We start from the raw sequence: 143,534 nt of genomic DNA on the forward strand, positions 1-143,534 counted from the left end.
AATACGTGGAGGTCACATTAGCTTAACAAGATGGTTTTAATGCTCCTTGGTAGAGCTGTGGAGTTCGGAGTGGTTTATCAGGATGGTTTTAATGTCCCTTGGAAAAGACTTGGAGGTCACAGTAGCTTAACAAGACGGTTTTAATGCCCATTGGTAGAGTGGTGGAGGTCACAGTGGAATAAAAAGACAATATCAATGACCCGTGGAAAATACGTGGAGGTCACATTAGCTTAACAAGATGGTTTTAATGCTCCTTGGTAGAGCTGTGGAGTTCGGAGTGGTTTATCAGGATGGTTTTAATGTCCCTTGGAAAAGACGTGGAGGTCACAGTAGCTTAACAAGACGTCTTTAATGCCCCTTGGAAGAGTGGTGGAGGTTACAGTGGAATAAAAAGACAATATCAATGCCCTGGGGAAGAGACGTGGAGGTCACAAAAGCTTAACAAGATGGTTTTAATGTCCCTTGGAAGAGTGGTGGAGGTCACAGAGGAAAAAAAAGACAATATCAATGCCCAGTTTAAAAGACGTGGAGGTCACAGTAGCTTAACAAGACGGTTTTAATTCCCCTTGGAAGAGCTGTCGAGTTCAGAGTGGTTTAACAAGACGGCTTTAATGCCCCTTGGAAAAGTGGTGGAGGACACGGTGGAATAGAAAGACAATATCAATGGCCCTTGGAAGAGTGGTGGAGGTCGCAGTGGAATAAAAAGACAATATCAATTCCCCTTGGAAGAGTGGTGGAGTTCGCAGTGGAATAAAAAGACAATATCAATGCCCCGTAGAAGAGACGTGGAGGTCACAGTAGCTTAACAAGACGGTTTTAATGCCCCTTGGAAGAGTGGTGGAGGTAGCAGTGGAATAAAAAGACAATATCAATGCAACGTGGAAGAGATGTGGATGTCACAGTAGCTTAACAAGACGGTTTTAATGCCCCTTGGAAAAGCTAAGGAGTTGAGAGTGGGTTAACAAGATGGTTTTAATACCCCTTGGAAGAGTGGTGGAGTTCAGAGTGGTTTAACAAGATGGTTTTAATAACCCTTGGTAGAGACGTGGAGGTCACAGTAGCTTAACAAGATGGTTTTTATTCCCCTTGGAAAAGTGGTGGAGGTCGCAGTGGAAAAAAAAAACAATATCAATGCCCCTTGGAAGAGAAGTGGCGGTCGCAGTGGAATAAAAAGACAATATCAGGGCCCCGTGGAAGAGACATGGAGGTCACAGAAGCTTAACTAGAAGGTTTTATTGCCCCTTGGAAGAGTGGTGGAGATCGCAGTGGAATAAAAAGACAACATCAAGGCCTCTTGGAAGAGTGGTGGAGGTTACAGTGGAATAAAAAGAAAATATCAATGCCCCGTGGAAGAGGCATGGAGATCACGCTAGCTTAACAAGACGGATTTCATACCCCTTGGAAGAGTGGTGAAGGTTGCTGTGAAATAAAAACACAATATCAATGCACCGTGGAAGAGACGTAGAGGTCACAGTAGCTTAACAAGACGGTTTTAATGCCCCTTGGTAGAGCTGTGGAGTTCTCAGTGGTTTAACAAGATGGTTTTAATGCGCCTTGCAATAGACATGGAGGTCATAGTAGCTTAACAAGACGGTTTTAATGCGCCTTGGAAGAGTGGTGGAGGCTACAGTGGAATGAAAAGGAAATATCAATGCCCCGTGGAAGAGATTAGGAGGTCACAGTAGACCAACAAGACGGTTTTAGTGCCCCTTGGAAGAGTGGTGGGGGTCACAGTGGAATAAATAGACAATATCAATGCCCCATGGAAGAGGGGTGGAGGTCGCAGTGGAATAAAAAGACAATATCAATGCCCCGAGGAGGAGACCTTAAGGTCACAGTAGCTTAACTTGACGGTTTTAATCCCCCTTGGAAGAGTGGTGGAGGTGGCAATGGAATATAAAGACAATATAAATGTCCCATGGAAGAGACATAGAGGTCACAGTAGCTTAACAAGACGGTTTTAATGCCCCTTGGAAGAGTGGTGGAGGTCGCAGTGGGAAAAAAAGACAATATCAATGCCCCGTGGAAGAGATGTGTAGGTCACAGTAGCTTAACAAGACAGATTTAATGCCCCTTGGAAGAGCTTTGGAGTTCAGAGTGGTTTAACAAGATGGTTTTAATGCCCCTTGGATAAGACATGGAGGTCACAGTAGCTTACCAAGACGGTTTTAGAGCCCCTTGGAAGAGTCGTGGAGGTCGCTGTGGAATAAAAAGACAATATCAATGCCACGTGGAAGAGACGTGGAGGTCCCAGTAGCTTAATAAGATGATTTTAATGCCCCTTAGAAGAGTGGTGAAGGTCGCAGTGGAATAAAAAGTCAATATCAATGCCCCTTGGAAGAGTTGTGGAGGTCGCAGTGGAATAAAATTACAATATCAATGCTCCGTGGAAGAGACGTGGAGGTCACAGTAGCTTAACAAGACTGTTTTAATGACCGTTGGAGGAGTGTTGGAGGTTGCAGTGGAATAAAAAGACAATATCAATGACCCGTGGAAGAGTGGTGGAGGTCACAGTGGAATAAAAAGACAATATTAATTCCCCTTGCAAGAGACCTTGCGGTCACAATAGCTTAACAAGATGGTTTTAACTCTCCTTGGAAGAGTGGTGGTGTGCAGAGGGGTTTAACAAGACAGTTTTAATGCCCCTTGGAAGAGTGTTGGAGGTTACAGTGGAATAAAAAGACAATATCAGTGCCCCGTGGAAGAGACGTGGAGGTCACAGTAGTTTAACAAGACAGTTTTAATTCCCCTTGGAAGAGTGGTGGATGTCGCAGTTTAATAAAAAGTCATAATCAATGCCCCTTGGAAGAGTGGTGGAGGTGGCAGTGGAATAAAGAGACAATATCAATGCCCCGAGTAAGAGACGTGGACGTCACAGTCGCTTAACAAGATGGTTTTAATTCCCCTTGGAAGAGTGGTGGAGGTCGCAGTGGAATAAATAGACAATATCAATGTCCCGTGGAAGAGATGTAAAGGTCACAGAAGCTTAACAAGCGATGTGGACTTCACAGTGGAATAAAAATTTGGTTTTAATGCCCCTTGTAAGAGTAGTGGAGTTCAGAGTGGTAGAGGTTACAGTGGAATAAAAAGACAATATCAATGTCCCGTGGAAGAGATGTAAAGGTCACAGTAGCTTAAAAGACGGTTTTAATGCCCCTTGGAAGAGTGGTGGAGGTCGCAGTGGAATAAAAAGACAATATCAGTGCCCCGTGGAAGAAACGTGGAGGTCACAGTAGCTTAACAAGATGGATTTAATGCCCCTTGAAAGAGCTGTGGAGTTCAGAGTGGTTTAACAAGACAGTATTAATGCTACTGGGATGAGACGTGGAGGTCACAGTAGCTTAACAAGAATGCTTTAATACCCCTTGGAAGAGTGGTGGAGGTTACAGGGGAATAAAAAGACAAAATCAGTGCCCCATGGAAGAGACGTGGAGGTCACAGTAGCTTAACAAGACGGCTTTAATGCCTCTTGGAAGAGTGGTGGAGGTTACAGTGGAATAAATAGACAATATCAATACCCCATGGAAGAGATGTGGAGGTCACATTAGCTTAACAAGACAGTTTTAATGCTCCTTGGTAGAGTGGTGGAGGTTACAGTGGAATGAAAAGAGAATATCAATGCCCCGTGGAAGAGATGTGGAGGTCACAGTAGCTTAACAAGACGGTATTAATGCCCCTTGGAAGAGTGGTGGAGTTCAGAGTGGTTTAACAAGACAGTTTTAATGCCCCTTGGAAAAAAAGTGGAGGTCACAGTAGCTTAAGAAGATGGTTTTAATTCTCCTCTGAAGAGTAGTGGAGGATACGGTGGAATAAAAAGACAATATCAGTGCCCTGTGGAAGGGATGTGAAGGTCACATTAGCTTAATTAGATGGTTTTAATGCCCCTTGGTAGTGCTGCGGAGTTCAGAGTGGTTTAACAAGATAGTTTTAATGCCCCTTGGAAGAGACGTGGACGTCACAGTAGCTTAACAAGACGGTTTTAATGCCCCTTGGAAGAGTGGTGAAGGTTATAGAGGAATAAAAATACAATATCAATGCCACTTTGAAGTGTGTTCTAGGTCGCAGTGGAGTAAAAAGACAATATCAATGCCCCGAGGAAGAGACGTTAAGATCACAGTAGCTTAACTTGATGGTTTTAATTCCCCTTGGAAGAGTGGTGTAGGTCGCAGTGGAATAAAAAGACAATATCAATGACCCGTGGAAGAGTGGTGGAGGTCGCAGTCGAGCAATAAGAGAATATCAATGCCGCTTGGAAGACGGGTGGAGGTCGCAGTGGAATAAAAAGACAACATTAGTGCCACTTGGAAGAGATGAGGAGGTCACAGTACCTTAACTAGACGGTTAAAATGCCCCTTGGAACAGTGGTGGAGATTGCAGTGGAATAAAAAGAAAATATCAATGTCTTGTGGTTGAGATATAGAGGTCACAGTAACTTAACAAGACTGTTTTAATGCCCCTTGGAAGAGTGGTGGAGGTCGCAGTGGAATAAAAAGACAATATCAATGCCCCTTGGAAGAGTGGTGGAGATCGCAGTGGAATAAAAAGACAACATCAATTCCCCTTGGAATAGTTGTGGAGGTCGCAGGGTCTTAAAAAGACAATATCAATGCCACGTGGAAGAGACATTGAGGTCACAGTAGCATAACAAAACGGTTTTAATGCCCATTGGAAGAGTGTTGGAGGTCGCAGTGGAATAAAAAGACAATATTAATGCCCTGTGGAAGAGACGTGGAGGTCACAGTACCTTAACAAGACAGTTGTAATGCCCCTTGGAAGAGATGTGGAGTTCAGAGTGGTTTAACAATACGGTTTTAATGCCTCTTGGAAGAGACGTGCAGTAGCTTAGCAAGACGTTTTTAATGCCCGTTGGAAGAGACTTGGGGGTCACAGTAGCCTAAGAACACGGTTTTAATGCCCCTTGGAAGAGTGGTCGAGGTTGCAGTGGAATAAAAAGACAATATCAATGCCCCGAGGAAGAGACGTGGAGGTCACAGTAGCTTAAGAAGATGGCTTTAATTCACTTGGAAGAGTGGTGGAGGTCGCAGTGGAATAAGAAGACAATATCAATGCCCCGTGGTAGAGACGTGGAGGTCACAGTAGCTTAACAAGATGGTTTTAATGCCCCTTGGAAAAGTGGTGGAGGTTACAGTGGAATAAAAAGACAATATCAATGCCCCGAGTAAAAGACGTGGAGGTCACAGTAGCTTACCAATATTGTTTTAATACCCCTTGCAAAAGTGGTGGAGGCCGCAGTGGAATTCAAAGACAATATTATTGTCCCCTGGAAAAGACGTAAAGGTCACAGTAGCTTAACAAGACGGCTTTAATGCCCCTTGCAAGAGTGGTGGAGTTCGCAGTGGAATAAAAAGACAATATCAATGACCCTTGGAAGAGTGGTGGAGGTCGCAGTGGAATAAAAAGACAACATCAGTGCCCGTGGAAGAGACCTTGAGGTCACAGTAGCTTAACAAGACGATTTTAATGCCCCTTGGAAGAGTGGTGAATGTCGCAGTGGAATAAAAAGACAATATCAATGCCCCTTGGAAGAGTGGTGGAGGTTACAGTGGAATAAAAAGACAATATCATAGCCCCGTGGAAGAGACGTGGAGGTCATAGTAGCTTAACAAGATGATTTTAATGCCCCGTGGAAGAGTGATGGAGGTCGCAGTGGAATAAAAAGACAATATCAATGCCCCTTGGAAGAGTGGTGGAGTTCGAAGTGGAATAAAAAGACAATATCAATGCCCCATGGAAGAGACGTTGAGGTCACAGTATCTTAATAAGACAGTTTTAATGCCCCTTGCAAAAGTGGTGGAGGTCGCAGGGTAATAAAAAGACAATATCTATACCCCTTGGAAAAGTGGTGGAGGTCGGAGTGGAAAGAAAAGACAATATCAATGCCCCGAGTAAGAAACTTGGAAGTCACAGTAGCTTAACAGGATGGTTTTAATTCACCTTAGAAAAGTGGTGGAGGTCGAAGTGGAATAAAAAGACAATATCAGTGCCCCGTGGAAGAGACGTGGAGGTCACAGTAGCTTAACAAGACGGTTTTAATGCCCCTTTGAAGAGTATTGGAGGTCACTATCGAATAAAAAGAAAATATCAATGCATCGTGGAATAGAAGTGGAGGTCACAATAAATTAACAAGACGGTTTTAATGACGCTTGAACGAGCTTTGCAGTTCAGAGTAGTTTAACAGGATGGTATTATTGCCCCTTGGAAGACACGTGTAGGGCACAGTAGCTTAGCAAGATGGTTTTAATGCCCCTTGGAAGAGTGGTGGAGGTTACAGTGGAAAAAAAAGACAATATCAATGTCCCATGGAAGAGACGTGGAGGTCACAGTAACTTAACAAGACGGTTTTAATGCCCCTTGGTAGAGTGGTGGGGGTCGCAGTGGAAAAAAAAGACAATATCAATGCCCCTTGAAAGAGTCGTGGTCGTCACAGTGGAATAAAAAGACAATATCAATGCCCCGTGGAAGAGATGTGGAGGTCACAATAGCTTAACAAGATGGTTTTAATGCCCCTTGGAAGAGCTGTGGAGTTCAGAGTGGTTTAACAAGATGGTTAAATAGCCCCTTGGAAGAGACGTGGAGGTCACAGTATCTTAGCAAGATGGTTTTAATGTCCCTTGGAAGAGTGCTGGAGGTCGAATTGGAATAAAAATACAATATCAGGGCCCCGTAGAAAAGACGTGGAGGTCAGAGTAGCTTAACAAAACGGTTTTAATGCCCTTTGGAAGAGTGGTGGAGATCATTGTGGAATAAAAAGACAATATCAATGCCCCGTGGAAGAGACGTGGATGTCACAGTAGCTTAACAAGATGGTTTTAATGCCCCTTGAAAGAGCTGTGGAATTCAGAGTCGTTTAACAAGATGGTTTTAATGTCCCTTGGAACAGACTTGGAGGTCACAGTAGCTTAGTTAGACGGTTTTAATGCCTCTTGGAAGAGTGGTGGAGGTTGCAGTGGAATAAAAAGACAATATCAATGCCCCTTGGAACAGTGGTGGAGGTCGCAGTGGAATAAAATGACAATAGCAATGCCCCGAAGAAGAGAAGTGAAGGTCACAGTAGCTTAACAGGACGGTTTTAATGTCCCTTGGAAGAGTGGTGGAGGTTGCAGTGGAATAAAACGACAATATCAATGCCCCGTGGAAGAGATGTAAAGGTCACAGTAGCTTAACTAGACGGTTTTAATTCCCCTTGGAAGAGAGGTGGAGGTCGCAGTGGAATAAAAAGACAATATCAATGTCCCCTTGGAAGAGAAGTGGCAGTCGCAGTTGAATAAAAAGATAATATCAGTACCCCGTGGAAGAGACGTGGAGATCACGATAGCTTAACAAGACGGTTTTCATGCCCCTTGGAAGAGCTGTGGAGCTCACAGTGGTTTAACAAGACGGACTTAATGCCCGTTGGAAGAGATGTGGAGGTCACAGTAGCCTAACAAATCGACCTTAATGCCCCTTAAAAGAGTGAGGCGATCACAGTGGAATAAAAAGACAATATCAAAGCCCCTTGGAAGAGTGGTGGAGGTTATAGTGGAATAAAAAGAAAATATCAATTCCTCGTGGAAGAGACGTGGAGATCACGATAGCTGAACAAGACGGTTTTCATGCCTCTTGCAAGAGTGGTGAAGGTTGCTGTGAAATAAAAAGACAATATGAATGCCCCGTGGAAGAGACGTAGAGGTCACAGTAGCTTAACAAGACGGTTTAAATGCCCCTTGGTAGAGCTGTGGAGTTCACAGTGGTTTAACAAGATGCTTTTAATTCCCCTTGCAATAGATGTGGAGGTCAAAGTAGCTTTACAAGGCGGTTTTAATGCCCCTTGGAAGAGTGTTGGAGGTCGCAATGGAATAAAAAGACAATATCAAGGCCCCGAGAAAGAGAAGTGGAGGTCTCAGTCGCTTAACAAACGGTTTTAATGCCCCTTGGAAGAGTGGTGGAGGTCGCAGTGGAATAAAAAGACAATATCAATTCCCAGTGGAAGAGACGAGGAGGTCACAGTAGCCTAACAAGATGGTTTTAATGCCCGTTGGAAGAGTGGTGGAGGTCGCAGTGGAATAAAAAGACAATATCAATGACCCTTGGTAGAGACATGGAGGTCACAGTAGCTTAACAAGACAGTTTTATTTCCCTTTGGAAGAGTGGTAGAGGTCCCTGTGGAATAAAAAGACAATACCAATGCCCCGTGGAAAAGACGTGGATGTCACAATTGCTTAACAAGACGGTTTTAATGCCCCTTGGAAGAGCTGTGGAGTTCAGAGTGGTTAAACAATATGACTTTATTGCCGATTGGAAGAGACGTGGAGGTCACAGTAGCTTAACAAGATGGTTTTAATGCCCCGTGGAAGAGTAGTGAATGTCGCAGTGGAATAAAAAGACTATCAATGCCCCTTGGAAGAGTGGTGGAGGTTACAGTGGAATAAAAAGACAATATCAATGCCCCATGGAAGAGACGTGGAGGTCACAGTATCTTAATAAGACAGTTTTAATGCACCTTGCAAGAGTGGGGGAGGTCGCAGGGTAATCAAAAGACAATATCAATACCCCTTGGAAAAGTGGTGGAGGTCGGAGTGGAATGAAAAGACAATATCAATGCCCCGAGTAAGAAACTTGGAGGTCACAGTAGCTTAACAAGACGGTTTTAATGCCCCTTGGAAGAGTGGTGGAGGTCGCTGAGGAATAAAAAGACAATATCAATGCCCCCTGGAAGAGACGTGGATGTCACAGTAGTTTAACAAGACGGTTTTAATTCTCCTTGGAAGAGCTGTGGTGTACAGAGTGGTTTAACAAGATGGTTTTAATGCCCGTTGGAAGAGACGTGGAGGTAACAGGAGCTTAACAAGACGTTTTTAATTCCCCTTGCAAGAGTGGAAGAGGTCGCTGTGGAATAAAACGACAATAGCAATGCCCCGTGGAAGAGACATGGAGGTCATAGTAGCTTAACAAGACGGTTTTAATGCCCCTTGGAAGAGGGATGGAGGTCGCTGTGGAATAAAAAGACAATATCAATGCCCAGTGGAAGAGACGTGGATGTCACAGTAATTAACAAAAAGGTTTTATTGCCCCTTGGAAGAGACGAGGAGGTCACAGTAGCTTAAGAAGTCGGTTTTAATGCCCCTTGGAAGAGTGGTGGAGGTCGCAGTTGAAAAAAAAGACAACATCAATGCCCCGTGGAAGAGACGTGAAAGTTACAGTAGCTTAACCAGACTGTTTTAATACCCCTTGAAAAAGTTGTGGAGGTCACTGTGGAATAAAAAGACAATATCAATTCCACATGGTAGAGACGTGGAGGTCACAGTAGCTTAACAAGATGGTCTTAATGCCCTTTGGAAGAGTGGTGGAGGTCGCAGTGGAATAAAAAGACAATATCAAAGCCCCGTGGAAGGGACGTGCAGTTCACAGTAGCTTAACAGGACGTTTTTATTGAACCTTGCAAGAGTGGTGGAGGTCGCTGTGGAATAAAAAGACAATATCAATGCCCCGTGAAAGAGACGTTGGAGTCACAGTAGCTTAACCAGACGGTGTTAATGCCCCTTGGAAGAGATGTTGAGCTCAGAGTGGTTTAACACTATTGTTTTAATGCCCCTAGTAAGAGACGCGGAGGTCACAGTAGCTTAACAAGATGGTTTTAATGCCCCTTGGAAGAGTGGTGGAGGTTACAGTGGAATTAAATTTCAATATCAATGCCACGTGGAGTAGACGTGGAGGTCACTGTAGCTTAACAAGACGGTTTTAATGCCCCTTGGAAGAGTGATGGAGGTCACAGTGGAATAAAAAGACAATATCAATGCCCCTTGGAAGAGTGGTGGAGGTCGCAGTGGAATAAAAAGACAATATCAATGCCCCGTGGAAGAGACGTGTAGGTCACAGTAGTTAAACAAGAAGGTTTTAATTCCCCTTGGAAGAATGGTGGAGGTCCCTCTGGAATAAAAAGACAATATCAATGACCCTTGGAAAATACATGTAAGTAACAGTAGCTTAACAAGACGGTGTTAATGCCCCTTGGAAGAGTGGTGGAGGTTACAGTGGAATAAAAAGACAATATCAATACCCCATGGAAGATTCGTGGAGGTCACAGTAGCTTAACAAGACGGTTTTAATGCCCCTTTGAGGAGTGGTGGAGGTCGCAGTGGAAAAAAAAGAAAATATCAATGCCACTTGGAAGAGACGTGGAGGTCACACTAGCTTAACAAGAAGGTTTTAATGCCCCTTGCAAGAGTGGTGGAGGTTGCTGTGGAATAAAAAGACAATATCGATGCCCCCTGTAAGAGATATGGATGTCACAGTTGCTTAACAAGATGGTTTTAAGGCCCCTTGGAGGAGCTGTGGAGTACAGAGTGTTTTAACAAGATGGTTTCAATGCCCTTTGGAAGAGACGTGGAGGTCACAGTAGCTTAACAAGACGTTTTTAATGCCCCTTGCAAGAGTGGTGGAGGTCGCAGTGGAATAAAAAGACAATATCAATGCCCTTTGGAAAAGTGGTGGAGGTCACAGTGGAATAAAAATACCACATCAATGCCCCGGGGTAGAGAAGTGGAGGTCACAGTAGCTTAACAAGACGGTTTTAATGCCCAGTGGAAGAGTAATGGAGGTTAAAGTGGAAAAAAAGACAATATCAATGCCCAGTGGAAGAGACGTGGAGTTCACAGCAGCTTAACAAGACAGTTTTAATGCCCCTTGCAAGAGAGGTGGAGGTCGCCGTGGAATAAAAAGTCAATATCAATGCCCCTTGGAAGAGTTGTGAGGGCAGAGTGGAATAAAAAGAAAATATCAATGCCCCGAGTAAGATACGTGGAGATCACAGTAGATTAACAAGATGGTTTTAATTGCCCTTTGGAAGTGTTGTGGAGGTCGCATTTGAATAAAAAGGCAATATCAATGTCCCGGGGAAGAGACGTGGAGATCACAGTAGCTTAACAAGATGGTTTTAATGCCCCTTGGAAGAGTAATGGAGGTTGCATTGGAATAAAAAGACAATATCAATGCCCCGTGGAAGAGACGTGGAGGTCTCAGTAGCTTGACAAGACGGTTTTAATGCCCCTTGGAAGAGTGGTGGAGGTCGCAGTGGAATAAAAAGACAATATCAATGCCCCTTGGAAGAGACGTAAAGGTCACAATAGCTTAACAAGAAGGTTTTAATGCCCCTTGGAAGGGTGGTGGAGGTCGCAGTGGAATAAAAAGACAGTATAATTGCCCCTTGGAAGAGAAGTGGCAGTCGCAGTGGAATAAAAAGACAATATTAGTGCCCCGTGGAAGAGACGTGGAGGTCACAGTAGCTTAACAAGACGGTTTTAATGCCCCTAGGTAGAGTGGTGGAGGTCGCAGTGGAATAAAAAGACAATATCAAAGCCCCTTGGAAGAGTGGTGAAGGTTACAGTGGAATAAAAAGACAATATCATTGCCTAGTGGAAGAGATGGGGAGATCACGATAGCATAACAAGACGGTTTTGTTGCCCCTAGGAAGAGTGATGAAGGTTGCTGTGAAAAGAAAAGACAATATCAGTAGATTAACAAGATGGTTTTAATTGCCCTTTGGAAATGTTGTGGAGGTCGCATTTGAATAAAAAGGCAATATCAATGACCCGTGGAAAAGACGTGGAGGTCACAATAGCTTAACAAGACGGTTTTAATGCCCCTAGGTAGAGTAGTGGAGGTCCCTGTGGAATAAAATGACAATATCAATGCCCCGTGGAAAAGACGTGGAGGTCACAATAGCTTAACAAGACGGTTTTAATGCCCCTTGGAAAAGCTGTGGAGTTCAGAGTAGTTTAAAAATATGGTTTTAATGCCCCTTGGAAGAGACTTGTAGGTCACAGTAGCTTAACAAGATGGTTTTAATGCCCCTTGGAAGAGTGGTGGAGGTTACAGTGGAATAAAAAGATAATATCAATACCCAATGGAAGATACGTGGGGTTCACAGTAGCTTAAAAAGACGGTTTTAATGCCCCTTGGAAGAATGGTGGCGGTCGCAGTGGAAAAAAAAGACAATATCAATGCCACTTGAAAGAGTGGCATAGGTCGCAGTGGTTTTAAAAGACGATATCATTGCCCGATAGAAGAGACGTGGAGGTCATAGTAGCTTAACAAGATGGTCTTAATGACCTTTGGAAGAGTGTTGGAGGTCACAGTGGAATAAAAAGACAATATCAATGCCCCGTGGAAGAGACGTGGGTGTCACAGTAGCTTAGTAAGACGGTATTAATGCACCTTGGAAGAGGTGTGGAGTTCAGAGTGGTTTAACAAGATTGCTTTAATGCCCCTTGTAATAGACGTGGAGGTCACTGTATCTTAACAAGATGGTTTTCATGCCCCTTGGAAGAGTGGTGGAGGTTATAGTGAAATAAAAAGACAATATCAATGCACCATGGAAGAGACGTGGAGGTCACAGGAGCTTAACAAGACGGTTTTAATGCCCCTTGGAAGAGTAGTGGAGGTCACAGTGGAATAAAAAGACAATATCAATGCCCCGAAGAAGAGTGGTGGAGTTCGCAGTGGAATAAAAAGACTATATCAATGCCCCGAGGAAGAAACTTGGAGGTCACAGTCGCTTAACAAGACGGTTTTAATGCCACTTGGAAGAGTGGATGAGGTTACAATGGAATACAAAGGCAATATCAATGCCCCGTGGAAGAGAAGAGGAGGTCACAATAGCCTAACTAGACGTTTTTAATTGCCCCTTGGAAGAGTGGTGGAGGTCGCGTTGGAATAAAAAGACAATATCAATGCCTCGTGGAAGAGACGTAGAGGTCACAGTAGCTTAACAAGAAGGTTTTAATGCCCCTTGGTAGAGCTGTGGAGTTCAGAGTGGTTTAACAAGATTGTTTAATTGCCCCTTGGAAGAGACGTGAAGGTCACAGTAGCTTAAAAAGATGATTTTAGTGCCCCTTGGAGGAGTGGTGCAGGTCACAGTGGAATAAAAAACAATATCAATGCCCTGTGGAAGAGTCGTGGAGATCAAAGTAGCTTAACAAGACGGTTTTAATGCACCTTGGAAGAGTGGTGGAGGTCGCAGTGGAATAAAAAGACAATATCAATGCCCCGAGGAAGAGACGTGGAGGTCACAGTCGCTTAACAAGACGGTATTAATGCCACTTGGAAGAGTGGTGGAGGTTACAGTGGAATAAAAAGGCAATATCAATGCCCCGTGGAAGAGACGAGGAGGTCACAGTAGCCTAACAAGACGGTTTTAATGTCCCTTGGAAGACTATGGAGGTTACAGTGGAATAAAACGACAATATCAATGCCCCGAGGAAGAGACGTGGAGGTCACAGTAGCTTAACAATACGGTTTTAATGCCCCTTGCAACAGTGGTGGAGGTCGCAGTGGAACAAAAAGAAAATATCAATGCCCCTTGGAAGAGTGGTGGAAAGTCGCAGTGGAATAAAAACACAATATCAATGCCCCGGGGAAGAGACGTGGAGGTCATATTAGCTTAACAAGATGGTCTTAATGACCTTTGGAAGAGTGGTGGAGGTCACAGTGGAATAAAAAGACAATATCAATGCCCCGTGGAAGAGACGTGGGTGTCACAGTAGCTTAGTAAGACGGTATTAATGCACCTTGGAAGAGGTGTGGAGTTCAGAGTGGTTTAACAAGATTGCTTTAATGCCCCTTGTAATAGACGTGGAGGTCACTGTATCTTAACAAGACGGTTTTCATGCCCCTTGGAATAGTGGTGGAGGTTATAGTGAAGTAAAAAGACAATATCAATGCACCATGGAAGAGACGTGGAGGTCACAGGAGCTTAACAAGACGGTTTTAATGCCCCTTGGAAGAGTAGTGGAGGTCACAGTGGAATAAAAAGACTATATCAATGCCCCGAGGAAGAAACTTGGAGGTCACAGTCGCTTAACAAGACGGTTTTAATGCCACTTGGAAGAGTGGATGAGGTTACAATGGAATACAAAGGCAATATCAATGCCCCGTGGAAGCGAAGAGGAGGTCACAATAGCCTAACTAGACGTTTTTAATTGCCCCTTGGAAGAGTGGTGGAGGTCGCGTTGGAATAAAAAGACAATATCAATGCCTCGAGGAAGAGACGTAGAGGTCACAGTAGCTTAACAAGAAGGTTTTAATGCCCCTTGGTAGAGCTGTGGAGTTCAGAGTGGTTTAACAAGATTGTTTAATTGCCCCTTGGAAGAGACGTGAAGGTCATAGTAGCCTAAAAAGATGATTTTAGTGCCCCTTGGAGGAGTGGTGCAGGTCACAGTGGAATAAAAAACAATATCAATGCCCTGTGGAAGAGTCGTGGAGATCAAAGTAGCTTAACAAGACGGTTTTAATGCACCTTGGAAGAGTGGTGGAGGTCGCAGTGGAATAAAAAGACAATATCAATGCCCCGAGGAAGAGACGTGGAGGTCACAGTCGCTTAACAAGACGGTATTAATGCCACTTGGAAGAGTGGTGGAGGTTACAGTGGAATAAAAAGGCAATATCAATGCCCCGTGGAAGAGACGAGGAGGTCACAGTAGCCTAACAAGACGGTTTTAATGTCCCTTGGAAGACTATGGAGGTTACAGTGGAATAAAACGACAATATCAATGCACCGTGGAAGAGACGTGGAGGTTACAGTAGCTTAACAATACGGTTTTAATGCCCCTTGCAACAGTGGTGGAGGTCGCAGTGGAACAAAAAGAAAATATCAATGCCCCTTGTAAGAGTGGTGGAAAGTCGCAGTGGAATAAAAACACAATATCAATGCCCCGGGGAAGAGACGTGGAGGACACAGTAGCTTAACAAGACGAATTTAATGCCCTTCGGAACAGTGGTGGAGGTTGCAGGGGAATAAAAAGACAATATCAATGACCCGTGGAAGAGTGGTGGAGGTCTCAGTGGAATAAAAAGACAATCTCAATGCCTCTTGGAAGAGTGGTGTAGGTCGCAGTGGAATAAAAAGACAATATTAATCCCCCTTGGAAGAGTGGTGGAGGTCGCAGTGGAATAAAAAGACAATATCAATGCCCTGAGGAAGAGAGGTAAAGGTCACAGTAGGTTAACAAGATGGTTTTAATTCCCCTTGGAAGAGTGGTGGAGAACGCAGTGGAATATGAAGACAATATCAATGTCCCATGCACGAGGCGTAGAGGTCACAGTAGCTTAACAAGACGGTCATAATGCCCCGTGGAAAAGTGGTGGAGATCACAGTGGAATAAAAAGACAATATCAATGCCCAGTAGAAGAGACGTGGATTTCAAAGTAGCTTAACAAGACGGTTTCAATGCCCCTTGGAAGAGCTGTGGAGTTCAGAGTGATTTAACAAGACGGTTTTAATGCCCCTTGGAAAAGATGTGGAGGTCACAGTAGCTTAACAAGATGGTTTTTATGCCCCTTGGAAGAGCTGTGGAGTTCAGAGTGGTTTAACAAGACGGCATTCATGCCACATGGATGAGACATGGAGCACACAGTAGCTTAAAAAAACGGCTTTAATGCCCCTTGCAAAAGTGATGAAGGTTACAGTGGAATAAATAGGCAATATCAATGCCCCATGGAAGAGTGGTGGAGGTCACAGTGAAATAAAAAGGCAATACCAATGCCCCTTGGAAGATTGGTGGAGGTCACAGTGGAATAAAAAGACAATATCAATGGCCCGTGGAAGAAACATGGAAGTCAGAGTAGATTAACAAGACTGATTTAATGCCCCTTGGAAGAGTGGTGGAGGTCGAAGTGGAATAAAAAGACATTTTCAATTCCCCGTGGAAGAGATGTAGAGGTCACATTAGCTTAACAAGATGGCTTTAATGCCCCTTGGAAGAGTGGTGGAGGTTACAGTAGAAAAAAAAGACAATATCAATGCCCCATGGAAGAGACGTGGAGGTCACATTAGCTTAACAAGACGGTTTTAATGCCCCTTGGAAGAGTGCTGGAGGTCACAGTTGAATAAAAAGACAATATTAATGACCCGTGGAAGAGTGGTGGAGGTCGCAGTGGAATAAAAAGACAATATCAATGCCCCGTGGAAGAGACATGGAGGTCACAGTAGCTTAACAAGACGGATGTAATGCCCCTTGGTAGAGCTGTGGAGCTCAGAGTGGTTTAATAAGACAGTTTTAATACGACTTGGATAAGATATGGAGGTCACAGTAGCTTAACAAGACCGTTTTAATGCCCCTTCAAAGAGCTGTGGAGTTCAGAGTAGTTTAACAAGATGGTGTTATTGCAACTTGGATGAGACGTGGAGGTCACAGTAGCTTAACAAAACCGTTTTAAAGCCTCTTGCAAAAGTGATGGAGGTTACAGTGGAATAAAAAGACAATATTAATGCCCCGTGGAGGAGATGTGGAGGTCACAGTGGCTTAACAAGACGGTTTTAATGCCCCTTGGAAGAGTGGTGGAGGTCACAGTTGAATAAAAAGACAATATCAATGCCCCTTGGAAGAGTGGTGGACGTCACAGTGGAATAAAAGACAATATCAATGCCCGGTGGAAGAAACATGGAAGTCACAGTAGCTTAACATGACTGATTTAACGCCCCTTGGAAGAGTGGTGGAGGTCGTAGTGGAAAAAAAAGACAATATCAATGCCCTGTGCAAGAGACGTGGAGGTCACATTAGCTTAACAAGAGCGCTTTAATGCCCCTTGGAAGAGTGGTGGAGGTTACAGTGGAATAAAAAGACAATATAAATGCCCCTTGGAAGAGTGGTGGAGGTCGCAGTTGAATAAAAGGACAATATCAATGCCCCAGGAAAGAGACGTGGAGGTCACAGTAGCTTAACAAGATGGTTTTAGTGCCACTTGAAAGAGACGTGGAGGTCAAAATAGTTTAACAAGATGGTTTTAATGCCCCTTGGAAGAGTGGAGGAGGATACAGTGGAATAAAAAGACAATATCAATGCCCGTTTGAAGAGTGGTGGAGGTCGCAGTGGAATAAAAAGACAATATCAATGCCCCGAGGAAGAGAAGTGTAGGTCACAGTAGCTTAACAAGATGGTTTTAATTCCCCTTGGAAGAGTGGTGGAGGTCGCAGTGGAATAAAAAGACAATATCAATGTCCCGTGGAAGAGACGTAAAGGTCACAGTAGCCTAAAAGACGGTTTTAATGCCCCTTGGAAGAGGGGTGGAGGTTGCAGTGGAATAAAAAGACAATATCAATGCCCCTTGGTAGATTGGTGGGGGTTCCAGTGGAATAAAAAGACAATATAAGTGCCCCGTGGAAGAGACGTGGAGGTCATAGTAGCCTAACAAGATGGTTTCAATGCACCTTGGAAGAGTGACGGAGGTCACTGTGGAATAAAAAACAATATCAATGCCCCCGGGAAGAGACGTGGAGGTCAAAGTATCTTAACAAGACGGGTTTAATGCCCCATGGAAGAGTGGTGAAGGTCACAGTGGAATAAAAAACAATATCAATGCCCCCGGGAAGAGACGTGGAGGTCAAAGTATCTTAACAAGACGGTGTTAATGCCCATTGGAAGAGTGGTGGAGATCACAGTGGAAAAAAAAGACAATATCAATGCCCCGTGGAAGAGACGTGGATGTCACAGTAGTTTAACAAGACGGTGTTAATGCCCCTTGGAAGAGCTGTGGAGTTCATAGTGGTTTAACAAGATGGTTAAAATGCCCCTTGTAACAGACCTGGAGGTCACAGTAGCTTAACAAGACGGTTTTAATGCCCCTTGGAAGAGTGGTGGAGGTCACAGTGGAATAAAAAGACAATATCAATGCCCCGTGGAAGAGACTTGGAGGTCACAGACGCTTAACAAGACGGTTTTAATGCCCCTTGGAAGAGTGATGGAGGTCGCTGTGGAATAAAAAGACAATATCAATGCCCCCTGGAAGAGACGTGGATGTCACAGGAGCTTAACACGACGGTTTTAATGCCCCTTGGAAGAGCTGTGGAGTACAGAGTGGTTTAACAAGATGGTTTCAATGCCCGTTGGAAGAGATGAGGAGGTCACAGTAGCTTAAAAAGACGGTTTTAATGCCCCTTGATAGAGTTTTGGAGGTCGCTGTGGAATAAAAATACAATATCAATGCCCCGTGGAAGAGACGTGGATGTCACAGTACTTAACAAGACAGTTTTAATCCCCCTTGGAAGATACGAGGAGGTCACAGTAGCTTAACAAGTCGGTTTTAATGCCCATTGGAAGAGTTGTGGAGGTCGCAGTGGAAAAAAAAGACAATATCAATGCCTCGTGGAAGAGACGTGAAGGTTACAGTAGCTAATCCAGACTGTTTCAATACCCCTTGGAAGAGTGGTGGAGGTCGCAGTGGAATAAAAAGAGAATATCAATTCCACATGGTAGAGACATGGAGGTCACAGTAGCTTAACAAGACGGTTTTAATGCCCCTTGTAAGAGTGGTGTAGGTCGAAGTGGAATAATGAGACAATTTCAATGCTACGTGGTAGAGATGTGGAGGTCACAGTAGCTTAACAAGACGGTTTTAATGAAACATGGAAGAGCTGTGGAGTTCAGAGTGGTTTATCAACATGTTTTTAATGCCCCTTGGAAGAGACGTAGAGGTCACAGTACCTTAACAAGAAGGTTTTAATGCCCCTTGGAAGAGTGGTGGAAGTTACAGTGGAATAAAAAGACAATATCAATGCCCTGTGGAAGAGAGTTGGTGGTCGCAGTAGCTTAACAAGACGATTTTAATGCCCCTTGAAAGAGTGGTGGAGGTCGCAGTGGAATAAAAAGACAATATCAATGCCCCTTGGAAAAGTGGTCGAGGTCGCAGTGAAATAAAAAGACAATATCAATACCCCGGGGAAGAGACGTGGAGGTCACATCAGCTTAACAAGACGGTTTTAATGCTCCTTGGAAGAGTGGTGGAGGTCGCATTGGAATAAAAAGACAGTCTCAATGCCCCGTGGAAGAGACGTGGAGGTCACAGTTGCTTAACAAGAAGGTTTTAATGCACCTTGGAAGAGTGGTGGAGGTTGCAGCGGAAAAAAAAGACAATATCAATGCCCCTTGTAAGAGTGGTGGATGTCGCAGGGGAATAAAAAAACTATATCAATGCCCCGGGAAGAGACGTGGAGGTCACAGTAGCTTAACAAGATGGTTTTAATGCCCCTTGGAACAGTTGTGGAGTTCAGAGTGTTTTAACACGACGGTTTTAATATCCCTTGGAAGAGACGTAGAGGTCACAGTAGCTTAACAAAATGGTTTTAATGCCCTTGGAACAGTGGTGGAGTTCAGAGTGGTTTAACAATACGGTTTTAATATCCCTTGGAAGAGACGTGGAGGTCACAGAAGCTTAACAAGACGTTGTTAATGCCCCTTGGAAGAGTGGTGGAGGTTACAGTGGAATTAAAAGACAATATCAATTCCCTGTGGAAGAGACGTGGAGGGCACAGTAGCTTAACATGACAGTTTTAATGCCCCTTGGAAGAGTAGTGGAGGTCATAGTGGAATAAAAAGACAATATCAATGCCCCTTTGAAGAGTGGTGGAGGTCGCAGTGGAAAAAAAAGGCAATATCCTTGCCCCGAGGAAGAGATGGGGAGGTCACAGTAGCTTAACAAGATGGTTTAATTCTTCTTGGAAGAGTGGTGGAGGTCGCAGTGGAAAAAAAAGACAATATCAATGTCCCGTGGAAGAGATGTAAAGGTCACAGTAGCTTAACAAGATGGGGTTAATGCCTCTTTGAAGAGTGGTGAAGGTCACTGTGGAATAAAAGGCAATATCAATGCCCCGTGGAAAAAAAGTGGAGGTCACAGTAGCTTAACAAGATGGTTTCAATGCCCCTTGGAAAAGTGGTGGAGGTTACAATGTAATAAATAGACAAAATCACTGCCCCGTGAAAGAGACGTGGAGGTCACAGTAGCTTAACAAGACAGTTTTAATGCTCCTTGGAAGAGAGGTGGAGGTCGCAGTGGAAAAAAAAGACAATATCAATGCCGCTTGGAAGAGTGGTGGAGGTCAGAGTGGAATAAAAAGACAATATCAATACCCCGTGGAAGAGACGTGGAGGGCACAATAGCTTAACAAGACGGTTTTAATGCCCCTTGTAAGAGCTGTGTAGTTCAGAGTGGTTAAGCAAGATGGTTTTAATGCCCCTTAGAAGAGACATGGAGGTCACAGTAGCTTAACAAGATGGTTTTAATGTCCCTTGGAAGAGTGGTGAAGGTTACAGTATGATAAAAAGACAATATCAAAGCCCCGAGGAAGAGACGTGGAGGTCACAGTTGCTTAACAAGAAGGTTTTAATGCACCTTGGAAGAGTGGTGGAGGTTGCAGCGGAAAAAAAAGACAATATCAATGCCCCTTGTAAGAGTGGTGGATGTCGCAGGGGAATAAAAAAACTATATCAATGCCCCGGGAAGAGACGTGGAGGTCACAGTAGCTTAACAAGATGGTTTTAATGCCCCTTGGAACAGTTGTGGAGTTCAGAGTGTTTTAACACGACGGTTTTAATATCCCTTGGAAGAGACGTAGAGGTCACAGTAGCTTAACAAAATGGTTTTAATGCCCTTGGAACAGTGGTGGAGTTCAGAGTGGTTTAACAATACGGTTTTAATATCCCTTGGAAGAGACGTGGAGGTCACAGAAGCTTAACAAGACGTTGTTAATGCCCCTTGGAAGAGTGGTGGAGGTTACAGTGGAATTAAAAGACAATATCAATTCCCTGTGGAAGAGACGTGGAGGGCACAGTAGCTTAACATGACAGTTTTAATGCCCCTTGGAAGAGTAGTGGAGGTCATAGTGGAATAAAAAGACAATATCAATGCCCCTTTGAAGAGTGGTGGAGGTCGCAGTGGAAAAAAAAGGCAATATCCTTGCCCCGAGGAAGAGATGGGGAGGTCACAGTAGCTTAACAAGATGGTTTAATTCTTCTTGGAAGAGTGGTGGAGGTCGCAGTGGAAAAAAAAGACAATATCAATGTCCCGTGGAAGAGATGTAAAGGTCACAGTAGCTTAACAAGATGGGGTTAATGCCTCTTTGAAGAGTGGTGAAGGTCACTGTGGAATAAAAGGCAATATCAATGCCCCGTGGAAAAAAAGTGGAGGTCACAGTAGCTTAACAAGATGGTTTCAATGCCCCTTGGAAAAGTGGTGGAGGTTACAATGTAATAAATAGACAAAATCACTGCCCCGTGAAAGAGACGTGGAGGTCACAGTAGCTTAACAAGACAGTTTTAATGCTCCTTGGAAGAGAGGTGGAGGTCGCAGTGGAAAAAAAAGACAATATCAATGCCGCTTGGAAGAGTGGTGGAGGTCAGAGTGGAATAAAAAGACAATATCAATACCCCGTGGAAGAGACGTGGAGGGCACAATAGCTTAACAAGACGGTTTTAATGCCCCTTGTAAGAGCTGTGTAGTTCAGAGTGGTTAAGCAAGATGGTTTTAATGCCCCTTAGAAGAGACATGGAGGTCACAGTAGCTTAACAAGATGGTTTTAATGTCCCTTGGAAGAGTGGTGAAGGTTACAGTATGATAAAAAGACAATATCAAAGCCCCGAGGAAGAGACGTGGAGGTCACATTAGCTTAACAAGATGGTTTTAATGCCCCATTGAAGAGTGGTGGAGGTCTCAGTGGAATAAAAATACAATACCAAGACCCTTGGAATAGTGGTATAGGTCACAGTGGAACAAAAAGAAAATATCAATACTCTGTGGAAGAGACGTGGAGGTCACAGTAGCTTAACAAGACAGTTCTAATGCCACTTGGAAGAGACCTGGAGGTCACAATAGCTTAACAAAACGCTTTTAATGCCCCTTCGAAGAGTGTTGGAGGTCGCAGTGGAATAAAAAGATAATATCAATGCCCAGTGGTAAAGACGTGGAGGTCACTGTAGCTTAACAAAACTGTTTTAATGCATCTTGGAAGAGACGTGGAGGTCACAGTAGCTTAACAAAACGGTTTTAATGCCCCTAGTGTGAGTGGTGGAGGTTACAGTGAAATAAAAAGACAATATCAATGCCCCAAGGAAGAGATGTGGAGGTCACAGTAGCTTAACAAGACGGATTTAATGCCACTTGGAAGAGTGATTGAGGTCGTAGTGAAATAAAAAGACAATATCAATGCCCCTTGGAAGAGTGGTGGAGGTCAGAGTGGAATAAAAAGACAATATCAATGCCCCTTGGAAGAGTGGTGGAGGTCGCAGTGGAATAGAAAGACAATATCAATACCCTGTGGAAGAGACGTGGGGGTCACAGTAGATTAACAAGACTGTTTTAATGCCCCTTGGAAGAGACTTGGAGGTCACAATAGCTTAACAAGATGGTTTTAATGCGCCTTGGAAGAGTGGTGGAGGTTACAGTGGAATAAAAAAACAATATCAATGCTCCATGGAAGAGACGTGGAGGTCACAGTAGCTTAGCAAGATGATTTAAATGCCCCATGGAAAAGTTGAAGAGGTCGCAGTAGAATAAAAAAACAATATAAATGCCCTGTGGTAGAGACTTGGAGGTCACAGTAGCTTAACGAGAAGATTTTAATGCCCCTTGGAAGAGTGGTGGAGGTCGCAGTGGAATAAAAATACAATATCAATGCCCCTTGGAAGAGTGGTGGAGGTCGTAGTGGAATAAAAAGACTATATCAATTCCCCGTGGAAGAGACGTGGAGGTCACAATAGCTTAACAAGATGATTTTAATGTCCCTTGGAAGAGTGGTGGAGGTCGCAGTGGAATAAAAATACAATATCAATGCCCCTTGGGAGAGATTTGGAGGTCACAGTAGCTTAACAAGACGGTTTTAATGCCCCTTCGAAGAGTATTGGAGGTCGCAGTGGAATAAAAATACAATATTAATGCCCAGTGGTAGAGACGTGGAGGTCACTGTAGCTTAACAAAACTGTTTTAATGCATCTTGGAAGAGACGTGGAGGTCACAGTAGCTTAACAAAACGGTTTTCATGCCCCTAGTGTGAGTGGTGGAGGTTACAGTGGAATAAAAAGACAATATCAATACCCCAAGGAAGAGATGTGGAGGTCACAGTAGCTTAACAAGACGGTTTTAATGCCCATTGGAAGGGTGATTGAGGTCGTAGTGAAATAAATAGACAATATCAATGCCCCTTGGAAGAGTGGTGAAGGTCAGAGTGGAAAAAAAGAACAATTATCAATGCCCCTTGGAAGAGTGGTGGAGATCAGAGTGGAATAAAAAGACAATATCAATGCCCCTTGGAAGAGTGGTGGAGGTCGCAGTGGAATAAAAAGACAATATCAATACCCTGTGGAAGAGACGTGGGGGTCACAGTAGCTTAACAAGACGGTTTTAATGCCCCTTGGAAGAGACGTGGAGGTCACAATAGCTTAACAACATGGTTATAATGCGCCTTGGAAGAGTGTTGGAGGTTACAGTGGAATAAAAGAAACAATATCAATGCCCCATGGAAGAGACGTGGAGGTCACAGTAGCTTAGCAAGATGATTCTAATGCCCCATGGAAAAGTGGTGGAGATCGCAGTAGAATAAAAAGACAATATAAATGCCTGTGGGAGTGACTTGGAGGTCACAGTAGCTTAACAAGAAGATTTTAATGCCCCTTGGAAGAGTGGTGGAGGTCGCAGTGGAATAAAAATACAATATCAATGCCCCTTGGAAGAGAGGTGGAGGTCGCAGTGGAATAAAAAGACAATATCAAATCCCCGTGGAAGAGATGTGGAGGTCACAGTAGCTTAATAAGACAGTTTTAATGGCCCTTGGAAGAGTGGTGGAGGTCGTAGTGAAATAAAAAGACAATATCAATGCCCCTTGGAAGAGTGGTGGAGGTCAGAGTGGAATAAAAAGACATTATCAATGCCCCTTGGAAGAGTGGTGGAGGTCAGAGTGGAATAAAAAGACAATATCAATGCCCCTTGGAAGAGTGGTGGGGGTCGCAGTGGAATAAAAAGACAATATCAATACCTTGCGGAAGAGACGTGGGGGTCACAGTAGCTTAACAAGATGGTTTTAATGCCCCTTGGAAGAGACGTTGAGGTCACAATAGCTTAACAAGATGGTTTTAATGCGCCTTGGAAGAGTGGTGGAGGTTACAGTGTAATAAAAAAACAATGTCAAAGCCCCATGGAAGAGACGTGGAGGTCACAGTAGCTTAGCAAGATGATTTTAATGCCCCATGGAAAAGTGGTGGACGTCGCAGTAGAATAAAAAGACAATATAAATGCCCTATGGGAGAGACTTGGAGGTCACAGTAGCTTAACAAGAAGATTTTAATGCCCCTTGGAAGAGTGGTGGAGGTCGCAGTGGAATAAAAATACAATATCAATGCCCCTTGGAAGAGTGGTGGAGGTCGCAGTGGAATAAAAAGACTATATCAATGCCCCGGGGAAGAGACATGGAGGTCACAGTAGCTTAACAAGACGGTTTTAATGACCCTTGGAAGAGTAGTGGAATTTACAGTGGAATAAAAAGACAATATCAATGCCTCTTGGAAGAGACGTGGAGTTCACAATAGCTTAACAAGACCGTTTTAATGCTCCTTGGAAGAGATGTAGAGGTCACAGTAGCTTAACAAAATGGTTTTAACGCCCCTTGGAACATTGGTGGAGTTTAGAGTGGTTTAACAAGACGGTTTTAATATCCCTTGGAAGAGACGAGGAGGTCACAGAAGCTTAACAAGATGGTTTAATGCCCCTTGTAAGATTGGTGGAGTTACAGTGGAATAAAAAGACAATATCAATTCCCCGTGGAAGAGTAGTGGAGGTCACAGTAGCTTAGCAAGACAGCTTTAATGGCCCTTGGAAGAGTGGTGGAGGTCGTAGTGGAATAAAAAGACAATATCAATGCCCCTTTGAAGAGTGGTGGAGGTCGCAGTGGAATAACAAGACAATATCAATGCCACATGGTAGAGACGTGGAGGGCACAGTAGCTTAACAAGACAGTTTTAATGCCCCTTGGAAGAGCTGTGGACTTCAGAGTGGTTTAACAAGATGATTTTAATGCCCCTTAGAAGAGACATGGAGGTCACAGTTGCTTAGCAAGATGGTTTTAATGTCCCTTGGAAGAGTGGTGGAGGTTACAGTATGATAAAAAGACAATATCAATGCCCCGTGGAAGAGACGTGGAGGTCACAGTAGCTTAACAAGACGGTTTTAATGCCCCATGGAAGAGTGGTGGAGGTCTCAGTGCAATAAAAATACAATATCAATGCCCCTTGGAAGAGTTGTGGAGGTCGCAGTGGAATAAAAAGACAATATCAATACCCCGTGGAAGAGTGGTGGAGGTCGCAGTGGAATAAAAAGACTATATCAATGCCCCGGGGAAGAGACGAGAAGGTCACAGTAGCTTAACAAGACGGTTTTAATGACCCTTGGAAGAGTAGTGGAAGTTACAGTGGAATAAAAAGACAATATCAATGCCTCTTGGAAGAGACGTGGAGTTCACAATAGCTTAACAAGACCGTTTTAATGCTCCTTGGAAGAGATGTAGAGGTCACAGTAGCTTAACAAAATGGTTTTAACGCCCCTTGGAATAGTGGTGGAGTTTAGAGTGGTTTAACAAGACGATTTTAATATCCCTTGGAAGAGACGTGGAGGTCACAGAAGGTTAACAAGACGGTTTAATGCCCCTTGTAAGATTGGTGGAGTTACAGTGGAATAAAAAACAATATCAATGCCCCGTGGAAGAGTCGTGGAGATCAAAGTAGCTTAACAAGACGGTTTTAATGCCCCTTGGAAGAGTGGTGGAGGTCGCAGTGGAATAAAAAGACAATATCAATGCCCCTTTGAAGAGTGGTGGAGGTCGCAGTGGAATAAAAAGACAATATCAATGCCACATGGTAGAGACGTGGAGGGCACAGTAGCTTAACAAGACAGTTTTAATGTCCCTTGGAAGAGCTGTGGACTTCAGAGTGGTTTAACAAGATGGTTTTAATGCCCCTTAGAAGAGACATGGAGGTCACAGTTGCTTAACAAGATGGTTTTAATGTCCCTTGGAAGAGTGGTGGAGGTTACAGTATGATAAAAAGACAATATCAATGCCCCGTCGAAGAGACGTGGAGGTCACAGTAGCTTAACAAGACAGTTTTAATGCCCCATGGAAGAGTGGTGGAGGTCTCAGTGCAATAAAAATACAATATCAATACCCCGTGGAAGAGACGTGGAGGTCACAGGAGCTTAACAAGACAGTTCTAATGCCACTTGGAAGAGACGTGGAGGTCACAATAGCTTAATAAGATGGTTTTAATGCCCCTTCGAAGAGTGGTGGAGGTTACAGTGGAATAAAAAGACAATATCAATGCCACTTGGAAGAGACATGGAGGTCACAGTAGCTTAACAAGATGATTTTAGTGCCCCTTGGAAGAGTGGTGGAGGTCGCAGTGGAATAAAAAGACAATATCAATGCCCCGTGCGAGAGACTTGGAGGTCACAGTAGCTTAACAAGACGGTTTTAATGCCCCTTGGAGGAGTGTTGGAGGTCGCAGTGGAATAAAAAGACAATATCAATGCCCAGTGTTAGAGACGTGGAGGTCACTGTAGCTTAACAAGACGGTTTTAATGCCCCTAGTGTGAGTGGTGGAGGATACAGTGGAATAAAAAGACAATATCAATGCCCCGAGGAAGAGACGTGCAGGTCACAGTAGCTTAACTAGATGGTTTTAATGCCCATTGGAAGAGTGATTCAGGTCGCAGCGAAATAAAAAGACAATATCAATGACCCTTGGAGGATTGGTGGAGGTCGAAGTGGAATAAAAAGACAATATCAATGCCCCTTTGAAGAGTGCTGGATGTCGCAGTGGAATAAAAAGACAATATCAATATCCTGTGGAAAAGACGTGGGGGTCACAGTAGCTTAACAAGACGGTTTTAATGCCCCTTGGAAGAGACGTGGAGGTCAAAATAACTTAACAAGGTGGTTTTAATGCGCCTTGGAAGAGTGTTGGAGGTTACAGTGGATTAAAAAAACAATATCAATGACCCGTGGAAGAGACGTGGAGGTCACAGTAGCTTAGCAAGATGATTTTAATGCCCAATTTAAAAGTGGTGGAGGTCGCAGTAGAATAAAAAGACAATATAAATGCCCTGTGGTAGAGATGTAGAGGTCACAGTAGCTTAACAAAATGGTTTTAACGCCCCTTAGAACAGTGGTGGAGTTCAGAGTGGTTTAACTAGACGGTTTTAATATCAATTGGAAGAGAAGTGGAGGTCACAGAAGATTAACAAGACGGTTTAATGCCCCATGGAAGAGTGCTGGAGGTTACAGTGGAATAAAAAGACAATATCAATTCCCCGTGGAAGATACCTGGAGGTTACAGTAGCTTAACAAGACAGTTTTAATGCCCCTTGGAAGAGTGGTGGAGGTCGTAGTGGAATAAAAAGACAATATCAATGCCCCTTTGAAGAGTGGTGCAGGTTGCAGTGGAATAAAAAGACAATATCAAAGCCCCGAGAAAGAGACGTTGAGGTCACAGTAGCTTAACAAGATGGTTTTAATTCCCCTTGGAAGAGTGGTGGAGGTCGCAGTGGAATAAAACGACAATATCAATGTCCGGTGGAAGAGACGTAAAGGTCACAGTAGCTTAAGAAGATGGTTTTAATGCCCCTTGGAAGAGGGGTGTAGGTTGCAGTGGAGTAAAAAGACAATATCAATGCCCATTGGAAGAGTGGTGGAGGTCGCAGTGGAATTAAAAGACAATATCAGTGCCCCGTGGAAAAGACGTTGAGGTCATAGTAGCCTAATAAGATGGTTTTAATGCCCCTTGGAAGAGTGATGGAGGTTACAGTGGAAAATAAAAATATATCAATGCCCCCTGGAAGAGACGTGGAGGTCAGAGTAGCCTAACAAGACGGGGTTAATGCCCCTTAGTAGAGTGGTGGAGGTCACTGTGGAATAAAAAGGCAATATCAATGAACCATGGAAGAGTCGTGGTGGTCACAGTAGCTTAACAAGACGGTTTAAATTCACCTTGGAAGAGTGGTGGAGGACGCAGTGGAAAAAAAAGACAATATCAATGCCCCTTGGAAGAGTGGTGGAGGTCGCAGTGGAAAAAAAAGACAATATCAATGCCCCGTGGAAGAGACATGGAGGTCACAGTAAACGTAACAAGATTATTTTAATACCCTTTGGAAGAGTGGTTTAGGTCGCAGTGGAATAAAAAGACAACATCAATGCCCAGTGGAAGAGATGTGGAGGTCACAGTAGCTTAACAAGATGGTTTTAATGCCCCTTGGAAGAGTGGTGGAGGTTGCTGTGGAATAAAAAGACAATGCCAATACCCCGTGGAAGAGACGTGGAGGGCAGAGTAGCTTAAAAAGACGTTTTTAATGCATCTTGGAATAGACGTGGAGGTCACAATAGCTTTACACGTTGTTTTTAATGCCCTTTGGAAGAGTGGTGAAGGTTACAGTCGAATAAAAAAGCAATATCAATGCCCCTGGAAGAGACTTGGAGGTCACAGTAGCTTAGCAAGATGATTTTAATGCCCCTTGGAAGAGTGTTGGGGTCGCAGTGGAATATAAAGACAATATCAATGCCCCTGGAAGAGACTTGGAGGTCACAGTAGCTTAGCAAGATGATTTTAATGCCCCTTGGAAGAGTGTTGGGGTCGCAGTGGAATATAAAGACAATATCAATGCCCCATGTTAGCGACCTGGAAGACACAGTAGCTTTACAAGACGGTTTTAATGCCCCTTGGAAGACTGGTGAAGGTCGCTGTGGAATAAAAAGACAATTTCAATGCCCAGTGTAAGAGACGTAGAGGTCACAATAGCTTAACCAGATGGTTTTAATGCCCCTTGGTAGAGCTGTGGAGTTCAGAGTGGTTGAACAAAATGGTTTTAACGTCCCTTGGAAGAGACATGGAGGTCACAGTGGCTTAACAAGACGGTTTTAATGCCCCTTGGAAGAGTGGTGGAGGTTACAGTGGAATAAAAAGACAATATCAATTCCGCTTGAAAGAGTTGTGCAGGTTGCAGTGAAATAAAACCACAATATTAATGCCCCTTGGAAGAGTGGTGGAGGTCATAGTGGCTTAACAAAACGGTTTTAACGGCCCTTGGAAGAATGGTGGCGTTCAGAGTGATTAACAAAACGGTTTTAATAACCCGTGGAAGAAAAGTGGATGTCACAGTAGCTTAACAAGACGGTTTTAATGACCCTTGGAAGAGTAGTGGAGGTTACAGTTGGATAAAAAGGCAATATCATTGCCCCGTGGAAGAGAAGTGGAGGTCACAGTAGCTTAACAAGACAGTTTTAATGCCCCTTGGAAGAGTGGTGGAGGTCGCAGTGGAATAAGAAGACAATGTCAATGCCCCTTGGAATAGTGGTGGAGGTCGCAGTGGAATAAAAAGACAAAATCAATATCCCGTGGAAGAGACGTAGAGGTCACAGTAGCTTAACAAGATGGCTATAATGCCCCTTGGAAGAGTTGTGGAGGTCGAAGTGGAATAAAAAGACAAAATCAATGCCCCTTGGAAGAGTTGTGGAGGTCGCAGTGGAATAAAATGACAATATCGATGCCCCGTGGAAGAGGCGTGGAGATCACAGTAGCTTTACAAGACAGTTTTAATGCCCCTTGGAAAATTGGTGGTGGCAACAGTGGAATAAATAGACAATATCAATGACCGGTTAAAAACACGTGGAGGTCACAGTAGCTTAACAAGACGCTTTTAATGCCCCTTGGAAGAGTGGTGGAGGTCGCAGTGGAAAAAAAAGACAATGTCAATTCGCCTTGGAAGAGTGGTGGAGGTCGCAGTGGAAAAAAAAACCAATATCAATGAACCGTGGAAGAGACGTGGTAGTCACAGTTGATTGACAAGATGGTTTTAATGCCCTTTGGAAGAGTGGTGGAGGTCGCAGTGAAATAAAAAGACGATATCAATGCCCCGTGGAAGAGAAGTGGAGGTCACAGTAGCCTAACAAGATAGTTTTAATGCCCCTTGGAAGAGTGGTGGAGGTCGCTGTGGAATAAAAAGACAATATCAATGCCTCGTCGAATAGACGTGGAGGTCACAGTAGCTTAACAAGTCGGTTTTAATGACCCTTGGAAGAGCTGTGGAGTTCATAGTGGTTTAACAAGATGGGTTTAATGCCCCTTGGAAGAGACGTGGAGGTCGCAGTGGAATAAAAAGACAATATCAATGCCCTGTGGAAGAGATGTGTAGCTGACAGTAGCTTAACAAGATGGTTTGAATGCCCCTTGGAAGAGTGGTGGAGGTCGCTGTGGAATAAAAAGACGATATCAATGCCTCGTGGAATAGACGTGGAGGTCACAGTAGCTTAACAAGATGGTTTTAATGCCCCTTGGAAGAGTTGTGGAGTACAGAGTGGTTTAACAAGATGGGATTAATGCCCCTTCGAATAGACGTGGAGGTCGCAGTAGCTTAACAAGATGGTTTTAATGTCCCTTGGAGGAGTGGTGGAGGCAACAGTGGAATAAATAGACAATATCAATGCCCGGTGAAAGAGACGTGGAGGTCACAGTAGCTTAAGAACACGGTTTAAATGCTCCTTGGAAGAGTGGTGGAGGTCGCAGTGGAAAAAAAGACAATATCAATGCCCCTTGTAAGAGTGGTGGAGGTCACAGTGGAAAAAAAAGGCAATATCAATGCCGCGTGGAAGAGACGTGGAGGTCACATTAGCTTAATAAGATGGTTTTAATACTCTTTGGAAGAGTGGTTTAGGTCGCAGTGGAATAAAAAGACAATATCACTGCCCAATGGAATAGATGTCGAGGTCACAGTTACTTAACAAGACAGTTTTAACGCCTCTTGGAAGAGTGGTGGAGGTTGCTGTGAAATAAAAAGACAATATCAATGCCTCGTGGAATATACCTGGAGGTCACAGTAGCTTAACAAGACAGTTTTAATGCCCCTTGGAAAAGCTGTGGAGTTCAGAGTGGTTTAACAAGATGGGTTTAATGCCCTTTGGAAGAGAGTTGGAGGATGCAGTAGCTTAACAAGACTTTTTTAATGCCCCTTGGAAGAGTGGTGGAGGTTGCAGTGGAATAAAAAGACAATATCAATGCCCCGTGGAAGAGACGTGGAGGTCACAGTTGCTTAAACAGTTGGTTTTAATGCCCCTTGGTAGAACTGTGGAGTTCAGAGTGGTTTAACAAGATGGTTTTAATGCCCCTTGGAAGAGACGTGGAGGTCAAAGTAGCTTAAAAAGACGGTTTTAATGCCCCTTGGAAGAGTGGTTGAGGTTACAGTGGAATAAAAATACAATATCAATGTCCAGTGGAAGAGACGTGCAGGTCACAGTAGCTTAACAAGACAGTTTTAATGCCCCTTGGAAAAGTGGTGGAGGTTGCAGTGGAATAAAAAGACAATATCAATGACCCGTGGAAGAGTGGTGGAGGTCGCAGTGGAATAAAAAGACAATATCAATTCCGCTTGGCAGAGTAGTGTAGGTTGCAGTGGAATAAAATGACAATATTAATGCCCCTTGGAAGAGTGGTGGAGGTCACAGTAGCTTAACAAAATGGTTTTAACGCCCCTTGGAAGAGTGGTGGAGTTCATAGTGGTTTAACAAGATGGTTTTAATAACCCTTGGAAGAGACGTGGAGGTCACAGTAGTTTAACAAGACGGTTTTAATGCCCCTTGGAAGAGTGGTGGAGGTAGCAGTGGAATAAAAATAGAATATCAATGCCCCGTGGAAGAGACGTGGAGGTCACAGTAGCTTAACAAGACAGCTTTAATGCCCCTTGGAAGAGTGCTGGAGATTGCAGTGGAATAAAAAGAAAATATCAATGCCCCTTGGAAGAGTGGTGGAGGTCGCAGTGGAATAAAAAGACAATATCAATGCCCTGTGGAAGAGACGTCGAGGTCACAGAAGCGTAACAAGAAGGTCTCAATGCCACTTGGAAGAGTGGTGGAGGTCGCAGTGAAATAAATAGACAATATCAATGCCCTTTGGAAGAGTGGTGGAGGTCGCAGTGGAATAAAAAGACAATATCAATAACATGTGGAAGAGACGTTGAGGTCACAGTAGCTTTACAAGACGGTTTTAATGTCCCTTGGAAGAGCTGAGGAGTTCAGAGTGGTTTAACAAGACGGATTTAAACCTCCTTGGAAGAGACGTGGAGGTCACAGTAGCTTAACAAGATGGTTTTAATGTCCCTTGGAAGAGTGTTGGAGGCAACTGTGGAATAAATAGACAATATCAATGCCCGGAGAAAGAGACGTGGAGGTCACAGTAGCTTAAGAAGACGGTTTAAATGCTCCTTGGAAGAGTGGTGGAGGTCACAGTGGAAAAAAAGACAAGATCAAGGCCCTTTGGAAGAGTGGTGGAGGTCGCAGTGGAAAAAAAAGGCAATACCAATGCCACGTGGAAGAGACGTGGAGGTCACATTATCTTAACAAGATGGTTTTAACACCATTTGGAAGAGTGTTTTAGGTCACACTGGAATAAAAAGACAATATCAATGCCCAGTGGAAGAGATGTGAAGGTCACAGTAGCTTAACACGATGGTTTTATTGCCCCTTGGAGGAGTGGTGGAGGTTGCAGTGGAATAAAAAGACAATATCAATGCCCCGTGGAAGAGACGTGAAGGTCACAGTAGCTTAACAAGACGGTTTTAATGCCCCTTGGAAGAGTGGTGGAGGTTGCAGTGGAAGTAAAAGACAATATCAATGCCCCTTGATAGAGACGTGGAGGTCACAGTAGCTTAACAAGACGGTTTTAATACCCCTTGGAAGAGCTGTGGAGTTCATATTGGCTTAACAAGACGGTTTTAATGCCCCTTGGAAGAGACGAAAAGATCACAGTAGCTTAACAAGACTGTTTTAATGCCCCTTGTTAGAGTGGTGGAGTTTACAGTGGAATAAAAAGACAATATCAATGCCCCGTCGAAGAGACGTGGAGGTCAAAGAAGCTTAACAAGACAGCCTTAATGACCCCTTGGAAGAGTGGTGGAGGTCGCAGCGGAATAAAAAGACAATATCAATGCCCCTTGGAAGAGTGGTGGAGGTGGCAGTGGAATAAAAAGACAATATCAATGCCCCGTGGGAGCGACGTGGAGGTCACAGTAGCTTAACAAGACGGCTATAATGCCCCTTGGAAGAGTGGTTGAGGTAACAGTGGAATAAAGACAATATCAATGACCCTTGGAAGAGACGTTGAGGTCACAGTATCTTTACAAGAAGGTTTTAATGCCCCTTGAAAGAGCTGTGGAGTTCAGAGTGGTTTAATAAGATGGATTTAAACCTCCTTGGAAGAGACGTGGAGGTCACAGTAGCTTAACAAGATGTTTTTAATGTCCCTTGGAAGAATGGTGGAGGCAACAGTGGAATAAATAGACAATATCAATGCCCAGTGGAAGAGATGTGGAGGTCACATTAGCTTAACAAGATGGTTTTAATACCCTTTGGAAGAGTGGTTCAGGTCGAAGTGGAATAAAAAGACAATATCAATGCCCAGTGGAAGAGATGTGGAGGTCATAGTAGCTTAACAAGACGGTTTTAATGCCCATTGGAAGAGTGGTGGAGGTGGCTGTGCAATAAAAAGACAATATCAATGCCTCGTGTAATATACGTGGAGGTCACAGTAGCTTAACAAGACGGTTTTAATGCCCCTTGGAAGAGCTGTGGAGTTCAGAGTGGTTTAACAAGATGGGTTTAATGCCCCTTGGAAGAGACATGGAGGTCGTAGTAGCTTAACAAGACGGTTTTAATGCCCCTTGGAAGAGTGGTGGAGGTTGCAGTGGAATAAAAGACAATATCAATGCCCCTTGGTAGAGACGTGGAGGTCACAGTAGCTTAACAAGACGGTTTTAATGCCCCTTGGAAGAGTGGTGGAGGTCGCAGTGGAATAAAAGACAATATCAATGCCCCTTGGTAGAGACGTGGAGGTCACAGTAGCTTAAAAAGACGGTTTTAATGCCCCTTGGAAGAGCTGTGGAGTTCAGAGTGGTTTAACAAGACGGTTTTAAGGCCCCTTGGAAGAGAAGTAAAGATCACATTAGCTTAACAAGACGGTTTTAATGTCCCTTGGAAGACTATGGAGGTTACAATGGAATAAAAAAACAATATCAATGCCCCTGGAAGAGACGTGGAGGTCACAGTAGCTTAGCAAGATGATATTAATGCCCCTTGGAAGAGTGGTGGAGGTCGCAGTGGCATAAAAAGACAATATCAATGACCCGTGGAAGAGTGGTGGAGATCGCAGTGGAATAAAAAGGCAATATCAATTCTGCTTGGTAGAGTGGTGCAGGTCACAGTGGAATAAAAAGACAATATTAATGCCCCTTGGAAGAGTGGTGAAGTTCAGAGTCGTTTAACAAGACGGTTTTAATAACCCTTGGAAGAGATGTGGAGGTCACAATAGCTTAACAAGATGGTTTTAATGCCCCTTGGAAGAGTGGTGGAGGTTACAGTGGAATAAAAAGACAATATCAATGCCTCGTGGAAGAGACGAGGAGGTCACAGTAGCTTAACAAGACAGCTTTAATGCCCCTTGGAAGAGTGGTCAAGGCAGCAGTGGAATAAAAAGAAAATATCAATGCCCTTTGGAAGAGTGGTAGAGATCGCAGTGGAATAAAAAGACAATATCAATGCCCCGTGGAAGCGACGTGGAGGTCACAGTAGCTTAACAAGACAGTTTTAATGCCCCTTGGAAGAGTGGTGGAGGTCGCAGTGGAATAAAAAGACAATGTCAATCCCCCTTGCAATAGTGGAGGAGGTCGAAGTGGAATAAAAAGACAATATCAATGCCCCGAGTTAGAGACGTGGAGTTCACAGTAGTTTAACAAGATGGTTTTAATTCCCATTGGAAGAGTAGTGGAGGTCGCAGAGGAATAAAAAGACAATAGCAATGCCCCATGGAAGAGACATTGAGGTCATAGTAGCTTAACAAGACGGTTTTAATGCCCCTTGGAAGAGTGGTGGAGGCTACAGTGGAATAAATAGACAATATCAATGCCTGGTGAAAGAGACGTGGAGGTCACAGTAGCTTAACAAGACAGTTTAAATGCCCCTTGCAAGAGTGGTGGAGGATGCAATGGAAAAAAAAGACAATTTCAATGTAACTTGGAAGAGTGGTGGAGGTCGCAGTGGAAAAAAAAGACAATATCAATGCCCCATGGAAGAGACATGGAGGTCACAGTAGCTTAACAAGATGGTTTTAATACCCTTTGGAAGAGTGGTTTTAGGTCGCAGTGGAATAAAAAGACAATATCAATGCCCAGTGGAAGAGATGTGGAGTAGAGATGAGCGTTGTTCTACTCGAACTGTTCACCAATCTCAAATTCGAGCTGTTTTGGGCGGTGTTCGAGCCGTTCGGCGAACATGAACGATTTGAGAAAAATTCGGCTGTTCGAGGTTATGTTCGATAACTGTTCGTGCACCAAAATCATAACTGGATTTTTTCTCAGTAATGATGAAAATTAATGTTAATACGCAGTTTGAGTGTACAGCGGGGTGGGGGGAGGGGCAGGGGATGGATCTCTGCAGGAATAATGAAGATCTCCATTTTTTTTTCTCTTTCCCGCATTTACAGTGGGGAGGTGCAATCTGTCTGCCTATCAGCAGCGCACACACGGAGCGAAGTGCTTTTTTCACACAAGCAAGGGCATGTGTCATTGGCAGTGTATGTCACATGTCCTTGCCCTATAAGACCAAGCCATTTTCCCCGTCGCCACCATTTTCTCACTGCTGCAGCTGCGTGTTAGACGGCACCGCTGTTGCTGTGTGCGCTATACCTTGTTAATTTCAAGCCAATTTTCGCACAAATCTACAGATAGCTTGGGAGTAGGGAATAGTTGTGATTGCAGTCCTTTTAAGGACTAGGTTACAGCATTTCCTACGACTTTTATCAGGCAGGTCTGTGCTCTTAAATAGATAGATTGTGGGAGTAAAGACTAATTGTAATTGCAGTCCTTTTCAGGACTAGGTTACATCAGTTGCTATCAGTTTTTGCCAGGCAGGTCTGTGCCAGTGCTGTGCAAGTTTTTTTCACAGCATTTGGCTGAATCTAGCAAAGCTAATCCTTTTTCGCCTATTGCAGAGTGTGTTAGTCAGTGGAGTAGCCTATCTGTGTTGCAAGATATACCACCTGTGTATAGAATACCATTTTTTTTACTGCACCTAGTGAAGTAAAATCTTTTGGGCATAGCATCATTCTATTAGTCCATCTATACTGACCTCCATCAGGTTGCAAACTGAATATAATTTTTTTCTGCATCTAGCTCTGAAAAAATATTTGGGCTTCTAGCAGTGTGTGGGACTTGTTCTATTAGTCCATCTATACTGACCTCCATCAGGTTGCAAACTGAATATAATTTTTTTCTGCATCTAGCTCTGAAAAAATATTTGGCCTTCTAGCAGTGTGTGGGACTTTCTCTATTAGTCCATCTATACTGACCTCCATCAGGTTGCAAACTGAATATATTTTTTTTCTACATCTACCTCTGAAAAAATATTGGGCTTCTAGCTGTGTGTGGGACTTGTTCTATTAATCCATCTATACAGACCTCCATCAGGTTGCAAACTGAATATAATTTTTTTCTGCATCTACCTCTGAAAAAATATTTGGGCTTCTAGCTGTGTGTGGGACTTGTTCTATTAGTCCATCTATACTGACCTCCATCAGGTTGCAAATTAAAAATAATTTTTATCTGCATCTACCTCTGAAAAAATATTTGGGCTTCTAGCTGTGTGTGGGACTTGTTCTATTAGTCCATCTATACTGACCTCCATCAGGTTGCAAACTGAATATATTTTTTTTCTGCATCTACCTCTGAAAAAATATTGGGCTTCTAGTTGTGTGTGGGACTTGTTATATTAATCCATCTATACAGACCTCCATCAGGTTGCAAACTGAATATAATTTTTTCTGCATCTACCTCTGAAAAAATATTTGGGCTTCTAGCTGTGTGTGTGACTTGTTCTATTAGTCCATCTATACTGACCTCCATCAGGTTGCAAACTGAAAATAATTTTTTGTCTGCATCTAGCTCTGAAAAAATATTTGGCCTTCTAGCAGTGTGTGGGACTTTCTCTATTAGTCCATCTATACTGACCTCCATCAGGTTGCAAATTAAAAATATTTTTTTTCTGCATCTACCTCTGAAAAAATATTTGGGCTTCTAGCTGTGTGTGGGACTTGTTCTATTAGTCCATCTATACTGACCTCCATCAGGTTGCAACCTGAATATAATTTTTTTCTGCATCTAGCTCTGAAAAAATATTTGGCCTTCTTGCAGTGTGTGGGACTTTCTCTATTAGTCCATCTATACTGACCTCAATCAGGTTGCAAATAAAAAATAATTTTTATCTGCATCCAGCTCTGAAAAAATATTTGGCCTTCTAGCAGTGTGTGGGACTTTCTCTATTAGTCCATCTATACTGACCTCCATCAGGTTGCGAATTAAAAATAATTTTTTGTCTGCATCTAGCTCTGAAAAAATATTTGGCCTTCTAGCAGTGTGTGGGACTTTCTCTATTAGTACATCTATACTGACCTTCATCAGGTTGCAAACTGAATATATTTTTTTTCTGCATCTACCTCTGAAAAAATATTGGGCTTCTAGCTGTGTGTGGGACTTGTTCTATTAATCCATCTATACAGACCTCCATCAGGTTGCAAACTGAATATAATGTTTTTTCTGCATCTACCTCTGAAAAAATATTTGGGCTTCTAGCTGTGTGTGGGACTTGTTCTATTAGTCCATCTATACTGACCTCCATCAGGTTGCAAACTGAAAATAATTTTTTGTCTACATCTAGCTCTGAAAAAATATTTGGCCTTCTAGCAGTGTGTGGGACTTTCTCTATTAGTCCATCTATACTGACCTCCATCAGGTTGCAAATTAAAAATAATTTTTATCTGCATCTACCTCTGAAAAAATATTTGGCCTTCTAGCAGTGTGTGGGACTTTCTCTATTAGTCCATCTATACTGACCTCCATCAGGTTGCAAACTGAATATATTTTTTTTCTGCATCTACCTCTGAAAAAATATTGGGCTTCTAGCTGTGTGTGGGACTTGTTCTATTAATCCATCTATACAGACCTCCATCAGGTTGCAAACTGAATATAATTTTTTTCTGCATCTGCCTCTGAAAAAATATTTGGGCTTCTAGATGTGTGTGGGACTTGTTCTATTAGTCAATCTATACTGACCTCCATCAGGTTGCAAACTGAAAATAATTCTTTGTCTGCATCTAGCTCTGAAAAAATATTTGGCCTTCTAGCAGTGTGTGGGACTTTCTCTATTAGTCCATCTATACTGACCTCCATCAGGTTGCAAACTGAATATAATTTTTTTCTGCATCTACCTCTGAAAAAATATTTGGCCTTCTAGCAGTGTGTGGGACTTTCTCTATTAGTCCATCTATACTGACCTCCATCAGGTTGCAAACTGAATATATTTTTTTTCTGCATCTACCTCTGAAAAAATATTTGGGCTTCTAGCTGTGTGTGGGACTTTCTCTATTAGTCCATCTATACTGACCTCCATCAGGTTGCAAATTGAATATAATTTTTTTCTGCATCTAACCCAGCCAATAGTTTTGGCCTAATACCACAGTTTGGCCACTCAGCTCTGCTCGGTTCCCATCCATTGTTTTTTTGTGCAAACAACTCCAGAGTTGTGAATTAGTTAACCACCAAAATGAGTGGAAAAAGGCCTGCTGCTGGTGGAAAGGGGAATAGGCGTGTTGGGAAGGGGAAAAAAGGTTGTGTCCATGGGGTAGGTGTTAAAGCAACAGTAACATCTGCAGAAGAAAGACCATCTTCCAGCCAAACTAAAATGTCTACTTCTTTTAGCGGACAATGTGATAAGATCCCTTTCTTACGGCCACGCCAATCGCTACAAATTCCAGATGAGGCACAAAAACAGCAGGTGCTTCAACGGATATCAAGTGCTCCTTTAAGTGGGCTCTCCTCCACATCAACTTCAACATCACAAATACTCCAGTCCTCAAAGGTGTCACCCCAATCGCACTTGCTTCCTCACAGCTCCCAAATGTCCAGCTGCCCGTCTGAGTATGAGGTAGAACAGATGGTTGAGTCTGCAGAGCTGTTTACTCATACTATAGCCTGGGAATCAGAGGTAGACTCCAGCGCTTCTGTGAATCCAGACGAGGAGATGATCTGCACTGATGCCCAGAATCTTTATGAATCGGATTCAGGACCAGACGCAGAAGGTTCTGACCATAATGTAGACCCTCATTCCCAAACTGTAACTCCTGTTGGTGGAGACAATGAGGAAGACGATGATGAGACTCAAATACCTGATTGGAGCGACAACTTTAGTTTTTTGTCAGGGCAGGAACAGGTTGGCTCTGAGGACGACGGGTGTGATAACGCACAGGGTGATGATGATGAGGTTGGAGATCCCACTTACTGTCAACCCACAGTCAGCCAAGAGATGAGGTCAGCAGAGGAGGTGGAGGAAGATGCTAGTGACGACGAGGTCAGGTTGCGCCTTCCTGGACAGAGACGTAGTACTGGAAGCACGTCAACAACTGCATCCTCAAACACAACTCTGCCTCTCACCACAAGTCGTGGTGGCTCTTCAGGTCGCATGGGTGCTAAGCCTTGCATAGCCTGGGCATTTTTTCAGATCGATAAAGATGACCCAACTCGTGTTATCTGTAACATTTGTCAGCAAAAGCTAAGTAGAGGCCAAAAAATACATAGTTTGAGTACTTCATGCATGAACCGGCACATGGACATGAAGCATAAGTTGCAGTGGGAAGCTCAGTGTGCTACAATGCGGCCTAGCCGGCCGGGCCAACCACCGTCTGCCATATCTTGTGCATCCGCGGCCTCTTCATCCTCTGTGACTGGGGGGACAGCAGTCACACCTGTTTTGGGGCGCAGACCTGCCACCTCTTTACCCGCAACAGCCAGCGTGATTGGCAGGTCATCATTTTCTTTGGAGGTGGTAACACCAGCTGGTGTTGAGCGCTGTCCAACATCGATAGCACCACCTTTGGATCAAGGCAACCTAATATGTCCGCCTGCATCTTCCTCACAGACCGGCAGTTTGCCGGGGACACCCTTATCAACCCCGTCTAAGCACAATAGCCAGCCCTCGGTCCCTCAGATGTGGACAAGTAAAAGACCATTTCCTCCTAGCCATGAGAAAGCTAAGAGGTTGAATTTCACCATCTGCAAGCTCTTGGCTACAGAAATGCTGCCTTTCTGCCTGGTGGACACAGAGGATTTTCGAGACCTTATGTCCGTCGCAGTGCCCCAGTACCAGATGCCCAGTCGGCACTACTTCTCAAAGAAAGGTGTGCCTGCGCTCCACCAGCATGTCGCACACAACATCACCGCTTCTTTGAGAAACTCTGTGTGTGACAGGGTGCATTTCACCTCAGACACTTGGACGAGTAGGCATGGACAGGGGCGTTACATGTCGCTGACTGGGCACTGGGTAACTATGGTGACAGCAGGACAAGGGGCTGCTGTCCAAGTCTTGCCGTCCCCACGAGTTGTGCGTCAATCCTCTTTATGTCAAAGTTCCTCCACTGCTTCTGCCTCCTCAACCTCCTCTCGGTCTTCCACCTGCACCCAAAGCCTGTCTGGTCATGCCACAAGCTTTCTAACGGCGCAGAAGGGATCCTGCACACCTCCTTACTATGCTGGCAGCAGGGCTCAACGTCATCAGTCGGTTTTTACTTTGAAATGTCTGGGAAATGTGAGTCACACAGCTGAGGAGTTGTGGTCAGCTCTGGAGAACCAATTTCATGAATGGTTGTCTCCACTGGACCTGAAACCAGGGAAGGCCGTGTGCGACAATGCTGCAAACCTGGGTGCGGCCCTTCGCCGGGGCAATGTCACACACGTGCCTTGTATGGCTCACGTGTTGAACCTGGTTGTCCAGCAATTTTTAGCCCACTATCCCAGACTAGATGGCCTTCTGCCGAGGGCACGGTCGCTGTGTGCTCACTTCCCCCGTTCGCATCCCGCAGCTCAGCGACTTACATCTCTACAGAAGTCTTTGGGCCTGCCACTTCACCAGCTAAAATGCGATGTGCCTACCCGGTGGAATTCAACTCTGCACATGTTGCAGCGACTGTGGCAGCACCGACAAGCCCTGGTGCAATACGTTCTGACGTATAGCCTGGGCCAACGAGATCCGGAGGTGGGGCAAATCACGCTGGAGGAGTGGTCTCAGATCAGGGACCTATGCACCCTTCTGCACAGTTTTGAAATGGCGACGAAGATGTTTAGTGCTGACGATGCCATTATCAGCATGACTATTCCGGTGATTTACATGCTGGAGCACATGTTAAACAGAATTCGGAGTCAGGTGGTGGCACAAGAGGAGGTGGAGGAAGTAGAGGAGGAGGAGTTGTATGCGGAAGGGCTAACATCTGCAAGGTCCAGACGGTCGGCAGCACCAATGCGGCAGGCATGTGAGGGTGGGGGAGATGGTTTTACCAGGGCGCATGGTAGCAGCCAAACTAGTGAGGAAGGTGCAGGAGCCCAGGAAGAAGTGGAGGACGAACTGATGGAAGACTCATCAGATGAGGGAGACCTTGATCACATTTCTGTTGTGCGAGGTTGGGGGGAGAGGACAGAGGAAGGAAGCATGATTGTTACCTCGCCACCAACACAACAGGGACTTGGTGCTCCTGGATGCGCAACACACATGAGTGCCTTCTTGCTGCACTACCTGCAACATGACCCTCGAATTGTGAGAATTAGAAATAATCCTGACTACTGGGTTGCCACACTGTTAGATCCCCGGTACAAAAGTAAATTTGCAGAAATTATTCCTGCCATAGAAAGGGATGCACGCATGCAGGAGTATCAGCAGAGACTGTTGCAGAATCTTACATGTGCTTTTCCACAAAACACCAGTGGTGCACGTAGTGAATCTCACAGTTCCAACTTGCCAACCGTGGGGCCGTCAAGTGTTCAGCACTCAAACCGTAACAGAACCACAGTATCTGCTGGTAACATCAATTTTGCGGAATCATTTCACCACTTTTTTAGCCCATCCTTTGCAAGGCCACAGGAGACAAGAAGTCTGACACATAGTCAACGCCTAGAGACGATGGTACAGGAGTATCTCCAAGTAAACATTGAAGCCATGACTGTGTCACTGGACCCTTGCTCTTTTTGGGCTTCCAATCTGGATAAATGGCCGGAGCTAGCCACTTACGCCTTGGAGATCTTGTCATGCCCCGCAGCCAGCGTTCTGTCTGAACGTGTGTTCAGCGCTGCTGGTGGTGTGCTGACAGATAAGCGCACGCGGCTCTCCACTGATAATGTAGACAGACTCACGTTCATAAAGATGAACAAATCATGGATCCGAAACGACTTTTCTACCCCTGTGTCATCCTGGGGAGAGTAAAAGCTTGATGATTGGTTAAAATCACCCTACCAACCGTTTTAAGCTTTCAAATTACTAATCATGTTTATCTGTATCTTGACTGGAAAATAATTTGGGCTTTGTAGCAGTGTGCAGCACTGATCCTATTAGCCCATCTATACTAAGCTCCACCAGATTTAAAATTAATAATAATTTGTAGCTGCATCTAGCCCGGAAAATAATTTTGGGGCTCCGAGATGCGCAAGACACATAAGTGCCTTCTTGCTGCACTACCTGCAACATGACCCTCATATTGTCAGAATTCGAAGTAATCATGACTACTGGGTTGCCACACTCTTAGATCCCCCAAACTTTTCGATCAACCTTTTCATTTTAATAAAGACCAAAAAAATGGTCATTTTTGAAATTATAAGCATTAGCAGGTTATTAGAAACTGAAATCAAACAGTTTTCAACTCAAAACTTTATTCTAGGTGATGTTACATTTTCACATAGGACCCCTTGTTCGAAAGGAGCTTCTGAACTCTCTCGTCCATTGAATTTGTCAGGTTTTGGATGGTTTCTGCTTCAATTGTTTTGCATGAGGACAGAATACCCTCCCAGAGCTGTTGCTTAGATGTGAACTGCCTCCCGCCATCATAGACACTCCTTTTGATGATGCTCCAGAGGTTCTGAATGGGGTAGAGGTCAGGGGAGCATGGGGGTCACACCATAAGTTTGTCCCCTTTTATGCCCATATCAGCCAGAGATGCAGATGTTTTATGTGCAGCATGAGATGGTGCATTATCATGCAAAAAAATGATCTTGCTGTGAAATACATGGTTCTTCTTCTTGAACCATGGCAGGAAGTGCTGTTTGAGAAAATCCACATACATTATGGAGTTCATCTTTAGCGCCTTCAGGGATCCTAAAGGGGCCGACAATCTCTCTCCCCATGATTCCAGCCCAAAACATTACTCCACCTCCTCCTTGTTGGCGCTGTAGCCGTGTTTGCGTGGGGTGTCCATCAACCAGCCATCCTCCACTCCATCCATCTGGACCATCGAGAGCTGCACAGCACTCATCCGTGAACAAAACAGTTTTGAAATCAGTCTTCATGTAATGTTTGGCCCACTGGAGCCGTTTCTGCTTGTGTGAAGTGGATAGAGGAGGTCGACAGGATGGCATATGCACAGCTGCAAACCTCTGAAGGACCCTGCATCTTGTTGTTCGGGGGACGTTGGAGGCACCAGCAGCTTCAAAAACTTGTCTGCTGCTATGACAAGGCTTTTTTGCCGCTGCTCTTTTAACCTGACGTAATTGCCTGTAGGAAAGAGTCCTCAATTTGCCCTTATCAGCACGCACACGTGTGTACTGTGAATCAGCTACATACTTCTTGATTGCCAAGACACTTCATCCTGATCATCGCACAATGTTGATTGTAGTCATGCCTTGACCTAAACACTCCACAATTTGTTGCTTCTCAGCAGCCGACACATCCTTTTTCTTTCCCATTTTGGCAGAAAATGTAGGCTGCTTAATAATGTGAGACAGCCTTCTTAAGTAGTTTTGCCTTTCATTGGACACACCTGCCAAACTAATTAGCACAGGTGTCTGCAATTGCTTACAGTGATATAAAGAGCCCTGACACACATCACCATCAATGAGTTTAACTGACAAACAAACAAATTCTTCCCTTATCACTCCTAAACACTTTTTGCATAATAATTTGGAACACAGTGTACATGTGCTTTTCCACAAAACACCAGTGGTTCACGTAGTGAATCTTACAGTTCTAACTTGCCAACCGTGGTCTGTATGGAGTTGTTCAATAAAGGGCTCAAAATTAAGATAACATAGATGGGAGAGGTCTCTATGAATAGGAATTCCTAAGTATTTGATACCCTGTGAGGGCCAGGCAAAGGGAAAGTTGGACTGGATGGAATCCTATATGGATTTGGAGAGGGAGACATCGAGGGCCTCAGACTTCGCTGCATTGATTTTAAAATTTGACCATGTAACAAAAGTGATCTATTTCAGCCATAACAGCATGGATGGATATATGTGATTGAGTGATATATACTAGTACATCATCAGCAAATAGAGAGCACTTGTACTCGGTGCCTCCCACCTCAATCCACCTAATTTTGGGGTTATGGCGAATTGATGAGAGCAAGTGCTCCGTCACTAGGATGTATAAGAGAGGGGACAGAGGACATCCCTGCCTTGTCCCATTGGTGATTGTGAAAGGTGATGAAAATGTTCTGATGCACCCACTGGGCCTTGGGACACCCGGAGCCGGACCCTTTTTGGTGGATGCTGGTGGTTGTAGTCTTCGTGGCGGCGACCCGGTTCCATGGCTCAGGGTGGTCAAACCAGTGGCGGAACTATTTATGTGGTTTTGATGTTTAAATGTCCGACTACGCCACCCGTGGATTGCGGTCAGAGTGAACCGCCGCTGCAGAGCAGACCGCTGAGGCTGGTGTTGTGGGTGCAGCAGAGCGTAGCATAACTCCCCACGGGAGGAGTATAGCCTCAGGGCAGTGTATGCGGAGGATGGGGGTGATGGTGCAGGGCAGCAGCAGTAACGACACGGAGTCAGTGATGCAGTCCAGGGCCTTTACTCACAGTTCTTATTATCCAGACCACGTCTGCAGGTAACGGCTGCCCACGTCGTACTGTGCTCACCAGGTGAGGGGCTCAGACAACTCCCAGATAACTTTGGAGCGCTTCACAGGACCCCCTTTGTGTGTCCTCTTTCTGGCCTTTCTTACCAACCCTTCTGTCCGGCTGCCTCGGGCCTCCTCTTGGTAAACTTGGCGCCAATTTCCCTGACCCTATGTGCTGCCCTCCTAGTGGGTGTAGCGAGGGGCTGCGCCACATAAAATGTCACAGCCTCCGGTTTCTAGCTGAGGGTCGTTTCCTGCCTCCACTAGTTTCGGGGACCGGTCTCCCCCTTTGGCCTGACCCCTCCATGCAGGTGGATTCGGGCGTGCGGTGGCGACTCGCCCGTCTGCACCCCTGGAATCCCTTCATTCCTCGTTCCTGGAGCCTTCTCCGCTCCTCTTCCTTCCTTCTCCCTCTTCCAGGCCTGGGCCTCTGTTACTAGGCCCGCCTCCGGAGCAGAGCTCATGCAGAGCCCCTGCTCCCTGCCACTTCTGCTCAGACTTCTCTGCACTGAACTAAGATGGTGCCCACCTTTTATACTCCCTTCTCAATGCACCCAGGAACTGCTTCCTCCCTGCTCCTGCACTATAGGGTTCCCCTTCCTCAGTGTTCCCTCCCCCCACTCCAGCCAGGGACAGGGACTGTCGTGCCCATCTCAGGGGCATATTGGTCGCCCTGCCCCACGGCAATGTGGTGTAATGCATGCAGGTGTTTGGTCCTGATCCACACTCCATCCTTACCTGAGAGTGAGATATCACACCTCTGGGTGAGGTGCAATACCTCTGTAGCAACCGAGCCCTCAGGGTGCTACAGTTCCATTTATCTTCAGCCTAGGTGACGCATTGTGATACAGGGCCGTGATTTTGGCTATAAAAGGGTCCCCTAGACCCCTACCCCAAGCTTTTTAAGAGAATCATATATGGCGTGCCAGGAGACTCTATGGAATGCTTTCTCAGCATCCAACGAGAGTATCTAATTACAAATTTTTAACTGCATCTAGCCCAGGAAATACTTTGTGCCTAGTAGCAGTGTCTGCTAGTCAGCGGATTATCCCGGCTGTTAAGCAAGCTACACCACCTGTAGTTTGGACACTTAATTTTTTCAAAGGAAATGCTTCGGGACCACGGGATACTCAGTGAAGAGCATCAGGAGGCACCCCAAGGCATAGGGGCTGGGACTGGCAGTAGGATGCCTTGCGGTGGACAGCCGAGCTCGATCCTTATAAAAGCTTTTTAACTGCAGCAGCTTTAGTGGACGCTACTGGAGCTGGAATTACGCGGCTGCTGGCATGAGACTTGCCCTCCAATAGATCCTTGTAAATGGATTTAAAGTGTATTCATTCAAATTAGAGAGACAATTTAAATTAAAAAGCTTAGAGCTGCCTCCACCACAGGGGGGCTCGCTCGACCCACCAGCGGACAGGCACCAGTATTGGGAGAGGGGGGCTGGCCGTCAGGGTTCACCGCGGCTCTGCCCCTTGGATGAGTGGTGGAGGTCGCAGTGGAATAAAAAGACAATATCAATGCCCCTTGGAAGAGTGGTGGAGGTTACAGTGGAATAAAAAGACAATATCAATGCACCCTGGAAGAGACGTGGAGGTCACAGTAGCTTAACAAGACGGTCTTAATGCCCCTTGGAAGGGTGGTGTATGTCGCTGTGGAATAAAAAGACAATATCAATGCATCGTGTAAGAGACGTGGAGGTCACAGTAGCTTAACAAGACAGCTTTAAATCCCCTTGGAAGAGTGGTGGAGGTCGCAGTGGAATAAAAAGACAATATCAATGCCCCTTGGAAGAGTGGTGGAGGATGCAGAGGGATAAAAAGACAATATCAATGCCCCGTGGAAGACATGTGGAGGTCACAGTAGCGTAACAGGACAGTTTCAAAGCCCCGGGGAAGAGTGGTGGAGGTCGCAGTGGAATAAATAGACAATATCAATGCCCCTTGGAAGAGTGGTGGAGGTCGCAGTGGAATAAAAAGACAATATCAATGCACCGTGGAAGAGACGTGGAGGTCACAGTAGCTCTACAAGCCGGTTTTAATGCCCCTTGGAAGAGCTGTGGAGTTCAGAGTTGTTTAACAAGACGTATTTAAACCTCCTTGGAAGAGAAGTGGAGGTCAAAGTAGCTTAACAAGACGGTTTTACTGCCCCTTGGAAGAGTGGTGGAGTTCAGAGTGGTTTAACAAGACGGTTTTAATGCCCCTTGTAACAGACATGGAGGTCATAGTAGCTTAATTAGACGGTTTTAATGCGCCTTGGAAGAGTGGTGAAGGTTACAGTGGAATAAAAAGACAATATCAATGCCCTGTGGAAGAGACGTGGAGGTGACTGTAGCTTAAGAAGACGGTTTTCATGCCCCTTGGAAGAGTGGTGGAGGTCACAGTGGAATAAAAAGACAATATCAATGCCCCTTGGAAGAGTGGTGGAGGTCGCAGTGGAATAAAAAGACAATACCAATGCCCCGTGGAAGAGATGTGGAGGTCACAGTAGCTTAACAAGACGGTTTTAATGACCCTTGGAAGAGTGGTGGAGGTTGCAGTGGAATAAAATACAATATCCATGCCCCTTGGTAGAGACATGGAGGTCACAGTAGCTTTACAAGATGGTTTTAATGCCCCTTGGAAGAGACGTAAAGGTTTCAGTAGCTTAACAAGACGGTTTTAATGCCCCTTGGAATAGTGGTGGAAGTTACATTGGAATAAAAAGACAATATCCATGCCCCTTGGAAGAGTGATAGAGGTCGCAGTGGAATTAAAAGACAATATCCATGCCCCGAGGAAGAGTGGTGGAGGTCGCAGTGGAATAAAAAGACTATATCAATACCACGTGGAAGAGACGTGGAGGTCACAGTAGCTTAATAAGACGTTTTTAATGCCCCTTGGAAGAGTGGTGAAGGCTACAGTGGAATAAAAAGACAATATCAATGCACCCTGGAAGAGACGTGGAGGTCACAGTAGCTTAACAAGACGGTCTTAATGCCCCTTGGAAGGGTGGTGTATGTCGCTGTGGAATAAAAAGACAATATCAATGCATCGTGTAAGAGACGTGGAGGTCACAGTAGCTTAACAAGACAGCTTTAAATCCCCTTGGAAGAGTGGTGGAGGTCGCAGTGGAATAAAAAGACAATATCAATGCCCCTTGGAAGAGTGGTGGAGGATGCAGAGGGATAAAAAGACAATATCAATGCCCCGTGGAAGACATGTGGAGGTCACAGTAGCGTAACAGGACAGTTTCAAAGCCCCGGGGAAGAGTGGTGGAGGTCGCAGTGGAATAAATAGACAATATCAATGCCCCTTGGAAGAGTGGTGGAGGTCGCAGTGGAATAAAAAGACAATATCAATGCACCGTGGAAGAGACGTGGAGGTCACAGTACCTCTACAAGCCGGTTTTAATGCCCCTTGGAAGAGCTGTGGAGTTCAGAGTTGTTTAACAAGACGTATTTAAACCTCCTTGGAAGAGAAGTGGAGGTCAAAGTAGCTTAACAAGACGGTTTTACTGCCCCTTGGAAGAGTGGTGGAGTTCAGAGTGGTTTAACAAGACGGTTTTATTGCCCCTTGTAACAGACATGGAGGTCATAGTAGCTTAATTAGACGGTTTTAATGCGCCTTGGAAGAGTGATGAAGGTTACAGTGGAATAAAAAGACAATATCAATGCCCTGTGGAAGAGACGTGGAGGTGACTGTAGCTTAAGAAGACGGTTTTCATGCCCCTTGGAAGAGTGGTGGAGGTCACAGTGGAATAAAAAGACAATATCAATGCCCCTTGGAAGAGTGGTGGAGGTCGCAGAGGAATTAAAAGACAATATCAATGCCTCGTGGTAGAGACGTGGAGATCACAGTAGCTTAACAAGATGGATTTAATGCCCCTTGGAAGAGTGGTGGAGGTCGCAGTGGAATAAAAAGACAATATCAATGCCCCGTGGAAGAGACGTGGAGGTCACAGTAGCTTAATAATACTGCTTTAATGCCCCTTGGAAGAGTGGTGGAGGTTACAGTGCAATAAAAAGACAATATCAATGCCTCATGGAATAGACGTGGAGGTCACACTAGCTTAACAAGACAGTTGTAATGCCCCTTGGAAGAGTGGTGGAGGTCGCAGTGGAATAAATAGACAATATCAATGCCCCTTGGAAGAGTGTTGGAGGTCGCAGTGGAGTAAAAAGACAATATCAATGCACCATGGAAGAGACGTGGAGGTCACAGTAGCTTTACAATACTGTTTTAACGCCCCTTGGAAGAGCTGTGGAGTTCAGAGTGGTTTAACAAGACAGATTTAAACCTCCTTGCAAGAGATATGGAGGTCACAGTAGCTTAACAAGACGGTTTTAATGCCCCTTGGAAAAGTGGTGGAGGCTACAGTGGAATAAATAGAAATTATCAATGCCCGGTGACAGAGACGTGGAGATCACAGTAGCTTAACAAGCTGGTTTTAGTGCCCCTTGGAAGAGTGGTGGAGGTCGCAGTGGAAAAAAAAAGACAATGTCAATGCGAATTGGAAGAGTGCTGGAGGTCGCAGTGGAAAAAAAAGACAAAATCAATGCCCAGTGGAAGACACGTGGAGGTGCCAGTAGCTTAACAAGATGGTTTTAACACTAGGACTACTGGACTCGTGACCCCGCCTAGAACTACTGAAAGGAGTCATTTTGACTCCTTGCTTGTTTTCGTTTATTTTTAGAGTTTCATTTGTGGTTATTTATTAATAATTATATTTTTTGTAATGTATTATTATTGTGAGATCCAACAGTAATGCTTTTGATTGTTTTTTTTCTGCTTTTCTTATTTTTCTACAGAAAATAACAATAATTATAATAGACGTTTTTCAAACATTTTTTTTTATTCAAGTGCACACATATAAACAACAACTGAAGAACAAAAAGCAGAGAAAATGTAGGTGGAGGAGCATAAAATTGAAAATATGGCGCAGAATTCACCTTCTAAACATTTGGTGTTTCGCATTTTAGGCATTGCCTTTGATTTATGGCAGTACATTGCCCACACAAAGACTTACCACAAGTCTTACAATTTCCGACAGATCTATTTTTCTTGCACTTTTCTTTGATCTGGCAAAATTTTGTTTGAACCATCACTTCTGAGCATGTAGAAACTTGGGACGTGAACCCTTTTCCCTATCTGTGACATAAGGACCACTCAACTCTCTCACAAGCGTTTGCAAAAATGCCTTGCGTGACATTTTTTGGTGGGTAATCTCCTTGAATATTATCCATGCATTTATACCCGCAAAGTCTAAGGCATTTTCAAATGCATGAACAGGCCATCTCCTTGTGCATGTTCGTGTGGTATATTTTCGTGCCATCTGATCCACTACATCTACTCCATATTTTGTTTCATTGTAAAACTTTACCGTTTCTGGAGTTTTTTTAGCGGAATCAGACGCAACAACAACATCTGGATGGACGGAACTCAAAATGACAACATTTTTGTTGGGCTTTCCTTGATATACTGTAAGTGTAAAATTGTCTTCATTTCTAAACACTTTAGTGTTGTACAATTCCTCTTTCATGGATTTTATTTCTTTAGGCACTTCTCGCCTTATCTTGTTCAGTGTTCCCACGATGGTTGTTCCTTTGCTTTTTAGCTGTTTAGCTAATTTTACTGAAGTAAAATAATTATCGGTTGTAACATTGCGACCTTTTTTCAAAAACGGGTCCAATAACTTCATTACCACATGGTCAGCTAAACGGTCCTCAGCACGGCGTGTGTCATCTTTGCCTAGATAAGGGAAGCCATTTGCCAGATATTTGCTCCTCTTATCAACAGCTAGCCAATATTTGTGGCCATATTTATCTGGTTTGGAAGGCATGTACTGCGTGAATGGACACCTAGTTTTGCTTGGGAAAAGTTGCTCATTCACCGTTATGTATGGGCCAGGTTTGTAACACGCAATACAATTTTCAATAAACCTGTCCCACACAGTAGAAAATAGAGCAAACTTGTCCGTTTGCAGTCTCTCCGATCGAGTAGATTTCTCATCAAATCTGAGAAACCTCATAATTTCAACAAAGCGGTCCCTAGACATTGTCGCTTTGCAAAACGGTATTCCCCAGTCATTACACCAAATACTGCTAATCGAGTGACGGTTCGTGCCAGATATTCCACGAGCATAGAATATCGCAATGAATGCATCTAGCTCCTCATCAGATAGAGTAAACTGTAAATTATTGTTCCTGCATGCTTCTGCAAGCGTACAGTTCTTTATATGTGTCAATATATATGAATCAAAAAATAAACGCCATGCGCTCAAATGACTATCGATAATGATATTTCTTCTGGCGTATCCTGTAGGGCCAGGTGCTTCTCGAAGAATATTTTGGCTGTCACGCCTACCAGGCAAGTGTTCTCCAATTTCAACAGGTTTCCATTGAATACCATCCGCTGAAACTAGTATTCCTTCAGATTCGCCTTCTCTGGTGTTTGTTGTTGCATTACCTTCGCCGCCATCGTTATCTGTTGTTCATTCATTTCTGGGACGTTTTGCTGATTTTTTCTGTCCACGACCAGGAGGATGGTCACGAGGCAACATAACTGCATGAGCCCGATCCCCAGTTGATGTGCTTGGAATATCTGGAAAAAAGTTGATGAATATTTAGAATTTTTGTTTTGTAAGGGTCCGTGCACACTGGCTGGATTAGCGGCGGAATATCCGACCGGATATTCTCACCACAATCCAGCCCGTACCTGCCCGCTCAGGTACAGAGCGGAGTTTCATACCTGAAGCTCCGAACCCCGGGTTGGAGCCGCTGTCTGGGACGGAGCCGTGCTCGCGCTTAAGTAAGCGCTGCTCTGTCCCTGACAGCGGCTCCAGCCCAGGGTTCGGAGCGGAGCTTCAGGCATGAGCGGGCAGGTACGGCCTGTATTGCGGCAAGAATATCCAGATGGCTATTCAGCCAGAATTCTGCTAGTGTGCACAGGCCCTAACTCAGTGTGTGGAAGAACAAATAAATACACATAACTACTTACCTTCTGGATTTGTTCCTTCTGAGTCTTCAGATTCACTTGATATGTTCTGAGGAATGAAATCTTCATCACTGTCAGAATCAAATACATGTTCCTGCAATTCGGATTCCGATTCATCCTCCGGTATGGATTGCAAAGTAGCCAGAATATCCTGAGGCTTTATCAAACGTCTTCTCTCCATATTCCTCACAAATTCCATAATTCTATATAGTTCCCTGCTGAAAAATAGAAATGAAATGAAAACTAAAAGAAATAATAACTGTTCTGCCACCTTCAAAAGTAGGTGGGCTGAATCAGTTGACAGACAGCTAAACTATTTCATAACAATTCATACCTGTATGAGTCTTCAGAGCTCGTATGTCTGCGTCTGTTCTCTTTGTCTCTTCAGCTGAACTGAAAGTAAAGTTACTATCCAGAATACTGTCTCCTGCTAGGACCTTAGAAAAACACCACCGTTTATTAGCATAAGATAAGAGCCTAGAGTAAACAAGCTATTTTGTTCAGCATTACACAGTAATACAAGCAGGTAAAACACAAGGAAAATGTGAAAAGTTGACATGTAAATTGAACTACATCTATATGAACATCAGGGTAAATAAGACAGAGTGAAAAAATTATGCACAAAACTTTATAGCAACATTTAGTGACAAAAGGACCTCAAAATATAGTAGGGAGTCAAAATGACTCCCTTCAGTAGTTCTTGGTAAATTTTGAAAAAAACGCGCAAATTTTTCACCAAAATTATTTATTCTCACAAAATCTTTTTTCACATCATATTTGAGGAAAAGTCACCGAGTTTCAAGTCGGAATTCTGAAAAATGTAGTCACAGAAGAGAAATAAAAAACGAAAGGAGTCAAAATGACTTCATCAGTAGTTCTAGTGTTAATGCCCTTTGGAAGAGTGGTGGAGGTCGCAGTGAAATAAAAAGACAATATCAATGCCCCGTGGAAGAGATGTGGAGGTCATAGTAGCTTAACAAGACGGTTTTAATGCCCCTTGGAAGAGTGGTAAAGGTCGCAGTGGTACAAAAAGACAATATCAATGCCCTTCGAAAGAGCTGTGGAGTTCAGAGTGGTTTAAGAAGATGGTTTTAATGCCCCTTGGTAGAGACATGGAGGTCACAGTAGCTTAACAAGATGTTTTTAATGCCCCTTGGAAGAGTGGTGAAGGTTACAGTGGAATAAAAAGACAATATCAATGCACCCTGGAAGAGACGTGGAGGTCACAGTAGCTTAACAAGACGGTCTTAATGCCCCTTGGAAGGGTGGTGTATGTCGCTGTGGAATAAAAAGACAATATCAATGCACCGTGTAAGAGACGTGGAGGTCACAGTAGCTTAACAAGACAGCTTTAATGCCCCTTGGAAGAGTGGTGGAGGTCGCAGTGGAATAAAAAGACAATATCAATGCCCCTTGGAAGAGTGCTGAAGGATGCAGAGGAATAAAAAGACAATATCAATGCCCCGTGGAAGACATGTGGAGGTCACAGTAGCGTAACAAGACAGTTTCAAAGCACCTGGGAAGAGTGGTGGAGGTCGTAGTGGAATAAATAGACAATATCAATGCCCCTTGGAAGAGTGGTGGAGGTCGCAGTGGAATAAAAAGACAATATCAATGCACCGTGGAAGAGACTTGGAGGTCACAGTAGCTCTACAAGCCGGTTTTAATGCCCCTTGGAAGAGCTGTGGAGTTCAGAGTTGTTTAACAAGACGTATTTAAACCTCCTTGGAAGAGAAGTGGAGGTCAAAGTAGCATAACAAGACGGTTTTACTGCCCCTTGGAAGAGTCGTGGAGTTCAGAGTGGTTTAACAAGACGGTTTTAATGCCCCTTGTAACAGACATGGAGGTCATAGTAGCTTAATTAGATGGTTTTAATGCGCCTTGGAAGAGTGGTGAAGGTAACAGTGGAATAAAAAGACAATATCAATGCCCTGTGGAAGAGACGTGGAGGTGACTGTAGCTTAAGAAGACGGTTTTCATGCCCCTTGGAAGAGTGGTGGAGGTCACAGTGGAATAAAAAGACAATATAAATGCCCCTTGGAAGAGTGGTGGAGGTCGCAGAGGAATTAAAAGACAATATCAATGCCTCTTGGTAGAGAAGTGGAGATCACAGTAGCTTAACAAGATGGATTTAATGCCCCTTGGAAGAGTGGTGTAGGTCGCAGTGGAATAAAAAGACAATATCAATGCCCCGTGGAAGAGACGTGGAGGTCACAGTAGCTTAATAATACTGCTTAAATGCCCCTTGGAAGAGTGGTGGAGGTTACAGTGCAATAAAAAGACAATATCAATGCCTCATGGAATAGACGTGGAGGTCACACTAGCTTAACAAGACAGTTGTGATGCCCCTTGGAAGAGTGGTGGAGGTCGCAGTGGAATAAATAGACAATATCAATGCCCCTTGGAAGAGTGTTGGAGGTCGCAGTGGAGTAAAAAGACAATATCAATGCACCATGGAAGAGACGTGGAGGTCACAGTAGCTTTACAATACGGTTTTAACGCCCCTTGGAAGAGCTGTGGAGTTCAGAGTGGTTTAACAAGACAGATTTAAACCTCCTTGCAAGAGACATGGAGGTCACAGTAGCTTAACAAGACGATTTTAATGCCCCTTGGAAAAGTGGTGGAGGCTACAGTGGAATAAATAGAAATTATCAATGCCCGGTGACAGAGATGTGGAGATCACAGTAGCTTAACAAGCTGGTTTTAGTGCCCCTTGGAAGAGTGGTGGAGGTCGCAGTGGAAAAAAAAGGACAATGTCAATGCGAATTGGAAGAGTGGTGGAGATCGCAGTGGAAAAAAAAGACAAAATCAATGCCCAGTGGAAGACACGTGGAGGTGCCAGTAGCTTAACAAGATGGTTTTAATGCCCTTTGGAAGAGTGGTGGAGGTCGCAGTGAAATAAAAAGACAATATCAATGCCCCGTGGAAGAGATGTGGAGGTCATAGTAGCTTAACAAGACGGTTTTAATGCCCCTTGGAAGAGTGGTGAAGGTCGCAGTGGAACAAAAAGACAATATCAATGCCCCTCGAAAGATCTGTGGAGTTCAGAGTTGTTTAACAAGACGGTATTAATGCCCCTTGGATGAGACGTGGATGTCACAGTAGCTTAACAAGACGGTATTAATGTCCCTTGGAAGAGTGGTGGAGGTTACAGTGGAATAAAAAGACAATATCAATGCCCCGTGGTAGAGACGTGGAGGTCACAGTAGCTTAACAAGACATTTTTTTTGCGCCAAGGAAGAGGGGTGGAGATCGCAGTGGAATAGAAAGACAATATTAATGCCCCTGGGAAGAGTGGTGGAGGTCGCAGTGGAATTAAAAGACAATATCAATGCCCTTGGGAAGAGTGGTAGAGGGCACAGTGGAATAAATAGACAATATCAATACCCCGTGGAAGAGACATGGAGGTAAGAGTAGCTTAACAAGATGGTTTTAATGCACATTGGAATAGACGTGGAGGTCACAATAGCTTAACAAGATGGTTTTAATACCCCTTGTAAGAGTGGTGGAGGTTACAGTGGAATAAGAAAACAATATCAATGCCCCTCGAAGAGATATGGAGGTCACAGTAGCTTAGCAAGATAATTTTAATGCCCCTTGGAAGAGTGATGGAGGTCGCAGTGGAATGTAAAGACAACATCAATACCCCGTGGGAGCGACCTGGAGGTCACAGTAGCTTTACAAGACGGTTTTAATTCCCCTTGGAAGAGTGGTGAAGGTCGCTGTGGAATAAAAAGACAATATCAATGCCCCTTGGAAGAGACGTGGAGGTCACAGTGGTTTAACCAGATGGTTTTAATGCCAATTTTAGTGCTGTAGAGTTCAGAGTGGTTTAAGAAGATGGTTTTAATGCCCCTTGGTAGAGACATGGAGGTCACAGTAGCTTAACAAGACGGTTTTAATGCCCCTTGGAAGAGTGGTGAAGGTTACAGTGGAATAAAAAGACAATATCAATGCACCCTGGAAGAGACGTGGAGGTCACAGTAGCTTAACAAGACGGTCTTAATGCCCCTTGGAAGGGTGGTGTATGTCGCTGTGGAATAAAAAGACAATATCAATGCACCGTGTAAGAGACGTGGAGGTCATAGTAGCTTAACAAGACGGTTTCAAAGCCCCTGGGAAAAGTGGTGGAGGTCGCAGTGGAATAAATAGACAATATCAATGCCCCTTGGAAGAGTGGTGGAGGTCGCAGTGAAATAAAAAGACAATATCAATGCCCCTTGGAAGAGTGGTGGAGGTTGCAGAGGAATAAAAAGACAATATCAATGCCCCGTGGAAGACATGTGGAGGTCACAGTAGCGTAACAAGACGGTTTCAAAGCCCCTGGGAAAAGTGGTGGAGGTCGCAGTGGAATAAATAGACAATATCAATGCCCCTTGGAAGAGTGGTGGAGGTCGCAGTGAAATAAAAAGACAATATCAATGCCCCGTGGAAGAGATGTGGAGGTCATAGTAGCTTAACAAGACGGTTTTAATGCCCCTTGGAAGAGTGGTGAAGGTCGCAGTGGAACAAAAAGACAATATCAATGCCCCTCGAAAGATCTGTGGAGTTCAGAGTTGTTTAACAAGACGGTTTTAATGCCCCTTGGATGAGACATGGATGTCACAGTAGCTTAACAAGACGGTATTAATGTCCCTTGGAAGAGTGGTGGAGGTTACAGTGGAATAAAAAGACTATATCAATGCCCCGTGGAAGAGACGTGGAGGTCACAGTAGCTTAACAACACATTTTTTTTGCGCCAAGGAAGAGGGGTGGAGATCGCAGTGGAATAGAAAGACAATATTAATGCCCCTGGGAAGAGTGGTGGAGGTCGCAGTGGAATTAAAAGACAATATCAATGCCCTTGGGAAGAGTGGTAGAGGGCACAGTGGAATAAATAGACTATATCAATACCCCGTGGAAGAGACATGGAGGTAAGAGTAGCTTAACAAGATGGCTTTAATGCCCATTGGAATAGACGTGGAGGTCACAATAGCTTAACAAGATGGTTTTAATACCCCTTGTAAGAGTGGTGGAGGTTACAGTGGAATAAGAAAACAATATCTATGCCCCTCGAAGAGATATGGAGGTCACAGTAACTTAGCAAGATGATTTTAATGCCCCTTGGAAGAGTGATGGAGGTCGCAGTGGAATGTAAAGACAACATCAATACCCCGTGGGAGCGACCTGGAGGTCACAGTAGCTTTACAAGACGGTTTTAATTCCCCTTGGAAGAGTGGTGAAGGTCGCTGTGGAATAAAAAGACAATATCAATGCCCCTTGGAAGAGACGTGGAGGTCACAGTGGTTTAACCAGATGGTTTTAATGCCAATTTTAGTGCTGTGGAGTTGAGAGTGGTTTAAGAAGATGGTTTTAATGCCCCTTGGTAGAGACATGGAGGTCACAGTAGCTTAACAAGACGGTTTTAATGCCCCTTGGAAGAGTAGTGAAGGTTACAGTGGAATAAAAAGACAATATCAATGCACCCTGGAAGAGACGTGGAGGTCACAGTAGCTTAACAAGACGGTCTTAATGCCCCTTGGAAGGGTGGTGTATGTCGCTGTGGAATAAAAAGACAATATCAATGCACCGTGTAAGAGACGTGGAGGTCACAGTAGCTTAACAAGACAGCTTTAATGCCCCTTGGAAGAGTGGTGGAGGTCGCAGTGGAATAAAAAGACAATATCAATGCCCCTTGGAAGAGTGGTGGAGGTTGCAGAGGAATAAAAAGACAATATCAATGCCCCGTGGAAGACATGTGGAGGTCACAGTAGCGTAACAAGACGGTTTCAAAGCCCCTGGGAAAAGTGGTGGAGGTCGCAGTGGAATAAATAGACAATATCAATGCCCCTTGGAAGAGTGGTGGAGGTCGCAGTGAAATAAAAAGACAATATCAATGCCCCGTGGAAGAGATGTGGAGGTCATAGTAGCTTAACAAGACGGTTTTAATGCCCCTTGGAAGAGTGGTGAAGGTCGCAGTGGAACAAAAAGACAATATCAATGCCCCTCGAAAGATCTGTGGAGTTCAGAGTTGTTTAACAAGACGGTTTTAATGCCCCTTGGAGGAGACGTGGAGGTCACAGTAGCTAAACAAGACGGTATTAATGTCCCTTGGAGGAGTGGTGGAGATTACAGTGGCATAAAAAGACAATATCAATGCCCCGTGGAAGAGAAGTGGAGATCACAGTAGCTTAACAAGACATTTTTTTTGCCCCAGGGAAGAGGGGTGGAGGTCGCAGTGGAATAAAAAGACAATATCAATGCCCCTGGGAAGAGTGTTGGAGGTCGCAGTGAAATTAAAAGACAATATCAATGCCCTTGGGAAGAGTGGTAGAGGGCACAGTGGAATAAATAGACAATATCAATACCCCGTGGAAGAGACGTGGAGGTCAGAGTAGCTTAAGAAGACGGTTTTATGCCGCTTAGAATAGACGTGGAGGTCATAACAGCTTAAGAAGATGGTTTTAATGCCCCGTGGAATTGTGGTGGAGGTTACAAAGGAATAAAAAAAATATATCAAAGCCCCTGGAAGAAACGTGGAGGTCACAGCAGCTTAGCAAGATGATTTTAATGCCCCTTGGAAGAGTGGTGGAGGTCGCAGTGTAATATAAATACAATATCAATGCCCCGTGGGAGAGACCTGAAGGTCACAGTAGCTTTACAAGACGGTTTTAACGCACCTTGGAAGAGTGGTGAAGGTCGCTGTGGAATAAAAAGACAATATCAATGTCCCGTGGAAGAGACGAGGAGGTCACATTAGCTTAACCAGATGGTTTTAATGCCCCTTGGTAGAGCTGTGGAGTTCAGAGAGGTTTAACAAGATGGTTTTAATGCCCCTTGGAAGAGACGTGGACGTCACAGTAGCTTAACAAGATGGTTTTAATGCCCCTTGAAAGAGTGGTCGAGGTTACTGTGGAAAAAAAAGACAATATCAATGCCCCATGGAAGAGTGGTGGAGGTCGCTGTGGAATAAAAAGACCATATCAATGCCTCGTGGAAGAGACGTGGAGGTCACAGTAGCTAAACAAGACGGTTTTAATGCCCCTTGGAAGAGCTGTGGAGTTCAGAGTTGTTTTACAAGATGGGTTTAATGCCCCATGGACGAGACGTGGAGGTCACAGTAGCTTAACAAGACGGTTTTAATGCCCCTTGGAAGAGTGGTGGAGGTTGCAGTGGAATAAAAACACAATATCAATGCCCCGTGGAAGAGACGTGGAGGTCACAGAAGCTTAACAAGACGGTTTTAATGCCCCTTGGCAGAGTGGTGGAGGTCGCAGAGGAATAAAAGGACCATATCAAGGCCACGTGGTAGAGACGTGAAGGTCACAGTAGCTTAACAAGACGGTTTTAATACCCCTTGGAAGAGCTGTGGAGTTCAGAGTGGTTTAACAAGACGGTTTTAATGCCCCTTGGAAGAGACGTTGAGGTCACAGGAGCTTAACAAGATGGTATTAATGCCCCTTGGAAGAGTGGCGGAGGTAACAGTGGAATAAAAAGACAATAACAATGCCCCTTGGAAGAGTGGTGGAGGTCGCAGTGGAATAAAAATACAATATCAATACCCCGTGGAAGAGACGTGCAGGTGAGAGTAGCTTAGCAAGATGGTTTTAATGCCCATTGGAATAGACGTGGAGGTCACAATAGCTTAACAAGATGGTTTTAATTCTCCTTGTAAGAGTGGTGGAGGTTACAGTGGAATAAAACATCAATATCAATGCCCCTCGAAGAGACGTGGAGGTCACCGTAGCTTAGCAAGTTGATTTTAATGCCCCTTGGAAGAGTGGTGGAGGTCGCAGTGGAATGTAAAGACAATATCAATACCCCGTGGGAGCGACGTGGAGGTCACAGTAGCTTAACCAGAGGGTTTTACTGCCCATTTTAGTGCTGTGGTGTTCAGAGTGGTTTAAGAATATGGTTTTAATGCCCCTTGGTAGAGACATGGAGGTCACAGTAGCTTAACAAGACGGGCTTAATGCCCCTTGGAAGAGTGGTGGATGTCCTGTGGAATAAAAAGACAATATCAATGCCCCCTGGAAGAGATGTGGAGGTCACAGTAGCTTAACAAGACGGTCTTAATGCTCCTTGGAAGGGTGGTGGATGTCGCTGTGGAATAAAAAGACAATATCAATGCCCCGTGGAAGAGACGTGGAGGTCACAGTAGCTTAACAAGACGGCTTTAATGCCCCTTGGAAGAGTGGTTGAGTTCGCAGTGGGATAAATAGACAATATCAATGCCTCTTGGAAGAGTGGTGGAGGTCGCAGAGGAATAAAAAGAAAATATCAATGCCCCGTGGAAGAGATGTGGAGGTCACAGTAGCGTAACAAGACTGTTTCAATGCCCCTGGGAAGAGTGGTGGAGGTCGCAGTGGAATATGTAGACAATATCAATGCCCCTTGGAAGAGTGGTGGAGGTCGCAGTGGAATAAAAAGACAACATCAATGCACCGTGGAAGAGACGTGGAGGTCACAGTAGCTTTACAAGCCGGTTTTAATGCCCCTTGGAAGAGCTGTGGAGTTCAGAGTGGTTTAACAAGGCGTATTTAAACCTCCTTGGAAGAGACGTGGAGGTCTTAGTAGCTTAACAAGACGGTCTTAAAGCCCCTTGGAAAAGTGGTGGAGGTCGCAGTGGAAAAAAAAGACAATATCAATGCCCCTTGGAAGAGTGGTGGAGGTTACAGTGGAATAAAAAAACAATATAAATGCCCCTCAAAAAGAAGTGGAGGTCACAGTATCTTAGCAAGATGATTTTAATGCCCCTTGGAAGAGTGGTGGAGGTCGCAGTGGAATGTAAAGACATTATCAATACCCCGTGGTAGCGACATGCAGGTCACAGTAGCTTTACAAGACGGTTTTAATTCCCCTTGGAAGAGTGGTGAAGGTCGATGTGGAATAAAAAAACAATATTAATGCCCCTTGGAAGAGACGTGGAGGTCACAGTAGCTTAACCAGATGGTTTTAATGCCCCTTGGAAGATCTGTGGAGTTCAGAGTGGTTTAATAAGACGTATTTAAACCTCCTTGGAAGAGAAGTGGAGGTCTTAGTAGCTTAACAAGACGGTTTTAAAGCCCCTTGGAAAAGTGGTGGAGATCGCAGTGGAAAAAAAAGACAATATCAATGCCCCTTGGAGGAGTGGTGGAGGTTACAGTGGAATAAAAAAACAATATCAATGCCCCTCAAAGAGACGTGGGGGTCACAGTAGCTTAGCAAGATGATTTTAATGCCCCTTGGAAGAGTGGTGGAGGTCGCAGTGGAATGTAAAGACAATATCAATACCCCGTGGGAGCGACCTGCAGGTCACAGTAGCTTTACAAGACGGTTTTAATTCCCCTTGGAGGAGTGGTGAAGGTCGATGTGGAATAAAAAAACAATATTAATGCCCCTTGGAAGAGACGTGCAGGTCACAGTAGCTTAACCAGATGGTTTTAATGCCCATTGGTAGACCTGTGGAGTTCAGAGTGGTTTAAGAAGATGGTTTTAATGCCCCTTGGAAGAGACGTGGAGGTCACAGTAGCTTAACAAGATGGTGTTAATGCCCCTTGGAAGAGTGGTGGAGGTCGCAGTGGAATAAAAGACAATATCAATTCCGCTTGATAGAGTGGTGCAGGTCGCAGTGGAATAAAAAGACAATAATATTGCCCCTTGGAAGATTTGTGGTAGTCACAGTGGCTTAACAAAATGGTTTTAACACCCCTTGGAAGAGTGGTGGATTTCAGAGTGGTTTAACACGATGGTTTTAATGCCCCTTGTAAGAGACATGGTGAGCACAGTAGCTTAATAAGACGGTTTTTATGCCCCTTGGAAGAGTGGTGGAGGTCACAGTAGCTTACCAAAACGGTTTTAACACCCCTTGGAAGAGTGGTGGAGTACAGAGTGGTTTAACAAGATGGTTTTAATAACCATTGGAAGAGATGTGGAGGTCACAGTAGCTTAACAAGACTGTTTTAATGCCCCTTGGTAGAGTGGTGGAGGTAAGAGTGGAATAAAAAGACAATATCAATGCCCCGTGGAAGAGACGTGGAGGTCACAGTGGAATAAAAATACAATTCTAATGCCCCTTGGAATAGACGTGGAGGTAACAGTAGCTTAAGAAGACGGTTTTACTGCCCCTTGGAAGAGTGGTGGAGGTAACAGTAGCTTAAGAAGACGGTTTTACTGCCCCTTGGAAGAGTGGTGGAGGTAACAGTGGAATAAAAAGACAATATCAATGCCCCGTGGAAGAGACGTGGAGGTCACAGTGGAATAAAAAGACAATATTAATGCCCCTTGGAAGAGACGTTGAGGTAACAGTAACTTAAGAAGACGGTTTTACTGCCCCTTGGAAGAGTGGTGGGGTTCAGAGTGGTTTAACAAGACGGTTTTAATGCCCCTTGTAACAGACATGGAGGTAACAGTAGCTTAATTATTCTGTTTTAATGACCCCTTGGTAGAGTGGTGAAGGTTACAGTGCAATAAAAAGACAATAGCAATGCCCTGTGGAAGAGACGTGGAGGTCACAGTAGCTTAACAAGATGGTTTTCATGCCTCTTTGAAGAGTGGTGGAGGTCGCAGTGGAATAAAAAGACAATATCAATGCCCCTTGGAACAGTGGTGGAGGTCGCATTGGAATAAATAGACAATATCAATGCCCCGTGGAAGAGACGTGGAGGTCACAGTAGCTTAACAAGATGGATATAATGCCCCTTGGAGGAGCGGTGGAGGTCGCAGTGGAATAAAAAGACAATATCAATGCCCCATGGAAGAGACTTGGAGGTCACAGTAGCTTAACAAGACAGTTTTAATGCCCTTTGGAAGAGTGGTGGAGGTCGCAGTGGAATAAAAAGATAACATCAATGCCCCGTGGAAGAGACTTGGAGTTCACAGAAGCTTAATAATACTGCTTTAATGCCCCTTGGAAGAGTGGTGGAGGTTACAGTGCAATAAAAAGACAATATCAATGCCCCATGGAATAGACGTGGAGGTCACACTAGCTTAACAAGTTGTTTTTAATACCCCTTGGAAGAGTGGTGGATGTCGCAGTGGCATATATAGACAATATCAATGCCCATTGGAAGAGTGGTGGAGGTCGCAGTGGAATAAAAAGACAATATCAACGCACCGTGGGAGAGACGTGGAGGTCACAGTAGCTTTGCAATACGGTTTTAATGCCCCTTGGAAGAGCTGTGGAGTTCAGAATGGTTTAACAAGACGGATTTAAACCTATTTGCAAGAGATATGGAGGTCACAGTTGCTTAACAAGACGGTTTTAATGCCCCTTGGAATAGTGGAGGAGGCTACAGTGGAATAAATAGACAATATCAATGCCCGGTGACAGAGACGTGGAGGTCACAGTAGGGTAACAAGATGGTATTAATGCCCCTTGGAAGAGTGGTGGAAGTCGCAGTGGGAAAAAAAGACAATATGAATGGGCATTGGAAGAGTGCTGGAGGTCGCAGTGGAATAAAAAGACAATATCAATGTACCGTGGAAGAGACGTAAAGGTCACAGTAGCTTAAGAAGACGGTTTTGATGCACATTGGAAGAGTGGTGGAGATCGCAGTGCAATAAAAAGTCAATATCAGTGCCCCGTGGAAGAAACTTCGAGGTCAGAGTAGCTTAACAAGACTGTTTTAATAACGCTTGGAAGAGTGATGGTGGTCGCAGTGGAATAAAAAGACAATATCAATGCTCCTTGGACGAGTGGTGGAGGTTACAGTGGAATAAAAAGACAATAACAATGCCCTGTGGAAGAGACATGGAGGTCACAATAGCTTAACAAGATGATTTCAATTCCCCTTGGAAGAGTGGTGGAGGTCGCAGTGGAATAAAAAGACAATGTCAATGCACCGTGGGAGAGACTTGGAGGTCACAGAAGCTTAACAAGATGGTTTTTATGCCCCTTGGAAGAGTGGTGAAGGTTGCTGTGAAATAAAAAGACGATATCAATGCCGCGTGGAAGAGACGTGGAGGTCACAATATCTTAACAAAACAGTTTAATGCCCCTTGGACCAGTGGTGGAAGTTACAGTGGAATGAAAAGGCAATATCAATGTCCTGTGGAAGAGAAGAGAAGGTCACAGTAGTCTTACAAGTTTGTTTTAATGCCCCTTGGAAGAGTGGTGGAGGTTACAGTGGAACAAAAAGACAATATCAATGCCCCCTGGAAGAGAAGTGGAGGTCACAGTAGCTTAGCAAGACGGTTTTAATGCACCTTTGAAGAGTGGTGGAGGTCGAAGTGGAATAAAAAGACAATATCAATGACCCGGGGATGAGTGGTGAAGAACGCAGTGGAATAAAAAGACAATATCAATGCCCCTTCGAAGAGTGGTGGGGGTCGCAGTGGAATGAAAATACAATATCAATGCCCCTCGGAAGAGTGTTGGAGGTCGGAGTGGAATAAAAACACAATATCAATGCCCCAGGGAAGAGATGTGGAGGTCACAGTAGCTTAACAAGACGGTTTAATGCCCCTTGGACCAGTGGTGGAAGTTACAGTGGAATAAAAAGGCAATATCAATGTCCCGTGGAAGAGAAGAGAAGGTCACAGTATCCTCTACAAGTTAGTTTTAATGCCCCTTGGAAGAGTGGTGGAGGTCTCAGAGGAATAAAATCACAATATCAATGCCCCGTGGAAGAGAAGTGGAGGTCACAGAAGCTAAACAAGACGGTTTTAAGGCCCCTTGGAAGAGCGATGGAGGTCCCTGTAGAATAAAAATACAATATCAAAGCCCCGTGGAAAAGACGTGGAGGTCACAATAGCTTAACAAGATGGTTTTAATGCCCCTTGTAAGAACTGTGCAGTTCAGAGTAGTTTGAGAAGACGTTTTTAATGCCCCTTGGAAGAGATGTAGAGGTCACAGTAGTTTAACAAGAGTGTTTTAATGCCCCTTGGAAGAGTGGTGGAGGTCGCAGTAGAGTAAAAAGATAATATCAATGCCCCTTGGAAGAGACGTAGAGGTCACAGTTGCTTAACAAGACGGTTTTAATGCCCCTTGGAAGAGTATTGGTGGTTACAGTGGGATAAAAAGACAATATCAATGCCCTATGAGAGGTGGAGTTCACAGTAGCTTAACAAGTCGGTTTTAATGCCCCTTGCAAGAGACGTGGAGGTCACAATAGCTTAACAAGGTGGTTTTAATGCCCCTTGGAAGAGAGGTGGAGGATACAGTGGAATAAAAGGACCATATCAATGACCTGTGGAAGAGAGATGGAGGTCACAGTAGCTTAACAAGACGGTTTTAATGTGCCTTGGAAGAGTGGTGAAGGTCACAATAGCTTAACAAGACGATTTTTTTGGCCCTTGCAAGAGAAGTGGAGTTCACAGTAGCTTAATTAGACTGTTTTTATGCCCCTTGGTAGAGCTGTGGAGTACAAAGTGGTTTAACAAGATGGTTTTAATGCCACTTGTAAGAAACTGGGAGGTCACAGTAGTTTACCAAGACAGTTTAAATGCCCCTTAGAAGAGTGGTGGAGGTTGCAGTGGAAAAAAAAGACAATATCAATGCACCGTGGAAGAGTGGTGGAGGTCGCAGTGGAATAAAAAGACAATATCAATGGCCTGTGGAAGAGGCGTAGATGTCACAGTAGCTTAACCAGACAGTTTTAACGCCCCTTGGAAGAGTGTTGGAGGTTACAGTGGAACAAAAAGACAATATCAATGCACCCTGGAAGAGACGTGGAGGTCACAGTAGCTTAGCAAGATGGTTTTAATGCACCTTGGAAGAGTGGTGGAGGTCGCAGTGGAATAAAAAGACAATATCAATGACCCGGGGATGAGTCGTGTAGGTCACAGTGGAATAAAAAGACAATATCAATGCCTCTTGAAAGAGTAGTGAAGACAATAATAATGCCCCTTGGAAGAGCTGTGGAAGTCACAGTAGCTTAACAAGACGGTTTTAATGCCACTTGGAAGAGTAGTGGAGTTCAGAGTGGTTTAACAAGACGGTTTTATTGCCCCATGAAAGAGACATGGAGCTCAAAGTAGCTTAACAAGACAGTTTTAATTCCCCTCTGAAGAGTTGTGGAGGTTACAGTGGAATAAAAAGACAATATCAATGCCCCGTGGAAGAGACGTGAAGGTCACAGTAGCTTAACAACACGGTTTTAATGCCCCTTGGAAGAGTGGTGGAGGTCGCAGTGGAATAAAAAGACAATATCAATGCCCCGAGGAAGAGACGTTAAGGTCACATTAGATTAACAAGATGGTTTTAATTCCCCTTGGAAAAGTGTTGGAGGTCGCAGTGGAATAAAAAGGCAATATCAATGTCCCGTGGAAGAGACATAGAGGTCACAGTAGCTTAACAACACTGTTTTAATGCCACTTGGAAGAGTGATGTAGGTCGCAGTGGAATAAAAGAACAATATCAATGCCCCGTGGAAGAGACGTGGAGGTCAAAGCAGTTTAACAAGACGGATTTAATGCCCCTTGTAAGAGTTGTGGAGTTCAGAGTGCTTTAACAAGACGGTTTTAATGCCCCTTGGATAAGATTTGGAAGTTACAGTTGTTTAACAAGACGGTTTTAATGCCCCTTGGAAGAGCAGTGGAGTTCAGAGCGGTTTAACTAGACGGTATTAATGCCTCTTGGATGAGACGTGGAGGTCACAGTAGCTTAACAAAGCGGTTTTAATGCCCCTTGCAAAAGTGATGAAGGTTACAGTGGAATAAAAATACAATATTAATGCCCCTTGGAAGAGTGGTGGAGGTCTCATTGGAATAAAAAGACAATATAAATTCCCCGTGGGAGATACTTGGAGGTCACAATAGTTTAACAAGAAGGTTTTAATACCCCTTGGAAGAGTGGTGGAGGTAGCAGTGGAATAAAAAGATAATATCAATGCCCCTTGGAAGAGTGCTGGAGGTCTCATTGGAATAAAAAGACAATATCAATGCCCCGGGGAATAGACGTGGAGGTCACAATAGCTTAACAAGACGGTTTTAATGCCCCTTGGAAGAGTGGTGGAGGTTACAGTTTAATAAAAATACAATATTGCAGCATCGGCGTCTCTGCCCCGTTCTAGGCAGAGACGCCGTCCCTCTCACCTCCCCGCTCCTGGCGCGGCGTCCTCCAGCGCTTCTCTCCCCGCTGCTTCCGGCACGCGCTCCTTCCCCGGCAGTGTGCTTAGGGCGCACGCGCGCGCGCTCCCCCTCTCTTAAAGGGACCGCGCGCGCCGTCCTAAGGAGTCCCCGGCCAATTGCCGGAGGACCTCCCATATAAAAGGCACCTCCTCCAAAATGGAGGTGCCCGAGCAATGTTGTAGCACTGTTCACTACTCTGCTTCAGCCCTCAGGTCCCGTTGCCAGTTACCTGCCAGATACCTGCCAGATTCCTGCCAGATTCCTGCCAGTCTACTGTCTAATTCCTGCCTGATATCCTGCTACCTGCCTGCTAGCCCGACGGTCTGCCTTCCAACTTCTGTCAGTCTGTCTAAGGACCAGCTTGCCCGCTCACCTGGGAGCGCACATCTTCTTCCTGCCTGCTTGCCTGAGGTCCGACGGTCTGCCTTCCAACTCCTGTCAGTCTGTCTAAGGACCAGCTTGCCCGCTCACCTGGGAGCGCTCATCTGCTGCCTGTCTGCTAGCCTACCAGGAGGCTCTGCCGTCACGTGCTGTGACCACCCGCCTGTCCAGAGACTCCTGCCCGCTCACCTGGGAGCGCTCATCTGCTACCTGTCTGTTGGTCTTCCTGGAGGCTCCGCCGTCACATGCTGTGACCACCCGATTATCCAGAGACTCTCGCCTGCTCACCTGGGAGCTCACGTCTATCATCTGCCGCCACAGGTCGTACCAATCCTTTACCCAGAGACTGCCCCGGTCACTTGCCGTGACCTCCTGCCCGTTCATCCAGAGACTGCCCCGGTCACTTGCCGTGACCTCCTGCCCGTTCATCCAGAGACTGCCCCGGTCACTTGCCGTGACCTCCTGCCCGTTCATCCAGAGACTGCCCCGGTCACTTGCCGTGACCTCCTGTCCGTTCATTCAGAGACTGTCCCAGTCACCTGCTGTGACTGCCTGCCCGTCTACCCTGGTCGCCACCCGCTCCCTTACAAGGACCGCCCCCTTGTATAGTAGCTCAGAGGTTCCGCCTCCCGGACCCGTTACAGTTTGCTCGGGCCATGGAACCCGGTGGCACCCAAGCTCCCTCGCTCTCGGACCTGTGTCATGAACTGTCCTGTCAGAGGTCCCAACAGGAGTCCATCCTGGGTCACCTGCGGAATGTCAATTCTCGCCTGGACACTCTGACTGCTCTGCCTGCAACCACCGCCAGTGCCATGACTCGCAATCCGGCAGCTCCACTGCCCACTAATAACATGGTATCCTACCCCGGACCCCGGCTTTCTGCACCTCCTCGTTTCGGAGGCGACTCCGCCCAGGCTCGGGGCTTCATAAATCAGTGCACCCTGCACTTTGAACTCCTGTCTCACCAGTTTAACTCCGACCGGGCCAAAATTGCCTTCATCATGTCCCATCTCACCGGAGAGGCCCTGGCCTGGCTAAATCCTCTATGGGAGAGAGGAGACCCCCTGGTGTCCGACTTGCCTGCCTTTCTCACGGCTTTCCGGAAAGTCTTCGACGAACCCGGACGGAAGACCTCATCCGCATCATCTCTGCTACGCCTCTGTCAGGGAAGTCTCACCGTGGGCCAATATGCCATACGGTTCCATACCCTTGCCTCGGAGCTGGCCTGGGATAATGACGCTCTGGTTTCCGTCTTCTGGGAGGGTCTGTCCGGCCGTATTAAAGATGAACTTGCCGGTCGGGACATTCCTACCACTCTCGATGACCTAATAACTCTTGCCACCCGGAGTGACCTGCGGTTCCAGGAGCGTGCCAAAGAGGTCACCCGTGAGAGGAGGTTTCCACGTCTAGCTCCTACTTTTCAGAAACCCGTCACTCCCTCCGTCTCTCCTCAGCTACACTCTCCTGAGCCTATGCAGGTCGACCAGACCAAGATGGTCGGTTCTCGCCAAGAATCTCACCGAGCCGAGGGAAGCTGTTTCTATTGTGGCGGTATGAAGCACTTCATCCGTTCCTGCCCGGAAAAGCCGGGAAACGCCAGTGTCTAGGACCACTCGGAGAGGTCGTCCTAGACAAAAGTAAGCCCTCTCCGTCTCTGACCTTACCGGTCTCTATTGCTTGGGGAGAAAACCGTCTCTTTGAACTCGCCCATCTGGATTCTGGAGCTGCTGTAAACCTCATCTCCCAGTCTCTGGTAGAGAGATACCATATTCCCACCAAGTCCCTGGCTGAACCATTGTCAGTCGCCTCCGTGGATGGAAGACTTCTCTCGGAGACCATCCTGCTCGTCACCGAACCCATAACCCTGCAGGTGGGAATGCTGCACTCTGAGGAGATCTCATTCCATGTGCTGTCCGGACTTTCTCACTCCCTGTTGCTAGGTCTACCTTGGCTCCAGACACATGAACCCGTATTGAACTGGCGGTCCGGTGAAGTACTCCGATGGGGTCCTGACTGCCATAGGACCTGCCTGGTCCCGGTCCGTCCACTTCGCCCTCAGCCTACTCCAGCTAACTTACCTGGTCTCCCGGCTCCCTACTGGCCCTATGCGGACGTCTTCGGTAAAAAGGAAGCTGAGACGTTGCCACCCCATAGGCCATACGATTGCCCGATCGACCTGGTACCTGGCACCACTCCTCCCCGTGGGCGTATCTACCCGTTGTCTGCAGCCGAGACCCGAGCCATGTCTGAGTACATTGAAGAGAATCTGGCTAGGGGATTTATCCGAAAATCTACCTCCCCGGCTGGAGCCAGATTCTGCTTTGTCAAAAAGAAAGACGGCTCGCTACGTCCCTGTATTGACTACAGAGGACTCAATCTCATCACGGTAAAAAACAAATATCCCCTCCCACTCATCTCCGAATTGTTTGACCGTCTCAAGGGCGCCAGGATCTTCTCCAAGCTGGATCTATGAGGAGCGTATAATCTGGTCCGTATCCGTCAAGGAGACGAGTGGAAGACGGCATTCAATACCCGGGACGGTCACTACGAGTACCTTGTGATGCCCTTCGGTCTGTGTAATGCTCCCGCGGTCTTTCAGGAACTAGTCAACGACATCTTCCGTGACCTCCTGTACTCCTGCGTAGTGGTATACCTGGACGATATCTTGGTCTTCTCTCCGGATCTCCCCACACACCGGAGGGATGTTCGGCAGGTCCTGCTTAGGCTTCGGCAGAACCACCTTTACGCCAAATACGAGAAGTGCCTCTTCGATCAGACCTCCCTTCCGTTCTTGGGCTATGTGATCTGCCAAACAGGTCTGCAAATGGATCCCGAGAAGCTCTCTTCCGTTCTAAAATGGCCTCGTCCTGAAGGTTTGAAGGCGATACAGCGATTCCTGGGCTTCGCTAATTATTATCGTCTTTTCATCCCACACTTCTCGTCTCGGACTGCTCCCATATCTGCACTTACCCGTAAGGGGGCTAACCCCAGGACATGGTCGCCTGAAGCCGAGGAGGCCTTCCTTTCCCTAAAGAAAGCCTTCGCCTCTGCTCCCGTCCTGCACCGTCCGGACTGTAATAAACAATTCTACCTGGAGGTTGATGCCTCCTCCTCCGGAGCCGGAGCGGTGCTCACCCAGAAGTCTTCTACCGGGAGAATGGTAACGTGCGGCTTCTTCTCCAAAATCTTCTCCTCGTCGGAGCGCAACTACTCCATTGGAGACCGGGAATTGCTAGCCATCAAATTGGCACTGGGAGAGTGGCGCTATCTGCTTGAAGGGGCTCTCTACCCGGTAATTATCTACACGGATCACAAAAACCTGGCATATCTCCAAAATGCCCAGAGACTCAATCCTCGCCAGGCCCGGTGGTCGTTGTTTTTTGCCCGCTTCGACTTCATTCTTCATTTCCGTCCGGCGGACAAGAACGTCAAAGCTGATGCCTTGTCCCGGTCCTTCCTGTCCTCCGATCAAGAGGAGGAACCTACGCACATCATCGACTCCTCCAAGGTGATGAATGTGGCCCCCTTGGATCTGACTCGTCTTCCACCAGGTAAGACGTTCGTAGCTGTGCCAGATCGGGAGAGGGTTTTTCGCTGGGGACATTCTTCTAAACTAGCTGGCCATGCTGGCCAAAAGAAGACCTTCCAACTAATTACCCGGCATTACTGGTGGCCTACCCTGCGTAAGGACGTGGTAGACTTCGTCGCGGCCTGTTCGTCCTGTGCCCGTAACAAAGTTCCCCGACATCTACCTGCCGGCCATCTCCTGCCCCTTCCCGTACCTGCTGCTCCTTGGCAACACATCGCTATGGACTTTATCACCGACCTTCCAGTTTCTGCCGGTTGTACTGTCATTTGGGTTGTCGCTGACCGTTTTTCTAAGATGGCCCACTTCATTCCCCTGCCTGGTCTTCCGTCTGCACCCGAGCTGGCTAAAGACTTTATCCGTCACATCTTCCGTCTCCATGGTCTGCCCCTCCACATCGTGTCGGATCGTGGGGTTCAGTTCACCTCTCGCTTCTGGAGAGCCACATGTAAGCTGCTGGACATTACCCTGGATTTCTCCTCCGCTTACCACCCTCAGTCCAATGGTCAAGTGGAGCGGATCAATCAGATCTTGTCCAGCTACCTCCGGCACTTCGTTGATGCTCACCACTCGGACTGGGTGGATCTCCTACCATGGGCCGAGTTCTCTTATAACAACCATGAGAGCGAGTCCTCTTCCAAATCCCCTTTCTTTATAGTCGGTGGCCAACATTCCCGGATTCCACTTCCTGTCTCCGTTTCTGTGGACAACCCTGCTGCGGAGTCTCTTGTCAGCGAATTTTCTACTATTTGGGAGAGCACCAGGTCCGCTCTTCTTCTCTCCTCTGAGTGGATGAAGAAATATGCTGATAAGAGACGTCTGGATCCGCCCAAATTCCGTCCGGGAGACAAGGTTTGGCTCTCATCCAAACATGTGCGGCTCAAAGTACCCTCCTACAAGTTGGGTCCTCGATTCATCGGCCCCTTCGAAGTCCTCAGGCAAATTAACCCTGTGGCCTACAAATTAAAACTCCCGGCCACCCTACGGATCCCCAACTCCTTCCACGTATCTCTCCTCAAACCCGTTGTCTTTAACTTTTTTTCCAAAAATCCAGGTGCCCCTCCTGCTCTGGTTTCCGCTGATGACATCTTTGAGGTAAAGAGTATTCTGGCCTCCAAGAGGGTAAGAGGAAAAACCTTTTTTCTGGTTGATTGGAAGGGGTTTGGTCCTGAGGAGAGAACTTGGGAACCCAGGGAGAACATCAACGCCCCGCTTCTCCTTGAGAAATTTCTTTCTGGCCAAAAAAAGAGGGGGCCTAAAGGGGGGGGTAATGTAGCATCGGCGTCTCTGCCCCGTTCTAGGCAGAGACGCCGTCCCTCTCACCTCCCCGCTCCTGGCGCGGCGTCCTCCAGCGCTTCTCTCCCCGCTGCTTCCGGCACGCGCTCCTTCCCCGGCAGTGTGCTTAGGGCGCACGCACGCGCGCTCCCCCTCTCTTAAAGGGACCGCACGCGCCGTCCTAAGGAGTCCCTGGCCAATTGCCGGAGGACCTCCCATATAAAAGGCACCTCCTCCAAAATGGAGGTGCCCGAGCAATGTTGTAGCACTGTTCACTACTCTGCTTCAGCCCTCAGGTCCCGTTGCCAGTTACCTGCCAGATACCTGCCAGATACCTGACAGATTCCTGCCAGATTCCTGCCAGTCTACTGTCTAATTCCTGCCTGATATCCTGCTACCTGCCTGCTAGCCTGAGGTCCGACGGTCTGCCTTCCAACTTCTGTCAGTCTGTCTAAGGACCAGCTTGCCCGCTCACCTGGGAGCACACATCTTCTACCTGCCTGCTTGCCTGAGGTCCGACGGTCTGCCTTCCAACTCCTGTCAGTCTGTCTAAGGACCAGCTTGCCCGCTCACCTGGGAGCGCTCATCTGCTGCCTGTCTGCTAGCCTACCAGGAGGCTCTGCCGTCACGTGCTGTGACCACCCGCTTGTCCAGAGACTCCTGCCCGCTCACCTGGGAGCGCTCATCTGCTACCTGTCTGTTGGTCTTCCTGGAGGCTCCGCCGTCACATGCTGTGACCACCCGATTATCCAGAGACTCTCGCCTGCTCACCTGGGAGCTCACGTCTATCATCTGCCGCCACAGGTCGTACCAATCCTTTACCCAGAGACTGCCCCGGTCATTTGCCGTGACCTCCTGCCCGTTCATCCAGAGACTGCCCCGGTCACTTGCCGTGACCTCCTGCCCGTTCATCCAGAGACTGCCCCGGTCACTAGCCGTGACCTCCTGCCCGTTCATCCAGAGACTGTCCCGGTCACTTGCCGTGACCTCCTGTCCGTTCATTCAGAGACTGTCCCAGTCACCTGCTGTGACTGCCTGCCCGTCTACCCTGGTCGCCACCCGCTCCCTTACAAGGACCGCCCCCTTGTATAGTAGCTCAGAGGTTCCACCTCCCAGACCCGTTACAAATATCAATGCCCCGTGGAAGAGACATGAAGGTCACAATAGCTTAACAAGTAGGTTTTAATGCCCCTTGGAAGAGTGGTGTAGGTTGCACTGGAATAAAAAGACAATATCAATGACACATGGAAGAGTGGTGGTGGTCGCAGTGGAATAAAAAGACAATATTAATGCCCCTTGGCATTGGAAGCTTCTGTGACGTGGAGGTCACAGAAGCTTAACAAGATGGTTTTAATGCCCCTTGGAAGAAAGGTGGAGGTTACTGTGCAATACAAAGACAATATCAATGCCCCATGGAAGATATGTGGATGTCACAGTAGCTTAACAAGACAGTTATAATGCCCCTTGGAAGAATGGTGGAGGTCGCAGTGGAATAAAAAGACAAAATCAATGCCCCTTGGAAGAGTGGTGGAGGTCGCAGTGGAATAAAAAGACAATATTAATGCCCTGTGGAAGAGACGTGGAATAAAAAGACAATATCAATACCCTGTGGAAGAGACGTGAAGGTCACAATAGCTTAACAAGATGGTTTTAATGACCCTTGGAAAAGTGGTGGATGTTACAGTGGAATAAAAAGACAATATCAATGACCACGGGAAGATACATGGAGGTAACAGTAGCTTAACAAGACGGTTTTAATACCCCTTGGAAGAGTGGTGGAGGTCACTATGGAATAAAAAGGCAATATCAATGCCCCGTGGAAGAGACGTGGAAGTCCCAGTAGCTTAACAAGACAGTTTTAATGCCCCATGAAAGAGTGGTGGAAGTCGCAGTGGAAAAAAAAGACAATATCAATTCCCCAAGGAAGAGACATGGAGGTCACAGTAGCTTTACAAGACGGTTTTTATGCCCCTTGGAAGAGATGTGGAGTACAGAGTGGTTTAACAAGATGGTTTCAGTGCCCCTTGTAAAAGACGTGGAGGTCACAGTAGCTTAAAAAGATGGTTTTAATGCCATTTGGAAGAGTGGTGGAGGTCACTTTGGTACAGAAAAACAATATCAATGCCCCCTGGAAGAGACGTGGAGGTCACAGTAGCTTAACAAGACGGTCTTAATGCCCCTTGGAAGGGTGGTGGATGTCGCTGTGGAATAAAAAGACAATATCAATGCCTCATGGAATTGAGGTGGAGGTCACAGTAGCTTAACAAGACGGTTTTAATGCCCATTGTAAGATCTGTGGAGTTCAGAGTGGTTTAACAAGATGGTTTAATTCCCCTTGGAAGAGACGAGGAGTTCGCAGTAGCTTAACAAGATGGTTTTAATGCCCCTTGGAAGAGTGGTGGAGGTTGCAGTGGAATAAAAAGACAATATCAATGCCCCTTGGTAGAGACATGGAGGTCACAGTAGCTTAACAAGACGGTTTTAATGCCCCTTGGAAAAGCTGTGGAAATCAGAGTGGTTTAACAAGAAGGTTTTAATGCCCCTTGGACGACTGATGGAGGTTACAGTGGAACAAAAAGACAATATCAATACCCCGTGAAAGAGACGTAGAGGTCACAGTATCTTAGCAAGACGGTTTTATTTCCCCTCGGAAGAGTGGTAGAGGTCGAAGTGGAATAAAAAGACAATATCAGTGCCCCTTGGAACAGTGGTGGAGGTCGCTGTGGAATAAAAATACAATATCAATGCCTCGTGGAAGAGACGTGGAGTACAAAGTAGCTTAACAAGATGGTTTAAATGCCCCTTGAAAGAGTGGTGGAGGTCGCAGTGAAATAAAAAGACATTATCAATGACCCTTTGGAAGAATGGTGGAGGTCGTAGTGGAATAAAAGGACAATATCAATGCCCCGTGGAAGAGACGTGGAGGTCACAGTACCCTAACAAGATGGTTTTAATGCCATTTGGAAGAGTGGTGGAGGTCACTTTGAAACAAAAAAACAATATCAATGCCCCCTGGAAGAGACATGGAAGTCACAGTAGCTTAAGAAGACGGTCTATATGCCCCTTGGAAGGGTGGTGGATGTCGCTGTGGAATAAAAAGACAATATCAATGCCCCGTGGAAGAGACGTGGAGGTCACAGTAGCTTAACAAGACGGTTTTATTGCCCCTTGGAAGACTGATGGAGGTTACAGTGGAACAAAAAGACAATATCAATGCCCCGTGAAAGAGACATGGAGGTCACAGTAGCTTAACAAGACGGTTTTAATGTCTCATGGAAGAGTGGTGGAGGTCACAGTGGAATAAAAAGACAATATCAATGCCCCTTGGTAGAGTGGTAGATGTCGCAGTGGAATTAAAAAACAATATCAATGCCATGTGGAAGAGACTTGGAAGTCACAGTAAATTAACAAGATGGATTTAATGCCCCTTGGAAGAGTGGTGGAGGTCGCAGTGGAATAAAAAGACATTATCAATGACCCTTTCAAGAGTGGTGTAGGTCGCAGAGGAATAAAAAGACAATATCAAAGCCCCGTGGAAAAGAAGTGGAGGTCACAGCAGCTTAACAAGACAGTTTTAATGCCCCTTGGAAGAGTGGTGGAGGTTACAGTGGAATAAAAAGACAATATCAATGCCCCGTTTAAGAGACATGGAGGTCACAGTAGGTTAACAAGAAAGTTTTAATGTCCCTTGGAAGAGTTGTGTAGGTTGCAGTGGAATATAAAACCAATATCAATGACCCGAGGAAGAGTCGTGGAGTTCGCAGTGGAATAAAAAGACAATATTAATGACCCTTGGAAGAGACATGGAGGTCACAGTAGCTTAACAAAACAGTTTTAACGCCCCTTGGAAGTGTGGTGGAGTTACAGTGGAATGAAAAGACAATATCAGTGCAACGTGGAAGACACGTGGAGTTCACAGTAGCTTAACAAGATGATTTTAATGCCCCTTGGAAGAGTGGTGGAGGATACAGTGGAATAAAAAGACAATTTCAATGCCCCGTGGAAGAGACGTGATGGTCACAGTAGCTTAGCAAGATGATTTTAATGCACCTTGGAAAAGTGGTGGACGTCACAGCAGAATAAAAAGACAATATAAATTCCCCGTGGGAGAAACTTGGAGGTCGCAGTAGCTTAACAAGATGGTTTTAATTCCCCTTGGAAGAGTGGTGGAGGTCGCAGTGGAATAAAAAGACAATATCAATGTCCGGTGGAAGAGACGTAAAGGTCACTGTAGCTTGACAAGACGGTTTTAATGCCCCTTGGAAGAGAGGTGGAGGGTGCAGTGGAATAAAAAGACAATATCAGTGCCCGGTGGAAGAGACGTGGAGGTCATAAAAGCCTAACAGGTTGGTTTTAATGCCTCTTGGAAGAGTGACAGAGGTCATAGTGGAGAAAAAAACATTATCAATTCCTCCTGATAGAGACGTGGAGGTCACAGTAGCTTAACAACACGGTTTTAATGCCCCTTGGAAGAGTGGTGGAGGTCGCAGTGGAATAAAACGACATTATCAATGCCCCTTGGAAGAGTGGTGGAGGTCGCAGTGGAATTTAAAGACAATATCAATGCCCCGTGGAAGAGACGTGGAGGTCACAGTAGCCTAATAAGATGGTTTTAATGCCATTTGGAAGAGTGGTGTAGGTCACTTTGGAACAAAAAAAACAATATCAATTCCCCCTGGAAGAGACGTGGAGGTCACAGTAGCTTAACAAGACGGTCTTAATGCCCCTTGGAAAAGTGGTGGATGTCGCAGTGGAATAAAAAGACAATATCAATGCCCTGTGGAAAAGACGTATGGGTTCCAGAAACGTAACAAGACATCTTTAAACCCCCTTGGAAAAGTGGTGGAGATTACTGGGCAATAAAAAAACAATATCAGTGCCCCATAGAAGAGACGTGGAGGTCACAGTAGCTTAACAAGTTGGTTTTAAAGCCCCTTGGAAGAGTGGTGGAGCTCACAGTGGAATAAAAAGACAATATCAATGACCCTTGGAAGAGTGGTGGACGTCGCCGTGGAATAAAAAGACAATATCAATGCCCCGTGGAAGAAACGTGGAGGTCACAGTAGCTTAACAAGACTGTTTTGATGACCCTTGGAAGAGTGGTGGAGGTCGCAGTGGAATAAAAAGACAATATCAATGCCCCGTGGAAGAGAAGTGGAGGTCACAGTAGCATAACAAAACGGTTTTAATGCCCCTTGGAAAAGCTGTCGAGTTCAGAGCGGTTTGACAAGACGGTTTTAATGCCCCTTGGAAGAGACATGGAGGTCACAGTAGCTTAACAACATGGTTTTAATGCCCCTTGGGAAAGTGGTGGAGGTTTCAGTGGAATAAAAAAATATCAATTCCCCATGGAAGAGACTTGGAGGTCAGAGTAGCTTAACTAGACGGTTTTAATGCCCCTTGGAAGAGTGGTGGAGGTCGCAGTGGAATAAAAAGACAATATCAATGCCCCTTGGAAGAGTGGTGGACGTCGCAATGGATTAAAAAGACAATATCAATGCCCCTTGGAAGAGTGGTGGAGGTCGCAGTGGAATAAAAAGATAATACCAATACCCCGTGGTAGAAACGTGGAGGTCACAGTAGCTTTACAAGCTGGTTTTAATGCCCCTTGGAAGAGCTGTGGAATTCAGAGCGTTTTAACAAGACGGTTTTAATGCCCCTTCGAAGAGACGTGGAGGTCACAGTATCTTAAAAAGACGGTTTTAATGCCCTTTGGAAGAGTGGTGGAGGTTACAGTGGAATAAATAGACAATATCAATGCCCCATGAAAGAGACGTGGAGGTCACAATATCTTAGCAAGATGGTTTTAATGCCCCTCGGAAGAGTGGTGGAGGTCGCAGTGGAATAAAAAGACAATATCAGTGCCCCTTGGAAGAGTGGTGGATGTCGCAGTGGAATAAAAAGACAATATCAATGCCTCATGGAAGGGATGTGGAGTACACAGTAGCTTAACAAGACAGTTTTAATGCCCCTTGGAAGAGTGGTGGAGGTCGCAGTGGAATAAAAAGACATTATCAATGCCCCTTGGAAGAGTGGTGGAGGTCGCAGTTTAATAAAAAGACAATATCAATGCCCTGTGGAATACACGTGGAGTTCACAATAGCCTAACAAGATGGTTTTAATGCCATTTGGAAGAGTGGTGGAGGTCACTTTGGAACAAAAAAACAATATCAATGCCCCCTGGAAGAGACGTGGAGGTCACAGTAGCTTAACAAGATGGTCTTAATGCCCCTTGGAAGGGTGGTGGATGTCGCTGTGGAATAAATAGACAATATCAATGCCCCGTGGAACAGACGTGGAGGTCACAGTAGCTTAACAAGACGGTTTTAATGCCCCTTGGAAGACTGATGGAGGTTACAGTGGAACAAAAAGACAATATCAATACCCCGTGAAAGAGACGTAGAGGTCACCGTATCTTAACAAGACGGTTTTAATGCCCCTCGGAAGAGTGGTGGAGGTCGCAGTGGAATAAAAAGACAATATCAGTGCCACTTGGAAGAGTGGTGGAGGACGCAGTGGAATAAACAGACAATATCAATGCCTCATGGAAGAGAAGTGGAGTACACAGTAGCTTAACAAGACAGTTTTAATGCCCCTTGGAAGAGTGGTGGAGGTCGCAGTGGGATAAAAAGACATTATCAATGCCCCTTTTTAAGAGTGGTGGAGGTCGCAGTTTAATAAAAAGACAATATCAATGCCCCGTGGAAGAGACGTGGAGGTCACAGTAGCCTAACAAGATGGTTTTAATGCCATTTGGAAGAGTGGTGGAGGTCACTTTGGAACAAAAAAACAATACCAATGCCCCCTGGAAGAGACGTGGAGGTCACAGTAGCTTAACAAGACGGTCTTAATGCCCCTTGGAAGGTTGGTGGATGTCACTGAGGAATAAAAAGACAATATCAATGACCCGTGGAAGAGACGTGGAGGTCACAGTAGCTTAACAAGCCTCTTTTAATGCCCTTTGGAAGACTGATGGAGGTTACAGTGGAACAAAAAGACAATATCAATACCCCTTGAAAGAGACATAGAGGTCACAGTATCTTAGCAAGACGGTTTTAATTCCCCTCGGAAGAGTGGTGGAGGTCGAAGTGGAATAAAAAGACAATATTAATGCCCCTTGGTAGAGTGGTAGATGTCGCAGTGGAATTAAAAAACAATATCAATGCCCCGTGGAAGAGACGTGGAGGTCACAGTAGCTTAACAAGACGGTTTTAATGCCTCATGGAAGAGTGGTGGAGGTCACAGTGGAATAAAAAGACAATATCAATGCCCCTTGGTAGAGTGGTAGATGTCGCAGTGGAATTAAAAAACAATATCAATGCCCCGTGGAAGAGACTTGGAAGTCATAGTAAATTAACAAGATGGATTTAATGCACCTTGGAAGAGTGGTGGAGGTCGCAGTGGAATAAAAAGACATTATCAATGCCCCTTTCAAGAATGGTGGAGGTCGCAGAGGAATAAAAAGACAATATCAATGCCCAGTGGAAAAGATGTGGAGGTCACAGTAGCTTAACAAGACAGTTTTAATGCACCTTGGAACAGTGGTGGAGGTTACAGTGGAATAAAAAGACAATATCAATGGCCCGTTTAAGAGACATGGAGGTCACAGTAGCTTAACAAGAAGGTTTTAATGTCCCTTGGAAGAGTTGTGTAGGTTGCAGTGGAATAAAAAGACAATATCTATGACCCGTGGAAGAGTCGTGGAGTTCGCAGTTGAATAAAAAGACAATATCAATGACCCTTGGAAGAGACATGGAGGTCACAGTAGCTTAACAAAACAGTTTTAACGCCAGATGGAAGAGTGGTGGAGGTTACAGTGGAATAAAAAGACAATATCAGTGCCACGTGGAGGACACGTGGATGTCACAGTAGCTTAACAAGATGGTTTTAATGCCCCTTGGAAGAGTGGCGGAGGTTACAGTGGAATAAAAAGACAATATCAATGCCCCAAGGAAGAGACGTGGAGGTCAGAGTAGTTTAACAAGACGGTTTTAAAGTCTTTTGGAAGAGTGGTGGAGGATACAGTGGAATAAAAAGACAATTTCAATGCCCCGTGGAAGAGACGTGATGGTCACAGTAGCTTAGCAAGATGATTTTAATGCACCTTGGAAAAGTGGTGGACGTCACAGCAGAATAAAAAGACAATATAAATTCCCCGTGGGAGAGACTTGGAGGTCACAGGAGTTTAACAAGAACGTTTTAATACCCCTTGGAAGAGTGGTGGAGGTAGCAGTGGAAAAAAAAGATAATATCAATGCCCCTTGGAAGAGTGGTGGAGGTCTCATTGAAATAAAATGACAATTTCAAAGCCCTGGGGAAGAGACGTGGAGGTCACAGTAGCTTAACAAGATGGTTTTAATGCCCCTTGGAAGAGTGGTGGAGGTTACAGTGAAATAAAAAGACAATATCAATGCCCCGTGGAAGAGACATGAAGGTCAAAGGAGCTTAACAAGTAGGTTTTTATGACCCTTGGAAGAGTGGTGTAGGTTGCAGTGGAATAAAAAGACAATATCAATGACCCATGGAAGAGTGGTGGTGGTTGCAGTGGAATAAAAAGACAATATTAATGCCCCTTGGAAGAGACGTGGAGGTCACAGAAGCTTAACAAGATGGTTTTAATGCTCCTTGGAAGAAAGGTGGAGGTTACTGTGCAATAAAAAGACAATATCAATGCCCCATGGAAGAGACGTGGATGTCACAGTAGCTTAACAAGACAGTTATAATGCCCCTTGGAAGAGTGGTGGAGGTGGCAGTGGAATAAAAAGACAAAATCTATGCCCCTTGGAAGAGTGTTGGAGGTCGCAGTGGAATAAAAAGACAATATCAATGTCTGGTGGAAGAGACGTAAAGATCACTGTAGCTTGACAAGACAGTTTTAATGCCCCTTGAAAGAGAGGTGGAGGTTGCAGTGGAACAAAAAGACAATATCAATGCCCCTTGAAAGAGTGGTGGAGGTCGCAGTGGAATAAAAAGACAATATCAGTGCCCCGTGGAAGAGACGTGGAGGTCATAGAAGCTTAACAAGTTGGTTTTAATGCCTCTTGGAAGAGTGACAGAGGTCACAGTGGAGAAAAAAACAATATCAATGCCCCCTGATAGAGACGTGGAGGTCACAGTAGCTTAATAACACGGTTTTAATGCCCCTTGGAAGAGTGGTGGAGGTCACAGTGGAATAAAGAGACATTATTAATGCCCCTTGGAAGAGTGGTGGAGGTCACTTTGGAACAAAAAAACAATATCAATGCCCCCTGGAAGAGACATGGATGTCACAGTATCTTAACAAGACGGTCTTAATGCCCCTTGGAAAAGTGGTGGATGTCGCAGTGGAATAAAAAGACAATATCAATGCCCCGTGGAAAAGACGTATAGGTCACAGAAAATTAACAAGACGTCTTTAATGCCATTGGAAAAGCGGTGGAGATTACTGTGCAATAAAAAAACAATATCAGTGCCCCATAGAAGAGACGTGGAGGTCACAGTAGCTTAACAAGACTGTTTTAATGACCCTTGGAAGAGTGGTGGAGGTCGCAGTGGAATAAAAAAACAATATCAATGCCCTGTGGAAAAGACGTATGGGTTCCAGAAACGTAACAAGACGTCTTTAAAGCCCCTTGGAAAAGTGGTGGAGATTACTGGGCAATAAAAAAACAAAATCAGTGCCCCATAGAAGAGACGTGCTGGTCACAGTAGCTTAACAAGTCGGATTTAAAGCCCCTTGGAAGAGTGGTGGAGCTCACAGTGGAATAAAAAGACAATATCAATGACCCTTGGAAGAGTGGTGGACGTCGCCGTGGAATAAAAAGACAATATCAATGCCCCGTGGAAGAAACGTGGAGGTCACAGTAGCTTAACAAGACTGTTTTAATGACCCTTGGAAGAGTGGTGGAGGTCGCAGTGGAATAAAAAGACAATATCACTGCCCCGTGGAAGAGAAGTGGAGGTCACAGTAGCATAAAAAAACAGTTTTAATGCCCCTTGGAAAAGCTGTCGAGTTCAGAGCGGTTTGACAAGACTGTTTTAATGCCCCTTGGAAGAGACATGGAGGTCACAGTAACTTAACAACACGGTTTTAATGCCCCTTGGAAAATTGGTGGAGGTTTCAGTGGAATAAAAAAATATCAATTCCCCATGGAAGAGACTTGGAGGTCAGAGTAGCTTAACTAGACGGTTTTAATGCCCCTTGGAAGAGTGGTGGAGGTCGCAGTGGAATAAAAAGACAATATCAATGCCCCTTGGAAGAGTGGTGGACGTCGCAATGGATTAAAAAGACAATATCAATGCCCCTTGGAAGAGTGGTGGAGGTCGCAGTAGAATAAAAAGACAATACCAATACCCCGTGGTAGAAACGTGGAGGTCACAGTAGCTTTACAAGCTGGTTTTAATGCCCCTTGGAAGAGCTGTGGAATTCACAGAGGTTTAACAACACGGTTTTAATGCCCCTTCGAAGAGACGTGGAGGTCACAGTATCTTAAAAAGACGGTTTTAATGCCCTTTGGAAGAGTGCTGGAGCTTACAGTGGAATAAATAGACAATATCAATGCCCCATGAAAGAGACGTGGAGGTCACAATATCTTAGCAAGACGGTTTTAATGCCCCTCGGAAGAGTGGTGGAGGTCGCAGTGGAATAAAAAGACAATACCAGTGCCCCTTGGAAGAGTGGTGGATGTCGCAGTGGAATAAAAAGACAATATCAATGCCTCATGGAAGGGACGTGGAGTACACAGTAGCTTAACAAGACAGTTTTAATGCCCCTTGGAAGAGTGGTGGAGGTCGCAGTGGAATAAAAAGACATTATCAATGCCCCTTGGAAGAGTGGTGGAGGTCGCAGTTTAATAAAAAGACAATATCAATGCCCAGTGGAAGAGACGTGGAGGTCACAGTAGCCTAACAAGATGGTTTTAAGGCCATTTGGAAGAGTGGTGGAGGTCACTTTGGAACAAAAAAACAATATCAATGCCCCCTGGAAGAGACGTGGAAGTCACAGTAGCTTAACAAGACGGTCTTAATGCCCCTTGGAAGGTTGGTGGATGTCGCTGGGGAATAAAAAGACAATATCAATGACCCGTGGAAGAGACGTGGAGGTCACAGTAGCTTAACAAGCCTCTTTTAATGCCCTCTGGAAAACTGATGGAGGTTACAGTGGAACAAAAAGACAATATCAATACCCCTTGAAAGAGACGTAGAGGTCACAGTATCTTAGCAAGACGGTTTTAATTCCCCTCGGAAGAGTGGTGGTGGTCGAAGTGGAATAAAAAGACAATATTAATGCCCCTTGGTAGAGTGGTAGATGTCGCAGTGGAATTAAAAAACAATATCAATGCCCCGTGGAAGAGACGTGGAGGTCACAGTAGCTTAACAAGACGGTTTTAATGCCTCATGGAAGAGTGGTGTAGGTCACAGTGGAATAAAAAGACAATATCAATGCCCCTTGATAGAGTGGTAGATGTCGCAGTGGAATTAAAAAGCAATATCAATGCCCCGTGGAAGAGACTTGGAAGTCACAGTAAATTAACAAGATGGATTTAATGCACCTTGCAAGAGTGGTGGAGGTCGCAGTGGAATGAAAAGACATTATCAATGCCCCTTTCAAGAATGGTGGAGGTCGCAGAGGAATAAAAAGACAATATCAATGCCCAGTGGAAAAGATGTGGAGGTCACAGTAGCTTAACAAGACAGTTTTAATGCACCTTGGAACAGTGGTGGAGGTTACAGTGGAATAAAAAGACAATATCAATAGCCCGTTTAAGAGACATGGAGGTCACAGTAGCTTAAAAAGAAGGTTTTAATGTCCCTTGGAAGAGTTGTGTAGGTTGCAGTGGAATAAAAAGACAATATCAATGACCCGTGGAAGAGTCGTGGAGTTCGCAGTTGAATAAAAAGACAATATCAATGACCCTTGGAAGAGACATGGAGGTCACAGTAGCTTAACAAAACAGTTTTAACGCCCAATGGAAGAGTGGTGGAGGTTACAGTGGAATAAAAAGACAATATCAGTGCCACGTGGAAGACACGTGGATGTCACAGTAGCTTAACAAGATGGTTTTAATGCCCCTTGAAAGAGTGGCGGAGGTTACAGTGGAATAAAAAGACAATATCAATGCCCCATGGAAGAGACGTGGAGGTCAGAGTAGTTTAACAAGACGGTTTTAAAGTCCTTTGGAAGAGTGGTGAAGGATACAGTGGAATAAAAAGACAATTTTAATGCCCCGTGGAAGAGACGTGATGGTCACAGTAGCTTAGCAAAATGATTTTAATGCACCTTGGAAAAGAGGTGGACGTCACAGCAGAATAAAAAGACAATATAAATTCCCCGTGGGAGAGACTTGGAGGTCACAGTAGTTTAACAAGAACATTTTAATACCCCTTGGAAGAGTGGTGGAGGTAGCAGTGGAATAAAAAGATAATATCAATGCCCCTTGGAAGAGTGGTGGAGGTCTCATTGAAATAAAAAGACAATATCAATGCCCTGGGGAAGAGACGTGCAGTTCACAGTAGCTTAACAAGACAGTTTTAATGCCCCTTGGAAGAGTGGTGGAGGTTACAGTGAAATAAAAAGACAATATCAATGCCCCGTGGAAGAGACATGAAGGTCAAAGGAGCTTAACAAGTAGGTTTTAATGACCCTTGGAAGAGTGGTGTAGGTTGCAGTGGAATAAAAAGACAATATCAATGACCCATGGAAGAGTGGTGGTGGTTGCAGTGGAATAAAAAGACAATATTAATGCCCCTTGGAAGGGACGTGGAGGTCACAGAAGCTTAACAAGATGGTTTTAATGCTCCTTGGAAGAAAGGTGGAGGTTACTGTGCAATAAAAAGACAATATCAATGCCCCATGGAAGAGACGTGGATGTCACAGTAGCTTAACAAGACAGTTATAATGGCCCTTGGAAGAGTGGTGGAGGTGGCAGTGAAATAAAAACACAAAATCTATGCACCTTGGAAGAGTGGTGGAGGTCGCAGTGGAATAAAAAGACAATATCAACGCCCCGAGGAAGAGACGAGGAGGTCACAGTAGCTTAACAAGTTGGTTTTAATTCCCCTTTGAAGAGTGGTGGAGGTCGCAGTGGAATAAAAAGACAATATCAATGTCCGGTGGAAGAGACGTAAAGTTCACTGTAGCTTGAAAAGACAGTTTTAATGCCCCTTGAAAGAGAGGTGGAGGTTGCAGTGGAATAAAAAGACAATATCAATGCCCCTTGGAAGAGTGGTGGAGGTCGCAGTGGAATAAAAAGACAATATCAGTGCCCCGTGGAAGAGACGTGGAGGTCATAGAAGCTTAACAAGTTGGTTTTAATGCCTCTTGGAAGAGTGACAGAGGTCACAGTGGAGAAAAAAACAATATCAATGCCCCATGATAGAGACGTGGAGGTCACAGTAGCTTAACAACACGGTCTTAATACCCCTTGGAAGAGTGGTGGAGGTCACAGTGGAATAAAGAGACATTATTAATGCCCCTTGGAAGAGTGGTGGAGGTCACAGTGGAATAAAAAGACAATATCAATGCCCCGTGGAAGAGACGTGGAGGTCACAGTAGCCTAACAAGATGGTTTTAATGCCATTTGGAAGAGTGGTGGGGGTCACTTTGGAACAAAAAAACAATATCAATGCCCCCTGGAAGAGACATGGATCTCACAGTATCTTAACAAGACGGTCTTAATGCCCCTTGGAAAAGTGGTGGATGTCGCAGTGGAATAAAAAGACAATATCAATGCCCCGTGGAAAAGACGTATAGGTCACAGAAACTTAACAAGACGTCTTTAATGCCATTGGAAAAGCGGTGGAGATTACTGTGCAATAAAAAAACAATATCAGTGCCACAAAGAAGAGACGTGGAGGTCACAGTAGCTTAACAAGACTGTTTTAATGACCCTTGGAAGAGTGGTGGAGGTCGCAGTGGAATAAAAAAACAATATCAATGCCCCGTGGAAGAGACGTGGAGGTCACAGTAGCAAAACAAGACGGTTTTAATGCCCCTTGAAAAAGCTGTCGAATTCAGAGCAGTTTGACAAGACGCTTTTAATGGCCCTTGGATGAGACATGGAGGTCACAGTAGCTTAACAACACGGTTTTAATGCCCCTAGGAAAAGTGGTGGAGGTTTCAGTGGAATAAAAAAATATCAATGCCCCATGGAAGAGACTTGGAGGTCAGAGTAGCTTACTAGATGGTTTTAATGCCCCTTGGAAGAGTGGTGGAGGTCGCAGTGGAATAAAAAGACAATATCAATGCCCCGTGGAAGAGTGGTGGACGTCGCAATGGATTAAAAAGACAATATCAATGCCCCTTGGAAGAGTGGTGGAGGTCGCAGTAGAATAAAAAGACAATACCAATACCCCGTGGTAGAAACGTGGAGGTCACAGTAGCTTTACAAGCTGGTTTTAATGCCCCTTGGAAGAGCTGTGGAATTCACAGAGGTTTAGCAAGACGGTTTTAATGCCCCTTCGAAGAGACGTGGAGGTCACAGTATCTTAAAAAGACGGTTTTAATGCCCTTTGGAAGAGTGGTGGAGCTTACAGTGGAATAAATAGACAATATCAATGCCCTATGAAAGAGACGTGGAGGTCACAATATCTTAGCAAGACGGTTTTAATGCCCCTCGGAAGAGTGGTGGAGGTCGCAGTGGAATAAAAAGACAATATCAGTGCCCCTTGGAAGAGTGGTGGATGTCGCAGTGGAATAAAAAGACAATATCAATGCCTCATGGAAGGGACGTGGAGTACACAGTAGCTTAACAAGACAGTTTTAATGCCCCTTGGAAGAGTGGTGGAGGTCGCAGTGGAATAAAAAGACATTATCAATGCCCCTTGGAAGAGTGGTGGAGGTCGCAGTTTAATAAAAAGACAATATCAATGCCCCGTGGAAGAGACGTGGAGGTCACAGTAGCCTAACAAGATGGTTTTAAGGCCATTTGGAAGAGTGGTGGAGGTCACTTTGGAACAAAAAAACAATATCAATGCCCCCTGGAAGAGACGTGGAGGTCACAGTAGCTTAACAAGACATTCTTAATGCCCCTTGGAAGGTTGGTGGATGTCGCTGGGGAATAAAAAGACAATATCAATGACCCATGGAAGAGACGTGGAGGTCACAGTAGCTTAACAAGCCTCTTTTAATGCCCTTTGGAAAACTGATAGAGGTTACAGTGGAACAAAAAGACAATATCAATACCCCTTGAAAGAGACGTAGAGGTCACAGTATCTTAGCAAGACGGTTTTAATTCCCCTCGGAAGAGTGGTGGTGGTCGAAATGGAATAAAAAGACAATATTAATGCCCCTTGGTAGAGTGGTAGATGTCGCAGTGGAATTAAAAAACAATATCAATGCCCCGTGGAAGAGACGTGGAGGTCACAGTAGCTTAACAAGACGGTTTTAATGCCTCATGGAAGAGTGGTGGAGGTCACAGTGGAATAAAAAGACAATATCAATGCCCCTTGATAGAGTGGTAGATGTCGCAGTGGAATTAAAAAGCAATATCAATGCCCCGTGGAAGAGACTTGGAAGTCACAGTAAATTAACAAGATGGATTTAATGCACCTTGCAAGAGTGGTGGAGGTCGCAGTGGAATAAAAAGACATTATCAATGCCCCTTTCAAGAACGGTGGAGGTCGCAGAGGAATAAAAAGACAATATCAATGCCCAGTGGAAAAGATGTGGAGGTCACAGTAGCTTAACAAGACAGTTTTAATGCACCTTGGAACAGTGGTGGAGGTTACAGTGGAATAAAAAGACAATATCAATGGCCCGTTTAAGAGACATGGAGGTCACAGTAGCTTAAAAAGAAGGTTTTAATGTCCCTTGGAAGAGTTGGGTAGGTTGCAGTGGAATAAAAAGACAATATCAATGACCCGTGGAAGAGTCGTGGAGTTCGCAGTTGAATAAAAAGACAATATCAATGACCCTTGGAAGAGACATGGAGGTCACAGTAGCTTAACAAAACAGTTTTAACGCCCGATGGAAGAGTGGTGGAGGTTACAGTGGAATAAAAAGACAATATCAGTGCCACGTGGAAGACACGTGGATGTCACAGTAGCTTAACAAGATGGTTTTAATGCCCCTTGGAAGAGTGGCGGAGGTTACAGTGGAATAAAAAGACAATATCAATGCCCAATGGAAGAGACGTGGAGGTCAGAGTAGTTTAACAAGACGGTTTTAAAGTCCTTTGGAAGAGTGGTGGAGGATACAGTGGAATAAAAAGACAATTTTAATGCCCCGTGGAAGAGACGTGATGGTCACAGTAGCTTAGCAAAATGATTTTAATGCACCTTGGAAAAGAGGTGGACGTCACAGCAGAATAAAAAGACAATATAAATTCCCCGTGGGAGAGACTTGGAGGTCACAGTAGTTTAACAAGAACATTTTAATACCCCTTGGAAGAGTGGTGGAGGTAGCAGTGGAATAAAAAGATAATATCAATGCCCCTTGGAAGAGTGGTGGAGGTCTCATTGAAATAAAAAGACAATATCAATGCCCTGGGGAAGAGACGTGCAGGTCACAGTAGCTTAACAAGACAGTTTTAATGCCCCTTGGAAGAGTGGTGGAGGTTACAGTGAAATAAAAAGACAATATCAATGCCCCGTGGAAGAGACATGAAGGTCAAAGGAGCTTAACAAGTAGGTTTTAATGACCCTTGGAAGAGTGGTGTAGGTTGCAGTGGAATAAAAAGACAATATCAATGACCCATGGAAGAGTGGTGGTGGTTGCAGTGGAATAAAAAGACAATATTAATGCCCCTTGGAAGAGACGTGGAGGTCACAGAAGCTTAACAAGATGGTTTTAATGCTCCTTGGAAGAAAGGTGGAGGTTACTGTGCAATAAAAAGACAATATCAATGCCCCATGGAAGAGACGTGGATGTCACAGTAGCTTAACAAGACAGTTATAATGGCCCTTGGAAGAGTGGTGGAGGTGGCAGTGAAATAAAATGACAAAATCTATGCACCTTGGAAGAGTGGTGGAGGTCGCAGTAGAATAAAAAGACAATATCAACGCCCCGAGGAAGAGACGAGGAGGTCACAGTAGCTTAACAAGTTGGTTTTAATTCCCCTTGGAAGAGTGGTGGAGGTCGCAGTGGAATAAAAAGACAATATCAATGTCCGGTGGAAGAGACGTAAAGGTCACTGTAGCTTGACAAGACAGTTTTAATGCCCCTTGAAAGAGAGGTGGAGGTTGCAGTGGAATAAAAAGACAATATCAATGCCCCTTGGAAGAGTGGTGGAGGTCGCAGTGGAATAAAAAGACAATATCAGTGCCCCGTGGAAGAGACGTGGAGGTCATAGAAGCTTAACAAGTTGGTTTTAATGCCTCTTGGAAGAGTGACAGAGGTCACAGTGGAGAAAAAAACAATATCAATGCCCCATGATAGAGACGTGGAGGTCACAGTAGCTTAACAACACGGTCTTAATGCCCCTTGGAAGAGTGGTGGAGGTCACAGTGGAATAAAGAGACATTATTAATGCCCCTTGGAAGAGTGGTGGAGGTCACAGTGGAATAAAAAGACAATATCAATGCCCCGTGGAAGAGACGTGGAGGTCACAGTAGCCTAACAAGATGGTTTTATTGCCATTTGGAAGAGTGGTGGAGGTCACTTTGGACCAAAAAACAATATCAATGCCCCCTGGAAGAGACATGGATCTCACAGTATCTTAACAAGACGGTCTTAATGCCCCTTGGAAAAGTGGTGGATGTCGCAGTGGAATAAAAAGACAATATCAATGCCCCGTGGAAAAGACGTATAGGTCACAGAAACTTAACAAGACGTCTTTAAAGCCATTGGAAAAGCGGTGGAGATTACTGTGCAATAAAAAAACAATATCAGTGCCACATAGAAGAGACGTGGAGGTCACAGTAGCTTAACAAGACTGTTTTAATGACCCTTGGAAGAGTGGTGGAGGTCGCAGTGGAATAAAAAAACAATATCAATGCCCCGTGGAAGAGACGTGGAGGTCACAGTAGCAAAACAAGACGGTTTTAATGCCCCTTGAAAAAGCTGTCGAATTCAGAGCAGTTTGACAAGACGCTTTTAATGGCCCTTGGATGAGACATGGAGGTCACAGTAGCTTAACAACACGGTTTTAATGCCCCTAGGAAAAGTGGTGGAGGTTTCAGTGGAATAAAAAAATATCAATGCCCCATGGAAGAGACTTGGAGGTCAGAGTAGCTTACTAGACGGTTTTAATGCCCCTTGGAAGAGTGGTGGAGGTCGCAGTGGAATAAAAAGACAATATCAATGCCCCTTGGAAGAGTGGTGGAGGTCGCAATGGATTAAAAAGACAATATCAATGCCCCTTGGAAGAGTGGTGGAGGTCGCAGTGGAATAAAAAGACAATACCAATACCCCGTGGTAGAAACGTGGAGGTCACAGTAGCTTTACAAGATGGTTATTATGCCCCTTGGAAGAGTTATGGAAATCAGAGAGGTTTAACAAGACTGTTTTAAGGCCCCTTCGAAGAGACGTGGAGGTCAAAGTAGCTTAAAAAGACGGTTTTAATGCCCTTTGGAAGAGTGGTGGAGGTTACAGTGGAATAAATAGACAATATCAATGCCCCATGAAAGAGACGTGGAGGTCACAATATCTTAGCAAGACGGTTTTAATGCCCCTCGGAAGAGTGGTGGAGGTCGCAGTGGAATAAAAAGACAATATCAGTGCCCCTTGGTAGAGTGGTGGAGGTCGCAGTGGAATAAAAAGACAATATCAATGCCTCCTGGAAGAGAAGTGGAGTACATAGTAGCTTAACAAGACAGTTTTAATGCCCCTTGGAAGAGTGGTAGAGGTCACAGTGGAATAAAAAGACATTATCAATGCCCGCTTGCAGGTCGCAGTAGTTTACCAAGACGGTGTAAATGGCCCTTGGAAGAGACGTGCAGGTCACAGTAGCTTAACAAGACTGTTTAAATGCCCCTTGGAAGAGACATGCAGGTCGTAGCAGCTTAACAAGACTGTTTAAATGCCCCTTGGAAGAGACGTGCAGGTCGCTGTAGCTTAAAAAGATGGTTTAAATGCCCCTTGGCAGAGACATGCAGGTCGCAGTAGCTTAACAAGACGGTTTAAATGACCATTGGTAGAGACGTTCAGGTCGCAGTAGCTTAACAAGACGGTTTAAATGACCCTTGGAAGAGAAGTGCAAGTCGCAGTAGCTTAACAAGATGGTTTAAATGCCCCTTGGAAAAGACGTGCAGGTCGCAGTAGTTTAACAAGACGGTTTAAACGCCCCTTGGAAGAGAGGTAGAGGTCGCAGTAGCTTAAAAAGACGGTTTAAATGCCCCTTGGAAGAGCTTTGTAGGTCGCAGTAGCTTAACAAGACAGTTTAAATGCCCTTTAGAAGAGACATGCAGGTCGCAGCAGCTTAACAAGACTATTTAAATGCCCCTTGGAAGATACGTGCAGGTCGCAGTAGCTTAACAAGACGGTTTAAATGCCCCTTGGTAGAGATATGCAGGTCGCAGTAGATTAACAAGACCGTTTAAATGTCCCTTGGAAGAGAAGTGCAAGTCGCAGTAGCTTAACAAAACAATTGAAATGCCCCTTGGAAGAGACGTGCAGGTCGCAGTAGCTTAACAAGACGGTTTAAATGCCCCTTGGAAGAGCGGTGGAGGTCGCAGTAGCTTAAAAAGACAGTTTAAATGCCGCTTGTAAGAGACGTGCAGGTCGCAGTAGCTTAACAAGATGGTTTAAATGCCCCATGGAAGAGCGGTGGAGGTCGCAGTAGCTTAACAAGACAGTTTAAATGCCCCTTGGAAGAGACGTTCAGGTCGTAGTAGCTTAACAAGATGGTTTAAATGCCCAATGGAAGAGCGGTGGAGTTCGCAGAAGCTTAACAAGACAGTTTAAATACCCCTTGGAAGGGACGTGCAGGTCGCAGTAGCTTAATAAGATAGTTTAAATGTCCCTTGAAAGAGACGTGCAGGTCGCATTAGCTTAACAAGACGGTTTAAATGACCCTTGGAAGAGACGTGCAGTTCGCAGTAGCTTAACAAGACGGTTTAAATGCCCCTTGGAAGAGCGGTGTAGGTCGCAGTAGCTTAACAAGACAGTTTAAATGCCCTTTGGAAGAGACATGCAGGTTGCAGCAGCTTAACAAGACTATTTAAATGGCCCTTGGAAGATACGTGCAGGTCGCAGTAGCTTAACAAGACGTTTGAAATGCCCCTTGGTAGAGACATGCAGGTCGCAGTAGCTTAACAAGATGGTTTAAATGCCCCATTGAAGAGACGTGCAGGTCGCAGTAGCTTAACAAGACCTTTTAAATGTCCCTTGGAAGAGAAGTGCAAGTCGCAGTAGCTTAACAAGACAATTTAAATGCCCCTTGGAAGAGACGTGCAGGTCGCAGTAGCTTAACAAGACGGTTTAAATGCCCCTTGGAAGAGCGGTGGAGGTCGCAGTAGCTTAAAAAGACAGTTGAAATGCCCCTTGGAAGAGACGTGCAGGTCGCAGTAGCTTAACAAGATGGTTCAAATGCCCCATGGAAGAGCGGTGGAGGTTACAGTAGCTTAAGAAGACCGTTTAAATGTCCCTTGGAAGAGAAGTGCAAGTCGCAGTAGCTTAACAAGACCATTTAAAGGCCCTTGGAAGAGACGTGCAGGTCGCAGTAGCTTAACAAGACGGTTTAAATGCCCCTTGGAAGAGCGGTGGAGGTCGCAGTAGCTTAACAAGACAGTTTAAATGCCCCTTGGAAGAGACGTGCAGGTCGCAGTAGCTTAACAAGATGGTTTAAATGCCCCATGGAAGAGCGGTGGAGGTCGCAGAAGTTTAACAAGACAGTTTAAATACCCCTTGGAAGAGACGTGCAGGTCACAGTAGCTTAATAAGATGGTTTAAATGTCCCTTGGAAGAGACGTGCAGGTCGCATTAGCTTAACAAGACAGTTTAAATGCCCCTTGGAAGAGACGTGCAGGTCGCAGTAGCTTAACAAGACGGTTTAAATGCCACTTGGAAGAGCGGTGGAGGTTGCAGTAGCCTAATAAGACGGTTTAAATGCCCCTTGGAAGAGACGTGCAGGTCGCAGTAGCTTAACAAGACGGTTTAAATGCCACTTGGAAGAGCGGTGGAGGTCGCAGTAGCTTAACAAGACAGTTTAAATGCCAATTGGAAGAGCGGTGGAGGTCGCAGTAGATTAACAAGACAGTTTAAATGCCCCTTGGAAGAGACGTGCAGGTCGCAGTAGCTTAACAAGACGGTTTAAATGCCCCATGGAAGAGCGGTGGAGTTCGCAGAAGCTTAACAAGACAGTTTAAATACCCCTTGGAAGGGACGTGCAGGTCGCAGTAGCTTAATAAGATAGTTTAAATGTCCCTTGAAAGAGACGTGCAGGTCGCATTAGCTTAACAAGACGGTTTAAATGACCCTTGGAAGAGACGTGCAGTTCGCAGTAGCTTAACAAGACGGTTTAAATGCCCCTTGGAAGAGCGGTGTAGGTCGCAGTAGCTTAACAAGACAGTTTAAATGCCCTTTGGAAGAGACATGCAGGTTGCAGCAGCTTAACAAGACTATTTAAATGGCCCTTGGAAGATACGTGCAGGTCGCAGTAGCTTAACAAGACGGTTGAAATGCCCCTTGGTAGAGACATGCAGGTCGCAGTAGCTTAACAAGATGGTTTAAATGCCCCATTGAAGAGACGTGCAGGTTGCAGTAGCTTAACAAGACCTTTTAAATGTCCCTTGGAAGAGAAGTGCAAGTCGCAGTAGCTTAACAAGACAATTTAAATGCCCCTTGGAAGAGACGTGCAGGTCGCAGTAGCTTAACAAGACGGTTTAAATGCCCCTTGGAAGAGCGGTGGAGGTCGTAGTAGCTTAAAAAGACAGTTGAAATGCCCCTTGGAAGAGACGTGCAGGTCGCAGTAGCTTAACAAGATGGTTCAAATGCCCCATGGAAGAGCGGTGGAGGTTACAGTAGCTTAAGAAGACCGTTTAAATGTCCCTTGGAAGAGAAGTGCAGGTCACAGTAGCTTAACAAGACCATTTAAAGGCCCTTGGAAGAGACGTGCAGGTCGCAGTAGCTTAACAAGACCGTTTAAATGCCCCTTGGAAGAGCGGTGGAGGTCGCAGTAGCTTAACAAGACAGTTTAAATGCCCCTTGGAAGAGACGTGCAGGTCGCAGTAGCTTAACAAGATGGTTTAAATGCCCCATGGAAGAGCGGTGGAGGTCGCAGAAGTTTAACAAGACACTTTAAATACCCCTTGGAAGAGACGTGCAGGTCACAGTAGCTTAATAAGATGGTTTAAATGTCCCTTGGAAGAGACGTGCAGGTCGCATTAGCTTAACAAGACAGTTTAAATGCCCCTTGGAAGAGACGTGCAGGTCGCAGTAGCTTAACAAGACGGTTTAAATGCCACTTGGAAGAGCGGTGGAGGTTGCAGTAGCCTAATAAGACGGTTTAAATGCCCCTTGGAAGAGACGTGCAGGTCGCAGTAGCTTAACAAGACGGTTTAAATGCCACTTGGAAGAGCGGTGGAGGTCGCAGTAGCTTAACAAGACAGTTTAAATGCCCCTTTTAAGAGACATGCAGGTCGCAGTAGCTTAACAAGACGTTTTAAATGCCAATTGGAAGAGCGGTGGAGGTCGCAGTAGATTAACAAGACAGTTTAAATGCCCCTTGGAAGAGACGCGCAGGTCGCATTAGCTTGACAAGACAGTTTAAATGCCCCTTGGAAGAGATGTGCAGGTCGCAGTAGCTTAATAAGACGGTTTAAATGCCCCTTGGAAGAGAAGTTCAGGTCACAGTACCTTAACAACACGGTTTAAATGCCCCTTGGAAGAGACGTGCAGGTCGCAGTAACTTAACTAGACTGTTTAAATGCCCCTTAGAAGAGGCTTGCAGGTCGCAGTAGCTTACCAAGACAGTTGAAATGGCCCTTGGAAGAGCGGTGGAGGTCGCAGTAGCTTAATAAGATGGTTTAAATGCCCCTTGGAAGAGCGTTGCAGGTCGCAGTAGCTTAACAAGACAGTATTAATGCCCCTTGGAAGAGACGTGCAAGTCGCAGTAGCTTAACAAGACGGGTTAAATGCCCCTTTGAAGAGACATGCAGATCATAGTAGCTTACCAAGACGGTTTAAATGCCCCTTGGAAGTGACGTGCAGGTCGCAGTAGCTTAACAAGACGGTTGAAATGCCCCTTGGAAGAGAGGTGGAGGTCGCAGTAGCTTAACAAGACAGATTAAATGCCCCTTCTAAGAGACGTGCAGGTCGCAGTAGCTTAACAAAAGGGTTTAAATGCCCCTTAGTAAAGGCTTGCATGTCGCAGTAGCTTACCAAGACGGTTTAAATGCCCCTTGGAAGAGACGTACAGTTAGCAGTAGCTTAACAAGATGGTTTACATGCCCCTTGGAAGAGCGGTGGAGGTCGCAGTAGCTTAACAAGACTGTTTAAATGACCCGTGGAAAAGACGTGCAGGTCGCAGTAGCTTAACAAGATGTTTTAAATCCCCCTTGGAAGAGACGTGCAGGTCGCAGTAGCTTAACAAGACGGTATAAATGGGCCTTGGAAGAGGCTTGCAGGTCGCAGTAGCTTACCAAGACGGTTTAAATGGCCCTTGGAAGAGACGTGCAGGTCGCAGTAGCTTAACAAGACTGTTTAAATGCCCCTTGGAAGAGACATGCTGGTCGCAGCAGCTTAACAAGACTGTTTAAATGCCCCTTGGAAGAGACGTGCAGGTCGCAGTAGCTTAAAAAGACGGTTTAAATGCCCCTCAGCAGAGACATGCAGGTCACAGTAGCTTAATAAGACGGTTTAAATGACCATTGGTAGAGACGTGCAGGTCGCATTAGCTTAACAAGACGGTTTAAATGACCCTTGGTAGAGAAGTGCAGGTCGCAGTAGCTTAACAAGAAGATTTAAATGCCCCTTGAAAGAGACGTGCAGGTCGCAGTGGCTTAACAAGACGGTTTAATTACCCCTTGGAAGAGATGTGCAGGTCGCAGTAGCTTAATAAGATGGTTTAAATGCCCCTTGGAAGAGACGTGCAGGTCGCAGTAGCTTAACAAGACGGTTGAAATGCCCCTTGGAAGAGAGGTGGAGGTCGCAGTAGCTTAACAAGACAGATTAAATGCCCCTTAGAAGAGACATGCAGGTCGCAGTAGCTTAACAAAAGGGTTTAAATGCCCCTTAGTAAAGGCTTGCATGTCGCAGTAGCTTACCAAGATGGTTTAAATGCCCCTTGGAAGAGACGTGCAGGTCGCAGTAGCTTAACAAGATGGTTTAAATGCCCCTTGGAAGAGCGGTGGAGGTCGCAGTAGCTTAACAAGACTGCTTAAATGCCACGTGGAAAAGACGTGCAGGTCGCAGTAGCTTAACAAGATGTTTTAAATCCCGCTTGGAAGAGACGTGCAGGTCGCAGTAGCTTAACAAGACGGTATGAATGCGCTTTGGAAGAGGCTTGCAGGTCGCAGTAGCTTACCAAGACGGTGTAAATGGCCCTTGGAAGAGACGTGCAGGTCGAAGTAGCTTAACAAGACAGTTTCAATGCCCCTTGTAAGAGCGGTGGAGGTCGCTGTAGCTTAACAAGACAGTTTAAATGCCCCTTGGAAGAGACGTGCAGGTCGCAGTAGCTTAACAAGACTGTTTAAATGCCCCTTGGAACAGAAATGCAGGTCACAGCAGTTTAACAAGACTGTTTAAATGCCACTTGTCAGAGACGTGCAGGTCGCAGTAGCTTAACAAGACTGTTTAAATGCCCCTTGGTAGAGACATGCAGGTCGCAGTAGCTTAAGAAGAAGGCTTAAATACCCATTGAAAGAGACGTGCAGGTCGCAGTAGATTAACAAGACGGTTTAAATGCCCCTTGAAAGAGACGTGCAGGTCGTAGTAGCTTAACAAGATGGTTTAATTTCCCCTTGGAAGAGACGTGCAGGTCGCAGTAGCTTAATAAGATGGTTTAAATGCCCCTTGGAAAAGCGTTGAAGGTCGCAGCAGCTTAACAAGACAGTTTAAATGCCCCTTGGAAGAGACGTGCAAGTCGCAGTAGCTTAACAAGACGGTTTAAATGCCCCTTTGAAGAGATGTGCAGATCGCAGTAGCTTAACAAGACGGCTTAAATGCCCCTTGGAAGAGACGTGCAGGTCGCAGTAGCTTAACAAGATGGTTGAAATGCCCCTTGGAAGAGAGGTGGAGGTCGCAGTAGCTTAACAAGACAGATTAAATGCCCCTTTGTAGAGACATGCAGGTCGCAGTAGCTTAACAAGAAGGCTTAAATACCCATTGGAAGAGACGTGCAGGTCGCAGTAGCTTAACAAGACAATTTAAATGCCCCTTGGAAGAGACGTGCAGGTCGCAGTAGCTTAACAAGACGGTTTAAATGCCCCTTGGAAGAGCGGTGGAGGTCGTAGTAGCTTAAAAAGACAGTTGAAATGCCCCTTGGAAGAGACGTGCAGGTCGCAGTAGCTTAACAAGATGGTTCAAATGCCCCATGGAAGAGCGGTGGAGGTTACAGTAGCTTAAGAAGACCGTTTAAATGTCCCTTGGAAGAGAAGTGCAGGTCACAGTAGCTTAACAAGACCATTTAAAGGCCCTTGGAAGAGACGTGCAGGTCGCAGTAGCTTAACAAGACCGTTTAAATGCCCCTTGGAAGAGCGGTGGAGGTCGCAGTAGCTTAACAAGACAGTTTAAATGCCCCTTGGAAGAGACGTGCAGGTCGCAGTAGCTTAACAAGATGGTTTAAATGCCCCATGGAAGAGCGGTGGAGGTCGCAGAAGTTTAACAAGACACTTTAAATACCCCTTGGAAGAGACGTGCAGGTCACAGTAGCTTAATAAGATGGTTTAAATGTCCCTTGGAAGAGACGTGCAGGTCGCATTAGCTTAACAAGACAGTTTAAATGCCCCTTGGAAGAGACGTGCAGGTCGCAGTAGCTTAACAAGACGGTTTAAATGCCACTTGGAAGAGCGGTGGAGGTTGCAGTAGCCTAATAAGACGGTTTAAATGCCCCTTGGAAGAGACGTGCAGGTCGCAGTAGCTTAACAAGACGGTTTAAATGCCACTTGGAAGAGCGGTGGAGGTCGCAGTAGCTTAACAAGACAGTTTAAATGCCCCTTTTAAGAGACATGCAGGTCGCAGTAGCTTAACAAGACGTTTTAAATGCCAATTGGAAGAGCGGTGGAGGTCGCAGTAGATTAACAAGACAGTTTAAATGCCCCTTGGAAGAGACGCGCAGGTCGCATTAGCTTGACAAGACAGTTTAAATGCCCCTTGGAAGAGATGTGCAGGTCGCAGTAGCTTAATAAGACGGTTTAAATGCCCCTTGGAAGAGAAGTTCAGGTCACAGTACCTTAACAACACGGTTTAAATGCCCCTTGGAAGAGACGTGCAGGTCGCAGTAACTTAACTAGACTGTTTAAATGCCCCTTAGAAGAGGCTTGCAGGTCGCAGTAGCTTACCAAGACAGTTGAAATGGCCCTTGGAAGAGCGGTGGAGGTCGCAGTAGCTTAATAAGATGGTTTAAATGCCCCTTGGAAGAGCGTTGCAGGTCGCAGTAGCTTAACAAGACAGTATTAATGCCCCTTGGAAGAGACGTGCAAGTCGCAGTAGCTTAACAAGACGGGTTAAATGCCCCTTTGAAGAGACATGCAGATCATAGTAGCTTACCAAGACGGTTTAAATGCCCCTTGGAAGTGACGTGCAGGTCGCAGTAGCTTAACAAGACGGTTGAAATGCCCCTTGGAAGAGAGGTGGAGGTCGCAGTAGCTTAACAAGACAGATTAAATGCCCCTTCTAAGAGACGTGCAGGTCGCAGTAGCTTAACAAAAGGGTTTAAATGCCCCTTAGTAAAGGCTTGCATGTCGCAGTAGCTTACCAAGACGGTTTAAATGCCCCTTGGAAGAGACGTACAGTTAGCAGTAGCTTAACAAGATGGTTTACATGCCCCTTGGAAGAGCGGTGGAGGTCGCAGTAGCTTAACAAGACTGTTTAAATGACCCGTGGAAAAGACGTGCAGGTCGCAGTAGCTTAACAAGATGTTTTAAATCCCCCTTGGAAGAGACGTGCAGGTCGCAGTAGCTTAACAAGACGGTATAAATGGGCCTTGGAAGAGGCTTGCAGGTCGCAGTAGCTTACCAAGACGGTTTAAATGGCCCTTGGAAGAGACGTGCAGGTCGCAGTAGCTTAACAAGACTGTTTAAATGCCCCTTGGAAGAGACATGCTGGTCGCAGCAGCTTAACAAGACTGTTTAAATGCCCCTTGGAAGAGACGTGCAGGTCGCAGTAGCTTAAAAAGACGGTTTAAATGCCCCTCAGCAGAGACATGCAGGTCACAGTAGCTTAATAAGACGGTTTAAATGACCATTGGTAGAGACGTGCAGGTCGCATTAGCTTAACAAGACGGTTTAAATGACCCTTGGTAGAGAAGTGCAGGTCGCAGTAGCTTAACAAGAAGATTTAAATGCCCCTTGAAAGAGACGTGCAGGTCGCAGTGGCTTAACAAGACGGTTTAATTACCCCTTGGAAGAGATGTGCAGGTCGCAGTAGCTTAATAAGATGGTTTAAATGCCCCTTGGAAGAGACGTGCAGGTCGCAGTAGCTTAACAAGACGGTTGAAATGCCCCTTGGAAGAGAGGTGGAGGTCGCAGTAGCTTAACAAGACAGATTAAATGCCCCTTAGAAGAGACATGCAGGTCGCAGTAGCTTAACAAAAGGGTTTAAATGCCCCTTAGTAAAGGCTTGCATGTCGCAGTAGCTTACCAAGATGGTTTAAATGCCCCTTGGAAGAGACGTGCAGGTCGCAGTAGCTTAACAAGATGGTTTAAATGCCCCTTGGAAGAGCGGTGGAGGTCGCAGTAGCTTAACAAGACTGCTTAAATGCCACGTGGAAAAGACGTGCAGGTCGCAGTAGCTTAACAAGATGTTTTAAATCCCGCTTGGAAGAGACGTGCAGGTCGCAGTAGCTTAACAAGACGGTATGAATGCGCTTTGGAAGAGGCTTGCAGGTCGCAGTAGCTTACCAAGACGGTGTAAATGGCCCTTGGAAGAGACGTGCAGGTCGAAGTAGCTTAACAAGACAGTTTCAATGCCCCTTGTAAGAGCGGTGGAGGTCGCTGTAGCTTAACAAGACAGTTTAAATGCCCCTTGGAAGAGACGTGCAGGTCGCAGTAGCTTAACAAGACTGTTTAAATGCCCCTTGGAACAGAAATGCAGGTCACAGCAGTTTAACAAGACTGTTTAAATGCCACTTGTCAGAGACGTGCAGGTCGCAGTAGCTTAACAAGACTGTTTAAATGCCCCTTGGTAGAGACATGCAGGTCGCAGTAGCTTAAGAAGAAGGCTTAAATACCCATTGAAAGAGACGTGCAGGTCGCAGTAGATTAACAAGACGGTTTAAATGCCCCTTGAAAGAGACGTGCAGGTCGTAGTAGCTTAACAAGATGGTTTAATTTCCCCTTGGAAGAGACGTGCAGGTCGCAGTAGCTTAATAAGATGGTTTAAATGCCCCTTGGAAAAGCGTTGAAGGTCGCAGCAGCTTAACAAGACAGTTTAAATGCCCCTTGGAAGAGACGTGCAAGTCGCAGTAGCTTAACAAGACGGTTTAAATGCCCCTTTGAAGAGATGTGCAGATCGCAGTAGCTTAACAAGACGGCTTAAATGCCCCTTGGAAGAGACGTGCAGGTCGCAGTAGCTTAACAAGATGGTTGAAATGCCCCTTGGAAGAGAGGTGGAGGTCGCAGTAGCTTAACAAGACAGATTAAATGCCCCTTTGTAGAGACATGCAGGTCGCAGTAGCTTAACAAGAAGGCTTAAATACCCATTGGAAGAGACGTGCAGGTCGCAGTAGCTTAACAAGATGTTTTAAATCCCCCTTGGAAGAGACGTGCAGGTCGCAGTAGCTTAATAAGATGTTTTAAATCCCCCTTGGAAGAGACGTGCAGGTCGCAGTAGCTTAACAAGACGGTATAAATGCGCCTTGGAAGAGGCTTGCAGGTCGCAGTAGCTTACCAAGACGGTGTAAATGGCCCTTGGAAGAGACGTGCAGGTCACAGTAGCTTAACAAGACTTTTTAAATGCCCCTTGGAAGAGACATGCAGGTCGCAGCAGCTTAACAAGACTGTTTAAATGCCCCTTGGAAGAGACATGCAGGTCGCAGCAGCTTAAAAAGATGGTTTAAATGCCCCTTGGCAGAGACATGCAGGTCGCAGTAGCTTAAAAAGACGGTTTAAATGCCCCTTGGAAGAGCTTTGTAGGTCGCAGTAGCTTAACAAGACAGTTTAAATGTCCTTTGGAAGAGACATGCAGGTCGCAGCAGCTTAACAAGACTATTTAAATGCCCCTTGGAAGATACGTGCAGGTCGCAGTAGCTTAACAAGACGGTTTAAATGCCCCTTGCTAGAGATATGCAGGTCGCAGTAGATTAACAAGACCGTTTAAATGTCCCTTGGAAGAGAAGTGCAAGTCGCAGTAGCTTAACAAGACAATTTAAATGCCCCTTGGAAGAGACGTGCAGGTCGCAGTAGCTTAACAAGACGGTTTAAATGCCCCTTGGAAGAGCGGTGGAGGTCGCAGTAGCTTAACAAGACAGTTTAAATGCCCCTTGGAAGAGACGTGCAGGTCGCAGTAGCTTAACAAGATGGTTTAAATGCCCCATGGAAGAGCGGTGGAGGTCGCAGAAGTTTAACAAGACAGTTTAAATACCCCTTGGAAGAGACGTGCAGGTCACAGTAGCTTAATAAGATGGTTTAAATGTCCCTTGGAAGAGACGTGCAGGTCGCATTAGCTTAACAAGACAGTTTAAATGCCCCTTGGAAGAGACGTGCAGGTCGCAGTAGCTTAACAAGACGGTTTAAATGCCACTTGGAAGAGCGGTGGAGGTTGCAGTAGCCTAATAAGACGGATTAAATGCCCCTTGGAAGAGACGTGCAGGTCGCAGTAGCTTAACAAGACGGTTTAAATGCCACTTGGAAGAGCGGTGGAGGTCGCAGTAGCTTAACAAGACAGTTTAAATGCCCCTTTTAAGAGACATGCAGGTCGCAGTAGCTTAACAAGACGTTTTAAATGCCAATTGGAAGAGCGGTGGAGGTCGCAGTAGATTAACAAGACAGTTTAAATGCCCCTTGGAAGAGACGTGCAGGTCGCATTAGCTTGACAAGACAGTTTAAATGCCCCTTGGAAGAGATGTTCAGGTCGCAGTAGCTTAATAAGACGGTTTAAATGCCACTTGGAAGAGAAGTTCAGGTCACAGTACCTTAACAACACGGTTTAAATGCCCCTTGGAAGAGACGTGCAGGTCGCAGTAACTTAACTAGACTGTTTAAATGTCCCTTAGAAGAGGCTTGCAGGTCGCAGTAGCTTACCAAGACAGTTGAAATGGCCCTTGGAAGAGCGGTGGAGGTCGCAGTAGCTTAATAAGATGGTTTAAATGCCCCTTCGAAGAGCGTTGCAGGTCGCAGTAGCTTAACAAGACAGTTTTAATGCCCCTTGGAAGAGACGTGCAAGTCGCAGTAGCTTAACAAGACGGGTTAAATGCCCCTTTGAAGAGACATGCAGATCATAGTAGCTTACCAAGACGGTTTAAATGCCCCTTGGAAGTGACGTGCAGGTCGCAGTAGCTTAACAAGACGGTTGAAATGCCCCTTGGAAGAGAGGTGGAGGTCGCAGTAGCTTAACAAGACAGATTAAATGCCCCTTCTAAGAGACGTGCAGGTCGCAGTAGCTTAACAAAAGGGTTTAAATGCCCCTTAGTAAAGGCTTGCATGTCGCAGTAGCTTACCAAGACGGTTTAAATGCCCCTTGGAAGAGACGTGCAGTTAGCAGTAGCTTAACAAGATGGTTTACATGCCCCTTGGAAGAGCGGTGGAGGTCGCAGTAGCTTAACAAGACTGTTTAAATGACCCGTGGAAAAGACGTGCAGGTCGCAGTCGCTTAACAAGATGTTTTAAATCCCCCATGGAAGAGACGTGCAGGTCGCAGTAGCTTAACAAGACGGTATAAATTTGCCTTGGAAGAGGCTTGCAGGTCGCAGTAGCTTACCAAGACGGTTTAAATGGCCCTTGGAAGAGACGTGCAGGTCGCAGTAGCTTAACAAGACTGTTTAAATGCCCCTTGGAAGAGACATGCTGGTCGCAGCAGCTTAACAAGACTGTTTAAATGCCCCTTGGAAGAGACGTGCAGGTCGCAGTAGCTTAAAAAGACGGTTTAAATGCCCCTCAGCAGAGACATGCAGGTCACAGTAGCTTAATAAGACGGTTTAAATGACCATTGGTAGAGACGTGCAGGTCGCAGTAGCTTAACAAGACGGTTTAAATGACCCTTGGTAGAGAAGTGCAGGTCGCAGTAGCTTAACAAGAAGGTTTAAATGCCCCTTGAAAGAGACGTGCAGGTCGCAGTGGCTTAACAAGACGGTTTAATTACCCCTTGGAAGAGATGTGCAGGTCGCAGTAGCTTAATAAGACGGTTTAAATGCCCCTTGGATGAGACGTGCAGGTCGCAGTAGCTTAACAAGACGGTTGAAATGCCCCTTGGAAGAGAGGTGGAGGTCGCAGTAGCTTAACAAGACAGATTAAATGCCCCTTAGAAGAGACATGCAGGTCGCAGTAGCTTAACAAAAGGGTTTAAATGCCCCTTAGTAAAGGCTTGCATGTCGCAGTAGCTTACCAAGATGGTTTAAATGCCCCTTGGAAGAGACGTGCAGGTCGCAGTAGCTTAACAAGATGGTTTAAATGCCCCTTGGAAGAGCGGTGGAGGTCGCAGTAGCTTAACAAGACTGCTTAAATGCCACGTGGAAAAGACGTGCAGGTCGCAGTAGCTTAACAAGATGTTTTAAATCCCCCTTGGAAGAGACGTGCAGGTCGCAGTAGCTTAACAAGACGGTATGAATGCGCCTTGGAAGAGGCTTGCAGGTCGCAGTAGCTTACCAAGACGGTGTAAATGGCCCTTGGAAGAGACGTGCAGGTCGCAGTAGCTTAAGAATACAGTTTAAATGCCCCTTGTAAGAGCGGTGGAGGTCGCTGTAGCTTAACAAGACAGTTTAAATGCCCCTTGGAAGAGACGTGCAGGTCGCAGTAGCTTAACAAGACTGTTTAAATGCCCCTTGGAACAGAAATGCAGGTCACAGCAGTTTAACAAGACTGTTTAAATGCCACTTGTCAGAGACGTGCAGGTCGCAGTAGCTTAACAAGACTGTTTAAATGCCCCTTGGTAGAGACATGCAGGTTGCAGTAGCTTAAGAAGAAGGCTTAAATACCCATTGAAAGAGACGTGCAGGTCGCAGTAGCTTAACAAGACGGTTTAAATGCCCCTTGAAAGAGACGTGCAGGTCGTAGTAGCTTAACAAGATGGTTTAATTTCCCCTTGGAAGAGACGTGCAGGTCGCAGTAGCTTAATAAGATGGTTTAAATGCCCCTTGGAAAAGCGTTGAAGGTCGCAGCAGCTTAACAAGACAGTTTAAATGCCCCTTGGAAGAGACGTGCAAGTCGCAGTAGCTTAACAAGACGGTTTAAATGCCCCTTTGAAGAGATGTGCAGATCGCAGTAGCTTAACAAGACGGCTTAAATGCCCCTTGGAAGAGACGTGCAGGTCGCAGTAGCTTAACAAGACGGTTGAAATGCCCCTTGGAAGAGAGGTGGAGGTCGCAGTAGCTTAACAAGACGGTTTAAATGCCCCTTTGAAGAGATGTGCAGATCGCAGTAGCTTAACAAGACAGATTAAATGCCCCTTTGTAGAGACATGCAGGTCGCAGTAGCTTAACAAGAAGGCTTAAATACCCATTGGAAGAGACGTGCAGGTCGCAGTAGCTTAACAAGATGTTTTAAATCCCCCTTGGAAGAGACGTGCAGGTCGCAGTAGCTTAATAAGATGTTTTAAATCCCCCTTGGAAGAGACGTGCAGGTCGCAGTAGCTTAACAAGATGGTATAAATGCGCCTTGGAAGAGGCTTGCAGGTCGCAGTAGCTTACCAAGACGGTGTAAATGGCCCTTGGAAGAGACGTGCAGGTCACAGTAGCTTAACAAGACTTTTTAAATGCCCCTTGGAAGAGACATGCAGGTCGCAGCAGCTTAACAAGACTGTTTAAATGCCCCTTGGAAGAGACGTGCAGGTCACAGTAGCTTAACAAGACTGTTTAAATGCCCCTTGGAAGAGACATGCAGGTCGCAGCAGCTTGAAAAGATGGTTTAAATGCCCCTTGGCAGAGACATGCAGGTCGCAGTAGCTTAAAAAGACGGTTTAAATGCCCCTTGGAAGAGCTTTGTAGGTCGCAGTAGCTTAACAAGACAGTTTAAATGTCCTTTGGAAGAGACATGCAGGTCGCAGCAGCTTAACAAGACTATTTAAATGCCCCTTGGAAGATACGTGCAGGTCGCAGTAGCTTAACAAGACGGTTTAAATGCCCCTTGGTAGAGATATGCAGGTCGCAGTAGATTAACAAGACCGTTTAAATGTCCCTTGGAAGGGAAGTGCAAGTCGCAGTAGCTTAACAAGACAATTTAAATGCCCCTTGGAAGAGACGTGCAGGTCGCAGTAGCTTAACAAGACGGTTTAAATGCCCCTTGGAAGAGCGGTGGAGGTCGCAGTAGCTTAACAAGACAGTTTAAATGCCGCTTGTAAGAGACGTGCAGGTCGCAGTAGCTTAACAAGATGGTTTAAATGCCCCATGGAAGAGCGGTGGAGGTCGCAGTAGCTTAACAAGACAGTTTAAATGCCCCTTGGAAGAGACGTTCAGGTCGCAGTAGCTTAACAAGATGGTTTAAATGCCCCATGGAAGAGCGGTGGAGTTCGCAGTAGCTTAACAAGACAGTTTAAATACCCCTTGGAAGGGACGTACAGGTCGCAGTAGCTTAATAAGATAGTTTAAATGTCCCTTGAAAGAGACGTGCAGGTCGCATTAGCTTAACAAGACGGTTTAAATGACCCTTGGAAGAGACGTGCAGTTCGCAGTAGCTTAACAAGACGGTTTAAATGCCCCTTGGAAGAGCGGTGTAGGTCGCAGTAGCTTAACAAGACTGTTTAAATGCCCTTTGGAAGAGACATGCAGGTCGCAGCAGCTTAACAAGACTATTTAAATGGCCCTTGGAAGATACGTGCAGGTCGCAGTAGCTTAACAAGACGGTTGAAATGCCCCTTGGTAGAGACATGCAGGTCGCAGTAGCTTAACAAGATGGTTTAAATGCCCCATTGAAGAGACGTGCAGGTCGCAGTAGCTTAACAAGACCTTTTAAATGTCCCTTGGAAGAGAAGTGCAAGTCGCAGTAGCTTAACAAGACAATTTAAATGCCCCTTGGAAGAGACGTGCAGGTCGCAGTAGCTTAACAAGACGGTTTAAATGCCCCTTGGAAGAGCGGTGGAGGTCGCAATAGCTTAAAAAGACAGTTGAAATGCCCCTTGGAAGAGACGTGCAGGTCGCAGTAGCTTAACAAGATGGTTTAAATGCCCCACTGAAGAGACGTGCAGGTCGCAGTAGCTTAACAAGACCATTTAAATGTCCCTTGGAAGAGAAGTGCAGGTCGCAGTAGCTTAACAAGACGGTTTAAATGCCCCTTGGAAGAGCGGTGGAGGTCGCATTAGCTTAACAAGACAGTTTAAATGCCCCTTGGAAGAGACGTGCAGGTCGCAGTAGCTTAACAAGACGGTTTAAATGTCACTTGGAAGAGCGGTGGAGGTTGCAGTAGCTTAATAAGACGGTTTAAATGCCCCTTGGAAGAGACGTGCAGGTCGCAGTAGCTTAACAAGACGGTTTAAATGCCACTTGGAAGAGCGTTGGAGGTCGCAGTAGCTTAACAAGACAGTTTAAATGCCCCTTGGAAGAGACGTGCAGGTCGCAGTAGCTTAACAAGACGTTTTAAATGCCAATTGGAAGAGCGGTGGAGGTCGCAGTAGATTAACAAGACAGTTTAAATGCCCCTTGGAAGAGACGTGCAGGTCGCATTAGTTTGACAAGACAGTTTAAATGCCCCTTGGAAGAGACGTGCAGGTCGCAGTAGCTTAATAAGACGGTTTAAATGCCACTTGGAAGAGAAGTTCAGGTCACAGTAGCTTAACAACACAGTTTAAATGCCCCTTGGAAGAGACGTGCAGGTCGCAGTAACTTAATTAGACGGTTTAAATGCCCCTTAGAAAAGGCTTGCAGGTCGCAGTAGCTTACCAAGACAGTTGAAATGGCCCTTGGAAGAGCGGTGGAGGTCGCAGTAGCTTAATAAGATGGTTTAAATGCCCCTTGGAAGAGCGTTGCAGGTCGCAGTAGCTTAACAAGACAGTTTTAATGCCCCTTGGAAGAGACGTGCAAGTCGCAGTAGCTTAACAAGACGGTTTAAATGCCCCTTTGAAGAGACATGCAGATCATAGTAGCTTACCAAGACGGTTTACATGCCCCTTGGAAGTGACGTGCAGGTCGCAGTAGCTTAACAAGACGGTTGAAATGCCCCTTGGAAGAGAGGTGGAGGTCGCAGTAGCTTAACAAGACAGATTAAATGCCCCTTGGAAGAGACGTGCAGGTCGCAGTAGCTTAACAAAAGGGTTTAAATGCCTCTTAGTAAAGGCTTGCATGTCGCAGTAGCTTACCAAGACGGTTTAAATGCCCCTTGGAAGAGACGTGCAGTTCGCAGTAGCTTAACAAGATGGTTTAAATGCCCCTTGGAAGAGCGGTGGAGGTCGAAGTAGCTTAACAAGACTGTTTAAATGACCCGTGGAAAAGACGTGCAGGTCGCAGTAGCTTAACAAGATGTTTTAAATCCCCCTTGGAAGAAACGTGCAGGTCGCAGTAGCTTAACAAGACGGTATAAATGGGCCTTGGAAGAGGCTTGCAGGTCGCAGTAGCTTACCAAGACGGTTTAAATGGCCCTTGGAAGAGACGTGCAGGTCGCAGTAGCTGAACAAAACTGTTTAAATGCCCCTTGGAAGAGACATGCTGGTCGCAGCAGCTTAACAACACTGTTTAAATGCCCCTTGGAAGAGAAGTGCAGGTCGCAGTACCTTAAAAAGACGATTTAAATGCCCCTTAGCAGAGACATGCAGGTTACAGTAGCTTAACAAGACGGTTTAAATGACCATTGGTAGAGACGTGTAGGTCGCAGTAGCTTAACAAGACGGTTTAAATGACCCTTGGTAGAGAAGTGCAGGTCGCAGTAGCTTAACAAGACGGTTTAATTGCCCCTTGGAAGAGATGTGCAGGTCGCAGTAGCTTAATAAGACGGTTTAAATGCCCCTTGGAAGAGCATTGAAGGTCGCAGTAGCTTAAAAAGACAGTTTAAATGCCCCTTGGAAGAGACGTGCAAGTCGCAGTAGTTTAACAAGACGGTTTAAATGCCCCTTGGAAAAGTGGTGGAGGTTACAGTAGCTTAACAAGACCGTTTAAATGTCAATTGGAAGAGAAGTGCAAGTCGCAGTAGCTTAACAAGACAATTTAAATGCCCCTTGGCAGAGATGTGCAAGTCGCAGTAGCTTAACAATATGGTTTAAATGCACCTTGGAAGAGCTGTGGAGGTCGCAGTAGCTTAGCAAGACAGTTTAAATGCCCCTTGGAAGAGATGTGCAGGTCGCAGAAGCTAAACAAGACGGTTTAAATGCCACTTGGAAGAGCGGTGGAGGTCGCAGTAGCTTAACAAGACAGTTTAAATGCCCCTTGGAAGAGACGTGCATGTCGCAGTAGCTTAACAAGACGTTTTAAATGCCAATTGGAAGAGCGGTGGAGGTCGTAGCAGATTAACAAGACAGTTTAAATGCCTCTTGGAAGAGACATGCAGGTCACAGTAGCTTAACTAGACTGTTTAAATGCCCCTTTTAAGAGCGGTGGAGGTCACTGTAGCTTAACAAGACAGTTTAAATGCCCCTTGGAAGAGACGTGCAGGTCGCAGTAGCTTAACAAGACTGTTTAAATGCCCCTTGGAACAGACATGCAGGTCACAGCAGCTTAACAAGATTGTTTAAATGCCACTTGTCAGAGACGTGCAGGTCGCAGTAGCTTAACAAGAAGGCTTAAATACCCATTGGAAGAGACATCCAGGTCGCAGTAGCTTAACAAGACGGTTTAAATGCCCCTTGAAAGAGACGTGCAGGTCGTAGTAGCTTAACAAGATGGTTTAATTGCCCCTTGGAAGAGACGTGCAGGTCGCAGTAGCTTAATAAGGTGGTTTAAATGCCCCTTGGAAAAGCGTTGAAGGTCGCAGTAGCTTAACAAGACAGTTTATATGCCCCTTGGAAGAGACGTGCAAGTCGCAGTAGCTTAACAAGAAGGTTTAAATGCCCCCTGGAAGAGACGTGCAGGTCGCAGTAGCTTAAAAAGACGGTTGAAATGCCCCTTGGAAGAGAGGTGGAGGTCGCAGTAGCTTAACAAGACAGATTAAATGCCCCTTAGAAGAGACATGCAGGTCGCAGTAGCTTAACAAAAGGGTTTAAATGCCCCTTAGTAAAGGCTTGCATGTCGCAGTAGCTTACCAAGACGGTTTAAATGCCCATTGGAAGAGACGTGCAGGTCGAAGTAGCTTAACAAGACTGTTTAAATGCCCCTTGGAAGAGCGGTTGAGGTCGCAGAAGCTTAACAAGACAGTTTAAATACCCCTTGGAAGAGACGTGCAGGTCGCAGTAGCTTAATAAGATAGTTTAAATGCCCCTTGGAAGATACGTGCAGGTCGCAGTAGCTTAACAAGACCGTTGAAATGCCCCTTGTTAGAGACATGCAGGTCGCAGTAGCTTAACAAGATGGTTTAAATGCCCCATTGAAGAGAAGTGCAGGTCGCAGTAGCTTAACAACATGGTTTAAATGCCCCATGGAAGAGCGGTTGAGGTCGCAGAAGCTTAACAACACAGTTTAAATACCCCTTGGAAGAGACGTGCAGGTCGCAGTAGCTTAATAAGATAGTTTAAATGACCCCTTGGAAGATACGTGCAGGTCGCAGTAGCTTAACAAGACCGTTGAAATGCCCCTTGGTAGAGACATGCAGGTCGCAGTAGCTTAACAAGATGGTTTAAATGCCCCATTGAAGAGACGTGCAGGTCGCTGTAGCTTAACAAGACAATTTAAATGCCCCTTGGAAGAGACATGCAGGTCGCAGTAGCTTAACAAGACGGTTTAAATGCCCCTTGGAAGAGCGGTGGAGGTCGCAGTAGCTTAACAAGACAGTTGAAATGCCCCTTGGAAGAGACGTGCAGGTCGCAGTCTCTTAACAAGATGGTTCAAATGCCCCATGGAAGAGCGGTGGAGGTTACAGTAGCTTAACAAGACCGTTTAAATGTCCCTTGGAAGAGAAGTGCAAGTCGCAGTAGCTTAACAAGACCATTTAAATGCCCCTTGGAAGAGACGTGCAGGTCGCAGTAGCTTAACAAGATGGTTTAAATGCCCCATGGAAGAGCGGTGGAGGTCGCAGAAGTTTAACAAGACAGTTTAAATACCCCTTGGAAGAGACGTGCAGGTCACAGTAGCTTAATAAGATGGTTTAAATGTCCCTTGGAAGAGACATGCAGGTCGCATTAGCTTAACAAGACGGTTTAAATGCCCCTTGGAAGAGACGTGCAGGTCGCAGTAGCTTAACAAGACGGTTTAAATGCCAGTTGGAAGAGCGGTGGAGGTTGCAGTAGCTTAATAAGACGGTTTAAATGCCCCTTGGAAGAGACGTGCAGGTCGCAGTAGCTTAACAAGATGGTTTAAATGCCACTTGGAAGAGCGGTGGAGGTCGCAGTAGCTTAACAAGACAGTTTAAATGCCCCTTGGAAGAGACGTGCAGGTCGCAGTAGCTGAACAAGACGTTTTAATTCCAATTGGAAGAGCGGTGGAGGTCGCAGTAGATTAACAAGACAGTTTAAATGCCCCTTGGAAGAGACGTGTAGGTCGCATTAGCTTGACAAGACAGTTTAAATGCCCCTTGGAAGAGACGTGCAGGTCGCAGTAGCTTAATAAGACGGTTTAAATGCCACTTGGAAGAGACGTTCAGGTCACAGTAGCTTAACAAGACGGTTTAAATGCCCCTTGGAAGAGACGTGCAGGTCGCAGTAACTTAACTACACGGTTTAAATGCCCCTTAGAAGAGGCTTGCAGGTCGCAGTAGCTTACCAAGACAGTTGAAATGGCCCTTGGAAGAGCGGTGGAGGTCGCAGTAGCTTAACAAGACGGTTTAAATGCCGCTTGGAAGAGAAGTGCAGGTCGCAGTAGCTTAACAAGACAGTTTAAATGCCCCTTGGAAGAGGCTTGCAAGTCGCAGTAGCTTAAAAAGATGGTTTAAATGCGTCTTGGAAGATACGTGCAGGTCGCAGTAGCTTTAAAAGACGGTTTAAATGACCCTTGGAAGACACGTGCAGGTCGCAGTAGCTTAACAAGACGGTTTAAATGCCCCTTGGAAGCTGCGGTGGAGGTCGCAGTAGCTAAACAAGACAGTTTAAATGCCCCTTGGAAGAGACGTGCAGGTCGCAGTAGCTTAACAAGACAGTTTAAATGCCCCTTGGAAGAGCGGTGGAGGTCGCTGTAGCTTAACAAGACAGTTTAAATGTCCCTTGGAACAGACATGCAGGTCACAGCAGCTTAACAAGACTGTTTAAATGCCAGTTGTCAGAGACGTGCAGGTCGCAGTAGCTTAACAAGACTGTTTAAATGCCCCTTGGTAGAGACATGCAGATCGCAGTAGCTTAACAAGAAGGCTTAAATACCCATTGGAAGAGACGTGCAGGTCGCAGTAGCTTAACAAGACGGTTTAAATGACACTTGAAAGAGACGTGCAGTTCGTAGTAGCTTAACAAGATGGTTTAATTGCCCCTTGGAAGAGACGTGCAGGTCGCAGTAGCTTAATAAGATGGTTTAAATGCCCCTTGGAAGAGCGTTGAAGGTCGCAGTAGCTTAACAAGACAGTTTTAATGCCCCTTTGAAGAGACGTGCAATTCGCAGTAGCTTAACAAGACGGTTTAAATGCCCCTTTGAAGAGACATGCAGATCGCAGTAGCTTAACAAGACGGTTTAAATGCCCCTTGGAAGTGACGTGCAGGTCACAGTAACTTAACAAGACGGTTTAAATGCCCCTTGGAAGAGAGGTGGAGGTCGCAGTAGCTTAACAAGACAGATTAAATGCCCCTTGGAAGAGACATGCAGGTCGCAGTAGCTTAACAAAAGGGTTTAAATGCCCCTTAGTAAAGGCTTGCATGTCGCAGTAGCTTACCAAGATGGTTTAAATGCCCCGTGGAAGAGACGTGCAGGTCGTAGTAGCTTAACAAGATGGTTTAAATGCCCCTTGGAAGAGCGGTGGAGGTCGCAGTAGCTTAACAAGACTGTTTAAATGCCCTGTGGAAAAGACGTGCAGTGCAGGTCGCAGTAGCTTAACAAGATGTTTTAAATCCCCCTTGGAAGAGACGTGCTGGTCGCAGCAGCTAAACAAGACTGTTTAAATGCCCCTTGGAAGAGACGTGCAGGTCGCAGTAGCTAAAATAGATGGTTTAAATGCCCCTTGGCAGAGACATGCAGGTCGCAGTAGCTTAACAAGACGGTTTAAATGACCATTGGTAGAGAAGTGCAGGTCGCAGTAGCTTAACAAGACGGTTTAAATGACCCTTGGTAGAGACGTGCAGGTCGCAGAAGCTTAACAAGATGGTTTAAATGCCCCTTGGAAGAGACGTGCAGGTCGCAGTAGCTTAACAAGATGGTTTAAATGTCGCTTGGAAGAGACGTGCAAGTCGCAGTAGTTTAACAAGATGGTTTAAATGCCCCTTGGAAGAGACGTGCAGGTCGCAGTAGTTTAACAAGACGGTTTAAACGCCCCTTGGAAGAGACGTGCGGGTTGCAGTAGCTTAAAAAGACGGTTTAAATGCCCCTTGGAAGAGCTTTGTAGGTCGCAGTAGCTTAACAAGAGAGTATAAATGCCCTTTGGAAGAGACATGCAGGTCGCAGCAGCTTAACAAGACTATTTAAATGCCCCTTGGAAGATACGTGCAGGTCGCAGTAGCTTAACAAGACGGTTTAAATGCCCCTTGGTAGAGATATGCAGGTCGCAGTAGATTAACAAGACAGTTTAAATGCCCTTTGGAAGAGACATGCAGGTCGCATCAGCTTAACAAGACTATTTAAATGCCCCTTGGAAGATACGTGCAGGTCGCAGTAGCTTAACAAGACAGTTTAAATGCCCCTTGGTAGAGATAAGCAGGTCGCAGTAGATTAACAAGACGGTTTAAATGCCCCTTGGAAGAGAAGTGCAAGTCGCAGTAGCTTAACAAGACGGTTTAAATGCCCCTTGGAAGAGCGGTGGAGGTTGCAGTAGCTTAACAAGACAATTTAAATGCCCCTTGGAAGAGACGTGCAGGTCGCAGTAGCTTAACAAGACGGTTTAAATGCCCCTTGGAAGAGCGGTGGAGGTCGCAGTAGCTTAACAAGACAGTTTAAATGCTCCTTGGAAGAGACGTGCAGGTCGCAGTAGCTTAACAAGTTGGTTTAAATGCCCCATGGAAGAGCGGTGGAGGTCGCAGAAGCTTAGCAAGACAGTTTAAATACCCCTTGGAAGAGAAATGCAGGTCGCAGTAGCTTAATAAGATAGTTTAAATGTCCCTTGAAAGAGACGTGCAGGTCGCATTAGCTTAACAAGACGGTTTAAATGCCCCTTGGAAGAGACGTTCAGTTCGCAGTAGCTTAACAAGACGGTTTACATGCCCCTTTGAAGAGCGGTGTAGGACGCAGTAGCTTAACAAGACAGTTTAAATGCCCTTTGGAAGAGACATGCAGGTCGCAGTAGCTTAACAAGACAATTTAAATACCCCTTAGAAGATACGTGCAGGTCGCAGTAGCTTAACAAGACGGTTGAAATGCCCCTTGGTAGAGACATGCAGGTCGCAGTAGCTTAACAAGACTTTTTAAATTCCCCATTAAAGAGACGTGCAGGTCGCAGTAACTTAACAAGACCATTTAAATGTCCCTTGGAAGAGAAGTGCAGGTCGCAGTAGCTTAACAAGACGGTTTAAATGCCCCTTGGAAGAGCGGTGTAGGTCGCAGTAGCTTAACAAGACAATTTAAATGCCCCTTGGAAGAGACGTGCAGGTCGCAGTAGCTTAACAATACGGTTTAAATGCCCCTTGGAAGAGCGGTAGAGGTCGCAGTAGCTTAACAAGACAGTTTAAATGCCCCTTGGAAGAGACGTGCCGGTCGCAGTAGCTTAACAAGATGGTTCAAATGCCCCATGGAAGAGCGGTGGAGGTTACAGTAGCTTAACAAGACCGTTTAAATGTCCCTTGAAAGAGAAGTGCAAGTCGCAGTAGCTTAACAAGACAATTTAAATGCCCCTTGGAAGAGACACGCAGGTCGCAGTAGCTTAACAAGACAATTTAAATGCCCCTTGGAAGAGCGGTGGAGGTCGCAGTAGCTTAACAAGACAGTTTAAATGCCCCTTGGAAGAGACGTGCAGGTCGCAGTAGCTTAACAAGAAGGTTTAAATGCCACTCGGAAGAGCGGTGGAGGTCGCAGTAGCTTAGCAAGACAGTTTAAATGCCCCTTGGAAGAGACGTGCAGGTCGCAGTAGCTTAACAAGACGTTTTAAATGCCAATTGGAAGAGCGGTGGAGGTCGCAATAGATTAACAAGACAGTTTAAATGCCCCTTGGAAGAGACGTGCAGGTCGCAGTAGCTTGACAAGACAGTTTAAATGCCCCTTGGAAGAGACGTGCAGGTCGCAGTAGCTTAATAGGACGGTTTAAAAGCCCCTTGGAAGAGACGTTCAGTTCACAGTAGCTTAACAAGACCGTTTAAATGCCCATTGGAAGAGACGTGCAGATCGCAGTAGCTTAACAAGACGGTTTAAATGCCCCTTGGAAGAGATGTGCAGGTCGCAGTAGCTTAAAAAGACGGTTTAAATGCCCCTTGGCAGAGACATGCAGGTCACAGTAGCTTAACAAGACGGTTTAAATGACCATTGGTAGAAACGTGCAGGTCGCAGTAGCTTAACAAGACGGTTTAAATGACCCTTGGAAGAGACGTGCAAGTCGCAGTAGCTTAACAAGATGGTTTAAATGCCCCTTGGAAGAGACGTGCAGGTCGCAGTTGTTTAACAAGACGGTTTAAACGCCCCTTGGAAGAGACGTGCAGGTCGCAGTAGCTTAAAAAGACGGTTTAAATGCCCCTTGGAAGAGCTTTGTAGGTCGCAGTAGCTTAACAAGATAGTTTAAAAGCCATTTGGAAGAGACATGCAGGTCGCAGCAGCTTAACAAGACTATTTAAATGCCCCTTGGAAGATACGTGCAGGTCGCAGTAGCTTAACAAGATGGTTTAAATGCCCCTTGGTAGAGATATGCAGGTAGCAGTAGATTAACAAGACGGTTTAAATGCCCCTTGGAAGATACGTGCAGGTCGCAGTAGCTTAACAAGATGGTTTAAATGCCAGATTGAAGAGACGTGCAGGTCGCAGTAGCTTAACAAGAACGTTTAAATGTCCCTTGGAAGAGAAGTGCAAGTCGCAGTAGCTTAACAAGACAATTTAAATACCCCTTGGAAGAGACGTGCAGGTCACAGTAGCTTAACAAGACGTTTTAAATGCCAATTGGAAGAGCGGTGGAGGTCGCAGTAGATTAACAAGACAGTTTAAATGCCCCTTGGAAGAGACGTGCAGGTCGCAGTAGCTTGACAAGATTGTTTAAAAGCACCTTGGAAGAGACGTTCAGTTCACAGTAGCTTAACAAGACGGTTTAAATGCCCATTGGAAGACACGTGCAGATCGCAGTAGCTTAACAAGATGGTTTAAATGCCCCTTAGAAGAGGCTTGCAGGTCGCAGTAGCTTACCAAGACGGTTTAAACGGCCCCTGGAAGAGACGTGCAGGTCGCAGTAGCTTAACAAGACGGTTTAAATGTCCCTTTGGAAGAGCGGTGGAGGTCTCAGTAGCTTAACAAGACGGTTTAAATGCACCTTGGAAGAGACATGCAGGTCACAGTAACTTAACAAAACGGTTTAAATGCCCCTTGGAAGAGACGTGCAGGTTGCAGTAGCTTAACAAGATGGTTTAAATGACCCTTGGAAGAGACGTGCAGGTCGCAGTAGCTTAATAAGACGGTTTAAATGCCCCTTGGTAGAAACGTTCAGGTCACAGTAGTTTAACAAGACGGTTTAAATGCCACTTGGTAGAGTGGTGGAGGTTGCAGTAGCTTAACAATACAGTTTAAATGCCCTTTGTAAGAGACATGCAGGACGCAGCAGTTTAACAAGACTGTTTAAATGCTCCTTGGAAGATACGTGCAGGTCGCAGTAGCTTACCAAGACAGTTTAAATGCCCCTTGTAGAGACATGCAGGTCGCAGTAGCTCAACAAGACGGTTTAAATGCCCCATTGAAGAGACGTGCAGGTCGCAGTAGCTTAACAAGACAGTTTAAATGCCCCTTGGAAGAGACGTGCAGGTCGCAGTAGCTTAGCAGGACGGTTTAAATACACTTAGAAGAGGCTTGCAGGTCGCAGTAGCTTACCAAGATGGTTTTAATGGCCCTTGGAAGAGCGGTGGAGGTCGCAGTAGCTTAACAAGACTGTTTAAATGCCCCTTGGAAGAGACGTGCAGTTCGCAGTAGCTTAACAAGACGGTTTAAATGCGTCTTGCAAGAGACGTGCAAGGCGCAGTAGCTTAACAAGACGGTTTAAATGCCCCTTAGAAGAGACGAGCAGGTCGCAGTAGCTTAACAAGACTGTTTACATGCCCCTTGGAAGAGCGGTAGAGGTCGCAGTAGCTTAACAAGACAGTTTAAATGCCCCTTGGAAGAGACGTGCAGGTCGCAGTAGCTTAACAAGACAGTTTAAAGGCCCCTTGGAAGAGACGTGCAGGTCGCAGTAGCTTAACAAGACGGTTTAAATACCCCTTAGAAGAGGCTTGCAGGTCGCAGTAGCTTACCAAGACTGTTTAAATGGCCCTTGGAAGAGCGGTGGAGGTCGCAGTAGCTTAACAAGACGGCTTAAATGAGGCTTGGAAGAGACGTGCAGGTCGCAGTAGCTTAACAAGACAGTTTAAATGCCCCTTGGAAGAGGCTTGCAGGTCGCGGTAGCTTACCAAGACGGTTTAAATGGCCCATGGTAGAGACATGCAGGTCGCAGTAGCTCAACAAGACGGTTTAAATGCCCCATTGAAGAGACGTGCAGGTCGCAGTAACTTAACAAGACAGTTTAAATACCCCTTGGAAGAGACGTACAGGTCGCAGTAGCTTAGCAATACGGTTTTAATACCCCTTAGAAGAGGCTTGCAGGTCGCAGTAGTTTACCAAGACGGTTTAAATGGCCCTTGGAAGAGCGGTGGAGGTCACAGTAGCTTAACAAGACGGTTTAAATGGCCCTTGGAAGAGACGTGCAGGTCGCAGTAGCTTAAGAAGACGGTTTAAATGCGTCTTGAAAGAGACGTGCAGGTCGCAGTAGCTTAACAAGACGGTTTAAATGCCCCTTAGAAGAGACGAGCAGGTCGCAGTAGCTTAACAAGACGGTTTAAATGTCCCTTGGAAGAGCGGTGGAGGTCGCAGTAGCTTAACAAGACAGTTTAATTGCCCCTTGGAAGAGACGTGCAGGTCGCAGTAGCTTAACAAGACAGTTTAAATGCCCCTTGGAAGAGACGTGCAGGTCGCAGTAGCTTAACAAGACGGTTTAAATACACCTTAGAAGAGGCTTGCAGGTCGCAGTAGCTTACCAAGACGGTTTAAATGGCGCTTGGAATAGCGGTGGAGGTCGCAATAGCTTAACAGGACGGCTTAAATGCCGCTTGGAAGAGACGTGCAGGTCGCAGTAGCTCAACAAGACGGTTTAAATGGCCCATGGTAGAGACATGCAGGTCGCAGTAGCTCAACAAGACGGTTTAAATGCCCCATTGAAGAGACGTGCAGGTCGCAGTAGCTTAAAAAGACAGTTTAAATGCCCCTTGGAAGAGACGTGCAGGTCGCAGTAGCTTAACAAGACGTTTTAAATGCCAATTGGAAGAGCGGTGGAGGTCGCAGTAGATTAACAAGACAGTTTAAATGCCCCTTGGAAGAGACGTGCAGGTCGCAGTAGCTTAATAAGACGGTTTAAATGCCCCTTGGAAGAGACTTTCAGGTCACAGTAGCTTAACAAGATGGTTTAAATGCCCCTTGGAAGAGACGTGCAGGTCGCAGTAGCTTAGCAAGACGTTTTAAATACCCCTTAGAAGAGGCTTGCAGGTCGCAGTAGCTTACCAAGACGGTTTAAATGGCCCTTGGAAGAGCGGTGGAGGTCGCAGTAGCTTAACAAGACGGTTTAAATGCCCCTTGGAAGAGACGTGCAGGTCGCAGTAGCTTAACAAGACGGTTTAAATGCGTCTTGGAAGAGACGTGCAGGTCGCAGTAGCTTAACAAGACGGTTTAAATGCCCCTTAGAAGAGACGAGCAGGTCGCAGTAGCTTAACAAGACGGTTTAAATGCCCCTTGGAAGAGCGGTGGAGATCGCAGTAGCTTAACAAGACAGTTTAAATGCCCCTTTGGAAGAGACGTGCAGGTCGCAGTATCTTAACAAGACAGTTTAAATGCCCCTTGGAAGAGACGTGCAGGTCGCAGTAGCTTAACAAGACGGTTTATATACCCCTTAGAAGAGGCTTGCAGGTCGCAGTAGCTTACAAAGACGGTTTAAATGGCCCTTGGAAGAGAGGTGGAGGTCGCAGTAGCTTAACAAGATGGTTTAAATACCCCTTAGAAGAGGCTTGCAGGTCGCAGTAGCTTACCAAGACGGTTTAAATGGACCTTGGAAAAGACGTGCAGGTCGCAGTAGCTTAACCAGACGGTTTAAATGTCCCATTGGAAGAGACGTGCAGGTAGCAGTAGCTTAATAAGACGGTTTAAATGCCCCTTGTTAGAAACGTTCAGGTCACAGTAGTTTAACAAGACGGTTTATATGCCCCTTGGAAGAGACATGCATTTCGCAGTAGCTTAACAAGACAGTTTTAATGCCCCTTGGAAGAGACGTACAGGTCGCAGTAGCTTAATAAGATGGTTTAAATGCCCCTTGGTAGAAACGTGCAGGACACAGTATTTTAACAAGACAGTTTAAATGCCCCTTGGAAGAGACGTGCAGGTCGCAGTAGCTTAACAAGACTGTTTAAATGCCCCTTGGAAGAGAAGTGCAGTTCGCAGTAGCTTAATAAGACGGTTTAAATGCCACTTGGAAAAGTGGTGGAGGTTACAGTAGCCTAACAAGACGGTTTAAATGCCCCTTAGAAGAGACGAGCAGGTCGCAGTAGCTTAACAAGATGGTTGAAATGGCCCATGGTAGAGACATGCAGGTCGCAGTAGCTCAACAAGACAGTTTAAATGCCCCTTGGAAGAGACGTGCAGGTCGCAGTAGCTTAATAAGACGGTTTAAATGCCCCTTGGAAGAGACGTTCAGGTCACAGTAGCTTAACAAGACGGTTTAAATGCCCCTTGGAAGAGACGTGCAGGTCGCAGTAGCTTAGCAAGACGTTTTAAATACCCCTTAGAAGAGGCTTGCAGGTCGCAGTAGCTTACCAAGACGGTTTAAATGGCCCTTGGAAGAGCGGTGGAGGTCGCAGTAGCTTAACAAGACGGTTTAAATGCCCCTTGGAAGAGACGTGCAGGTCGCAGTAGCTTAACAAGACGGTTTAAATGCGTCTTGGAAGAGACGTGCAGGTCGCAGTAGCTTAACAAGACGGTTTAAATGCCCCTTAGAAGAGACGAGCAGGTCGCAGTAGCTTAACAAGACGGTTTAAATGCCCCTTGGAAGAGCGGTGGAGATCGCAGTAGCTTAACAAGACTGTTTAAATGCCCCTTTGGAAGAGACGTGCAGGTCGCAGTAGCTTAACAAGACAGTTTAAATGCCCCTTGGAAGAGACGTGCAGGTCGCAGTAGCTTAACAAGACGGTTTATATACCCCTTAGAAGAGGCTTGCAGGTCGCAGTAGCTTACAAAGACGGTTTAAATGGCCCTTGGAAGAGCGGTGGAGGTCGCAGTAGCTTAACAAGATGGTTTAAATACTCCTTAGAAGAGGCTTGCAGGTCGCAGTAGCATACCAAGACGGTTTAAATGGACCTTGGAAAAGACGTGCAGGTCGCAGTAGCTTAACCAGACGGTTTAAATGTCCCATTGGAAGAGACGTGCAGGTAGCAGTAGCTTAATAAGACGGTTTAAATGCCCCTTGTTAGAAACGTTCAGGTCACAGTAGTTTAACTAGACGGTTTATATGCCCCTTGGAAGAGACATGCAGGTCGCAGTAGCTTAACAAGACAGTTTTAATGCCCCTTGGAAGAGACGTACAGGTCGCAGTAGCTTAATAAGATGGTTTAAATGCCCCTTGGTAGAAACGTGCAGGACACAGTAGTTTAACAAGACAGTTTAAATGCCCCTTGGAAGAGACGTGCAGGTCGCAGTAGCTTAACAAGACTGTTTAAATGCCCCTTGGAAGAGACGTGCAGTTCGCAGTAGCTTAACAAGACGGTTTAAATGCCACTTGGAAAAGTGGTGGAGGTTACAGTAGCCTAACAAGACGGTTTAAATGCCCCTTAGAAGAGACGAGCAGGTCGCAGTAGCTTAACAAGACGGTTGAAATGGCCCATGGTAGAGACATGCAGGTCGCAGTAGCTCAACAAGACGGTTTAAATGCCCCATTGAAGAGACGTGCAGGTCGCAGTAGCTTAACAAGACAGTTTAAATGCCCCTTGGAAGAGACGTGCAGGTCGCAGTAGCTTAACAAGACGTTTTAAATGCCAATTGGAAGAGCGGTGGAGGTCGCAGTAGATTAATAAGACAGTTTAAATGCCCCTTGGAAGAGACATGCAGGTCACAGTAGCTTAACAAAACGGTTTAAATGCCCCTTGGAAGAGACGTGTAGGTCGCAGTAGCTTAACAAGATGGTTTAAATGCCCCTTGGAAGAGACGTGCAGGTCGCAGTAGCTTAATAAGACGGTTTAAATGCCCCTTGGTAGAAACGTTCAGATCACAGTTGTTTAACAAGACGGTTTAAATGCCACTTGGTAGAGTGGTGGAGGTTGCAGTAGCTTAACAAGACAGTTTAAATGCCCTTTGTAAGAGACATGCAGGACGCAGCAGCTTAACAAGACTGTTTAAATGCCCCTTGGAAGATACATGCAGGTCGCAGTAGCTTACCAAGACGATTTAAATGCCCCATGGTAGAGACATGCAGGTCGCAGTAGCTCAACAAGACGGTTTAAATGCCCCATTGAAGAGACGTGCAGGTCGCAGTAGCTTAACAAGACAGTTTAAATGCCTCTAGGAAGAGACGTGCAGGTCGCAGTAGCTTAACAAGACGGTTTAAATGCCACTTAGAAGAGACGAGCAGGTCGCAGTAGCTTAACAAGACGGTTTAAATGCCCCTTGGAAGAGCGGTGGAGGTCGCAGTAGCTTAACAAGACAGTTTAAATGCCCCTTGGAAGAGACGTGCAGGTCGCAGTAGTTTAACAAGACAGTTTAAATGCCCCTTTGAAGAGACGTGCAGGTCGCAGTAGCTTTACAAGAAGGTTTAAGTAGACCTTAGAAGAGGCTTGCAGGTCGCAGTAGCTTACCAAGACGGTTTAAATGGCCCTTGGAAGAGCGGTGGAGGTCGCAGTAGCTTAACAAGACGGCTTAAATGCCGCTTGGAAGAGACGTGCAGATCGCAGTAGCTTAACAAGACAGTTTAAATGCCCCTTGGAAGAGGCTTGCAGGTCACAGTAGCTTACCAAGACGGTTTAAATGGCCCATGGTAGAGACATGCAGGTCGCAGAAGCTCAACAAGATGGTTTAAATGCCCCATTGAAGAGACGTGCAGGTCGCAGTAGCTTAACAAGACGTTTTAAATGCCAATTGGAAGAGCGGTGGAGGTCGCAGTAGATTAACAAGACAGTTTAAATGCCCCTTGGAAGAGACGTGCAGGTCGCAGTAGCTTAATAAGACGGTTTAAATGCCCCTTGGAAGAGACGTTCAGGTCACAGTAGCTTAACAAGACGGTTTAAATGCCCCTTGGAAGAGAAGTGCAGGTCGCAGTAGCTTAGCAAGACGTTTTAAATACCCCTTAGAAGAGGCTTGCAGGTCGCAGTAGCTTACCAAGACGGTTTAAATGACCCTTGGAAGAGCGGTGGAGGTCGCAGTAGCTTAACAAGACGGTTTAAATGCCCCTTGGAAGAGACGTGCAGGTCGCAGTAGCTTAACAAGACGGTTTAAATGCGTCTTGGAAGAGACGTGCAGGTCGCAGTAGCTTAACCAGACGGTTTAAATGTCCCCTTGGAAGAGACGTGCAGGTAGCAGTAGCTTAATAAGACGGTTTAAATGCCCTTTGTTAGAAACGTTCAGGTCACAGTAGTTTAACAAGACGGTTTAAATGCCCCTTGGAAGAGACGTGCAGGTCGCAGTAGCTTAACAAGACAGTTTAAATGCTCCTTGGAAGAGACGTGCAGGTCGCAGTAGCTTAATAAGATGGTTTAAATGCCCCTTGGTAGAAACGTGCAGGACACAGTAGTTTAACAAGACAGTTTAGATGCCCCTTGGAAGAGATGTGCAGGTCGCAGTAGCTTAATAAGACTGTTTAAATGCCCCTTGGAAGAGACGTGCAGTTCGCAGTAGCTTAACAAGACGTTTTAAATGCCACTTGGAAAAGTGGTGGAGGTTACAGTATCCTAACAAGACGGTTTAAATTCCCCTTAGAGGAGACGAGCAGGTCGCAGTAGCTTAACAAGACGTTTTAAATGCCCCTTGGAAGAGCGGTGGAGATCGCAGTAGTTAAACAAGACAGTTTAAATGCCCATTGGAAGAGACGTGCAGGTCGCAGTAGCTTAAAAAGACAGTTTAAATGCCCCTTGTAAGAGCGGTGGAGGTCGCTGTAGCTCAGCAAGACAGTTTAAATGCCCCTTGGAAGAGAAGTGCAGGTCGCAGTAGCTTAACAAGACGTTTTAAATGCCAATTGGAAAAGCGGTGGAGGTCGATGTAGCTCAACAAGACAGTTTAAATGCCCCTTGGAAGAGACATACAGGTCGCAGTAGCTTAACAAAACGGTTTAAATGCCCCTTGGAAGAGACGTGCAGGTCGCAGTAGCTTAACAAGATGGTTTAAATGCCCCTTGGAAGAGACGTGCAGGTCGCAGTAGCTTCATAAGACGGTTTAAATGCCCCTTGGTAGAAACGTTCAGGTAACAGTAGTTTAACAAGACGGTTTAAATGCCACTTGGTAGAGCGGTGGGGGTTGCAGTAGCTTAACAAGACAGTTTAAATGCCCTTTGTAAGAGACATGCAGGACGCAGCAGCTTAACAAGACTGTTTAAATGCCCCTTGGAAGATACATGCAGGTCGCAGTAGCTTACCAAGATGGTTTAAATGCCCCATGGTAGAGACATGCAGGTCGCAGTAGCTCAACAAGACGGTTTAAATGTCCCATTGAAGAGACATGCAGGTCGCAGTAGCTTAACAAGACAGTTTAAATGCCCCTTGGAAGAGACGTGCAGGTCGCAGTAGCTTAGCAAGACGGTTTAAATACCCCTTAGAAGAGTCTTGCAGGTCGCAGTAGCTTACCAAGACGGTTTAAATGGCCATTGGAAGAGCGGTGGAGGTCGCAGTAGCTTAACAAGACGGTTTAAATGCCCCTTGTAAGAGCGGTGGAGGTCGCTGTAGCTCAACAAGACAGTTTAAATGCCCCTTGGAAGAGACGTGCAGGTCGCAGTAGCTTAACAAGACGTTTTAAATGCCAATTGGAAAAGCGGTGGAGGTCGCTGTAGCTCAACAAGACAGTTTAAATGCCCCTTGGAAGATAAGTGCAGGTCGCAGTAGCTTAACAAGACGGTTTAAATGCCCCATGGTAGAGACATGCAGGTCGCAGTAGCTCAACAAGACGGTTTAAATGCCCCATTGAAGAGACGTGCAGGTCGCAGTAGCTTAACAAGACAGTTTAAATGCCCCTTGGAAGAGACGTGCAGGTCGCAGTAGCTTAGCAAGACGGTTTAAATACCCCTTAGAAGAGTCTTGCAGGTCGCAGTAGCTTACCAAGACAGTTTAAATGCCCCTTGGAAGAGACGTACAGGTCGCAGTAGCTTAACAAGACAGTTTAAATGTCCCATTGGAAGAGCGGTGGAGGTCGCTGTAGCTCAACAAGACAGTTTAAATGCCCCTTGGAAGAGACGTGCAGGTCGCTTTAGCTTAACAAGACGTTTTAAATGCCAATTGGAAAAGCGGTGGAGGTCGCTGTAGCTCAACAAGACAGTCTAAATGCCCAATGGAAGAGACGTGCAGGTCACAGTAGCTTAACAAAACGGTTTAAATGCCCCTTGGAAGAGACGTGCAGGTCGCAGTAGCTTAACAAGATGGTTTAAATGCCCCTTGGAAGAGACGTGCAGGTCGCAGTAGCTTAATAAGACGGTTTAAATGCCCCTTGGTAGAAAAGTTCAGGTCACAGTACTTTAACAAGACTGTTTAAATGCCACTTGGTAGAGCGGTGGAGGTTGCAGTAGCTTAACAAGACAGTTTAAATGCCCTTTGTAAGAGACATGCAGGACGCAGCAGCTTAACAAGACTGTTTAAATGCCCCTTGGAAGATACGTGCAGGTCGCAGTAGCTTACCAAGATGGTTTAAATGCCCCATGGTAGAGACATGCAGGTCGCAGTAGCTCAACAAGACGGTTTAAATGCCCCATTGAAGAGACATGCAGGTCGCAGTAGCTTAACAAGACTGTTTAAATGCCCCTGGGAATAGACGTGCAGGTCGCAGTAGCTTAGCAAGACGGTTTAAATACCCCTTAGAAGAGTCTTGCAGCTCGCAGTAGCTTACCAAGACGGTTTAAATGGCCCTTGGAAGAGCGGTGGAGGTCGCAGTAGCTTAACAAGACGGTTTAAATGACCCTTGGAAGAGACGTGCAGGTCGCAGTAGCTTAACCAGACGGTTTAAATGCGTCTTGGAAGAGACGTGCAGGTCGCAGTAACTTAACAAGACGGTTTAAATGCCCCTTAGAAGAGACGAGCAGGTCGCAGTAGCTTAACAAGACAGTTTAAATGCCCCTTGGAAGAGCGGTGGAGGTAGCAGTTGCTTAACAAGACAGTTTAAATGCCCCTTGGAAGAGACGTGCAGGTCGCAGTAGCTTGACAAGAGAGTTTAAATGCCCCTTGGAAGAGACGTGCAGGTCGCAGTAGCTTAATAAGACGGTTTAAAAGCCCCTTGGAAGAGACGTTCAGGTCACAGTAGCTTAACAAGACGGTTTAAATGCCCATTGGAAGAGACGTGCAGATCGCAGTAGCTTAACAAGACGGTTTAAATGCCTCTTAGAAGAGGCTTGCAGGTCGCAGTAGCTTACCAAGACGGTTTAAATGGCCCTTGGAAGAGACGTGCAGGTCGCAGTAGCTTAACAAGACGGTTTAAATGGCCCTTGGAAGAGCGGTGGAGGTCGCAGTAGCTTAACAAGACGATTTAAATGCCCCTTGGAAGAGACGTGCAGGCCGCAGTAGCTTAACAAGACGGTTTAAATGCGTCTTGTAAGAGACGTGCAGGTCGCAGTAGCTTAACAAGACGGTTTAAATGCCCCTTAGAAGAGACGAGCAGGTCGCAGTAGCTTAACAAGACGGTTTAAATGCCCCTTGGAAGAGCGGTGGAGGTCGCAGTAGCTTAACAAGACGATTTTAATGCCCCTTAGAAGAGACGTGCAGGTCGCAGTAGCTTAACAAGACAGTTTAAATGCGTCTTGTAAGAGACGTGCAGGTCACAGTAGCTTAACAAAATGGTTTAAATGCCCCTTGGAAGAGACGTGCAGGTCGCAGTAGCTTAACAAGATGGTTTAAATGCCCCTTGGAAGAGACGTGCAGGTCGCAGTAGCTTAATAAGACGGTTTAAATGCCCCTTGGTAGAAACGTTCAGGTCACAATAGTTTAACAATACAGTTTATATGCCCGTTGGAAGAGACGTGCAGATCGCAGTAGCTTAACAAGACGGTTTAAATGCCCCTTAGAAGAGGCTTGCAGGTCGCAGTAGCTTACCAAGACGGTTTAAATGGCCCTTGGAAGAGACGTGTAGGTCTCAGTAGCTTAACAAGACGGTTTAAATGGCCCTTGGAAGAGCGGTGGAGGTCGCAGTAGCTTAACAAGACGATTTAAATGACCCTTGGAAGAGACGTGCAGGTCGCAGTAGCTTAACAAGACGGTTTAAATGCGTCTTGTAAGAGACGTGCAGGTCGCAGTAGCTTAACAAGACGGTTTAAATGCCCCTTAAAAGAAACGAGCAGGTCGCAGTAGCTTAACAAGACGGTTTAAATGGCCCTTGGAAAAGCGGTGGAGGTCGCAGTAGCTTAACAAGACGGTTTAAATGCCCCTTGGAAGAGACGTGCAGGTCGCAGTAGCTTAACAAGATGGTTTAAATGCGTCTTGGAAAAGACGTGCAGGTCGCAGTAGCTTAACAAGCCTGTTTAAATGCCCCTTGGAAGAGACGTGCAGGTCGCAGTAGCTTAACAAGACAGTTTAAATGCCCATTGGAAGAGACGTGCAGGTCGCAGTAGCTTAACAAGACGGTTTAAATACCCCTTAGAAGAGGCTTGCTGGTCGCTTTAGCTTACCAAGACGGTTTAAATGGCCCTTGTAAGAGCGGTGGAGGTCGCAGTAGCTTAACAAGACGGCTTAAATGCCGCTTGGAAGAAACGTGCAGGTCGCAGTAGCTTAACAAGACAGTTTAAATGCCCCTTGGAAGAGGCTTGCAGGTCACAGTAGCTTAACAAGACGGTTTAAATGGCCCATGGTAGAGACATGCAGGTCGCAGTAGCTCAACAAGACGGTTTAAATGCCCCATTGAAGAGACGTGCAGGTCGCAGTAGATTAACAAGACAGTTTAAATGACCCTTGGAAGAAACGTGCAGGTCGCAGTAGCTTAATAAGACGGATTAAATGCCCCTTGGAAGAGACGTTCAGGTCACAGTAGCTTAACAAGACGGATTAAATGCCCCTTGGAAGAGACGTGTAGGTCGCAGTAGCTTAGCAAGACGTTTTAAATACCCTTTAGAAGAGGCTTGCAGATCGCAGAAGCTTACCAAGACGGTTTAAATGGCCCTTGGAAGAGCGGTGGAGGTCGCAGTAGCTTAAAAAGACGGTTTAAATGCCCCTTGGAAGAGACGTGCAGGTCGCAGTAGCTTAACAAGACGTTTTAAATGCCCCTTAGAAGAGACGTGCAGGTCGCCGTAGCTTAACAAGACGGTTTTAATGCCCCTTGGAAGAGCGGTGGAGATCGCAGTAGCTTAACAAGACAGTTTAAATGCCCCTTGGAAGAGACGTGCAGGTCGCAGTAGCTTAACAAGACAGTTTAAATGCCCCTTGGAAGAGACGAGCAGGTCGCAGTAGCTTAACAAGACGTTTTAAATGGCCCTTGGAAGAGCTGTGGAGGTCGCAGTAGCTTAACAAGACGGCTTAAATGCCGCTTGGAAGAGACGTGCAGGTCGCAGTAGCTTAACAAGACAGTTTAAATGCCCCTTGGAAGAGGCTTGCAGGTCGCAGTAGCTTACCAAGACTGTTTAAATGTCCCCTTGGAAGAGACGTGCAGGTAGCAGTAGCTTAATAAGACGGTTTAAATGCCCCTTGGTAGAAACGTTCAGGTCACAGTAGTTTAACAAGACGGTTTAAATGCCCCTTGGAGAGCGGTGGAGGTCGCAGTAGCTTAACAAGACCGTTTAAATGCCCCTTGGAAGAGACGTGCAGGTCGCAGTAGCTTAACAAGACAGTTTAAATGCCACTTGTAAGAGCGGTGGAGGTCGCTGTAGCTCAACAAGACAGTTTAAATGCCCAATGGAAGAGACGTGCAGGTCGCAGTTGCTTAACAAGACTGTTTAAATGCCCCTTGGAAAAGGCATGCAGGTCACAGCAGCTTGACAAGACTGTTTAAATGACCCCTTGTCAGAGACGTGCAGGTCGCAGTAGCTTAACAAGACTGTTTAAATGCCCCTTGGTAGAGACATGCTGGTCGTAGTAGCTTAACAAGACGGCTTAAATACCCATTGGAAGAGACGTGCAGTTGGCAGTAGCTTAACAAGACGGTTTAAATGCCCCTTGAAAGAGACGTGCAGGTCGCAGTAGCTTAACAAGACAGTTTAATTGCCCCTTGGAAGAGATGTGCAGGTCGCAGTAGCTTAATAAGACGGTTTAAATGCCCCTTGGAAGAGCATTGAAGGTCGCAGTAGCTTAACAAGACAGTTTAAATGCCCCTTGGAAGAGACGTGCAATTCGCATTAGCTTAACAAGACGGTTTAAATGCCCCTTGGAAAAGTGGTGGAGGTCACAGTAACTTAACAAGACCGTTTAAATGTCCCTTGGAAGAGAAGTGCAAGTCGCAGTAGCTTAACAAGACAATTTAAATTCCCCTTGGAAGAGACGTGCAGGTCGCAGTAGCTTAACAAGACGGTTTAAATGCCCCTTGGAAGAGCGGTGGAGGTCGCAGTAGCTTAACAAGACAGTTTAAATGCCCCTTGGAAGAGACGTGCAGGTCGCAGTAGCTTAACAAGATGTTTTAAATCCCCCTTGGAAGAGACGTGCAGGTCGCAGTAGCTTAACAAGACGGTAGAAATGCGCCTTGGAAGAGGCTTGTAGGTCGCAGTAGCTTACCAAGACGGTTTAAATGGCCCTTGGAAGAGACGTGAAGGTCGCAGTAGCTTAACAAGACTGTTTAAATGCCCCTTGGAAGAGACGTGCAGGTCGCAGTAACTTAAAAAGATGGTTTAAATGCCCCTTGGCAGAGACATGCAGGTCGCAGTAGCTTAAAAAGACGTATTAAATGACCATTGGTAGAGACGTGCAGGTTGCAGTAGCTTAACAAGACGGTTTAAATGACCCTTGGAAGAGACGTGCAAGTCGCAGTAGCTTAACAAGATGGTTTAAATGACCCCTTGGAAGAGACGTGCAGGTCGCAGTAGTTTAACAAGACGGTTTAAATGCCCCTTGGAAGAGACGTGCAGGTCGCAGTAGCTTAATAAGACGGTTTAAATGCCCCTTGGTAGAAACGTTCAGATCACAGTTGTTTAACAAGACGGTTTAAATGCCACTTGGTAGAGTGGTGGAGGTTGCAGTAGCTTAACAAGACAGTTTAAATGCCCTTTGTAAGAGACATGCAGGACGCAGCAGCTTAACAAGACTGTTTAAATGCCCCTTGGAAGATACATGCAGGTCGCAGTAGCTTACCAAGACGATTTAAATGCCCCATGGTAGAGACATGCAGGTCGCAGTAGCTCAACAAGACGGTTTAAATGCCCCCTTGAAGAGACGTGCAGGTCGCAGTAGCTTAACAAGACAGTTTAAATGCCTCTAGGAAGAGACGTGCAGGTCGCAGTAGCTTAACAAGACGGTTTAAATGCCCCTTAGAAGAGACGAGCAGGTCGCAGTAGCTTAACAAGACGGTTTAAATGCCCCTTGGAAGAGCGGTGGAGGTCGCAGTAGCTTAACAAGACAGTTTAAATGCCCCTTGGAAGAGACGTGCAGGTCGCAGTAGTTTAACAAGACAGTTTAAATGCCCCTTGGAAGAGACGTGCAGGTCGCAGTAGCTTAACAAGAAGGTTTAAGTAGACCTTAGAAGAGGCTTGCAGGTCGCAGTAGCTTACCAAGACGGTTTAAATGGCCTTTGGAAGAGCGGTGGAGGTCGCAGTAGCTTAACAAGACGGCTTAAATGCCGCTTGGAAGAGACGTGCAGATCGCAGTAGCTTAACAAGACAGTTTAAATGCCCCTTGGAAGAGGCTTGCAGGTCACAGTAGCTTACCAAGATGGTTTAAATGGCCCATGGTAGAGACATGCAGGTCGCAGTAGCTCAACAAGATGGTTTAAATGCCCCATTGAAGAGACGTGCAGGTCGCAGTAGCTTAGCAAGACGTTTTAAATGCCAATTGGAAGAGCGGTGGAGGTCGCAGTGGATTAACAAGACAGTTTAAATGCCCCTTGGAAGAGACGTGCAGGTCGCAGTAGCTTAATAAGACGGTTTAAATGCCCCTTGGAAGAGACGTTCAGGTCACAGTAGCTTAACAAGACGGTTTAAATGCCCCTTGGAAGAGAAGTGCAGGTCGCAGTAGCTTAGCAAGACGTTTTAAATACCCCTTAGAAGAGGCTTGCAGGTCGCAGTAGCTTACCAAGACGGTTTAAATGACCCTTGGAAGAGCGGTGGAGGTCGAAGTAGCTTAACAAGACGGTTTAAATGCCCCTTGGAAGAGACGTGTAGGTCGCAGTAGCTTAACAAGACGGTTTAAATGCGTCTTGGAAGAGACGTGCAGGTCGCAGTAGCTTAACAAGACGGTTTAAATGCCCCTTAGAAGAGACGAGCAGGTCGCAGTAGCTTAACAAGACGGTTTAAATGCCCCTTGGAAGAGACGTGCAGGTCGCTGTAGCTTAACAAGACGGTTTAAATACCCCTTAGAAGAGGCTTGCAGGTCGCAGTAGCTTACCAAGACGGTTTAAATGGCCCTTGGAAGAGCGGTGGAGGTCGCAGTAGCTTAACAAGACGGTTTAAATACCCCTTAGAAGAGGCTTGCAGGTCGCAGTAGCTTACCAAGACGTTTTAAATAGCCCAGGGAAAAGACGTGCAGGTCGCAGTAGCTTAACCAGACGGTTTAAATGTCCCCTTGGAAGAGACGTGCAGGTAGCAGTAGCTTAATAAGACGGTTTAAATGCCCTTTGTTAGAAACGTTCAGGTCACAGTAGTTTAACAGACGGTTTAAATGCCCCTTGGAAGAGACGTGCAGGTCGCAGTAGCTTAACAAGACAGTTTAAATGCTCCTTGGAAGAGACGTGCAGGTCGCAGTAGCTTAATAAGATGGTTTAAATGCCCCTTGGTAGAAACGTGCAGGACACAGTAGTTTAACAAGACAGTTTAGATGCCCCTTGGAAGAGATGTGCAGGTCGCAGTAGCTTAATAAGACTGTTTAAATGCCCCTTGGAAGAGACGTGCAGTTCGCAGTAGCTTAACAAGACGTTTTAAATGCCACTTGGAAAAGTGGTGGAGGTTACAGTATCCTAACAAGACGGTTTAATTGCCCCTTAGAGGAGACGAGCAGGTCGCAGTAGCTTAACAAGACGTTTTAAATGCCCCTTGGAAGAGCGGTGGAGATCGCAGTAGTTAAACAAGACAGTTTAAATGCCCATTGGAAGAGACGTGCAGGTCGCAGTAGCTTAAAAAGACAGTTTAAATGCCCCTTGTAAGAGCGGTGGAGGTCGCTGTAGCTCAGCAAGACAGTTTAAATGCCCCTTGGAAGAGAAGTGCAGGTCGCAGTAGCTTAACAAGACGTTTTAAATGCCAATTGGAAAAGCGGTGGAGGTCGATGTAGCTCAACAAGACAGTTTAAATGCCCCTTGGAAGAGACATACAGGTCGCATTAGCTTAACAAAACGGTTTAAATACCCCTTGGAAGAGACGTGCAGGTCGCAGTAGCTTAACAAGATGGTTTAAATGCCCCTTGGAAGAGACGTGCAGGTCGCAGTAGCTTAATAAGACGGTTTAAATGCCCCTTGGTAGAAACGTTCAGGTAACAGTAGTTTAACAAGACGGTTTAAATGCCACTTGGTAGAGCGGTGGGGGTTGCAGTAGCTTAACAAGACAGTTTAAATGCCCTTTGTAAGAGACATGCAGGACGCAGCAGCTTAACAAGACTGTTTAAATGCCCCTTGGAAGATACATGCAGGTCGCAGTAGCTTACCAAGATGGTTTAAATGCCCCATGGTAGAGACATGCAGGTCGCAGTAGCTCAACAAGACGGTTTAAATGTCCCATTGAAGAGACATGCAGGTCGCAGTAGCTTAACAAGACAGTTTAAATGCCCCTTGGAAGAGACGTGCAGGTCGCAGTAGCTTAGCAAGACGGTTTAAATACCCCTTAGAAGAGTCTTGCAGGTCGCAGTAGCTTACCAAGACGGTTTAAATGGCCATTGGAAGAGCGGTGGAGGTTGCAATAGCTTAAAAAGACGGTTTAAATGCCCCTTGTAAGAGCGGTGGAGGTCGCTGTAGCTCAACAAGACAGTTTAAATGCCCCTTGGAAGAGACGTGCAGGTCGCAGTAGCTTAACAAGACGTACTAAATGCCAATTGGAAAAGCGGTGGAGGTCGCTGTAGCTCAACAAGACAGTTTAAATGCCCCTTGGAAGATAAGTGCAGGTCGAAGTAGCTTACCAAGATGGTTTAAATGCCCCATGGTAGAGACATGCAGGTCGCAGTAGCTCAACAAGACGGTTTAAATGCCCCATTGAAGAGACGTGCAGGTCGCAGTAGCTTAACAAGACAGTTTAAATGCCCCTTGGAAGAGACGTGCAGGTCGCAGTAGCTTAGCAAGACGGTTTAAATACCCCTTAGGAGAGTCTTGCAGGTCGCAGTAGCTTACCAAGACAGTTTAAATGCCCCTTGGAAGAGACGTACAGGTCGCAGTAGCTTAACAAGACAGTTTAAATGCCCCTTGTAAGAGCGGTGGAGGTCGCTGTAGCTCAACAAGACAGTTTAAATGCCCCTTGGAAGAGACGTGCAGGTCGCTTTAGCTTAACAAGACGTTTTAAATGCCAATTGGAAAAGCGGTGGAGGTCGCTGTAGCTCAACAAGACAGTCTAAATGCCCATTGGAAGAGACGTGCAGGTCACAGTAGCTTAACAAAACGGTTTAAATGCCCCTTGGAAGAGACGTGCAGGTCGCAGTAGCTTAACAAGATGGTTTAAATGCCCCTTGGAAGAGACGTGCAGGTCGCAGTAGCTTAATAAGACGGTTTAAATGCCCCTTGGTAGAAAAGTTCAGGTCACAGTAGTTTAACAAGACTGTTTAAATGCCACTTGGTAGAGCGGTGGAGGTTGCAGTAGCTTAACAAGACAGTTTAAATGCCCTTTGTAAGAGACATGCAGGACGCAGCAGCTTAACAAGACTGTTTAAATGCCCCTTGGAAGATACGTGCAGGTCGCAGTAGCTTACCAAGATGGTTTAAATGCCCCATGGTAGAGACATGCAGGTCGCAGTAGCTCAACAAGACGGTTTAAATGCCCCATTGAAGAGACATGCAGGTCGCAGTAGCTTAACAAGACAGTTTAAATGCCCCTGGGAATAGACGTGCAGGTCGCAGTAGCTTAGCAAGACGGTTTAAATACCCCTTAGAAGAGTCTTGCAGCTCGCAGTAGCTTACCAAGACGGTTTAAATGGCCCTTGGAAGAGCGGTGGAGGTCGCAGTAGCTTAACAAGACGGTTTAAATAACCCTTGGAAGAGACGTGCAGGTCGCAGTAGCTTAACCAGACGGTTTAAATGCGTCTTGGAAGAGACGTGCAGGTCGCAGTAACTTAACAAGACGGTTTAAATGCCCATTAGAAGAGACGAGCAGGTCGCAGTAGCTTAACAAGACAGTTTAAATGCCCCTTGGAAGCGCGGTGGAGGTAGCAGTAGCTTAACAAGACAGTTTAAATGCCCCTTGGAAGAGACGTGCAGGTCGCAGTAGCTTGACAAGAGAGTTTAAATGCCCCTTGGAAGAGACGTGCAGGTCGCAGTAGCTTAATAAGACGGTTTAAAAGCCCCTTGGAAGAGACGTTCAGGTCACAGTAGCTTAACAAGACGGTTTAAATGCCCATTGGAAGAGACGTGCAGATCGCAGTAGCTTAACAAGACGGTTTAAATGCCTCTTAGAAGAGGCTTGCAGGTCGCAGTAGCTTACCAAGACGGTTTAAATGGCCCTTGGAAGAGACGTGCAGGTCGCAGTAGCTTAACAAGACGGTTTAAATGGCCCTTGGAAGAGCGGTGGAGGTCGCAGTAGCTTAACAAGACGATTTAAATGCCCCTTGGAAGAGACGTGCAGGCCGCAGTAGCTTAACAAGACGGTTTAAATGCGTCTTGTAAGAGACGTGCAGGTCGCAGTAGCTTAACAAGACGGTTTAAATGCCCCTTAGAAGAGACGAGCAGGTCGCAGTAGCTTAACAAGACGGTTTAAATGCCCCTTGGAAGAGCGGTGGAGGTCGCAGTAGCTTAACAAGATGATTTTAATGCCCCTTAGAAGAGACGTGCAGGTCGCAGTAGCTTAACAAGACAGTTTAAATGCGTCTTGTAAGAGACGTGCAGGTCACAGTAGCTTAACAAAACGGTTTAAATGCCCCTTGGAAGAGACGTGCAGGTCGCAGTAGCTTAACAAGATGGTTTAAATGCCCCTTGGAAGAGACGTGCAGGTCGCAGTAGCTTAATAAGACGGTTTAAATGCCCCTTGGTAGAAACGTTCAGGTCCCAATAGTTTAACAATACAGTTTATATGCCCGTTGGAAGAGACGTGCAGATCGCAGTAGCTTAACAAGACGGTTTAAATGCCCCTTAGAAGAGGCTTGCAGGTCGCAGTAGCTTACCAAGACGGTTTAAATGGCCCTTGGAAGAGACGTGTAGGTCTCAGTAGCTTAACAAGACGGTTTAAATGGCCCTTGGAAGAGCGGTGGAGGTCGCAGTAGCTTAACAAGACGATTTAAATGACCCTTGGAAGAGACGTGCAGGTCGCAGTAGCTTAACAAGACGGTTTAAATGCGTCTTGTAAGAGAACTGCAGGTCGCAGTAGCTTAACAAGACGGTTTAAATGCCCCTTAGAAGAAACGAGCAGGTCGCAGTAGCTTAACAAGACGGTTTAAATGGCCCTTGGAAAAGCGGTGGAGGTCGCAGTAGCTTAACAAGACGGTTTAAATGCCCCTTGGAAGAGACGTGCAGGTCGCAGTAGCTTAACAAGATGGTTTAAATGCGTCTTGGAAAAGACGTGCAGGTCGCAGTAGCTTAACAAGCCTGTTTAAATGCCCCTTGGAAGAGACGTGCAGGTCGCAGTAGCTTAACAAGACAGTTTAAATGCCGATTGGAAGAGACGTGCAGGTCGCAGTAGCTTAACAAGACGGTTTAAATACCCCTTAGAAGAGGCTTGCTGGTCGCTTTAGCTTACCAAGACGGTTTAAATGGCCCTTGTAAGAGCGGTGGAGGTCGCAGTAGCTTAACAAGACGGCTTAAATGCCGCTTGGAAGAAACGTGCAGGTCGCAGTAGCTTAACAAGACAGTTTAAATGCCCCTTGGAAGAGGCTTGCAGGTCACAGTAGCTTAACAAGACGGTTTAAATGGCCCATGGTAGAGACATGCAGGTCGCAGTAGCTCAACAAGACGGTTTAAATGCCCCATTGAAGAGACGTGCAGGTCGCAGTAGCTTAACAAGACAGTTTAAATGCCCCTTGGAAGAGACGTGCAGGTCGCAGTAGCTTAACAAGATGTTTTTAATGCCAATTGGAAGAGCGGTGGAGGTCGCAGTAGATTAACAAGACAGTTTAAATGACCCTTGGAAGAAACGTGCAGGTCGCAGTAGCTTAATAAGACGGTTTAAATGCCCCTTGGAAGAGACGTTCAGGTCACAGTAGCTTAACAAGACGGATTAAATGCCCCTTGGAAGAGACGTGTAGGTCGCAGTAGCTTAGCAAGACGTTTTAAATACCCTTTAGAAGAGGCTTGCAGATCGCAGAAGCTTACCAAGACGGTTTAAATGGCCCTTGGAAGAACGGTGGAGGTCGCAGTAGCTTAAAAAGACGGTTTAAATGCCCCTTGGAAGAGACGTGCAGGTCGCAGTAGCTTAACAAGACGTTTTAAATGCCCCTTAGAAGAGACGTGCAGGTCGCCGTAGCTTAACAAGACGGTTTTAATGCACCTTGGAAGAGCGGTGGAGATCGCAGTAGCTTAACAAGACAGTTTAAATGCCCCTTGGAAGAGACGTGCAGGTCGCAGTAGCTTAACAAGACAGTTTAAATGCCCCTTGGAAGAGACGAGCAGGTCGCAGTAGCTTAACAAGACGTTTTAAATGGCCCTTGGAAGAGCTGTGGAGGTCGCAGTAGCTTAACAAGACGGCTTAAATGCCGCTTGGAAGAGACGTGCAGGTCGCAGTAGCTTAACAAGACAGTTTAAATGCCCCTTGGAAGAGGCTTGCAGGTCGCAGTAGCTTACCAAGACTGTTTAAATGTCCCCTTGGAAGAGACGTGCAGGTAGCAGTAGCTTAATAAGACGGTTTAAATGCCCCTTGGTAGAAACGTTCAGGTCACAGTAGTTTAACAAGACGGTTTAAATGCCCCTTGGAGAGCGGTGGAGGTCGCAGTAGCTTAACAAGACCGTTTAAATGCCCCTTGGAAGAGACGTGCAGGTCGCAGTAGCTTAACAAGACAGTTTAAATGCCACTTGTAAGAGCGGTGGAGGTCGCTGTAGCTCAACAAGACAGTTTAAATGTCCAATGGAAGAGACGTGCAGGTCGCAGTTGCTTAACAAGACTGTTTAAATGCCCCTTGGAAAAGACATGCAGGTCACAGCAGCTTGACAAGACTGTTTAAATGACCCCTTGTCAGAGACGTGCAGGTCGCAGTAGCTTAACAAGACTGTTTAAATGCCCCTTGGTAGAGACATGCTGGTCGTAGTAGCTTAACAAGACGGCTTAAATACCCATTGGAAGAGACGTGCAGTTGGCAGTAGCTTAACAAGACGGTTTAAATGCCCCTTGAAAGAGACGTGCAGGTCGCAGTAGCTTAACAAGACAGTTTAATTGCCCCTTGGAAGAGATGTGCAGGTCGCAGTAGCTTAATAAGACGGTTTAAATGCCCCTTGGAAGAGCATTGAAGGTCGCAGTAGCTTAACAAGACAGTTTAAATGCCCCTTGGAAGAGACGTGCAATTCGCATTAGCTTAACAAGACGGTTTAAATGCCCCTTGGAAAAGTGGTGGAGGTCACAGTAACTTAACAAGACCGTTTAAATGTCCCTTGGAAGAGAAGTGCAAGTCGCAGTAGCTTAACAAGACAATTTAAATTCCCCTTGGAAGAGACGTGCAGGTCGCAGTAGCTTAACAAGACGGTTTAAATGCCCCTTGGAAGAGCGGTGGAGGTCGCAGTAGCTTAACAAGACAGTTTAAATGCCCCTTGGAAGAGACGTGCAGGTCACAGTAGCTTAACAAGATGTTTTAAATCCCCCTTGGAAGAGACGTGCAGGTCGCAGTAGCTTAACAAGATGGTAGAAATGCGCCTTGGAAGAGGCTTGTAGGTCGCAGTAGCTTACCAAGACGGTTTAAATGGCCCTTGGAAGAGACGTGAAGGTCGCAGTAGCTTAACAAGACTGTTTAAATGCCCCTTGGAAGAGACGTGCAGGTCGCAGTAACTTAAAAAGATGGTTTAAATGCCCCTTGGCATAGACATGCAGGTCGCAGTAGCTTAAAAAGACGTATTAAATGACCATTGGTAGAGACGTGCAGGTTGCAGTAGCTTAACAAGACGGTTTAAATGACCCTTGGAAGAGACGTGCAAGTCGCAGTAGCTTAACAAGATGGTTTAAATGACCCCTTGGAAGAGACGTGCAGGTCGCAGTAGTTTAACAAGACGGTTTAAATGCCCCTTGGAAGAGACGTGCAGGTCGCAGCAGCTTAACAAGACTGTTTAAATGCCCCTTGGAAGATACATGCAGGTCGCAGTAGCTTACCAAGATGGTTTAAATGCCCCATGGTAGAGACATGCAGGTCGCAGTAGCTCAACAAGACGGTTTAAATGTCCCATTGAAGAGACATGCAGGTCGCAGTAGCTTAACAAGACAGTTTAAATGCCCCTTGGAAGAGACGTGCAGGTCGCAGTAGCTTAGCAAGACGGTTTAAATACCCCTTAGAAGAGTCTTGCAGGTCGCAGTAGCTTACCAAGACGGTTTAAATGGCCATTGGAAGAGCGGTGGAGGTTGCAATAGCTTAAAAAGACGGTTTAAATGCCCCTTGTAAGAGCGGTGGAGGTCGCTGTAGCTCAACAAGACAGTTTAAATGCCCCTTGGAAGAGACGTGCAGGTCGCAGTAGCTTAACAAGACGTACTAAATGCCAATTGGAAAAGCGGTGGAGGTCGCTGTAGCTCAACAAGACAGTTTAAATGCCCCTTGGAAGATAAGTGCAGGTCGAAGTAGCTTACCAAGATGGTTTAAATGCCCCATGGTAGAGACATGCAGGTCGCAGTAGCTCAACAAGACGGTTTAAATGCCCCATTGAAGAGACGTGCAGGTCGCAGTAGCTTAACAAGACAGTTTAAATGCCCCTTGGAAGAGACGTGCAGGTCGCAGTAGCTTAGCAAGACGGTTTAAATACCCCTTAGGAGAGTCTTGCAGGTCGCAGTAGCTTACCAAGACAGTTTAAATGCCCTTTGGAAGACATATGCAGGTCGCAGCAGCTTAACAAGACTATTTAAATGCCCCTTGGAAGATACGTGCAGGTCGCAGTAGCTTAACAAGACGGTTTAAATGCCCCTTGGTAGAGATATGCAGGTCGCAGTAGATTAACAAGACGGTTTAAATGCCCCTTGGAAGAGACATGCAGGTCGCAGTAGCTTAACAAGACCGTTTAAATGTCCCTTGGAATAGAAGTGCAAGTCGCAGTAGCTTAGCAAGAAAATTTAAATGCCCCTTGGAAGAGATGTGCAGGTCGCAGTAGCTTAACAAGACGGTTTAAATGCCCCTTGGAAGAGCGGTGGAGGTCACAGTAGCTTAACAAGACAGTTTAAATGCCCCTTGAAAGAGACATGCAGGTCACAGTAGCTTAACAAAATGGTTTAAATGCCCCTTGGAAGAGACGTGCAGGTCGCAGTAGCTTAACAAGATGGTTTAAATGCCCCTTGGAAGAGACGTGCAGGTCGCAGTAGCTTAATAAGACTGTTTAAATGCCCCTTGGTAGAAACGTACAGGTCTCAGTAGTTTAACAAGACGGTTTAAATGCCACTTGGAAGAGACGTGCAGGTCGCAGTAGCTTAATAAGATGGTTTAAATGCCCCTTGGTAGAAACGTGCAGGTCACAGTAGTTTAACAAGACAGTTTAAATGGCCCTTGGAAGAGACGTGCAGGTCGCAGTAGCTTAACAAGACGGTTTAAATGCCCCTTGGAAGAGACGTGCAGGTCGCAGTAGCTTAACAAGACGGTTTAAATGCCACTTGGAAAAGTTGTGGAGGTTACAGTAGCTTAACAAGACGGTTTAAATACCCCTTGGAAGAGACTTGCAAGTCGCAGTAGCTTAAAAAGACGGTTTAAATGCCACTTGGAAGAGCGGTGGATGTCGCAGTACCTAAACAAGACAGTTTAAATGCCCCTTGGAAGAGACGTGCAGGTCGCAGTAGCTTAACAAGACAGTTTAAATGCGCCTTGTAAGAGCGGTGGAGGTCGCTGTAGCTTAACAAGACAGTTTAAATGCCCGTTGGAAGAGACATGCAGGTCGCAGTAGCTTAACAAGACTGTTTAAATACCCCTTGGAACAGACATGCAGGTCGCAGTAGCTTAACAAGACGGTTTAAATACCCATTGGAAGAGACGTGCAGGTCGCAGTAGCTTAACAAGACGGTTTAAATGCCCCTTGAAAGAGACGTGCAGGTCGTAGTAGCTTAACACGATGGTTTAATTGCCCCTTGGAAGAGACGTGCAGGTCGCAGAAGCTTAATAAGATGGTTTAAATGCCCCTTGGAAGAGAAGTGCAGGTCGCAGTAGCTTAATAAGACGGTTTAAATGCCCCTTGGAAGAGACGTACAGGTCGCAGTAGCTTATCAAGACGGTTTAAATGCCCCTTGGAAGAGAAGTGCAGGTCGCAGTAGCTTACCAAGGCGGTTTAAATGGCCATTGGAAGAGACGTGCAGGTCGCAGTAGCTTCACAAGACGGTTTAAATGCCCCTTGGAAGAGACATGCAGGTCGCAGTAGCTTAAAAAGACGGTTTAAATGCCCCTTGGCAGAGACATGCAGGTCGCAGCAGCTTAACAAGACTGTTTAAATGCCCCTTGGAAGAGCGGTGGAGGTCGCAGTAGCTTAACAAGACGGTTTAAATGCCCCTTGGAAAAGTGGTGTAGATTACAGTAGCTTAACAAGACGGTTTAAATGACCCTTGGAAGAGACGTGCAAGTCGCAGTAGCTTAACAAGATGGTTTAAATGCCCCTTGGAAGAGACGTGCAGGTCGCAGTAGTTTAACAAGTCGGTTTAAATGCCCCTTGGAAGAGACGTGTATGTCGCAGTAGCTTAAAAAGACGGTTTAAATGCCCCTTGGAAGAGCGGTGTAGGTCGCAGTAGCTTAGCAAGACAATTTAAATGCCCCTTGGAAGATACGTGCAGGTCGCAGTAGCTTAACAAGACGGTTTAAATGCCCCTTGGAAGATACATGCAGGTCGCAGTAGCTTAACAAGATGGTTTAAATGCCCCATGGAAGAGCGGTGGAGGTGGCAGAAGCTTAACAAGACAGATTAAATACCCCTTGGAAGAGACGTGCAGGTCGCAGTAGCTTAATAAGATGGTTTAAATGTCCCTTGGAAGAGACGTGAAGTTCGCAGTAGCTTAACAATACGGTTTAAATGCCACTTGGAAGAGCGGTGGAGGTCTCAGTAGCTTAATAAGACGGTTTAAATGCCCCTTGGAAGAGACGTGCAGGTCGCAGTAGCTTAACAATACGGTTTAAATGCCCCTTGGAAGAGACGTGCAGGTCGCAGTAGCTTAACAAGACGGTTTAAATGCCACTTGGAAGAGTGGTGGGGTCGCAGTAGCTTAACAAGACAGTTTCAATGCCCCTTGGAAGAGACCTGCAGGTCGCAGTAGCTTAACAAGACAGTTTAAATGCCCCTTGTAAGAGCGGTTTAGGTCGCTGTAGCTTAACAAGACGGTTTAAATGCCACTTGGAAGAGCGGTGGAGGTCGCAGTAGCTTAACAAGACGGTTTAAATGCCCCTTGGAAGAGCGGTGGAGGTCGCAGTAGCTTAACAAGACAGTTTAAATGCCCCGTGGAAGAGACGTGCAGGTCGCAGTAGCTTAATAAGATGGTTTAAATTCCCCTTGGAAGAGACGTGCAGTTCGCAGTAGCTTAATAAGACGGTTTAAATGCCCCTTGGAAGAGAAGTGCAGGTCGCAGTAGCTTAACAAGACGGTTTAAATGCCCCATGGAAGAGAAGTGCAGGTCGCAGTAGCTTACCAAGATGGTTTAAATGGCCCTTGGAAGAGACGTGCAGGTCGCAGTAGCTTAACAAGACGGTTTAAATGCCCCTTGGAAGAGACATGCAGGTCGCAGCAGCTTAACAAGACTGTTTAAATGCCCCATGGAAGAGACGTGCAGGTCGCAGTAGCTTAAAAAGACGGTTTAAATGCCCCTTGGCAGAGACATGCAGGTCGCATTAGCTTAACAAGACGGTTTAAATGCCCCTTGGAAGAGACGTGCAGGTCGCAGTAGCTTAACAAGACGGTTTAAATGCCACTTGGAAGAGCGGTGGAGGTCGCAGTAGCTTAATAAGACGGTTAAAATGCCCCTTGGAAGAGACGTGCAGGTCGCAGTAGCTTATCAAGACGGTTTAAATGCCACTTGGAAGAACGGTGGACGTCGCAGTAGTTAACAAGACAGTTTAAATGCCCCTTGGAAGAGACGTGCAGGTCGCAGTAGCTTAACAAGACGGTTTAAATGCCCCTTGGAAGAGAAGTGTAGGTCGCAGTAGCTTACAAGACGGTTTAAATGGCCCTTGGAAGAGACATGCAGGTCGCTGTAGCTTAACAAGACGGTTTAAATTCCCCTTGGAAGAGACACGCAGGTCGCAGCAGCTTAACATGACTGTTTAAATGCCCCTTGGAAGAGACGTGCAGGTCGCAGGAGCTTAAAAAGACGGTTTAAATGCCCCTTGGCAGAGACGTGCAGGTCGCAGTAGCTCAACAAGACGGTTTAAATGCCCCTTGGAAGAGCGGTGGAGATTACATTAGCTTAACAAGACGGTTTAAATGCCCCTTGGAAGAGACGTGCAAGTCGCAGTAGCTTAACAAGATGGTTTAAATGCCCCTTAGAAGAGACGTGCAGGTCGCAGTAGCTTAACAAGACGGTTTATATGCCCATTGGTAGAGACGTGCAGGTCGCAGTAGCTTAACAAGACGGTTTAAATGCCCCTTGGAAAAGTGGTGGAGGTTACAGTAGCTTAACAAGACCGTTTAAAAGTCCCTTGGTAGAGAAGTGCAAGTCGCAGTAGCTTAACAAGACAGTTTAAATACCCCTTGGAAGAGACGTGCAGGTCGCAGAAGCTTAACAAGATGGTTTAAATGCGCCTTGGAAGAGCGGTGGAGGTCGCAGTAGCTTAACAAGACAGTTTAATTGCCCCGTGGAAGAGACGTGCAGGTCGCAGTAGCTTAACAAGATGGTTTAAATGCCCCATGGAAGAGCGGTGGAGGTCGCAGAAGCTTAACAAGACAGATTAAATACCCCTTGGAAGAGACGAGCAGGTCGCAGTAGCTTAATAAGACGGTTTAAATGCCCCTTGGAAGAGACGTGCAGGTCGCAGTAGCTTAATAAGACTGTTTCAAGGTCCCTTGGAAGAGACGTGCAGGTCGCATTAGCTTAACAAGACGGTTTAAATGCCCCTTGGAAGAGACGTGTAGTTCGCAGAAGCTTAATAAGACGGTTTAAATGCCCCTTGGAAGAGACGTGCAGGTCGCAGTAGCTTAACAAGACGATTTAAATGCCACTTGGAAGAGCGGTGGGGTCGCAGTAGCTTAACAAGACAGTTTAAATGCCCCTTGGAAGAGACGTGCAGGTCGCAGAAGCTTCACAAGACAGTTTAAATGCCCCTTGTAAGAGCGGTCAAGGTCGCTGTAGCTTAACAGGACAGTTTAAATGCCCCTTGGAAGAGAAGTGCAGGTCGCAGTACCTTAATAAGATGGTTTAAATTCCCCTTGGAAGAGTCGTGCAGGTCGCAGTAGCTTAACAAGACGGTTTAAATGGCCCTTGGAAGAGAAGTGCAGGTCGCAGTAGCTTAATAAGACGGTTTAAATGCCCCTTGGAAGAGACGTACAGGTCGCAGTAGCTTAACAAGACGGTTTAAATGCCCCATGGAAGAGAAGTGCAGGTTGCAGTAGCTTACCAAGACGGTTTAAATGGCCCTTGGAAGAGACGTGCAGGTTGCAGTAGCTTAACAAGATGGTTTAAATGCCCCTTGGAAGAGATATGCAGGTCGCAGCAGCTTAACAAGACTGTTTAAATGCCCCTTGGAAGAGACGTGCAGGTCGCAGTAGCTTAACAAGATGGTTTAAATGCCCCATGGAAGAGAGGTGAAGGTCGCAGAAGCTTAACAAGACGGTTTAAATGCCACTTGGAAGAGCGGTGGAGGTAGCAGTAGCTTAACAAGACAGTTAAAATGCCCCTTGGAAGAGACGTGCAGGTCGCATTAGCTTAATAAGATAGTTTAAATGTCCCTTGGAAGAGACGTGCAGGTCACATTAGCTTAACAAGACGGTTTAAATGCCCCTTGGAAGAGACGTGCAGGTCGCAGTAGCTTAACAAGACGGTTTAAATGCCCCTTGGAACAGCGGTGGAGGTCGCAGTAGCTTAACAAGAAGGTTTAAATGCACTTGGAAGAGCGGTGGAGGTCGCAGTAGCTTAACAAGACAGTTTAAATGCCCCTTGGAAGAGACGTGCAGGTCGCAGTTGCTTAACAAGACGTTTTAAATGCCAATTGGAAGAGCGGAGGAGGTCGCAGTAGATTAACAAGACGGTTTAAATGCCCCTTGGAAGAGACGTGCAGGTCGCAGTAGCTTGACAAGACAGTTTAAATGCCCCTTGGAAGAGACGTGCAGGTCGCAGTAGCTTAATAAGACGGTTTAAAAGCCCCTTGGAAGAGACGTTCAGGTCACAGTAGCTTAACAAGACGGTTTAAATGCCCATTGGAAGAGACGTGCAGATCGCAGTAGCTTAACAAGAAGGTTTAAATGCCCCTTAGAAAAGGCTTGCAGGTCGCAGTAGCTTACCAAGACGGTTTAAATGGCC

The sequence above is a fragment of the Phyllobates terribilis genome, unplaced genomic scaffold, assembly GCF_046119375.1.
Source record: "Phyllobates terribilis strain yellow unplaced genomic scaffold, ASM4611937v1 Scaffold_23__1_contigs__length_19252631, whole genome shotgun sequence".
Taxonomy (NCBI): domain Eukaryota; kingdom Metazoa; phylum Chordata; class Amphibia; order Anura; family Dendrobatidae; genus Phyllobates; species Phyllobates terribilis.